Source organism: Thalia democratica, chromosome 4 (assembly GCF_965202585.1).
Source record: "Thalia democratica chromosome 4, ktThaDemo2.hap1.1, whole genome shotgun sequence".
NCBI classification, from domain to species: domain Eukaryota; kingdom Metazoa; phylum Chordata; class Thaliacea; order Salpida; family Salpidae; genus Thalia; species Thalia democratica.
Window position 1 is genome coordinate 49,433,307 of NC_139168.1, and position 114,173 is coordinate 49,547,479.

A 114,173-nucleotide genomic window follows, 5' to 3' on the forward strand; every position below is an offset into this window, starting at 1 on the left:
CCAGATTTGTTAGGTTTTTTGCCTAAATTGTCAAATTCCAGTTTTTTTAGGTTTCTAGGTAAATTGGCAACCCTGTATAGTTTTATTTCTTAGTCTAATTTAGTGACTTTTCAAAAAACAATTGGAAATATCATGAGATGATAGTTAATAATATATAACATAGATTTTTACCAACCATTTATGATCCTAATTAACATATATATATATGTCAGGTTATTAAATGGTGAGAGGGATTCCGATCGTCTGTGATCTATGTAATTCTTTAATAAGAAAATATATGAATGAAAATATGTAATTTACTGAAAGTAGGAGTCTTAAGTACTTATTTTTTCTCTGTTTTTTACATAAACAAAATAAACTTTTTTTGTTTAAGTTTTACCTCAGGGTAAGATATTTAATAGCAAGCTAAAATTAGTAAAATAGCAATATAAAAATTAAAATTTTTATGACAGACCTAAATTTTAAAATCGCCCCCTTACCAGTTATCGCCCACCCTTTCGCCCCCTTACTAATAATCGCCCCCCGACTTACTAAAATCGCCCCCAGGGGGGCGATATCGCCCACTTTGGGAAACCCTGGTATAGATGGATTTCTTACAAGTTTCTTTAAAATTTTAAACTCTTTACATTTATATATCTGTTTTTAACAAAAACAATTTTTTCTAAGTAATTTTATCTATAAAATTTGTAATTTCATTAAAAATAGTGTTTAGACTTATACAACTAAATTACAATATTTTTGAACTATAATTAAATGTTTGCCTGATGGTGCAGGCATTCTGATAATGGTTTTGAAATCTCTGAGTTAAAAATTTCAAAAAATCAAGAATTAATTTTGTGGTCAACAGATATACAAAATTAAAATAAATTAAATAAAAATACTAAAATATCATTAAATTATATAAGAATAAATTTCACTAAAAAATGTTTAGACTTATAAATTAAATTAAAATATCTTTAAACTATAATTAAATGTTTGCAGGGATTCTAATGATGGTTTTGAAATCTCTCAGAGTCAAAAATTTAAAAAAATCAAGAGTCAACTTTGTGGCCAACAGATCTACAAAATAAAATAACTTAAAAAAAAATATATATCATTAAATTACGAAAGAAAATGTTGTCAAGTGGTATAGTTTTCTAAAGATGATTTTGAAAACTCTCTGAATTGAACTTTTAATGGTTTTAAAGCTTCACGAAACATTACTATATACAACTAACTAAGTAAAATAAAACTTAAGTGATTATATTGGACATTTTTCAAGTAAAATTGTACTTACTAGTTGAAAAACAATACTTAATCAAAAGTTATTTACACTAAGTAACTATTTGTAATGGGAACTAAGAGCATCTTAATAAAAAATTTCCCAGAAAAAAATGCTACTTTAAAACTTTTACCTATTATGACATCACCATTAAAATTTTATTTAAAATCTATTTCAGCTGTAAAAAAATCGAGCATTTTTTGTTACGGAAACTTATAATCTTTCAGTGTTTTCAACATTCATTATTCAAAGTTTATCAAATAACGAAAACAAAGTCAATAAACAAAGTTTTTAGTGATATTCTAAGAGTCTTTTTTTTAGGGGGTTCACAGGAAACCAGTCAAAACACGCCCCTGGTACATACCACTAAGGCCTTTATTTTTACATGTGTAATAAAATAAACGTGGTAAGTTTAATGTTTTACTTTCAATATAACTAAAAAAAATTAAAATTTATAAAAATAACATAAATAGTAGTTATAAAAGAACATAAGTAAATCTTTATTTTATCCAGATTAAAATCATACGAAAATCTTCACATGAGTCCAATTTTTTAATATAATAAGGTACTAAAACACATACTCTTTCATCGTCTTCTCAAAGACTTACTTGTTTAAGATCAAGTTTAACTCGAGATAAAAGATACTCAACAAACAAATCGATCTTATCGACTTCTTTAAATCTTCAAAAATCCACAAACTTAGATTTGCTCTATTATATACAAGACGCGACGCTTAACTAATATTACTCTTATACTTATATTTTTATTCTTCTTTTTGTTCAAACTTTATAGAAGTAATACCATTTTAAGCTAGAAATAATACTAGCGTTGAAAAATGGTTTTAGGTATTTTAATAACATCCCAAATCCTATGTTTTAAATTATAATAATATTTTATATTTATATAATATTTTTATGAATTTTAAAATAAAACTTAAACTACCTTGAAAAATTGAAATATATAATAGTTTTTTACAAATAAGGTATTAATTTTTACAGATGATAGCACAGTGTAGATAATTGTGCTGGTAGTTAACATATAAAAGTTTTCAAAAAAATAATTTAGTATAAAAAGAACAAGTGTAGAAAATAGTGTGTTCTCCTTTCATTTGTATGTCAGGGACGTGTTTAGAGTTGTTTCCTGGAGCCTGTGTGACCGCTGAAAAAGATGTTTACTATAATAAAAACTATAGTAAATATTTTACTATAGTAAAATTAGTTGTGGTTTGTTTAAATATTTCTAATAACAAGTTAAAAAGTATATAAACAACCAGCTGAAATAACAACATCTTAAAATTTCATATAATTAGAAAGAAGTTTCACTTTTGTACTGTGCACTACATAAAAACAGATAAAACTTGTTTTAAATAGATTTGCTTTAAAACTTCATAATAAATTAATAGCCTTTGAGAGCCTGTTTGTAACATGAAACTTATAAAAAACTTGCGTAAAATTATGAATGAAATGCTAATATCGGTAAATAAATTATGAGTGTGCAATATTTTTTAACTGTAGCTTGTAGTTTTACACAAAAAAGTTATGTGATTACTGCAAACCTTTAAGTATATGATTTTTAATATTTTTTAAAGGCAAAATGCCATATGTAATTTGAAACTTACACAAGATATTCTGGAGTTGATGATGAAGAGCAAAATAAATATCTTAGGGTAGTTTTTTGAGAAATGTTATTGGAGGGGGTAATTGTTTTTTATTTATTTTTTCAAAGGGGGCGTTATAAAAAAAATTCGGAAAGCATGTTTTAAACTGTTTTTACCTAGATATAATTTCAACAGTAAAAGTATTAATTTTACATGCTATAGCATTTAACTTGTTTTGTAAAATACCATTGTTAAAACTATCAAAACTTCACTTAAATCTAGTATAACCGCATGTTAAACTTTATTCTTATGAGATGTAGACATAATCAACATCTCAGACAAAGCCAAGGTTGTATAATGTTACTACTTTAATCTTAACTGATATGTTTTAAATATATTATACTTATTGAAAAAAACTGCACTGATGTGGATATAACTATATAAGTTATTTTTTCAAACTGTACAAGGTTGAAATTGGCGTACAGTTTCCGAGTATTTTTAAAACTTCTCTTGACTACTTGTATACTATTTTTGTTAATTTTAAGCAACTTGGATACTTACCTCTTAAATTGGTTGATTAATAAATAGATCAAAAATAAAAGCAATTTTCAAATAGTTTTAAATTCATCGCAACTTTTACTGTACGATGGCTGTGTACAAATCTAAATTTTATAATTTTACACAGTTTAACTCTCGTCAAAGCCATAAAGATTCTTGACAAAACCTTTTCTGGTATTTTTTAGAACTTTAGAAAAATATAGAGTGTTATACTTTTTCTAAAGGTCCACTTGATAGTTTAGCAAAATGAATATTATGCTTTTTTACTATATCAGTTAGTCTTTAAAAAATTTAATCTATATTCAGTTTTTGTAATGAAACCAGTAAGAAACCAGATGTTTTATTTTGTTAGTGATGTCATTTATTACTTTCCAAACTTTAGTAAAACTTCTAGGCCTGTTTTCAAATGATTCAATTTTTTACATAGTTGTCAGCAGGCTAATCTTACCAAAATAACCCTATTTCGGATTGGATTTCTTTAAAAGTCTTGGTAGATGCGTAATTAAAAAAACTTTTCAATAAAAACAAAAGTTTGTCTTTAGAAGCAAATTGGAATTATGTGATAATTTAGTAAGTATTACAGTACAGTGCAAAGTTGCTTTTGTGGTAAGAAGCGTATTGCCAAGAACTTCTCGAGAATAGCATCTTAAAGTGATCTACTTCACTCGATACAACATCTTAGTTAAAAAAAAGTCCTTATCTAGATAATAATAAAATCAGTATTATTTTTTTTAATGGAAAAAACGTCTACATTATAAAAAAACTACAACACTAAGTTTATAACAAGTTTCCTGAAACGATAAAATTAAACAATCAAGCATAAACAAATCCACAGTATTAACATTTTAACAGCTGTTGTATATTGCAGGTTTGAAACTATTTATCTTTACTTATTAATTATACTTTACCATAGCTATATAGAAGTAACAAAAATGATTAATGAAAAATAAAAAAGTAAGTTTGTACTTGCATTTTAATTAACTTAATAAAAGCATACTAATCAATTGATTATTAGAAATGTTACATCTTTCTTTTCATGACATCAACATATGTTTTTCTGAAATATTTTTATCGTGTTTTGAACTTTAATGAATTTTTTATTTCTAAGTTAGTTTTAGTTTACCCTTTTCTTTGTTTTATTATATGGTTAGGCAACCTTTTTTGGTGATGGGCAAGATTTCGCATGTTTTTGTATATAAAATGTAGGGTTGGTTCGGTATAACTTCTGCTGGATGCTTTACATTTGTCAACCTAACAAACTTTATAAAGTTAGTTATGTACTCAGAAAGAACTTTGTTGTTAGGAGTAGTGATGTACCGGACCCACAATTTCGGGTCCGGCCGGACCCGGATCCGGACTTTTTTTTCAAGTTAGAATCCGGCCGGAACCGGACCCGGACTTTTTTTTCAAATTAGTATCCGGCCGGAACCGGACCCGGACTTTTTTTTCAAATTAGAATCCGGCCGGAACCGGATCCGGACTTTTTTTTCAAATTAGAATCCGGCCGGATCCGGATATCAGACAAAAATGGCAATATCCGGCCGGACCCGGATAGTGAGTCCGGTAAATCACTAGTATAAACTAGCCTGAGTCAGAATGAGGTTTTTAAAAACTGAAAAAAAAAACGTTAATCTAGTAATAAGTAGAACAGCTACCCACAAGGTTTACAAATTTAGGTTTTATTTACAATTAAAAATCTGAAATCAAGTTCTTGAACCAAATACACTAGAAAATTACCAAATATTGATAACTGGATTAGCTCAAACTCATTCAAAATTTAAAAGAAAACTAGCCTGCGTTTTTCACAAAATCATAAAACTAGCCTGAGCTATTATAAAAAACTAAACTAGCCTGAGGCAGTCCAAGATTTTCTAACATTCCCAAAATTTTTTAAACTAGCAGGGTTGCCACTGTTTAAGTCAATAAAACTAGCTAGACTGAGTATAAACAAGCCTGAGTCAGAATGAGGTTTTTAAAAACTGAAAAAATTACTTTAATCTAACAATCATTAGAACAGCTAGCAAAGGTTGACAATTTGGTAGTAAAGTTGTGGACTGATTGTGGTACACTTAACTTATTAGTACTACCCATCATAATTAAATCCTACCGTATTTAATTAATATCTAACAAATACTAAATTCTAACTGAGACTACTTTCTATAATCAGACACGACAGTTTTGAGTGATGAATCTTTTATATAAAACACAACAAGAAATACTAGCATATACAAAATTATTAATTACTTTGGTAACACTTTAAAAGCTGGAACCTATTTAAATCTATATCAAAAGACTTAAAACCATAAACTAAAAATTAAATAAAACTTTTAGTAAACAAGAAACTGTAAAATTTTTAATAAACTATTAAACTATAAACCTGGCTTAAATATTAAAACATTAAACTTCAGTTGAAATATTCACTTATCACAAAATTTCACAAAAAAATTAAGATATTTTGTTGCTTCAAGCTGTACACCAAACTAACTAACTGCTTACATATAAACTGCCTGTCATGTTCTGATGTTTTGTTGCATCAGTATTTAGTTTGAAACATTTCGTAATATGATTCTCATTGGCTCGTACATTCAACCGTATTAACTCTAAATATTCTCTGAGCTCAATATTAAACAATAAATAATGCAAGTGTTCATTCTAAAGTTTTCAATTTTACAACAAACGTAAAGAGTTGCATTTCTTAAATGTTTATTTCATAGTTTAAATGTAAAAAAATGTAAATTAGTCACGTGTACAAAATGAGCCAATCACGGTAGATTTTTAATTTTAACTGACGAAAATGACTCTTATAAATTTACACAGGGTTTGTTTTTGAAAAATACTTTTCAGTATGCTCTTTTCTACTAACTAGATCCGGGTCCGGCCGGATCTCTGTTAGGATCCGGCCGGACCCGGATCCGGACTTTTTTTTCAAATTAGAATCCGGCCGGAACCGGACCCGGACTTTTTTTTCAAATTAGAATCCGGCCGGAACCGGATCCGGACTTTTTTTTCAAATTAGAGTCCGGCCGGATCCGGATATCAGACAAAAATGGCAATATCCGGCCGGACCCGGACCCGGATAGTGAGTCCGGTACATCACTAGTTAGGAGTCAATGGTTTTATTAAAAACACACAGAGTTAATTAAAACACACAAAGTTTCATGCACTACGTAATGTTGAAAAACAACAATCTCTACAAAATACAATAGACAAATCTATTTATAATAATAAAATTAGTAACTAAAACAATAATGTAATCAAGATTAGTACTAAAATGTTTTCTTAGTTTTTATTTTACCGATATTTATAATTGTTTTTATTAATAAAAAAGTTTAGTATAAAAAAAACTTAAATTTTATTAAAAATAATATCATAAAAAAAAAAAAACTCTTTTTTAAGTATATGTACAAAACACAAAAAAATATTTAACAACAAATATAAAACAAACACGATAGAAATTAACAATATAACTTCAAGAAAAGTTTGCAAAAATATATACATTTCATGATCTGTAATTAAGTGATGTTTTAATGTCTGCAATATTAAAAAAATCTTTACACATTACATGTAGTAGTACAGATATTTTCCGGTTCGTTTCGTTTGATTTTATGTAGCATTTCTCATTGTTAGTATTTAGCTAATGGCTGATATCTTTTTATACACCAGGTCGTTTGACCAAATTTTTTTTGAGAATATATTTTTAATCGCGTCAATCAACTTTGAACACCTATATTGATAATGTTGTTAATCACCATTAGTGTTTGAGCTCTAAAATTTTTTGTCCAGTTAGAGACTTTCATAGTCTAATAACTAATTTTTATGGTGTTTTATATTAAGGATTCTTTAGAGGAACTTGTTTTTGGGGAAAGTTTGACGACATTTTTTGAGTATTCTTTGTTATTATTGGTATTAAGTAAAGATTAGTGAGTGGACTCTAAAAAGTTGCGGTTTTTTTTTTCTTTTTGTAATATTCGTTTCGTAACTTTTTTTTTTTCAATGTAGTGTAAATAAACTGACATGCTTGCTCGTATTGTGTTTTGCATTTTTAAAGTATTGTCTTAATTCAAAAAAACTATGAAAGAACATGCTAAACTAAATTAGATGATTCGTTTTTAATATTTTAGTTTAACGGTCACGATAAAAAAATCGGCGCTTAAAATATGGTCAAAGGACCTGACGTATAGAAAGATCATTCGATCTTCGAGCTACACACCACTTTATAGATAAAAACCTATTTAAACGATTTACTATCATTTCTAACTCGCTATCATTTCTAACCCGATCACTTCTACCTTGATCACTTATAACCCGATCATTTCTAACCCGATCACTTCTAACCCGATCACTTCTAACCTGATTACTTCTAACCCGATCACTTCTAACCCGATCATTTCTAACCCGATCACTTCTAACCCGATCACTTCTAACCCAATCACTTCTAACTCGATTACTTCTAACCCGATCACTTCTAAACCGATCATTTCTAACCCGTTCACTTCTAACCCGATTACTTCTAACCCGATCATTTCTAACCCGATCACTTCTAACCCGATCACTTCTAACCAATCATTTTTAACCCGATCAATTCTAACCCGATCATTTCTAACCCGATCATTTCTAACCAGATAATTTCTAACCCGACTTAACCCAATCATTTCTAACCCGATCATTTCTAACCTGATCATTTCTAACCGGATCATTTCTAACCTGATCATATCTAACCTAATCATTTCTAACCCGAGCAGAACCGACAATTATTAACCTGATCTGTATTAATATGTTTGTTTATTATTGTTTTAAAATTAGGGTTTGTTTTAAAATAAATTAATCTCAACAAATTTGTTTTTTAATAAATTTTAGTTAGTTTTGTATAAATTAGAATTTAATGTTCAGACAGCTTTTGTTAAAATTTAATTTTTGATATTCATTGCTGTTGGAAGTTTTTTATTCTACGCTTGATCTAGGCATCAAAGCTAAGTCACTTAAACTGAATGACACTTAACAAAGAGACGCAAATTTATATACCTTAAAATCAAAAACTATAGTATTACCTAATACTTATAGATAAACAGCAAAAAACATTTATACTTTAGTATAATACTAGTTGACTTATTTATGATTTTAAGGAAAAGGATTTTAAAATATTTGGTTTTAACTCCACAATAAGCAAGTTTAACATCAATTCTTTCATCGATCAGTGAGCTCCAATAAAACCAAACACAGTTGCACAATCTTTCAATTTAGAATTAAATTCCTATTTCTTTTCAACAAAAAAAAATTCTCTTAAAAATTCAGCAACACATATTGAGACGATTTAGTAAATTATTTCAACGATTTAGTGCAGCAATCAACAAAATAGTCTGAGTTACGCACTTCTTTATTAAAAGAAGTTACATAGATACTTTTATAAAATTCTTTTAGAACATACTAGAATGTCAGAATTCAAACAAACTACAAAAGTTCATGAATAAAATTTATTCTTGTTCAACTATCAATCGGATATACACATCCTGACTTTTAGAGTTAGGTTCTGTACATTTGTGCAACCGTTTGGTATTTCATTGATTTTTTATCAATTGTTTTTGTCGCTTTGCCAAAGCATATTTGATCCAATTTAAATAAACATTATTGGAATTAAGGTATATACAATTGTAAAAAATAAATAAATAAGTGCATTGACTAACTACTAAATTTAAAGTCCAAAGCACATTAGGAATACAAGCTAAATAAATATCTATCGAAAATATTGAAAAAACTTTTATCTTTTAAAGAGGAAAGCCGCTGCTAATAAAATCAAACTATAGAATGAACCAAATTCTACATATTATATCAATGGTTTATAATGGTTTATTTTCGTGGTAATAATTATTTTAAAAAAGTTTAAAAATGGATTATTAATTAACTGTAGTTAATTAGTTTTAAAAAAGAATTAGGAAAAGTATAAGTCTTCTGTATTCTAAAAATTAAATATTAAGTTTTGATAGTCGTCAATGTAAGAAATATAATGAGTATTGCAGCGGTTAAAGACTATTATCTACTTTTTTTTGAAGATATTCTATATTTTTTACAATTAATATACATTTTTTAAGTATGGAGACAAGATTGGCAAATTTAGGGTGAATTTATATGAAGTACAACTTTTTAAGAATAATAATATCATTATTTATAAAACGTAAAATAATACACTTAATAAAATTTAGTTATCGTATTTAGTATGGTCGTTTCATTTAAAATTATCATTATGAAATTTTAAGTTCTTAAAACGAAAATGTATACTGTACAATAAGTTAAAAGTAGAGGTAGATGTTTTTAAACATTTTGAACCCGTCATTTACTAGAACTTAAATCTAATTTTCTTTCTTTTAGCCAATGGTAAATTACATTTAGAGATTAAATAAGACATATTATATAATAAACTTAAGTATAAAAGTTAAGCGCCGAAAACTTATTATTTTGCTTTTTTTTTCAAAATATGATGTATATAGAGCAAAACAAATTTACATTTATCATGGAAATTTAAAAGTTTTCGAAATTCAAAATTGCTAAAGCGGTTTCTCACGATTAATAATAGATGCTTCATTAAAAAAAAACTTGATATCTTTTAAAAGTTATTGTTTCACAGGTTTCCAAAAACACAAAAACTTAAGATTATATAGCGATAATTAAATATGAAACATAAGCATAAGTTACTTGATAAATTTATCTATTTTTAAAACTTTTAATAAAATTGCTTTTTGTTGTAAAACTGTAGTATAGGTTTTAATTTATAATGAAGAAAAAACTCATGACTTTTATAGAAATTTAGAGGTGCAAAAAAAAACTGAGAACAAAGTCAACAGACTTCAAGCTGGCTTTACTGTAATGAATAAAAAGTAAATATGTTGCGTGTAATAATTGTCTGAATAAATAGTTGATTAAAGGAAACAAAAAACTTGATGTAGTTTTTATAAACTTCTGCTCCTAGTTATACTTAATTTAATTATAATTAATTTATTACTCTATTTAAAAATATTTTTTCAGTACTTATTTTGTTTTTACTTACGTTATTTCAATTGTTCATAACGAAGTAAATTTTAAAGAAATTTTTGTCAACTAAAGTACTAATTTAAGTCGTAATTAAAACATTTTGTATATAATATATATTTTAGTGAAGGGTGTAAAGAAGATTACCTGGGCGAGATTTAATTAGCCTCGGACTTGTTATACAAATAAACAGGTCTGTTTAATTGTTAGTTACTTTTTTGCTCTCGGACTAAGTAGGAATTAATTAATGATGTGAAATCAAGACGTTTAATCGAAGTAAAATACTTTTGCGGTTTGTTATATGACATAACGGTTTTAACATCTAAGTTATACCTAAAAATCAGGCTTTTTTACTTAAAATAACATAAGTATTTAATTTCTCCTAGGGTTTTTTTGAATTCCATTATCTTAATAGGCCTATGCAAGTTGTATAACAATTTGTAAAAATTAGTAGAATGAAACTTAAATCTAACCTACTATAAATGTTAGTACACTAGTCAGCAATTATACAATGTAGTTTTCTGACCGTAATATAAAAGCTTTTGTATCTGAATACTATTGTAAAGGTTTACTTTTTTAAATTTGCTTATGTTAAAATTATTATAGTCACGTGAATATATTATAAGATCCAACTTAGATATAGTTATAAGTGCTTACTTCAAAAACCTACGAAAAATAGTTCAAAATTTTATAAAGTAAACAATTTAGTGAATTGTATATTATTAACGAAAAACGTCTGTTAAAGTAGATTGAAAGAACAAAAAAATATGAAATAATGAAAAAGAATTTAAATTAATTATAGAATGAAATATCAGAAAATAAGGTGATAAAAATAAATTAAACCTATGTTAAGCTAATACTAAAAGTAAAGTTTATACTAACAATGTTTTTACGTAACACATTAAAATCATAATGTTTTTAAGAAACTAATAAAAAACAACTTTAATAATTTTATTAAGACTAGTTTGTTTTAGAATGAAATCTAGATTTAAAAAAAAAATAAACAAGTAAAATGGGTTAGAAATGATCGGGTAAGAAGTGATCGGGTTAGAAATGATCGGGTTAGAAATGATTCGGCTAAATTGGGTTAAAAATTATCGGGTTAGAAATGATTTTGTTTGAAATGATCGGGTTATAAGCTATCGGGTTAGATATGATCAGGTAAAAAGTGATCGGGTTAGAAGTAATCGAGTTAGAAGTGATCGGGTTAGAAGTGATCGGGTTAGAAGTGATTGGGTTAGAAGTGATCGGGTTAGAAGTGATCGGATTAGAAGTGATCGGGTTAAAAATGATCGGGTTAGAAATGATCGGGTTAGAAGTGATCGGGTTAGAAGTGAACGGGTTAGAAATGATCGGGTTAGAAATGATCGGGTTAGAAGTGATCGGGTTAGAAATGATCGGGTTAGAAGTGATCGGGTTAGAAATGATCGGCTCCCATTTGAACTACTGTCAAAATATTTTTTTTTGTTTTTTGAAACGAATTATGTAAATTGTTCTGTAATAAATAATAAAATCTGTTGTATCATAGACGCTCAAAATATTTAATCTTAGGTGGACGAAGAACCTTCGGTTATCGAGTCCCACACAACAGATACCTTTAACGTCTTGTCTAGGACAAACTACACTTCTATATTACTATTTTGCTTTACTTCAAATTTTTGGTTCTGCTCAGAAAAAGACTTAAACTTTATTTAATCTAATCTATCCTTATAAATTTATGTTTTGGGCTTAAGTTTTTTTAGGGAAAAAGTTCACATTATTTGCTTAGCAAGAAAAAGGTCTAACTAACTCAGAAGTTGTTAATCCTCTGTAAGAGAGTTAAATAAACATTTTTGTTCCCTAACATTTACCAAAAATGTTTTATTATGGAATTATTTCAGTTTTAAAACAGTGGAAGATAGTTTAAGTTTTTAAATCACTTATTTTAGTGCTTTTCTTAATTTTTAGACTAGTCTTTAGTTAGAGCTGTTAATCAATTAAATTGATAAATGGACTTATTGTCGTATTTATTTAGTTATTTTGTAACGTAATTTTAAATTTTTCTTTCTTTAGTTTTCAATTTTTGACTTTAATTTATTTAAGTTCAATGTTTTTTTAACTTAAGCGTGTGGTGTACAACTTGATATTTTACCGCGAGATATTTTTGTACACCCAGATTCCTAGACCAAACTTTTTGAACTTTATCTGTTTTTTTTTGTTTGTTTTTGTTTAATAAACTTACTCTTAGTAAACTTATTAACAGATATTTTAAAACTTAATATACTCTTATACCTTAAAAACTGTTACACTGAATTTAGTTACTTAAAGTAGTATTATTTATTGAACGACAAAAGAATTGAATTACAAATGAAAAAGTTAACTATGTAGTAGATTTACGAGCGTGAACCTAACTGGAGAGCGTTTTTTGAGAATTTTATAAAAATGTCCAAATTTAAGACCCAATTATTTTCCTCATCTTAATAGCTAACTAAAAGCTTTTTTTATTTATTCTAAAGAACGGTCCTTTGTCTTTAATTAAAAAAAATCCATTGAATTGAGGTTTGAACTTACAAGTTTTACCTAAATTCTTAGCAAAGCTATTTGAAGGATTTCTTGCTCAAGTGCTAAGAGTTTAGGTAAAACTTGTATGGGTCATATATATTTTAAAAGCAATAATAAACTGGGAAAAAATATCATAACATCATAAAACATAACTATACAAATCTGTTAAAAATAAAAATTATTAAAAAAATATTTTATTTTTGCATAAAAAGTTGTATATCTGAAAAACGCAAATCGTGCAAAACTGGAATTTTTCTGAAAAGTTTATTCAGGCTTATAGTAGAAAAAAAAAATTGAAAAAAAAATCTACAACATCATTATACTCAATATTTTAATAAGTATTTTTGAAATTTTTTTTTTTAATTTTTAAAAACTAAGTACTGTAATACTTACAAACTAAGCACTTATTAACAAAAGACAAAAAAAAAAGCAATAATATTCTAGGTTAGAAAAAAAAATTAATACTTCTCTAAGCTTAAAGATTAAACATAAAAAACTATCTTTCGCACGTTGCTTGTGGTTGGTCTGATGGACCAGGTTGGCTACGGCGCGAAGAGTGTGAGTCAACACCCCTTTTGTTAATCCTTCTGTTATACCCCTTTTGTTAATCCTTATATATTACGTTGGCTACAGCGAGTTTCGGGGTTGATGACCTTGTCTAAAGTATGATGTATGTTCTCTTTAGAGAACATACTATCCTTTTTGGTGGGCTTGGATCTGTTACTCATTGTGCTATACCAAGAGTTAGGTGTGGCCCACTAGTTTATTTTAAATTAATTAAAGTTGTTTTGTAATTTACAGAGATTATTAAGAGTACCAAAAGCTGCTTGCTACTTTAATTAATTATCAACAACAAAGCTTATTTATTCAATTTTATGTAAAACCAAATTACAGATAATTTCAATATAATTAAGTATTAACACCAAAGTTTATTTATTCAAATTTATGTAAAACCAAAGTACAAATAACTTCAATTTAATTTTATTAACAGCAAAGTTTATTTATTCAAATTTATGCAAAACCAAAGTAAAATTAACTTCAATTTAATTTTATCAACAGCAAAGTTTATTTATTCAAATTTATGCAAAACCAAAGTAAAATTAACTTCAATTTAATTTTGTCAACAGCAAAGTTTATTTATTAAAATTTATGCAAAACCAAAGTAAAATTAACTTCAATTGAACTTTATTAGAAATATATCAATTTAAGAGACAGAACTAAAAATAAGAGATTAATAACAATACTCACAATTTAGCACATAGAAAAGTCAACCTTGAGCTGCCACACCTCTAATCATCTATTTATAAGGCGGCAATTTAGAAAGTTAACAAATTAAAAAACCCCTAATTAGAGAAAACTCTTTTGCTGAATTTAATTAATAGCCAGAGGCGTTACATTTTCCCCTCTTATTAAATATTTTTAGAATTTTAACTTGGGTTTTTTAGATAAACATTAGTTTTAAGGTGTTAAACGTTTGTTAAACTGAAAAAAACTTTAAATATAGTCAAGGTGAAAACCATTATACACTAGAGCAGTGGTCGGCACGGTATTTCGAATCCGTGAACCCTAAATCTCAAAATTAAAATTCTGTGCACCCCACTTCGCACTCAATAGCGCCGCTGGTGTTCAAGAATGTGTAAAATATTTTAATCGATTTTTTACTAACATTTCGGTAACACCCACTTAATTTTAACCCGCTGACTTTGAAATTACCAGTTACCCTATGTTTTTGCCATTTTAAAAATCTTTTAATATCAGTTATCTTATATTATTTTTACAATATTTTACTTGTATCACCCAGGTCTAAAATACTAACTAGATTAATTTAATTCATTACCACAACCCCAATTAACAATCAGTAGTCTTGGTACTTTTTTTAAATGTTAAATTTAAATTTATAGTTAAACTAATTTAATGACCTATTATTAAGCGATTACTATCTGTGTTTTAAAAAGGTATTGCCACAAACAAATAACGAAAAAAAATGACAAAAAACAAAGACATGAAAAATTATCACTGCAAAATCCGGTAGTTGATCTGGAACTGGGTGGAACTGGTTGCTAGAACGGTATTGATCAAGCCTAAAAATATTAGGTTTTAAAGTTAATGCTTAATAATACTTCAGTCTTAATGAGATTTATTGAACAAAGTTGCTGAAAATTTTTTTTTGGTTGAAGGACCTGGATACACAAAAAGACCTCTCGGTCATCGAGTTGCATACCCAACTTTTATCAAAATTATAATGAGCTAAAAAATGAAAAAGAATAAAACTTTACAGTTAAAATCTAAACTCTAAAAAAACTTGATGAAAATCAGACTATTAAAATTTTAAACTATAATTATTTTTTATTAATAACAAACATAAAACAAAAACTGTATAATGGTATCTAACATGTAAACAAATAAAATATATATTGAATTTTATGTCAAAAGGTAAGTTTTAACCTGAAATGTTTTAAAACTTGAATTTTATCAATAATTTAACCTTTTATATGTCTTTTTTACAGAAAAAAACAAAAATTAAATATATTTTCAGTTTTAAAAAGTATGTTTTGGAATTTAGATTCTACTATCAAATTATTTTAACTTATTAAAAGAAGTAATAATAAAATGAGCTATAACATTAAAAAAAGAAAACTACAATGTTCAAAAGCAAAACAAAGCTTTATCAAATAAAAACAAATGTTTTTTTCTAACTAAATAAAATTTTAATGATTATAAATTATAACAATTGAGTTAATGTAATTTGATGTAAATTAAAATATTAATAATTAGATTTATCTCAAGAGTTATTTTACACTTATAAAAATAGGTAAATAATTTTTGTATAATTTTAAGATTACATTCAACATTAATAGAAGAGACATTGACTTGTAATTTTTTAGTGTAATATAAGAGACTATAATACCAAAAGACCTATTATTCTAAAACTATCTTACCAAAATGAGCTGCTTGTTGGAACTGCTACAGGGTTTTGGTTCAACTTATCTGGCAATTTCTTCAAATCGAGGTGTGATGTCTCTTTCCAAAGCTCCACGCATATAAGATAAGTCTTATCTGTAAGTTATCTTTCAAATGTAAATCTCATTTATTGTTGAAAACTTTCTTTTATACAAGTTACATATACCACTCACCTTCTGTTAAATAAATATACAATTAATTTGAAATATTTTTTTGTTTGAGTACTGGTTATTTTTTTTCTTATGTATAAAATTTAAGCAGAAGAACAAAAACTAACTAGTCTTTTAAAACTAAATATTGTTTCAAATTATTTGTATATTTACTTATCAGAAGGTGAATGGTATATTTTTTGTCTTGTTTATGGTATAAATCAAAACCTATTAAAATATATAGAACTTAATTATTACAGGGTTGCAACTAGTTGTTTCAAATTTTTTTTCAGGGTTTTACAAATTTCTTCCAGGTTTTCAAAAGCACACATTTTTGAGTCTATTTTTAGTTTGAAATTAGATTTAAGGCAAGAAACTGTGTTAAACAGTATCAATACATTGAAAATATACTGTAAAAATATTTTTGATGGTGCCTAAATTTTATTTATATGATAGATTTTTTAGTCAAATCGAAATTTTACTACTGAACATGTGAAAATTGCTTAAATTCCAAGTTTTTTTAGTGATAATTGTTTGAAATTCCAGGTTTAAAGCAAAATTTCTCAAATTCCAGGTTTTGCCAAAAAAAATTTTGCCAAAATTGTCAAATTCCAGGTTTTTCAAGGTAAAGTGGCAACTCTGTTATTATTAAAACATTAATGATGTATTTCCATGTATTTTAATTTATGTTTAAGATACTGAAGTTAAGAAAAATTTCTTAAACAACCTGGATTTCTTTAAAATCCTTACTATTCTTGTTAAAAGAAATCTCAAAAAATATAAAATAAGTCTCAGTTAAAATTTAAAAAGGGTGTAAAGAAAAATATTTTTTGAGTTATCATGATTTTTTTACTTTTAAATTAGATAACAAAAAGTGATATGACTAACAAATATCTACAAATAGAAAACATTTTCAATAACTTAAATACTTGACATTTAAAGTAAAACTTGTCATAAAAAGTAGCTTGAAGTTAAGAAAAATTACCAATCTAGCCGGAAATATGCTAGGGCTAGGGAATTAAAATAAACTTGTATCATTCAGCTAGAGCTTTTCAATGAAGTTCAAACTATACCAAATGTGTGACATGACTGTATTTATTCTTCAAACCTATTTCTCCCTAATTTATTTTATGGCCTATTTAAATAAATTGTAATGACATTTAAAATTATATAAAACTATGAATAAAAGAACTATCAGAAAAAACCAATTTGAAACAATATTCAAGTAAGTTAAAATTGTAATTTTTTTTCAATTAAATTTTGTTTATATTTTACACATAAAACTTGAAATGTTTGGTTAATAATAGATTTTTCTATTAACAATAACTACTTACAAAATACTGTTAATGATGCTTGATACCTAAAAACCTAACATAAAAACAAAATAACTTGCTTCAAACAAATGAGAATAAAACATCTACAGATAAAATAAGGCTAGATATATTAAATCAAGCTAAAGTTACAAAGAAAATAAATACCAGCTCAGTCAGACTATTTTCTTTGTAAAAATTCTAAATAAAACTAAGTTGACCTCAGTTCTCCTAGAACTTTTAGTCTAACTGTAAAAAAGTAATAAAGACTATGAAACAAAGTTAATTTTGACAGATATAATAACTTATACTTAAAACATTGTCATGTTTGTGGTAAAAAAAACTATTAACAGGGTTGCTATTACTAAGGTTGCCAAATGTTTTTGTCAAATTTTCTCCAGGTTTTCCTAATTACCTCCAGGTTTTCAAAAGTACACATTTTTGAGTATAATTTTATTTTAAAGTTAGTAAAAAGTTAATAAAAAAACTGTGTTAAATAGAATAAAGACATAAAAAGCTTATTAATTTTTTTTTTGATGATGAAAAAAAAATTTGATGGTGAAAAAATTTTTGATGATAACAAAAGTTTAATCTATATGGTACATTTTTTCTGACAATCAAGATATTTTTGTTTAAATGTAAAAATTGTTTAACATTCCAGGTTTTTTAGTAAGTTTTGTTCAAATTCCAGGTTTTTTTTCCAAAATTTCTCAAATTTCAGGTTTTTAGCCTAAATTGTCAAACTCCAGGTTTTTCCAGGATTTTAGGCAACCCTGTAAAAGTTATTATCATCAAGGCCAAAAATACTCAGTAGAAAAAAGTAAAATTTCTTTCTTAGTGACCAAATAAAAGTGTAGTCATTTATCTTTTATTTTAAATTATAAAACCAAAAATTATGTGGTCAACAAAAATAAAAAATATTTGTAAAAACAAGTTTGAAAACTCAATTATGTCATTAAAATGAGTCTTAAAAACTAGCATTAAATTTGAGAAAAGTTACTATACTAGCAAAAATTTTTAATGAGACTTTAAATGAACTATGGTCAACCAGAGTTTAAGTATTTTAAATTTTTAAATTAAGTTTGACACTATTACATTTCAACGACTTTTAGAGTCAGAAAATAAGTCTGAGTGACTAAAGACTAGACTTAGTACACTAGCTAGCCTTAAAGAGTGGTATATAAGCAAAAAATAATTTAAATTACAATGAAAGTTCGACATTTATAGATATTGAATTTTGTAATATTAACAATTAATTACAAACTTTAAAAATTTTAAATAAAGCAACAGTTGAAGATTTTTAAAAGATATCAAAGAACCAAAGATTTCAAGAAATTTATAACTAGTCTCAGTCATGTTGAGTTTTGGTAAATATTTTATACTAGCCTCAATTGGTTTAGGTTTTTCATAATTTAATACTAGACTTAAAAATTCTTAAAGAGCTAAGTATGTGTCAGCCCTGATTTTATTGACCTTTCCTATACTTTAATTTTATTATAAGTAAAACATAATTGAATTTTTTTGGCCTAACAGTTTTTTTTTTTAAACATTAGTTGTTTAAGCTGAATAATATAGTGATTTTAACGTAGCAAAACGCTTTTAAACATTATCAGTTAATAAAATTGAACATTAATAGAATACTAACCGCTATCTTGTTTTTAGATTCTATGAGATTTGCTTACTCCAGTTATTCTTGGGGTGGCTGAAGGTGGAAGAGATTTTACATAATGTAACAGAATAGAACTAGGATAGTACGAAAATGGTCGTTTTATTAACATGATGTATTAACAAAATGGTCAATTAGATATCAAGGTTTAAAATATCTTAAATGAAGAAAGTTTAAAAAAAAAAAACTTTAATTTAGTTTCTGCGCGAAAAAAAATTCATGTACCCTAAAACAAGTTTCATGCACCCCAAAAATCTCATGCACCCTAAAATAAATTTCATGTACACTAGTGTGCACCAGTGTACACCGTGCCGACCACTGCACTAGAGCACTCAACTTAGAGATATATAAGCATGCAACATAAGTTTATAACTTTCTTTTTGTAATTTACATGTAATAATCAGAAATAATATTTTAAGAGATACTTATGATCATCAACTTTATGTGCTAGAAGGTACTTGCATATAACAACCTTTATGAGCTAATTCAAAATCTGGATTTAAACACTCTACTAGCTATTTTTAAAGTAAAATTGAAACTATAAGTATTTAAATGTAGTAAATGCTTAAGACACTTTTTAAGTGTGGTAAAAATGCTTTTTTTAACAAAATAAAAAAGAAATTCTAAAGAAATTGTAAAGAAAAGACTTTTTTTTAAATATAAAATTACAAATTCCTAATTACAATCATGAGTCAAAAATTTTTTAAAAGTCAATGTTTACCGTTCATGATGATGGTTCCTTACTCTTCCACTGGAGGTTGAGGCTCGGCCTCTTCTTACTCGCCTTCTCCTCCTCTTCTCTGGTTGCTCCAGCTGCGGCCGCTCTTCTTGTAGTGGTTCTCCCGGAACTCTGGCGGGAAGTTTGGCTCCACTGACGTCCTTCTCCGCGAATTAATCGCTGGCGACCTGGCGTTGTTCACCATCGTCATCAACGCCAACAGATTCGAGGGTCTGCTTGACATCATCAGCAGACGGGTTGGCATTGCCCTCATGGCATCCGAAGGTGTGCTGCCATGTATGCATTTCCAGACGAATCGACATCGTCACTACAATTCTGCTGTACGTAGTGGCAGCCTGTTCTTATTAGAATGGTTCATTCTGAGGTCTCTGGGGTGTGGCAGTTCGACTTACCCCACCAAACTAGATGAGTGAAAGTTACTGAGCCATGATTTTTACAATTTGCTTGGCAAGCTTTCCCTGTGCATTTTCGAATGAATAATGAGCATTTAATATGGTCCACAAAGTTCACCATTACATGTTGTCATACACACAAAAAAAGTGAATATTAGAAAAGCTTAGATTTAAAAATTAACAGAAACATGCTTTTTAAATTTAAAACTATAAAGTTTTTAAAACAATAGAAACCATCAAACTGTAGATAGCAGGTTTTCTTAAAAAGTTTTTTTGTGTTTAAAAAAAAAATAGTTTCATTAAACAGGAGACAATCAAAACTCAATGCAATATAGAAAATTTTAGATTTTTATATAAATTATCACACAGTACCTATTTTAGCTAAGACAATTACAAAAAAAAATACATGTCTATAAGATACTAATTTTTAATGGTTGTACAAATAAATATAAAATCAAAAACCCCATTAATTTTAAAATTAAAAAATTTAAAAGTTAATTCATTTAACAGTAATATAAAAAATGCAAGCAGCTTCTAGGTGTTGTACAAAACAATCAGTGAAAATCAACTGTTGCCCATTTGAACAAGCCCTTAAGTAGCATTCATCTAAAAAGTACCAAATATCTTTTCATGCTTGTACAAAAAAGGAAGAAATCTTGGAGTTCACCAATCAGAACCAACGGTTCTCCATTGTAGCAGTTGTCAACCAGTTTTGTAATTTCCTAGTTTTCGTCGCTACTGCTTTCTTCCTGGCAGTTAATTACTTTATCCCAGTTAATCACTTTTTTCCTTTCCCTTAAATTATATCTGTTTTCGGGAATTTCATCACATTTACTCTCTTCCAATTCCTCTCTTGGGTAATATGCCTTAACATTTTTAATTGACACTTTTACTACCCCACCGTTTTTCTGAATGAACATTGAGTGTTCAGAGGCATGAAGCACCCTGTATGGCCCATGGTATACTGTAGACAATTTCTTTTTGTTGGCACGCTTCACCCAAACTTTCTCACATTGGAATAGGGAGGGTTCGTAGTATTCCTTTCTCTCTTTGTGTCGTTGGTGTTTACGAGTGATACCAGACATAATGTTGAGGAATAACCTTGTATCCGAATGATTGTACTCAAATTTCCCATCTTCAACCTTTTTGTCAACAAAAATCTGGCCAGATAGGTTCACACACATTCCTAGAGCGTATTGAGAGGGAGTGTATGGTGAGCCTTCAATGGAGGTGTTGTTGATAGTAGCCGTAATCATAGGCAACCTTAGTGCCCAATTGGTCTTTGTTTTTTCTGCTCGCAAAGCTTGGTTGATTGTTCTGTGCTGGCGTTCGATGAAGCCGTTGCTTTGAGGGCTGTACGGTGGTACAAACCGGTGGTCCACTCCCAGTTGGATGAAGGCATCAGACAACAACTGATTTGCAAATTCTTTTCCATTATCACTCACAACCACCTGAGGTGTCCCGAAGTAGCTACACCAACTTTGCATAAATGCGTTCCTCACTGTCATGGCTCTCTTATCAGGAATAGGAGTCGCCACAAGGAATCCCGTTCCGCGGTCCTTTATTGTAAGAACATAACGACAATTATTTGAGACTACGTTCATGGGTCCTATGAGATCCATATGAACAAAACTGAGCCTAGTTGTAGTTTCGGGAAAGAACCCGATCTTTGGCCTGTTATGGCGGATTACTTTAACTGCCTGACACTGAAGACAGGTTTTGACCCAACGGGTCACATCTGCCCTCAGGGTTGGCCACCAGAAGTCTTTGGCTACCGCATCAATTGATTTTTCCACTCCTAGATGTAGGACCTGATGGGCCGCATTAAATGCCTGTAATCTCAGACTTTCAGGCAAAATTGCTCTTTTGTTTCCGACCTCTACAATTTCAGCAATGTTCTCGGGCTTGCTAAACTCAACTACTTTTTTCAGTATTTGGGCTGTTTCAATCAAGTCAGGTTCACTTTGTTGCAAGAGAGCCACAGAGTTCCTGTCGATCCTTTCTGGTGTGATTATCTCCTCTTCTATTTCCATGGACTCGTCTTCTGAGACTTCGTCTTCAGAGTCGGAGTACCACATTTCCTCATAGTCTGGATCCGTTTCGTACCTACCCATGTACATCGTTGCCGCTTGCGGTGGTCTGCTAAGAGCGTCTGCCACCACATTATCTGTGCCTTTAACATGGATGACGGTCGGGTTGTATTCTTGTATTCTTTGGAGATGACGTTGCACGTAGGGGGATTTATCTGTCAACTCCTTCTTTAATGCGTTACAAAGGGCCATGTTGTCAGATCTTATTATTAGTTGTCGCCCATAGATTCGACTGTGGAAATGCTTAATTGCCATAACTAAACCTGTTAGTTCTTTGTAGTATGTACAACGTGCTCGTTTGTTTTCCGGAATGCTTCTTGAAAAGAAAGCAAGAGGTACCATCACATTTTTATCGTTTAGTTGTTCTAGTGAGGCACCTGTGTGGGTGTCCGAGGCATCAGAGAACAAAATGAGAGGTTTACCCTGGTCTTCAAACGACAGGGTGGCTGCGTTAGCTAATGCTGTCTTTGTGTCCTCAAACGCTTTGATATGAGAATCGTCTAACTTCAAGATGGTTCGGTTGGTCTTTTTTGGTCCCCCTGATATTGCGCTTAAGGGTGCCAAGATCTCTGCTAAACCAACAATAAAGGAATGGTAGTAGTTCGCCATCCCCAGAAACCTCTTGAGATCTTTGCGCGTAATGGGTACGGGGTACTCTTTAATGGCCGCTACTTTTGAGGCTTGTACATTGATCCCCTCTACGCCGATCACGTGCCCGAGAAATTCTAATTTCGACTTAGCAAAGGTAGTCTTTTTTACATTCAAGAAGAGTGGGTATTTTGACAGGGTTTCAAATACTTTTCTCACATGATAGATATGCTCCTCTTCCGTGTAAGAATATATCAATATGTCGTCAAGATAGACATAAGTGAAGTCTTCGCATTCCCTCAGCAAGGCCTCCATTTCCTGCTGGAATTTCATCGGTGCGTTTTTCAAACCAAAAACGCACCGATTGGGAATGAAAACACCACTATGAACGATAATTGCAGCACATTTTTGGGAGTTGGCTGCGAGAGGCAGGCTGTAGTATGCCTCTTTCAAATCCAAGTTTGTGAAATATCTCGTACCGCCAGGGATGATTTGGGCAAGTTCGTCAATTCTAGGTAATGGGTAACTTAACGGCCGTGTTGCTTTGTTCAGCGTGGTATAGTCGATACACACGCGCATACTACCGTCTTTCTTTTGTACGCAAGTAACTGGAGATGCCCCTTCGGTTGCCTCTCCTCTAGTCACCACTCCCCGATATAAGAGGTCGTTGAAGTGGTCTTGTATGGATGCTCGTCGGCCACCAGGTCTCCTGGCTTTGACCATGGCAGGCTTGTAATTATCCAATATTATCTCGAGCTCGTAGTTGTGTTTTGGCTTTGCGTGGTAGGTTGGCTTCCTGGTAATTTCAGGGAAGTCCAGTAATAGTCTTTTGCATTTTTCTTCTAACGGAGTCGTATTCTTACCACCCAGATTGATGTGGTTGACTGAAGCGACTATAGGGGTGGGCAACTCAGCAGGTGCGAACAGTCTAGCTGATTCGTTTGACCCCATCTTGCATAGTTGAGAGGTAGATGGCAGGATCGCTAGTTCGTTCTTTCTTAACAGGTCCATGCCAATAATGCCAAAGTGGCGTGATTCTTGAGTAACCCAGAACGAGTGGTTGATGGGTTCTAAATTCCCCAATTGAAGTTCGACATCCGCGCTACCAATAGGGTGGGTTGTTTTGTTACTAAACCCTTGGATGGTTCTACTTTGTTTAGGAAAATATTTGTCTATACCGTTAGTCAATTCCTTCGGCAGGATTGAAATTTCGGATCCGCTGTCAACCAAAAAGATAACATTTGTGTTTGAATCCGCTACAAATAGTAGGCCCTGAGGGAGGTTCTTCGGTTTGGGTGCAGGGAATTTATTTAGTTGAAATGTCCATTTTTTTACACTTTTATCTCTGTTGTGATTGGTAGTGTCGAGAGATTTTTGTTGTGGTTCTGGCTGCGGTTGCGCTGACCGTTGGGACTGCCCGTCGTGGTGCTGGCTAAGGTAGCTCGGATCGTTGGCGCTGGTCGTGGAGGTGCTGGCTTCAGTGGCGCTGACCGTTGACGCTGGCCCTGGTGATGCTGGCTGTGTTTGCGCAGACCGTTGGGACTGCCCATTGTGGTGCTGGCTAAGGTGGCTCAGATCGTTGGCGCTGGTCGTGGAGGTGCTGGCTTCGGTGGCGCTGACCATTGACGCTGGCCCTGGTGATGCTGGCTGTGTTTGCGCAGACCGTTGGGACTGCCCATTGTGGTGCTGGCTAAAGTGGCTCAGATCGTTGGCGCTGGTCGTGGAGGTGCTGGCTTTGGCGGCGCTGACCGTTGACGCTGGCCCTGTTGATGCTGGCTGCGGTTGCTCAGAACTTTGGTTCTCATCAGGTGTTTCTGCTGCACTACGTGAGGCTGTTTGCTTTATATGAAAAGTCATCTTCGGTTTGTTTGAAGGTGTGGACACTTCATTTCCTGGATGACTTATAGTGCAGTTTGAGGCATTTCTGGTTGGTCTCGGTTGAGATGGGGGTTGCTGTCGAGGGGCGGTTTTATTTACAAATTGGACAGCTTTGGTGTGAGATAGTGTAGCCCCAATCACTCTCCCTCTCACTGCGGAGAGTTTGGGATCTCGTTTTTTGCATGAGGCTGAGATATGGTTTGATGGCGCATACTACATCTCCTGTCTAAACAGGTATGGGTATTTACACCAAATCTCTGATGGTTTCTGCATATAATTTCATTGTTGTTAATGGCTGTCCATTGCTGCTGTGCTTGGGCTGGTCTGTTTTGATTTGAGCGCGGGGCATTGCTATAGTTTATATTTCTAGCTCGTCCCTTTGCCTCTTGCTCATTTGTGTCGAGCATTACTTTCCAAGCAATTTGAAAGTCTTTGTCTTTCAGGTGAAGCTTCTCCCGTAAACGATTTTTTAAACGAGGAGGTGCTAAGTGTATTGTGAGAAATTTTGTTAATACACCTTCATTTCTGAACTCAGCTAACCAATGATTAATCTCATCACCTAGTTCCCTACTTGACATGGAGTGCCTGTCAGTTCTTGCCAGTAGCACGTTGCTTACTCGCGCTTGCCCACTCATTAGGAACTCTTTCAACGTGTCGTAGTTCATATCTTCTGGTTTATATCTGTGGTAGTAGCTCTCTCTCTCTTTCCAGGTCACTAATGTTTCAAGCAGCCTGAAAAGATCTTGATCCGATCGAATGTCATAATCGTTGGCGATCTTCTCAAAGTGTTTTAGCTTTATTTTTAACTGCTCTGTATCGCGCTTTAAGTATCCGATTTGACTGACAAGATCGCCCTTTTTCTGCATTAGTTTATACAGCTGGCTTGTTGTTGTGCGGGGCGTACTGCCACCTATGTCTACTGTGACGTCATACCTACTATCTTCTGGCTGGGGTTGGCAGTTGTAAGACGGACTGCGAACACATGGTTGGAAGTTTTCTTTCACACCTGACCCTCCTTGCTCTACTGAAGGTCCTCTATAGTTCGGAGGAGAGCGACTGGTCACCTGGCTCCTTGGTAGGTCTTGAGCCTTTGAGGTGTGTGAAACCTGGTGGGGAACCTGGATTTGAGGATCCATGTATGTATTCTGTTCTACCCTGTCGTGATTTGTCCTTGTGGATGGATTTGGACTTCTCAATTCATGTAATTCTTCTTGTAATTTTCGAAATTCCTCTTGAAGTTTAGCCTGTCGAATTTGTTCCTTCAAATCTTTGATCCCCTGTACTATCTCCTCGGCACTCAGTTCTTGAGGTGGCACTTGAATAGGGGGTCTCCTGTTGTTTTGGAGGGAATAGTCCATGTTTAAGTTGTTAGGTTGGAGTTGTTGTTGGAATGGCAAAGGTGAGGTTCTTGCTGGAGGAATGGAGCTGTTGCTAGGTGGTCCTGTCACCCTTGGTGGAGGCCCATAGTTGCTAGGTGTAGAATTTTGTTGGGGTGGGTAGCTTTGTCTTGGCAGACCACTTGGATTAGGCTGGTCTCTAGGTTGTTGATAACTGCCCATTGCTGCCTGGGGTTGTTCCTCCTCCTGGTTACCTCCTGACTGATCCCCCCCTGCGTTCATGTCAATCTCGGCACTGATTTCTATACCCTGTGTCTCAATTAAAGCGTGTTCACTCTTAGTTGGGTCACCATATCTTTCGCACGTTGCTTGTGGTTGGTCTGATGGACCAGGTTGGCTACGGCGCGAAGAGTGTGAGTCAACACCCCTTTTGTTAATCCCTCTGTTTATATTACGTTGGCTGCAGCGAATTTCGGGGTTGATGAATGATGACCTTGTTTAAAGTATGATGTATGTTCTCTTTAGAGAACATACTATCCTTTTTGGTGGGCTTGGATCTGTTACTCATTGTGCTATACCAAGAGTTAGGTGTGGCCCACTAGTTTATTTTAAATTAATTAAAGTTGGTTTGTAAATTTCAGAGATTTATAAGAGTACCAAAAGCTGCTTGCTACTTTAATTAATTATCAACAACAAAGCTTATTTATTCAATTTTATGTAAAACCAAATTACAGATAATTTCAATATAATTAAGTATTAACACCAAAGTTTATTTATTCAAATTTATGTAAAACCAAAGTACAAATAACTTCAATTTAATTTTATTAACAGCAAAGTTTATTTATTCAAATTTATGCAAAACCAAAGTAAAATTAACTTCAATTTAATTTTATCAACAGCAAAGTTTATTTATTCAAATTTATGCAAAACCAAAGTAAAATTAACTTCAATTTAATTTTGTCAACAGCAAAGTTTATTTATTAAAATTTATGCAAAACCAAAGTAAAATTAACTTCAATTTAACTTTATTAGAAATATATCAATTTAAGAGACAGAACTAAAAATAAGAGATTAATAACAATACTCACAATTTAGCACATAGAAAAGTCAACCTTGAGCTGCCACACATCTAATAATCTATTTATAAGGCGGCAATTTAGAAAGTTAACAAATTAAAAAACCCCTAATTAGAGAAAACTCTTTTGCTGAATTTAATTTATAGCCAGAGGCGTTACAAAACATACAATATTTGCAAACATAGAAAAAAAAAGTATTCCTTGAAAAAATTAGGTTAAGTTATTATAAGTTTAATTATGACAGTAGTCTAAGCTTACGATTTATGTACTTAACTATTTGAAAAAAAATAAATCTATAATCAAACTTTAACATGGGCAAGCTAGAATATAGGAAAAAAAATTAAAAGTATTTTTGAGTTAACTCTAAATAATAATCTTGATAAACAATTTAAAGAAAAGTCAAATAAAAGTACTGTAATTTAGACTGAACTGTTGTTATTGATACCTAACAAATCAACTTATGAAACTAATTTTGGGTATATAAAAACAATTATTGAATTCTCCTTAAACCAAAATAAATAAAAGAGTAGCAGTAATAACTTATGATGTTGATAAACACTGTTTAACAAACAATTTTAAAATTCATCCTTGAACCTTCCAAAATAATTTTTTTTTAAATTTAATGGTAACTCAGTTCATTTTTTTTCACTTTGGTAGGATTGTGATTTATGAGAACCCTTGTTATTAAATCTACGTAGGAAAAAGTTTGTTTCCGAATACCTCGTATAGTGCTTTTATAGAACATTTTTTATACTTTTAAAGTAATCACTAAACTTAGCTAATAAAAAGTTATTGTTAAATATAAAAACATTTTATTTGTATAGATACAGACTTACTATATTTAATATATATTTTTCAATTTTTAATTTCCTTACACTTTCATCATATTTCTTATAATGTATGCATCTAAGTACTCTGTTTAGGAGAACATTGATATCAATTATATGTTTTTTATTTGCTCTTCCCAAGCACAACAAATTGTTCCTTACAATGCTCATAAACAAAGAATTAAACATTAAGTATAATTATTTTTCATTTAAAATATGTTTTTTTAAATAATACAACCAATGTTTTTAAAGTTGTTTTTATAGCTTCTAGATATTCTGACCAGTTTAAATTACTATCTATAACTTTTCCCAAATATTTATAAGTTTTTGTGTTATAATTAACTGTTCACCTATTTTTAAATGAAGGTTTGTCTGTTCAAAAAATATATTTACTGGCCAAATATGAGCCAATCTGATACCTTTTTTAGTTCTTTGTTAAATAGTTTTCTGTCACTTAAGTTTTTTTTTAATGTTTTGTATAAGTGTATTATCTACAAAGTTTAGGACCCAAAGACTAGTATTATTCTGTAAGTCATTTATATGTATCACTATGTCTTCTGCATTATTAACTGGAATTTCCATTGAGTCTTTTTTGTTGTTTAGATGAGCAATTCCATTTGAGGTCCATATGAAGCTCTAGTTTTTCAACTTTTTAAGCAAAGTTAAATCCTTTTTAAGTTCTATGGCTGATGTTTTCGTACATGTTTGTACTTTTGGTTAAACTTTCTTGAACTTTCTAATAGCTGTATTTTCTTTAAATGGATTTGATTTTTTTAAGAATAAAAATTTCGAGAAAGTTAGACCTTTTTTCTTGCTGTCATTAAAAAAATCTTTTCAACATACAAACATGTTTTATTTACATTTTGGTCATATTTGTTTTTGCTTTCTTTATTATTTTTAATGCTAAATTTGTTGTATTTTAATAATGTTTTACTTTCATCTAACTCAGGGTTTCCCAAACTTTTTTTTTTCAAACTGTCCCCTTTATAGAAATTAAACAACCTACCATTTAAAACACTCAGACTTTTTTTTGCTCTTCATCTGCAACTCAAGAATCTAGTATAAGTTTTTAAATTCTTAATAAAAACACCTAAAACCTTTTTTTTGCTCTTCATCTGCAATTCAAGAATATCTAGTATAAGTTTCAAACTTACTAATACTTTTTTATTTTTACTCTTCATCTGCAACTCAAGAATTTTAGTATAAGTTTCAAAATTACTAATGAAAACACCTAAGACTCTTTTTTCTCTTCATCTACAACTAAAATATTTCTAGTGTAGGTTTCAAAATTGCCCCCCCCCCTCCCCTTTACTTATTATTGCTCCTCAACTTACTAAAACCGCCCACTTTAAGAAACCCTGATCTAACTGAGTACAATATACTTATCCTTCTGATATATTTCTATTAAATCTAAGTTTAAAATACACTTCATGGATACTCTACATACTGCAAACAATTTTTTATTAAGAGTAATGTTTTTAGCTTCTAGACAAGTCTTTATATATATATTTTTTATTCTTTATCAATTGAGATTATAAATTTGATCATTCACAAGCTTTATTGGACCATCAACTGCTATGGTCAGTGTTTTGACTTCACCAAAACTTTTTTTCAGGTTTTTGTTTTCAAACTTGAATACATACATTTCCTTCATTTCACCTCAAAATTCCCAATTTCATCCTCTTTTCTATCTTACATGCCTCTGTGAATTTTCATTTTGAAATTAGTGTTATTTTTTATAAATCAGTAGAAAACAACTATCCTTAACTTATGATTTTATTATAGCTAAAAGACGCATCTGGTTTATAAAATAAAAACTTCTTACAAACAGTTAAATAAAACCAGCTTGGAACTTTTGGTATTTATGTTTTAAAATTTTGTCATATATTTGAAACTAATTCTGCAAAACAGTTTGCAATAAACATATAAATAGATATCAGTATTAAAAATTAGCTTTTTTATTTCGTAGTTATCAAACGTATTATAGTTTTTTTTATATTTGGAGAATACAAAGATTTAAAGTGCTAACTAGTTATTAATATTGAATAAAATTAAAGCTTATTAATTAATTACTTTGGTTTTATTTTTTTATTCAAAACGGTATCCTTGAAGAAAAAAAAACAAAACGCCAACTAATAACTTTGTGTTTTGGATTGACATCCTAAAAGATTTACTAAACTATATGTTGAAAAGTAAAAATTAAGTCTAGTTTTCAGAAATTCTTTCTTTTAGTGAAAACTGTTGTAAAGCAGTATATTGTAAATTGCACGAATACTATTAGTTTATTATTAAGTATGTTTATTAAATATTTTTAAATATTATTGTAAAGCAAGCAAATTTGATTCTATAAGTTTTAAGTAATACACAACACTTACTTCAAATAATAATGTGGGTACACTTATAAGTAGATCAAGCACAGATGTCGAAAAAAAAACGGCTGAAATGGTATTGATCATTTGAAATTTATGTTTTAAAATAAATTGTCGTTGTTTCTTCTTATAAAAATAATTTAAAACTAGCCGTTCCACCATCAAAATAGATAACAAAAAACAAATCCCAAGTTTTTAAAAGAAAACAAAAAAGTTAAAAACAAGTTTCTATAAGAAAAATATCATGTTAGTTGCCACACAATAATGTGGCTCGGTTGATGCTGGCTTCCTCCGCTTTTAACTTCACGAATTCCTCCCGATATAGAAGCAGCTCCTATTTCTTGCCTTCTGAAATCAACATAACCATCCCCTCCGCTTATAACCAGCCATGCTTTAGCTGGAGGAACGTTTTTTGAGGATTCGCTTGAATGCGTCACACATCCTGCAAAATTTCAACACATATACTTTTTTCTGTTTCAGACATTCTAATAAAAAACATGGTTTTATACAGCTCACGAACTTTTATCAACAAAATAAGAAACAGTTTTAATAAAGATACCAACTAAGATTTTTTTAAAGGTATTTGAGTGCATATTCATGATACTTGAAATTAAAACAATGTTTTGAAATACTAGAAAAAATAGAAGTTGAACTTTTAAGTATGACAAAAGGTCAAATAAAAAGTTTACAAAGAAACAAAAGTTTATATATTCAAAATGACTGAATAAATAAAAGCTTATATTATTTAACAAATGTGTTATAATATTTAAGGTATGACTGTTGTTATCAATTAAATATTCTAAACTACTCTGTTAAACTGTAACTTTATCACTAAAATTTATCCTTATCAGATTTTAAAATTGATTGTGTTTTATATATAACTAAAATGTATTCCATAATACTTTACAAAGACGCTTAAACCCTACTTTTAATCTTTTGTTGATATAATTACTGAATAACAATAAAAAAGCAAAGGTGCTCTGTTAGTCCTGAAATTTCAAAACTATTTTTTTTAATTTTTAAAAGTTGTTTATAGTCAACTCTTTGGTTTTTTGAAAGTTTAGTTCTCCTTTTGTATTATTTATTATTTGTACAATGTACAGTAACACAATAAATCCTATTGACAAAAATAAAACACAACTATTAAGCACTAAACATTATTACCGTATTAAAAAAAAATAATCTACCTGGCACAGAAACAAAAAACTTGACAGCTTGTTTGTAACCATGGAAACTCAGTTGAGCGTTTGCCATCGAACAGTAGGGTATAAAACTGGTTGCCATGGTATCCAAGCTATCGTTACTGTACACCCGCACTGCTGCTCCTGGTGGTGTCTTTGTCGATGATTTGGAAAAAGATGTAGAACTGAATATGTTAGAGGATCCACTCCCGGATTTATAACCTGTTTGAATAGTACAGTTGTATTAAAAAAATAGATTTTTGAAGTATTGAAGAAATAAAAATATTTACTAATATTTATACTTTGTAAAAATGAAAGATTAAAAATAACTACATTTTACTACTTTTTAAAACTTTGTATTAAAAAATATTAAATGTAAGTAAATTAAACTATCTAAAGTTAAAAAAAAAACTTGAATCGCTATATGCTTTTGAAAATAGTACATACTAACTTTAAAAATAAAACTGACTTAAAATTGAACACATAAGCTTTTTTTCATATTTTAATGTACTATTTTCATCAATTTACCACTATATACTGGAGTGTGAACTGTTTTTTTTCTTCTAAACATTTTTCTAGAACATTTTCTTTTGAATGTTTCTTTTACATAAAAGCATCCTTTACAATTTGGAGAGTTTATAGCACTGTCTAATCTCATTCTATTTATTGAACTATCTTTATAGTCTGACAAAAAGCTAACATAAGTTTTCTTTAAATAAAATCTACACCTACCAGATATAAACTAAAAACAAACAGACCCATTTATGTTTAGGACTTATAACTGTTATAAAAAGAATGGAAGAAGATTAAACAAAGGTTTACTTAACAGTGTTGTGATTTAACATTAAGATCATGTGATTAAAAAGCTAGAGTAAAGCGGAAATAATTATTAACATATTATTTATACTTCAAATACTTTTAAAGTATAAATATTTTAGTTTTGCTAATGATATTTACATCTTATAGACTTTTTAAACAGTGATTGCCTTAGTTTTAGTAAGCAGTAGATAACTTAAGAAAATATTTTGTACAAGCCAGACTACTAAGCATCTATATATTCTAAAAATCTACATTACACATAGTTTAAGTGTACAGAATATGACAAAACTTGTTAAGTCTATCAATATTTATTAAAAAAGTTTATTTAGACATGTATTTTGTTACAAAAAAAAAGCTCCAACTAAATTCTTACTACCAAGTACTTTCTTAAAATAGTGTATGCGCAAACTTTAGAAAACGCTGTAACAGGTACTTCTAGTTCAAAAACTGTTTTGATTTACAATAAACAATATAAATCTAATAATTTACTACATAAAATTAATTTTTTTATGACAAGGTTATGCGGTGTAATGTAATTACGATGAACAAGATAGTTTGATGCTACCTATGTAAGAACTTAAGATCGCTAAAATTGATACATTTACTTGTTGGTGTTCGTAATTTAATTGTGAAATATTTTTTCAACTATAATGCTCACTTCTTAGCTTTAAACGTTGTTTGATTGTGATGCTAACAGGTAATTTATTCAATTTACCTTAAGTATAACATAAAACTACTCCTGTGTTTAATAAATTTAACTTTCAAAAAAATGTAAACTATTTCAAAAAAAAAGTTAATTTACTGAATTTGTATTAATAAAACACATAACTTTAAACAAATATTTTAATAACATTTAGTTTATTAAAAACTATCCAATCTGGCATTAGAAAAATTATTATTTTATTTTAAATCCCTTACTCTTAGTTCTTTTTCTGTTAAAAAATTACTGAATACAGATAGACTTTACAGCGCTGTAAAGCTTGTTCTGAATATTTCAAAAAATTACTCACTTAAAAAATAAGCAAGACTTATAAAACTAAAGTTATATTGCAATGATAAACAAAAAAGTAAAACTAAGAAAAAAAATATTAAAAACTTTAAACTTATAGTTATGTCCGCTATTACTTCATTACACCTTACATAATACCGATTTTAAGCTTTTTAATTTGTACATTTAACTCGTTGTCGAATATTTTTTACGGTACATATGTGAAAATTTTATTAATATAACAGTTATAATGCTCATTGCAAGTCAACTAATTAAGTTTTATAAAAATTTCAATAAAAAAAGTGCAAAGAACTAACTAACATATTTGAGTGTTTCACCAAAATAAAAACATCAACTAAATGAGTTGGTAAATGTATATTTACATCACCAACATGTATTCAGGCTGATATAAAACCAAAAAAAATGTTAAATATTCGTTAATTTCTGAATGTAAATCCTTATACAAAACTTTAAAAATAGTAAAGTACAGTAATGTACTTTGACATGAATAGAGCAAACACTCTAACTTTCAACTGCCAACAAACTAGTAGTTTCATAAAATTTTATTTAAAAAAAAATATATAATATATGTAAGTATAGAAATTATATTGAGTTATTATATATAAAAAAGACTATATAGACGCTTAAATTGCATTTAATTGTCTAGCTTCTGTAAAGGATAAGAAATTGATACATGAACTAGAACAAAACTGTAATCTAGATAAAGGAAATAGTTTATACTATCTTAGCTTTTTTAAATACTAACATTAAGACAGTAAACTTTTTTGTTAATCTTTTTGGTAAAATTGATGTTTTTTATTAATATGTAGAGAATAAAAAAATATCAATGTATTTATAAAAATTAAAATTTTTGTCGGCTTTTTTAATGCTTTTTAAGTTGGGTTTTTTTAGTCTTAATTTGTTATATTAATAAAAAATTCTAATACATGTAATCCTAACAATGATATTTCCAACTTTAATTGATAAAACTAAGATTACAAAATAAAATATTTATATAACAATAGAACTATTAAATTTTTTATCTTAAGGTAAACTATGTACTACGTACTATTTTGTGCTTTTGTCTATGCAATACTTAATTAAAAAGTAAAAATTCCAAAAATATAGATAGTTGTAACCTATACTAACTGATATAAAATATTAAAAAATATTTTTTAGAAATAGAGCTTTATGATCTTTGAAATCAAATAAAAGTAATAAATTAAGTTATTTATATAAAACCATGTATTGAATGATCTCTACATAAAACAATAAAGATCATAGTTCTTATTAATAAAAGTAGTAATAAAAAAGAGCAAAGCATAATTGAAAATAAGCTACTTTGAATTAATAATTTTACTTAAAGAAATATCAAAAGTAATTAAACCTTCAGATAGTGGAACACTCATTACAACTCCATTTCCAGTTCCAATCCACAGTCTATAATCATTCACCATTAATGAGGTGATTCTGGAAAATTGTAAAATTAAAAAAAAAGTATTTCAAAACTTATTTAAAGACTTACATAAAATGTATGTCTCTATATTATAGTTTTCAGATAATTTGAAAAAAAAGTATAGCATTAGCAAAACTAGGATTTTTCTGAACACAGTTTAATAAACAAGCGTTTGTCACAATCTAAAAAAAACTTTGCTATTTTTTTTTTAATTTTAAGTCTGTTTAAATATGTTAAATTAAAGACTTAATAAGATTACAGTCTAACACGAACTCGATAAAAATTATAAAAATTACAAGTTCTTAGGACATGTGTTAACAAGTATGTAAGTAAGAACTTAGAGTAAAGATTTAAACTATAGATATATTTTTTAGAAGTAAACCACCTTAGTTAAAAAAAAACCTAGTTTTATTTCTTTTAAAATATTAAGCATATACACTTTCGCACCTGACAAACGAGAATGCGAGTTTTCCGCTTCCCAGTACCTTGCTAACGTACGGTTCAACATCAACGTCTTGCAAGTGCTGGTATGTTTTGCTGTGGTACAACCTCAGTGTACTGTCCAGTCTGATGGATACCCAAACACCATCGCCTATGACTAGCATTTGGCGAACTTGCGATTCTCTGCGTGGGTGTGCTTCGAGCGTGTGCTTTTCAATAAAGTTTATTTTAAACTATGTTTTTAGATTAATCCAAACAATTCAAAAAATCTTTAAACCTAAAAATTTACAAAAAAAAAATTATGAAAAAAATTTATAATTTTATAAGTTACTTCGAGAAGAAAAATAAGTTGTTCATAAAAAAGTATAATATATGTAATAAAAACTAGAGTTGAACTACTGTAATTTTAAAGAGGTTAATCAAACGATTTACCATCTTTTTTTTATCTATATGCTTCTAACTTTACTTTTAAAACTTTATGTTTCAAACTATTACACTAAAACTTTTCTTCATTATTAATGCAGTACAATTTTAGATTTTACTCTTCTAACTTTTACAACTAGAAATATTTGTTTAGTGCTTTTTACATATTTTTTTTTGTTACACAGTTAAGTAAAAATTAAACCTAAAATTAAAATAAAACATAAAGCTAAATAAAACTATAAAATACAATAACTTTAATCAAATATCTAATACAAAAACTTTTAAAAAAATTGATAAAATATTTTTTTAATCCATACAAATGCTAGTATAAAATTAAATGTAATTGCTAATATCTTTAAAAAGTTTCATTTGCACCACAAAAAACAATAATTAACTTTTGTGACTTGAAGTAGATTGAAACGTACGTAGTTTAAAATAAAAAATTAAACACGAGTACAATTAAGCTGTGTAATGCATGAATATAAAGAAAAATAAAAATATATCAACTTAGGTTTAGAAATATAAAAGGGCCATACTTTTATTTTAATATGAACCGGGTCGATGACAAATATTTTGTTTCTGTATCCGCACCAAACACTATCTTGCACAACTTCCATGCACCGCACTGAATGGTGAGGCTTTCCAAGATCCAACAAGTAGTAGTAAGACAACTCCCATGCTCCTTCTGTTAAGTTTCGAGTAAACTAAAAATGTTTTATAAAACAAGAAACAACTATGGTTTACACTCAATTTAAAAAACAGTTATAAGTGAAAATATGTTTTTTAAAATTATTAAAAATAAATTATGATAGAAAAGTATGATTATATTAACGAACTAAATCTAAATTAATCATCGCAGTTTATTAATAATATTTTTACTACAACTTTTTGGTACTGGTTAGTCGTCGTTGGCTTTGATTAAATACTTGATTTATTTAGTTTGAAAATATATTAAGTTTCAACTTACAAAATTATCTTTTAACAAACTCTTAAAAAATTGTAAAATGTAGTTTCTGATATTTAACAAATAATGTACTCAAGAAGCTTAGCGAGTCAAAAGCTATAAAACTAAATTTTGAGTAATACTTGTATTTTATAAATTGTTGTTATTATTGCTTACAGCATTAGCGGTTAAAGATTATATGAATATAAAGAATACTAACTGTTCAAAATATAGATTTAATCGTTTGCTAACAAAACCCAGTTTTTACAGAACCCAGTTGAAATGTGTTAATTCGTTAACACACAGAAACATATGTTGGTACAATAAAGGAAGATTACTGTACAATTTGTTTTTTTTTATATAAAGAAAACTAAATAAAAACAAATTGTACAGTAATCTTCCTTTATTGTACCAACATATGTTTCTGTTTGTTAACGATTCAACACACTTCAACTGGGTTCTGTGAAAAATAATTACTGTAATGAAAGAATAGAAGCATAGAATAAAGCGGGTGTATACATGTCTTTCATTAAAATAAAAAATAATTTCTACATATAATTGTTAATAATAGGTAAAATACTTAATATTAAATCCGACTGTTATAAAACTATAAAATATTTGTAACTATTAAGTCTAAAACAAGTAAAGTAAACTAAAATACACAACAAAACAACAAATCAAAATATAAACAAAGCACTCACGTTAAATGGAAAGAATAACTGATTCAAATTTACTGTTGTTACTGAATGAACGAAATACATTCATTACATCTAATCATTAATAATAATTAGATGTAATGAATGTATTTCGTTCATCCTCTAAAAATCTCTAAAATAAAAATCTCTAAATTATACTTTTAGTTTTCTTGTCTTATAAAACATTACAGATTTTAGCGAAAACATTTCTTTACAGCTATGTGATTTTAAATTATGTTTTTTTTATAAATCAGGCTATACTTTGTACCTAAACAACTTCTAGCAATAAAGAATAGTTATTTTCTTCTCTTTTGCGGTTGTAGCTGATTTTGCTCAAACTTTGTCAAACCTTTGCCTATCTTTACTACCTTGTTAATGCTTTTGGATAAGTTAATGCTTCGTAAGTATACCTTGAGAAAAAATTACACATAAATAAGTTTTAAAAACTGGGGTAGAATGTACACCCTAGACATGCATTACGTCCTTCTAAGAGATTCAAAACTGTGATCAAAAAGCCGTTGTGGAGCCTCGTAGGCGGTCTGACACTGTGATCAGTGTTTTTCCGATATCTCCTGACACAATGATGAACTTCAGCTGCATCACTTTTGTTGTTCTGCTGAACCAGTTCTCAGTGTGGAGAGTGAGATCCTGCTGAATGCAAAACAACTGGAGTCTCAATTTTATGTCGGTGCTTTTTGCGTGGAGAGGACACTTCTTTTTTGTAGGCTTTAAAAAAATATATAACAAGGAATGAGAAAATTACCGGTTTAGGTCTAATCCTATTTGGCAAAAGTATAAGCGTCAGAGGTCGTGTTTTTTTAAAAGAGGAGCTTGGTGTTCCACAACAACTGCTTTCTTAAGTTGACCAACCCTCAGTAAATATAGTGTTGTAAAGCCACAGTTTACCTTACTGATTGGGATAATGGGGGTAGCTGTAAGTGGAAAGTAAATTGAAAATCAGTTATCTGAAAAACAATACCCACTCAAGCTGAAACGTGCGTACCCTCAATTATTTTTCTGTTGATGTTGTCTAAACATTGACAATATCTAGCGTGCAGGAATAGAAAATCAAAACCTCCACCTATGCCTCCATCGTATACCTAACGTATAAGTGTTTGGAAACGTACTAGTCTCACTTCCATGTATTTCACCCTAAGCAAGCGTAGGCTTCGCAAGTTTGGTCATAATTTATGTATGGGTGCAGAGCGAATCCTAAAGTCTCTATTGTATAGCAATTTCGTCGTTGGCAAACGTAAACGCGGTCGCTAAAATACACGTTTTAAGTGGGAATGGGTCTAAATAGCACGAGGGGACTAAATTGCACGAGTGCACAAAATTGCACGAAGCCAAATTTGCACGAGGGCACAAAACTGCACAAACACAATTTTGCAAAAGTTACATTTTTGCACGAGAGTAAAACGAAACTGAAAAAAGAAAAAAAAAATTAAAAGATAATTTAATAAAAAAATATATATATAAAATTACTGGCCTAGGGTAAGGGTTAGGGGTAACAACAGTAATAGTAAAAAAATAAATAAATAAACAACAAATAAAAATTATTACATAAAAAAAATATTACTGACCGAGGGTAAGGGTTAGGACAACAGTGATATAAAAAAAAATATAATAATTAAAAAAAAAAAGCTACCGACCGAGGGTAAGGGGAAACAGTGATATTAAGAAAAATTAAATAAAAAAAAACCGTGCAAAACTGTCTGCTCGTGCAAAAGTCGTGCAATTTTATCCCCTCGTGCAAAATTGTCTTCGTGCAATTTTGTCCCCTCGAGCAATTTTGTACGCTCGTGCAAATTTTACAGCTACCTGTTTTAAGTATGTCTGCAAGCGCGACCTTAAGAACTTGAATATCAGCATTAACGAGTAAGAGTTACTTGCAAATTGCCGCGACAAATGACGATCTATCATATATAAAAAACTGATAAAAAAAAGAACACACTTTAGGAAACCAAAGAAGACGAAAGAATAAGAACCAAGATGTATTTTATATATATTGTAAGTAATATATATTTAACAACTAAATTCATATTTAAATAATTTATATTCAAATTGACTTAAAAGTAATCTTCTAGCAAAATGGGAGCATATATGTGACTACATAAACAGATCTTTTTATCGAGTTATCATCATAAGAACTAATCTGTAAGAGTCAAAGTTTTAGTAAAAAACTATATAATTAAAATGTTTTATTACACTTAACTGCTTTAAGTACAAGTTTGGATTCCTTTAAGAAAAGATATTTAATAATTTAATATTTAAATATTTTGTATATTTTTTTATCATCAATTTATATTTTTAATTCTTACCTCTAGACTGCATCTACAGTGAAGTTGATTTTATAATGTTTGATACTTTTTATTAGACATAGAATTTATGAGTAATCGCATTCAGTGTCAATAGCTCTATTTTCAAATGACTGTACTTTTTGTAGCTATTTTAAATATTTTTTGATGAAACTACCCTGAAGCTGTAACTAGTTCAAACCTTAAAAACCTTTTCCGAGCACTTTTTTTAAATTTTAACTACAAATAGTTATTTTAAAAACATATTATTAGACCTGAAGATTTTTTTCTAATGTATTGTTTTATATTTTGAAATCTGAAATTTAACTGCAACTATTTTGAATTTGTAGTTGAAATTTAATGAGTATTTAAAGTATTGTTCACAAACTATTAATTTAAATTTGTAACTAGATAAGAAAAATACTTTATAATCTTCTTTTTATAAAAGCATTTTAAATTTAACTAAATATAGATTTCTGAAAGATTTAAGTAATTTTAAGAAATAAATATTATTTTTTAGCAGTTAAGTTTTTTAGTATCTAAAAGCTATTGTGTAACTTCTTATTTGTAACAACTAAAAAAAAATTTAAAACTACCATTGTCTCTGATGAAGATTGCAACAGTACCATCTTGTAAGGCACACAAAACACGACCTCTACAATGAGTAATTGATAAGATGCAATCTCGAAGTCTAATCTGCTGCAAGCATTTCTGATAGTGATTGACAGCTGAGTGTACGTATACACTGTTTATAAATAAATTTATTTATACTATGTTTTCAATTAGTCTATTATTAATCAAGTATTAATGTTTTATACTTTTTGTTTTATACTATTCAAGTTTGTCATTATGATAAAGTATTATACCTGAATGTTTTTAAATTCTATTTTAGTAAAAATTTAATTGTAATTAAATATTTATGCGGGATAAGCAACTAAGCTAGTCAAAAAATAATGATACAAAAAATTAGATTTAAAGTTAAATGGATTCCAAAAACTATATCAAACATTATCTTTAAGTGATTATTAATTTTATTTATTAGATTTAAATAAAATTACTTATTTTACAAAACTCTAAAACTTGATGCCCTAAGTTTTTAAACACAAGTTAGTATATATAACTTAAAACTTGGCAAAGTTTCTAGGTGGATAGATTAACAGTTGAACTTTTTTTAAAACAAACATTGTACAGCGTGTCATTTTCATAAAACTAGTCTAACATTTAAGGCTTTTTCATTCATATATATAGTATATAAAAACTTTCATTCTGATGAATTTTACAATTTAAAAAAAAAATAAAATAAAATATGTGGATTGTGGATAAACGTTTACAAAGCTGCTAAAATGTTGTGATTACCAATTTCTTGAACTAAAGTATTATTCTTTTAAATATAAAACAAGTGAAATTTTATCAGCTTGATATTATCATTTAAATCAGTATAGTACTAAAAATTTTGTTTTTGCAGAAAAAATAGCTTTTAAATAGCCACTGCTTTGTGGGATACGCCTTTTTGTTGCAATAATAATATGGTAACTTACTATTTAGTACTGGATTTAATTAGCCCTAAATAAAGTAATGTGTTATGTTATGAATACTTTACTTAAAAATAAGTGAATTTTTCACAGCTTAGCGTTATTGTTTTAAATTTTAGAAGATTACTAAATTACGTTCAATTTATTTAGTTAAACAAAATCCTAATTAAAACTATTCACTAGTTTCAAAGATATTATTCTCAAAAAAAAAACTAAGAAAAAAATCTTTATTCAATTAAAACTTTAGGTACAACTTTTTTAGAAAAATTATTAAATTTATATCTACCAAAGTACACAAAACTTTGATGGAACTAGTTTAAATCTAAAATTACGATTTATTTAGTACCTGTAAGCTCTAAGAAAAAACATTAAAAAAAGAATTAATCATAGGGTACACCAAAAAAAGAACAAAATGCAGTTCTATCTTGGACTGACGTATAGAGGCTTAAAATTTTAAGATTGTAAACTTTAAAGTTTTGAAGTACTAAAACTAAGGTTGTATTAAAATTGAGTTTACTAGAGACTTTAATACTGTTTTAAAACAGTCATCAAATGTTAAAAACCTAATAGCTTTATGTATGTTGAGTAAAAAAAACCTACTTAGTAAGAAGTCTTTCAAATATGAGTGTGAACTATAGAAAACTCTTTAAGCTTTTAAGATCATACACGCTGTCCTTTTCAAATAGTTTTATTTCAAAACTATATGAATATTTAAAGTAACATTAAAATTATCTTGAAATATTTGGGGATTAATCTAGTTTTAGGAATGCAAGAACATTTAAATTTTTGTTAAGATATTTTAATAATATTTATGCTCTAAAATAGCAAGCAATCCTATTAAAACAGTTTTTTTTTTAAAGAAAACAAAATTGACTAACTATCCATTTTGAGCTCCGAGCCACATCGTTGGTTGCATGCTCTTTGTTTTTTCCGCTTTCAAGAAATCTGTTGAGTTCTCCTCAGGAGATAAAATTTTCTCAACTTTTTCTTCCTAAATGTATTTGTCTAAGAAATATATTTTACGGAAAAACACTTCCTTAAACTTATTTTAAACACATGTATTATTTACTTAAACTAAAAAGTTAATTTATTTTTAACCTTTTAAAAATAAATTAGTGAGCTAGCTGATCTAAAAATTAGGATCCAGATCGTTTTTTTCAAATCAAGTTTCGGATAATTTTAATTTTTCAAAATAATTTATGTTATATAAAGCTTCAAATAGAATCTGATATTTCTATATTACCTGTTATTATGTTTTATTTGTTAGTTCAAAAACAAAATTAAATAGTATTAAATAAAGATAGACAAATAAACTTTGGTTTACTGATTTTTAATTCAACTAACTTTGTTATTGACCAATGAAAATTGAATAAACTATACAAATGTTAAGTAATTCATAAAAACAAACAATAATAAAATTTGAAACAGTTCAGAAATTAAACAGTAAAATAAGAATACAGAGTCACTATGATATGAATCAATCAATTAACATTGTATTATTGATCCAGTAATGAAAAAGTGTGGTGCAAGTTGAAAATGTACTTTTTGATTTTAATTTTTTTTTTAATATCTATCGCAATGCAAAAAAAAAATACAAATTAAACCAGAAAAAATAGGTCAGTTACTACTCGCAATGTTGCCAAAGGTTTTTTGAACTTTCTTTTCAGGTTTTTTAAATAAAAAAAGTGTCATAAATAGAATGAAAGTATTTAAAAGATACTTTAATGCTACTTTAAGTGTACTTTATAACAATAAAATTCTAAATGATACAAAAAAATGTATATAATAGATTTTCATAACTAATCGAAATTTTGTAATTTTTCTGGAATTTATTTTTTAATTCTAAGTTTTTTAGTGATTTTTGTTCAAATTTCCAGGTTTCTTCGAAATTTCTCTAACAGTTTTTCCAGTTTTATTTGCCTAAATTGCCACATTCCAAGTTTTTTGACAACTCTGTACATGTAAAAGTATCAAATACTTTTTATTTATATGTGCTTAGACCCTGTGTCTTTTCAGGGAAAACTTTTTACAAATTTATTAAACAATTTTTCAAATGGTGGTCGTATGATTTTACAAAAACTAATTGTTCATGATTTTTCAAATTGATTTGATCCGGATTCCCTATTTCAAAATAAAGATCCAAACGGATACAGAAAAGACTAATAACTATCAAGCATATGAATGTAATAAAAAAAACACTTACTTGAACTGGTTTAGGTGATTTTATGTTTCCAGTTTCGTGATCTGTGCAATTTTATTAAGGCTACTTATTTATATTTATAAATTTATTAGAATTTCATTAAGTACAATAAAAAATCGTCATTATTTAACTTGCTGTTAAAATAAAAACTACTTGACTTAGGGTCGGCAGCTTTTTTATGAAACGGGCCAGGTTTACTGAACAAAATTTTTCGCGTGGCATGTAAAAGTTTTTGGCGGGTTTTTATATAGTTTTTTTAAATTATCCTTTGAAATAAAAAAATACATAAAAGAAACAGCTGTTAAACTGACTTATTAACCAAAAATGTTGTTAAATTAATAATTTATTTACTATAATAGTTTAATAAAAAAACTGTTTTTTTTATTAATTAAAATAATTTTAATAAATTAATAATAAACAATTCAAATAAATATTGTTCAAATTTAAACTTTTAGATGTATGAGAAACGTAAAAAAATATATTTACAAAAAATTTATACTAATTACCTGCACCGTTTTTAGTGTCTTCTTTATCCGAACACGTTTTATAATCTTCCAAGTTTACTCCTAATAAAAATTTACTGAACAATAACAAACATCTTTAGTCATACATTTATTGTAACTTGACTTTCTTCGTTAAAATTAGCGGTTTATGTGCTTATGCTTTGGACGGTTGTGATTTTAATTATCACAAGTATAAAGGGCCAAGAAGTAAAAAAATAACAAAACAGTATCCATAAAGTAATAAATAAAAAAATGTAAAACAAGATGAATTTTGACTGAGCATGTATGAATACTTAGTAGCAAATGCGTGTTCATATTGTGAAAGCAAGTAGTTATGTTCATTTTTTATTAAAGCATGTACAACATCTGTTTATTACTATGCTTTTAATGAAATATACTAAATTAGCGGAGAAACTTTTTTCAAAAAATCCTAAACAAAAGTAAAATATATGCATTTATCTGTGATTGAGTACACACAAAGTTGCTTTGAATAAAGATGAAAAAAAAAGTATCCTTTAATTTAAATTAAAAACAACTTTGTAATTAAGTCACAAAAAAGGTTTATTTTCATAACTTCAACATCAACTTTATACTCAAAATCTATAAAAATTAAAAAGCCTTATAAAAAGTTGCACGAAATTGCTTTTTTTAAACGAGTTTTTTTTATTAAGCATTTAAAAACAAACATGGTTGCCACTGATCAAGCAGAGAAAAATTTCCTGACTTTTTCCTGACTTTTTACCAAAATTTTCCTGACTTTTCTAAATCAAACTCTTAAATTAAACTTATTCTAAAATACATAATCTAACAATTGAAACTATTAAAAGATGTTCAATATGTTTTAAGAAAATTTTTGCAGTTTTATAAAGGATATTTTACTAATTTATACCAGATGAAGGCATTGGAAATAAAATTAAATATTTTTGTAAATTTCTAGGAAAATTTTGGAATTTTTTTCTGACTTTAAAGGACTTTTAATTAATTTTTACCATTTGAAGGCTTTGGAAAACAAGGAATTTTGTAAATTTAAACTGACAAAATCTGACTTTAATTTTTTCTTATTTTATCAAATTTCCTGACTTTTCCTGACATTTTTTTAAAACCCCCCATTTTTTCCTGACTTTTCCTGACTTTTGTCATTTTTTAAAACTTTTCCTGACTTTTCCTGATTTCCTAACTTTTCCTGACCGAGTGGCAACCCTGAACAAAATATTTTTATCATACTCAATAAATTTGTTTAGTTTGAATTCTTGCACTTTTTAACATTTTGAATAACAAAAAAAAATTATACATATTTTTAAGGGGAATTTAAAAAAATTGTACAATTACAGAAAATTTAATTAAGTAACGCATCTTACAAAAAATCATAATTTTTTAATTAAAATAACTTTAAGCTTAGAATTGATATTTCTCGAATATTTGTAAAAAATCTGATTTAAAAAACAGTTAAAAATGTATAATTCAATAAATTGAAAATATAAGTAAGATTAAAATAGTTTAAAACATGTTATAAAATATTTTGCAGCTTATGTTTATATATTTTGGTATAGGCTACAGAAAACATTACAACTTTTATTTATAAATAATAATTATTATTAATGAACTTTACCGCAAGATCAACAACAACAGCATCCGAGACAACCTACGACCGGTTTGGTCCTAATTAGAACTCATCAGGCAGGTTGAGTCGGTCGTAGGTTGTCTCGGATGCTGTTGTTGATGATCTTGCGGTAAAGTTCATTAATTATTATTGATGGCGCGAAACATCTCAATTCTGTTGATGATGGCCGTAGTAACTACTGGTTAAATAATAATAATAAATTACCGTTTGTTAAATCATAATGAATTCGTAAAATTTTTGTTCGTCAATAAAAACTTTTTTAATTTGTACTTTTTTTTTGTATTTAAAACTAAATTCTTTATATAACTCACCAGGGACACTGCATATGCACAAAATATTGGTGTCAGAGGAACCTACAACAAAACTCTGAATTACTTTGCTTGGATGGCAAGCGTCCTTGACAACCACCCTGCTTCCCCCCTGGTGCTTGTCACTAGCAACCAGCCAGATGTAGCTACTGATCATCTGACTTCGTTCAGACTCAGTTTTCAAATTCTGCTGGTGAGTTTTCAACTCCTAAAACAATGTTACAGAAACATCAGTTACTTTTCATCAACTTTTTCGTATACTACTAAAGTTTTATCCCAAAATTTCTGTCTAGTAAAATATTATTATATGTTTTGATTTTTCGAAAAATATAAAAATATCTCAACTTCTAGAGAAAAAATAATATATTTATTTAATTCTTTCAAGATTTATTAATGCAAACTCAGTTTCGGTCAAAGACATCGTCAGTGCTTATATAAAAAATCTTATTCAAATAGAATAGTAAAATACTACAAAATATACTTCATCTATAGCAATGTTCGGAAAATATGCAGCCCGTGACATACTTTTTAGCTAAATACGTTCTTTTTATAAGAATAAAAAAAGTTTTTGCGATAAAACCTTACAAAAAGGCTTTTAACTTAATAAGTACTAATGCATTGTTAATTATTTTACACAACTGCGGTTTGCAAAAAAAATTCTAAGAAAATTGGCCCGCGACTTATATAATGCTGCCGACCCCTGATCTTAAGTAATATTATTTAAAAAAAAATACCTCTAGTTTGAAATTTCCTAAAATTAACAACCTTATTAAGTTGGTCAACACTTGTTGAATGGTTGTTTGAGTCTTCATCTGTTTTGTTGCTGCCATCATCAGCAGGTTTGTTAAGATAGAACACGCTTTTATCACCCATAACATAACCACCATCTTTAGTTCTTGCGTCAGATATATTGACTGCGCTTGCACACCAAAGCTTGTTATGAAAATAAATTTATCAAATATTTTTTAAGACAGGAAAAAAAAAAGTTATAAACTACGTTTACGAACAATAATATATAAATATAATAATGTTATCGTTAGATCTAAAACATACGATGCTAGTATAAAAAAAATTAACTTTGTAGTTAGGCTTATCGTCAAAAACAGGACCGCAGTAAATAGGAACAGGAACTTTTGTTCTGGAAGTGGTTTCCGACGTGCTTGTGGAAGTTGGTAGAGCAGATTGGCTGCTTGTAGGTGAGTTTGGAAGACTCCAGCCGCAAGCTTGCAATCTCCCTTCATTATTAGATCTGCTTGTTGATTTTTGCTCACTGTACAATATACGTCAAAAGTTTTTTAATCTAATTTATTGTTATCAGTTTTAAAAGTAATGTTTATAACATTTCATACAATTATATTTTTTAAGTAGCAATGAAAATACATACAACTAAAAATAAAATTTTTGAGTAATACTTTTATTAAAATATGTTAATGTTTTATGTAACATCGTAATAAAGTTATGAAATGACAATTTTCTAACTTTATATAAATATATAAGTATTCTTATTTTAATGTGTACAAAGTGTATAAAATAAAAGAGAACAAGTATAAAATTTTTGACACATTTTACTAGTTAATATTTTTACTTAGAGAGTGAACTAACCTTTAATACTGACTTGGTTAAGTTTATTCTCAAACATACTATATAATTTATACTCAAAATTATATTTTACTTTAACATAAAGTTAAGCAATAAAAAAAAATATAACAAACATTAGTTTCAATATTTAGCTTTTGAAGACTCCTTTATGAACTTAGTCAAAAATGCAAAAATATATTGTCAAATGAAAGTTATAGAACTTGTTTTACAACAGAACCTTTATCACTATTCAAAACTTTATCTGAACCTTTTGTAATACTTTTTTATGTGCTAATTGTTTTAAAATATCATTTTATATATTAAGGTAAACGCACGCAACATTTATAACTTTCAGCTACTAATTAAACTATAAGTTATTGAGTAGGCAACTTCAAAATATTTTTAAAAGCATTTCAATTAAAAAACTTAGTGTAACTATTTATTACTTTACATAAAACTTAAAACTAAAGTGAAATTAAATTTTAAACTCTTATTAAATAAAATATTTAATAAAAATAGCGTAAAATTTATGTTCTATACGTAAAAAAAATCGTCGCAGTTATTTCAAAGTCTTTAGTATGTCTGACATAGTAAGTGTTTTTGTTTTACTACTTTTTAAAATATATTTAAAACACAAAGGTTAAATGAGTTAAGAATCGACAGATTTCTCTAAGCAATAGGTACAAATTTTTTTTTGGGCTGTCGTGTGTTTGTGGTTAATAAACAATGGGTTCAATAAAAAAAACTATTTGATTAGCACCATTGTTCCCTCTTAATCAAAGTTTTGCTATTTAAAAGTTTTAATTTCAATAAAATAGTTTAGGATGTTTTGCATAAGTTGTTTAAAGATAAATCAAGGCAGTAGTTAAGTGACTTCTTGCTATAAACTATAGAAACAAAATAATAAATTAGACTAGCTATATAAAACAAACCGAAACCGCCTAGCTTTTTTCAATTAAACTAACCATTTTCTCTTATATATTTGTTGGGTTGCAAAAGAGTCAATTTAAAACATTGTTTACATCTTATATAAGTACGCTCACATAAAAACTATGGAATAGTAAACAAAAAATATTGATGAAAATAACTATTAAATCGGCTTTTTTAGTAGACGTAATTTCCGATTTAAAACATTAAACAATTAGTTATACCAAATCTTTGTTATAGTAAACAATGGTTTACCAAGATGTTTCTAAAAATGGGTATAACAAACGTAGCCAAGCTAACCTAGTTTTATTTGAAATTATCTTTGAGATAATAAATATTAGAGAAAAATGTTGTTATAAAATTAAGAAAAAATTATAAACTACACATTTTGTCACCTTAAAAATTAAACTAAGCTTTGAAAACATATCGAAAAAACTGTACTAGAAATTTAATACCTATTCAAAATAAAATTCTAATAGTATTTGTTAACCATAAAATTTAACCTAGATCAAAAACAATTCAAATACTTTCACTTAAATTCTATACTTAAAAAAGGGAAGGGCAACTTTTCTGGTCGGATGGTTAAATTTACCATATAAAACCTTTAAAATAAAAGTATTAGCGGACATCATAATTTTGAAAAATAGTACTATGAAAATTAAATAAGAATTCTTAAAAACAAAATTGTAATGAAATGGTCAGCTAATAAATAATAATGTGTAATTATAATCGAGTTTAGAGTTTATTTATAGATTCAACTTTCATTAGATGTTTCAAAACTAAAAAATACTTCGCAGGCTCTACGTTCCCCACCCTTGGCCTACTTTATAAACACATTAAAGGATTTGAAATATATTGCAAAAAGTGATAAAGATCTTTGAACTGGTTTTAAATCCATAAAATTTTAGAGACATATTAAGGACTGTTTAGGGTAGTTTAGGTAAGTTTTCTATTCAAACTAACATTAGCTCTGAAATATTATATCTAAATTATAAAATATAGGTAATTTATAAATAAAAAAACGTTTTTTGAAAAGAAATAAAGTCTTTATCAATACTAAAAAAACAATTAACCAGTAAATAGAACATTGAAAAAATAATTTTTAAAAAATATTTAGTTTTTCCTTTGTACATTTCAAATATTCTTACATGGATTTTTAATAGCTCCAAAACGTTAACATCATATGTCTCAAAATTACTTTGGATCTTATAAAGCTGTAAGAATGGTTAAAGTTTAAAATTTATAAAATACCTTGTAAAAATAAATAGGATATCCTTCTAGCTATAAACTATTTCTAAATGACTTGTAACTTTCAAAAACTTATAAGTTATTTAGATAAAAACTATATTCTTTAAAATAGGTTCAATATGGAGCTACTACAACAACAAACAATTATTTAATATACATAGGCTAAACTAAGCAAGCTATTTACAATTTAGAAAACTAAAAATGTTAGCTATATTTATGGTAAATGAAAACTATAAAAACCCATTATTGCTTAGATTGACTTCTATATTTAAGAATTTGCTAAATTTACTTATTTAAAAAAGTTCAAAATAAAACAAGCATACTTATTTGGATTTATTAGAAATTGCACTAAAATAAAACAAATCAAACAAAATGAATTCAAAACAAAGTTTCAAGCGAGTATAAACAAACAACATTATACAACAAATAATATCGGCATATCTCGTATTTGGCTAGTAAATTTAATATGGTAGTCTTTAGGACTAAAAACTAATAAAAAAAAGTGCTAAAAAGAATTAAAGTCTATTAATAGTTAACATTTTAACGAAAAATAAATAGGTGTTTTCAATTATTTTGTGATGATAAAAACATTTATTATATTAATTTAAAAAATTAACTTAAGCATTACGCTATATAAAATTCATCAAATTTTTATTAAAATTTTAAGAAAAAAAATCGATAGTACAAAAGTAAGAAATTCAAAAATGCTTCAGTACTTTTATTTTTATAATTTTGTTTTTTACTATTAGATAGACTAAGCGGCTACCATCTTCTTTCTTTAAAAAACAAAAAAAAAGCACGATATTAAAACACATATAGTTTTTGAACACCAAAGCAAGCAATATATACTGATGTAGTAAGCTCTATAATGAACCTAGAAATTATTAGCTATATATGTGGCTAGATTTTTGGACTTTTAGATGCTTCTTTGATTTTAAATCCAGAAAATAAATAATAATTGATTTTGTAATTGTTAAGATTTAGGCGGAGATCTTCTGTAATACCTGGTTGATAATTTACGTTTTAAGAATTTAACATAAGTTTGTTAATTAGGTGCTACACTTTTTAGTAAATAATGATCTTACAAAAAATTATTATACTTTAACCAAAACGAGTCTAAGTTTTTTGAAAATACCGAACAATTTTTAATCATCTAATAAGCACAATTAAACCTAGTCGAAAATATTACCAGTAATTTTTTATTTTTTACAAAAATAACAATTTCTTTTAGCTCTTTGTTATAAAATCTTTTTTTATTAGCAAGTATATACTTATAAGCCTTGGTCAATGTGAAAAACAGCATTCTAAATGGAAAAAGAGACATGGAGTACGACTGAAAAAAAACATACTTTTTTAGGGAGTCAATTGTAGGGCTCCTGCCGTAGAACTGATTTGTGCTTTTGCTCCTCGGCATGACTCTGCTGTTAAACGCATTGTACTGCATGCTTATCGAGTTGACGACAGATCCTCCGCCACCTCCAGCCTGCGTGTTGCTTCTTCTCTTTACCGGAGATTTTTCGCTTGTCACAGAAGCGTTGAGTGAAGAAGATGAAGCTTCGTTGCCTGATTGGAAGAGACGGTGGAAACTGTTAGAATTATTGTTAATATTAATACTGTACTTGTATTTTTATTTTAATCTAAATACAAAACGTATAGATAGAAGTATTAAGTTTTTTTTTTGTTAAAACATTTTTTCACTATATAAGTTTTTTTTCAGCAATTACACAAGTTAAAACTTTACCAATGACAAAATAAGTAACCTTTAAGAAACTTTAGTTTAGTACTATATAAGCATACATGTACATGAAACAAGCGTCCTAACTGCTGTTACTAAATACATTTTATTTATTTTCAATAAAAATTTTTTAGATATTTTTTCAACAATTGCAGTTCTCTTAAATAGTAACTTTTATTTTTATTACTTAAATGGATAGTATAAGTGACACATGAAGTAATATTCTTAATAAAAAACTACTATGTCTGTCTGTATTAATAAATATTTAAAACATATCTATTCATAGGGATTACATAAAACTTAAACTTAAAAACATTTGAAAAATTTATTTTTTTCTAAATTAAAAGCTAAATGCTACATTCACCTGTTGTATAACTAAGCTTAGTAAAGCTAGCGTCTAAAAAGCATAGTTATACGGGAGTTGCATAGCTATAGAAAGGTTAAAACTCTGGTTTTATAAACTTACTTTTATCTTAACTTTAAACAGTATCATTACTGTAACAATAGCAAGATCAATTTAGTGTAAGTTTTATTAGAAACTATATCTTCACATAGTATTAACTTATTATAAAAATTAACACACATATTCCTATAGTAAGAAATAAATTTGACTACTAATAATTTCTTTTAAGATATTCTATAAACTAGTAGCAATATTTCGGCTATCTTCTTCAAAGCTGAGACAGTTTAGCAATAGTAGAAAGTGTAAGCAGAAAGTTTGTTGCACAAATTAAGATATGTAATTGTAAATATTAAGTTAATATAAAACTTAATAAAACTTGTTGTTAACTAATATTACAAACGGACATTCAAATATTTTTTTAATTTATTCAAATTCCTAAGATCTGTTCATTAAATTAAAAAAGTATTTTTAAATCCGTAACTTCAATAGTACTTAGTAAGTTCTAAACAAAGTTTTAACAAAGATATTTTTTGGTTACATAAACTAAAGTTAGCTAATATTTCTAACAACTTTTAAGCCTGGTGCCACAAATATGTGTAAAATCTAATAAAACAATATTTTCATACCCACATAATTTAAACCTCGAAAACCTTAAAATTTCTGCATAGGTTAGTACGTATTACTATATCTTTGTACATAACTAAAACTTATCTTTCAGTTTTACTATACAAACACCAAAATAATAACTAAAAATGTTAAACTTTCTATTAATTTTGTGTACAAAAACTATTTTCTTATCCGCTATTACAAAGTTTCTAAACAAGTAGATAATTTAAAAACTAAAAAAATTAGAACACAGTTCAATTAGAATATCAATCAAAAAAACTTAAAGGGGACAAAGTATAATAAACTAAAAAATGTTTGACTAGTATACCACTTATTATTATATATAACTTTTTTTTTCAATTAAATTACATTCTTTGTAATTAATCAACTAGTTACGGGTAATGTAAAAGTATTTAATACTGTAGTTCATTAGCTAACTACTGAGTCCTTAAAAATGATGCAAATTAAAGGTATAAGTTCCAGTAGAAAATAATGAAGAAACGATTATCTATCAGGCTTTTACTTTATTTTGAGGGCCTATGTTTCAAAATTTCCAAAAAAAAAACATGCTTAAATTTCAGTTAAGAGCGCTTCATTTATTAAATAAACAAAAAATAAATTTTGTGTTTATTTAAAAGTTTTACATCTTTATACAAACTTTATTAGAATTTGAAAAGTTCATAAAGTTTTAAATTTTTTGTTTAAATGGTATTAAATTAAAGGATAAGCCTTTTTTTAGATACGTTAACTTAAAGCAGTAAGTTTAGGAGAATTCAGTCTACTGTATAAATAATTAATGAGATTCTCTCATATAACTGTTATAAAGTTATTTAAAAAGTTTTTTTTTTCAATTTTTTAACAAAATTTACGTCATTAACATATCAAAACTAAAGTTATAAATTAATTAAAAACCCAATTACAAAATCTATTTTATTAGTTTGTAATTTAAACTGGCCAAAATTTAGCAAATACATTAACTTTTAAGTACATTAATAGCTTAATAAGTAAGTAGTAAGTAAATAGTTTTAATTATAATTTTAAAGTAAACAATGTAAGATTAGTCTTGTTCACAAAATAAAACTAGTTTAACGAATTCAGTTAAAGTTCCCTATAGTTATTTTTTTAAATGAAGCGATTAAAATACGTTAAAGTGCAATCAGTCTAGTGCTTATTGAAATTATAGCGAAAATACCTGAGCTTTGGTGGAAAAAAGTAGAACTATTGCTGCTAGTTAAGATAAATGAATTTAAATGTTTTTAAAATTAAATTAACTTATAAAAACTGTTTTGAAAACTAATCTAAACATTTTCTATTTAAATAAAAGAAACTTTTGAACAAATTTTAACAAAAAAAACTTAATTATACATAAATAAGACTTACAAGTGGAAAATAGAAGATTTTTTGCTACTTCGATTCTCATGCAAGTTCTTTTCATCATTCAATTCTCTAGCAGCCCTCAGGGTTTCCGTCCACCTGACGGCTTCCTGCAATTCCATCAGTCGTTCTTTGTACTGATTCCTTTCCATCAAAACTCTTGCCATCTCAACTCTCGTGAATCTCCTACGTTGTGCCAACGGTATTACACCCTCCTATGAATCAATTGATTTATATCATAAATGTTTAGTACGAGTAAAAAGACAAACGATGTAGAATATGGAGTGAATTGATACTTTTTTCATAAAACTATTAGTATCTTTAAGCTTTAGCTTCAAAATTTTTCGCAACATTACTTTGGTTTTTAATTTTACATTTGTTCTTATTTATTGCGTAATGAAGTTAACTGTAGAAGCACTCATAAAACTTTAAAATAGAAGTTTAGAAAACTTAAATTATTACTTATGTTGGCACTAATTACTTGTCACTTAGTTTTGATAAACTAGCTTTAAAACTGTTAATTAATTATTTGTAAAAACTTTAATTAAATTATTTATTGTTTTAAAAAAAATTTCATTTACTTTTTTTACTTCTTACTGTTAATTCGTTTAGAAAAAATTTAATGGTTGTAGTCAAAACATACAGAAAAAGAAGATTATATTTTTCTTTTTAAAGCTAAATTATATACTGATAAATTTTTAAAGCTTTAAACAAAACTAACCTCATCATTGTTATTTTTTGAGTTTGGCGTTGAAGAATCACAGGGAGAAGTAGAGTCATTAATGTGGTCTTTTTTAAGTTTTTGTATTTGTTCCTGCATTTCGGTAATATTTTTTTCATAATCAATCATCTTTTTTTCCAAGCCAGACTTGCTTTTTTCTGACGCAGCAAGTTCATCTCTAATATTAAAACTTAATAAATAAGCTGATTAAACCTTGTAGTTAAAGTTTAGCAAAGTACAAATGGTAACTTTAAAACAATGTAAGAAAGTTTATAAGATATCTTAAAATAAGTTTTCAACAAATTCAGCTTGGTAACATTTACTTAAAATTCAATATATTTGTTAATTAGCAATTAAATTAAATAACTTGTTTTGTCAGATTTGCAAGTTTGTTATCTAAATGCAAAATATAAAAGTATGCACGTTAAATATTTACTTTTTAAAATACATTACAAGAATAGCATTAAAACTTTCTTAATTTACTATCATGAGCAGTTACATTAAAGTAGTACAAAAATGCATAAATGTGTTAACGATAAAAAACAAACTTTAAAAGGGTGTGCTGCGTGGAAATTTGGTCCAACTGTTGAATTAGATCATCTTTTACTACATTGAGCGCATTTTTGGTTGCAAGCAGTTTGGTATTTTCAGTGAGTAGGTTTTCTACTTCTTTACTCATTCCTATTGTTAGTGTTTATTTATTAAAAAAAATCATTTTAAATTTACTTATTAACAGTGAAATTTTCAAAATAGATAAAGTAGTTGCTAGTAGTAAAAGATAATCAATATTCTTTTACGTTTGATTATTTTATAAAAAACACAGATTGAAGTATTATTATCAAAAAGGAACTTAAAAAGCCATAAACAAACATTACGATTACTAAATAAAAATTAAAAATGATTTTAGTTGCAGACAATTGCTAGAAAGTTTTGAAACATAAAAACGATTTGATGGAGTAATTTTTTTTTAATAATAAAAAAATACCAAAATATCCGATTTTTACTTAATATTTGAGTTTTGTAGTCTTTTAAAGTACTATTTTTTTATAAAATTATATGTGAGTAGACATAAACAAGGATTTTTTAATAGTTGAAAGAACATAAATATTCAATCATCAAAAATATGACTTGTCTAAATTAAGGTTATAGGGGCGTCAATTAAATAACATGAATGCTTTATATTAGATTATATTTTTGTATCTTTAAACTTTTTTTGTTAAATGAAACTTAAAAAAAAATCACCTGCAATATCAGCTCCTTTGTCAACATCACCCAGATCTTGCATTGAAAGTTCGGCAAATAGAGAGTTTTCATTGGCTGTCTCTTCCTTAACTACAATGCTTGATGACCTTTTTTTTTAAACTATGATGTTAAATCTATCTGAACAAAAAAAAAATTAGAATGAATGGTTCAAAGGTAGTCTGCCTTTTTATAGAAGAAGTTGGACAGCTGTGAATAATTTGAACATGCAATAAAATTGGTTAAAAATCCCACAGTAAAAAGCTGTTTTAACTCTTTGAAAACAAAAACAACAGATTCAAAAGTCTTTCGTTTATCAAAACATTTGAAATTTGTATTTAAATAGAAACAATAGATTATATGATTAACAAAAACATAGCTATTTGAAAATACCGTAATATTTAAAGCATACAAACGTATTTAAAAGGTCTTGATTTTCAGCGTGATGTAAATTGTCGCCAAAAGCTAAAACGTCTTTTTCTACAAGCGTTTCTTTAGTTATTTTGTTATCATCATTGCTCATTGATTTTTCATCCATAATCTCATCAGACTTTTCTAATGTTTCGAAATTTTCAACTTTCTCTTCACTTTTTTCTGTATGAAATCAAAACTAGTTAAAAGAATTTTTATAAAACCTAATGGGCGTGTAACGTTATTATAAAAACCTAGGTATGAAATTTCAACTGTGTCTAATAAACAAACTATTATTATAAAAAAAGTATTTTAGATCAAATTATTATAATAACATTTAGTTATTTATAATTCATGACACTTACAAACTTTTAATTTATGTGTATTACAATGAACACATTTAAACAATGTTATTTTATAAACAAGCCGATCTGTCATTTTAAAACAACGATATAACAATTATAAAAGTAATAGCTAAAATAATACTTAAGGTATATAATCATAATTTTTAAACTAATAACATTGTAAATTACTAAACACCAAATAAACTAATACTAGTGCTTATGAAAATTGTTAAATCTGTTAAATGTAAAACAAAACAAAGAAAATCAAATATTTTGGTAAGCCTAGCAACACAAAATATACTTTTATTCTTGCATGCATTATACTATCTTAAAAGTGCTTACCTTGGTTTTCTAACAAGTGGTTTTGGCTCTCACTAGTCACAATACTTTGATTTCCAATAGGTGTGCTGGGTAGTTCATCCTAAAATAGTTTTAAATATGTTAAAAACCACATAAAAACCACACAACTCCATTTTAATTTACACTCCACATCTTCAGCAACTAGTGACTACAAAATTTAAAAACATATATTTTTCTATAGCTATTTTTGACTTATTTAATTTAAAGAAAAAAATAAAAAATTCTAGTGCATATAAACTATTAGATTATTATTTCAAATAATCTGAACAATGCATTTTAACTGTTAAAACTTGAGTAAAGTGCACAAAGAGTATAAAATACTTTATCTAGTAAATTTATGAGATTAAAAAACAGCACTTTATTAAACGTACAAAAACAGAGCATTAAGTGACTTAATCTTTGAAACAAAAGCATAGACATTTATATACATTTTTATTTAATAAGGAATAAAAAAATAAGATGATAAATTAATAAAAAAACTGTATAAAGTAAATTTGAAAAGAAAAAAGATTATACTAAACTGTTACACGATCAAAGTTATTAAACAAAATTCAAGTATCGTTTTGTATAGGTTTCATGGTTAACTTATTTCGATTTTTACTGAAGAAACGGGAGTTACAAGCACATAAAATGAAATCTAACTTTATAAGATATTTTTTTCATATGATTTTAGTTTCGGTAAAATACAGTTGTTCAAAAAATATAAAGTAATTATACATACATACCACTTGTTGTTTTGTTTATACAAAAGAAACTAATATATACATTTCTTCATAAAACTTTATAATTATTTATATATAAGTTAGCAAAAAAGTTTATTTTGATGTAAATAGTAAAAAAAATGTTATTAGAAACTATATAGACTTATTATAAATAAAGCAACAACTAGTTTAATTTCATCTAAAATTATTCAATTACTTTTAAGCAATACTTACAAAAATTTAATGATTTTAACCCAAAGTTTTACTTAATGTTTTTTTAAATAAATGCAGAAAATCTAACTATCATCAAAGATATTTAATACATTAAACTACATAAAAAAAATTTTACGAAGTATACAAATCACTACAGTGTAAAAACAAGATATTTGTTATTTTACCTAAAGTAATTAAAAAAAATTAAAAACAGTGAAAATTAAACTTTCAATGAATGTAAATTGAAATCTTTAGAAATATGATGATCAATTGGCTCATCATCATCTAAAACAGAGTCATCTGCCGTTAAAATAGAAGTTTCACAGCTTCCGGACTGCATTTTTTCACTAAAATTAGCATGGGTATCCAGTTGAGAGGGAGACTTTTTTTCTACTTCTGTTCTGTATAAAAAAAATAAATTATTGTACCAGCTCTATTTTATAAAGTAATTGCATTATTTTTATATGCATAAATAAAAACATTATAAAAAAAGTTTGTGATATAGTAAAAAAATAAATTAATTAAAGTAAAAAGTATATTTATAAAATTTATCGAATATAAAAATACTAGTAAAAACCTTTAAGTAGGTCTGTACTTTTCGAATTAAAATTATTCTGTTATATCCTTAAAACAAAAACTAATTAAAATTTTTACTTCCACCTCAAAAGTTTTATTGTTTAGCTTGTTTTGTACTATAAATTTTGACAGTTTACTTTTGTATTCTGAGCTAATTACATTACAGTATTTTTTTAATGATTTTATACACATATTTCACAAATTGATGTATTCTATTATGTTTGGTAGTATAAAATATTAAGGTATGTTGAATTAGATATAAAAATTTGTTGGTTTTACTGTTTTTAAACATTTTATCAAACAATTAAAATATAATACAAATAAATTAAAATAGTTTACATTAGACCAAATTTTAATAAAAATATTATTAAAACTAATTTAGTTAGGTAAACTATAATCATTTGTAGAAGCCAATATGATCAAAAATTATAAAAGTAGAGGACATTGAAATTGAAAATTTTTTATCATTAATAAAAATATTTGATACAACATCAATTCATTATAAAAAATGATGTTATAAATAAATCTAAATACTTATTAATAAACATCAATTTCATCTAAAACTTCTCTGCAGTTTTTTTTTATGTCGTTTATTTTTTAGTAGACAAAATATTTTACTAGACTATTTTCGAAATTACTATGGTATAAAACTTTTTAGTTAAAATAGTCGAAATGTTTTTATTGCTGCTTACTAAACATTAAATATTGATCTAAATAACTTGATACTTTTAAAAATATTGAAGGTAAAGCTGTGTTCAAATTGTTAGTAAGTACTCTACTTTTTATATGTATTTTCAATTTTTTTCAGTAAAAGTAATTATTAATTTAATATATTAATCTGTAAAAAGATAAATGACATAGTAATAACCTAAGACAATATTAAAATGTTTATGAATAAATAACAACAAGGCAGAATTATAAAACCATTAGCAAAACTAAAAATTAAATCAGAAAAAATGTATTTCATTATTATCACTAAAACTAGTTCAGTGAAAAAATGGTTTGGATAACAACAACGAAAATAATAAACAGTTTACCTGATCCATTGAAAAAAAGTGCTTTAGAAATTAGGTTTTGGTTAGTATATATTTATTGATACTTACACTGTAAATAGTCAAACTAATTATCAATTTAGACACACCACAAAATATGATTTCTAGATAAAAATATTTATGTTTTCTTAAACAAAAAATAAAACCATCTAATCAAATAAAAACAAAATTAGTAAAAATTTTAAGATTATTTATTATTTAGCTAAAGAATTTTTTTTATGAATGCGTAGTAATTTCTAAAACCAAAAAAAAAGTATAAAACGTAATCTCTAATTTTATTTTGATAAAATTGTTAACTAAAAAGTAATAATACAATACCAGTATAGGGTTACTAGTTTAAAATAATAAACAATGTTTAAGTTTTTCTGGTTACACCTTGTGGAGTTTATTTTAATATTTCATTTTAATAAAAATAAAACAAACTTTGGTCGTGCAACAGGTGAGCTTGGACTTTCCGCTAAACTTTGATTCATTTGTTGAAGTTTAGTTTTTTCTATCAACTCTACATAAGATTGTATCATCTGAAGAATAAACATTTGCAGTTTTTATGCATATATATACATATTTATTTAAAGAAAAATCTTGTAGATTTTAATCAAAATTTAAAACATATTTTTTATCAATTTGATATTCATATAATTTGAAAAATAAAAATAAATTACTTAAATTTATGCGCGTTCTGTTGTCGTCTTTGCTTTTTTGTGCAACAAGTTTGACAATGGTAAAAGTTAATAAAGTTTTTATTTAAAGGTAATTAAAATTCGAATAAGTAACTGTCAAGACTGTTTTAGTTCTTTATGAGCAGATTTTATAACTACATTGACTTGTTATTTTACTTATTTTTTTACTTTTAGGGTGACTACACAAGAAAACTTCTAATGTTAAAAGTAATTAAAACTTTAAAGATGTTTACTTTACCTGAAATTATTTAGATTAATTTTTTATTTAATTAATAAAACTACTTTAATCTAGAAATATAAGGTTTCAATTGGTTAAGTAGAATTTCAGAAATTACATTGTTGATTTTATAAAGTAAAGTACATCTCTCTAAACAAGCCATGTTGGAGAAGCTTTTGTTGTAATGACCAGATTAGCTTTTTGCCGGATAAAAATAAAGTATTAGATATTTTTTTAATCTAATACTATACTTCTTTTATATTATGTAATCCATGTAATAAAACGCACACTATTTCTTTTTTAATTTTCTTTAAACAATTATTTCCACGAACCAGACAGTTAAAACAAAAAAAAATAACAAAACAAAACTTTTTTTACAATTTAAAATCAAACTAGGTTTATAATTTGCACATTATTTTCATTATGGGATTAATAACTTTTAAAGTTAAAACAATTATTCTAGCTTAATAAATTAAATCTACTTCTCGGCTAAAGCATCTAGATTAACGAGGGTCAAATAAGCGAGGATGTACTGAAATATATATTAAAAAAAAACAAGTTCTACTTAATTTATCTTCAAAAAGTATCTAAAACCATATAGGGATGGTCAAACACTTATTAAGTAAAATAACATTGGCCTTTATAAAAATTATCAAACTATGTACTATAAAATACTTTTTACAGAACAAAAAGAATTAATTTTTGAGATATAGTCCAGTCAATTGTGCAAGAGTTTCTAATACAAATGTATCGAAAAAATTTCATTACTGACTTTCTTCGAATTTTGAAAAACTTACTAAAAATCTACTTTCTCCTTCATTTTTTAATCAATTAACCTCAATTTTTTTTTAAATGTGCCTTACATCAATAAAGAAACTTTTATTGTATTGATCAAATATAACATTTAAGAAGTTTATGAACAAAAAAAAAAAAGAATTGTTTGTTATCAAATTAAGAGTAAAATGAGAAAGTTTCAGAACGATGACTTCTTAAGAACTGTGATAAAAGATATATTTTCAATGAAATAGACTTTTTTTCTTTTACCTCGTTCCTTCCATAAGGATCCTATTGAACTTTCAACTTCGTACTCTCATATCTCAAAAGCTAATTTTAATTTTACAAAACGGTAAAAAGCAACTGCTAGCTAAGCTAAAGATCTTTAAAATAAGATCAACATATAAAATTTTTTTTTACGCCTGTATGGTCTTAATAGGGTACACATAGGCTAAAACTGTATATGAAATAAGTTCAATTCAAAATTTTATTAACAAAAAAATGCTTCACTCGCTTGAACCAAATCAAACGAGATCATCAGTTGAACAAAATCTGTAAAAAAAAATTATGTAAAAATGTAAGAAGGCATTAGGCTAAACTTGAAATAAAATACTAAAAGCTTTAAGTTTGAATATATGATATAAGTTAAACAACATGAATGGAACTAAAATATTATCATATATATAGCAATAACAAATACAATAAATATTTAATTTCATATAAAACACTAATATTCCAAAGAAATTGTATGCAAAATAAAAAACAACTTTAAAGAAAACTTGTTAGTTATAACTTAAATATAGCTATGTATCAAACGAAACGGGTCAAAATTGCACATAGACAAAATTGCACGACAACAATTTTGCACCAAGGGTCAATTTTGCACGGAGGATCTTTTTTGCACGTGAGTAAAAAAAAAAACAGAAAAAATATATATTATACAAAAAAAACAGAAAAACTAAAATATAAATTTATAAAAAAACAAAAAAAAAAGTTACTGACCGACGGTAAGGGTTAGGGGCAACAGTGATAGTTAAAAAATAATAATAATTGACTAATAAAAAAAAATAAAAAATGATCCTGACCGAGAGTAAGGGTTAGGAGTAACAGTGAAAGTAATATTTAAAAAAAATAAATTAATAAAAAAAATTTTAAATAAATAAAATATTCAACACGTGCAAAAATCTCTCCGTGCAAATTTGTCCGCTCGTGCAAATTAGACACCTACCCGTATCAAAAGATGTTGCTTACCTGCCAAATGAAATAATGATAGAAAAAATAAAATGTTGCTACTAAAGTTTAAAAAAACTTTTTTTACACACGTATAGAAAAATTACTTTCAAAAAAATATTAATATTTCATTAAAAAAAATTATGGTAAACTTATATCAACATTTTCACAAAATACCCAACTTTACTTAACCACAGCTAACCATGTTTGTACTTTTCAATTTCTTAAGTTAAAGGTACTTGTTTGAACTAACTAAGTTAAGCAACATTTTAATTGACTAAAATTAAATCTACACACATGAAAACTAAAACAAAATGCTTGATCATGCCAATTTGATCATCAGACCACAAGTTTCGGTAGACTGATACCGGTTTCGTCCTTATTAGGACTCATCAGTCAGTCACAACCGAAAAACCTGCAGTCTTCAATCTACAAATGGTTTATCATGCTTTCACATGAAGCAACCATTTGCTGGCAATGATCAGTCACGTCAGCATTGTCATTTGCCGTGCAACGTTTTAAACATTGTCCACTAGGCAAGACATCTGGTACGCTCGTTTTAGTACGATCAACAAAAAACATCGGCGAAAGTCAGCAGAGCAGAAGCTTGGACCTTCGTTTGCCTTGAGACAAGCTCAATTTTAACAAAATGGTTGATCATGCCAATTCGATCATCAGACCACAAGTTTGTTGAAACATGTTTTCTTTACTACTAAATCTAAGGCAAAATCAAAAGGAAACATCAGACCAAATCGTATTTATATTACTTATTATAATAAATAGTTTACTTTTTAAATAAGCTATTAGATCATGTTTAAAAATCAAGCGTTAAAAACAATAAAAACAAATGAACCCACCTCATTATGTCTAACATGCAGCTCAGAAAATTCTCTTTTTGCTTCAACATCACGGTCTTGAAGACGCTCAACTACAAAGAAAACACATGTCAATAAATATTTCTATATTGTATTAAAAAAAACTAAAAACTGAGAAAAGCCACTTTACTAATAAAAAAATTAAAATTATCTAACACTTTAAAAAATATACAACTATACTAACTTTGATCAGCATAATTTTTACACTTCAACTCAAGATGCCTATTTTCGCTTTCAAAATTTTCCATTTTTAACCTTACTTCTCTACTTTGTCCTTCATTGATATCCTCGTTTTCCATTAGCTGTTGCTCAGCTTCTTTTCTAATTCTCCTTTCCATCTCATATCTCGTCATCAACTGCTCGTTATCCTCCTTTAGCATCTCCTGCTCTACCAGGAAGTCTACCAATTTAAGCTAGTTATTAATATTCGTCGTTAAACAATATGTTTTTTAATTAAAATTGTACATCGTTTTGATCAAGTATTTACTGTTTATAAAGAAGCTTTTTAACAATTTGGTACTTGAAAAACTAAATATTTTTTGAGTTGAGGAAATATACTTCAAGATTTTTTTTAAACTATGCTTTATTTTTTATAAATAAACAATTTCCAATATCTTTTCAAGTTCTAAATAAATTCAAAATTATAAAAAACTTACAAAAAAATAAGCCAAATAACTAGTAACAAACAATATTTAATTTTAAATTTGAAATATTTCCAAAGTAAGACTATCCAAAAACTTTATAAACATTAATTTCCAGAATTTTGTAAACTGAAAAGAATAGTACTATTCAATAATTAAGCTAAACGTACTGCTACACTTAGTAAGGGATTGATCTAAAGACTCAAGGATGGTTACAATGAGAGGCATTAATTCTTTGATACTTTCTTCTCCATAGCAACCCATCATTCTTTTGAACTCAGCATAGACACTGTTAGCTAGTGCCTGAACCTAAAAAGCAATATACTTTTTATATTTAGCAATTTAAGTGTGTATGATATTCATATTTTTATTACTATTATTATTATAATAGCAGTAATAACTATTGTTACCAGTTATTGACATCAATCTCAAGTTTTGGATAAAACTTTAGTTTAATGATGCTCTTAGTTTAAAACTTTAACATTTAAAGAACATAAACTTTACTTTTTTTATTTTTTTCTTAAGTTTTACTAAAGTAAAGGTTCACCTAACTAATATCATAAGCTCCTAATAATTTTGTAGACTTGTAATATAATAATATGTAAGTTTTGAATTAAAATATTCAAAAGTATACAAAGTAAAACATTTAAATAAGTTTAAAAAAATTTCCGACTAAAGAAAATAAAATTTGTCTTTTATTTTTTCATCAAAATATTCAAAATGGTAATACAGGCAATATTATAATACTTGAAACCAACATATATATTAACATATATATTGAGTTATCTTTCCTATTAACAACCCAGTTGAAGTGTGTTGATTCGTTGACACACAGAAACATATGTTGGTAGAATAAAGGAAGATTACTGTATAATTTGTTTTTATTTATATTCCAGTGAAGTTACTTTACTAGGATCTTTTGTTAGCAAACAATTAAAACTATATTTTGAACAGTTAGAAACCAACATATATTCATTTTTTTGATAAAACAGAAAAGAATAAGTAAACATAAGATTCCTAGATATTTATTAGATGTAATAAGCTATTTTATAGGTGTAAAGATACTAGATCAATTTTTTATAATTGGTATTGGAGTCAGGTAAAAAACTAAGTATGTTTTTATGAAAGAACATTTTTCAAATACAAAAAATATGCGACTGAAACAAAAGTTAATGTTTTATATATTTGAAAATTTATTAGTAAATTTGAAATAAATGAAAAATAAAATAAAGCTTTTTTATAAAGAAATCTATAAAAATAAACTAAAAACTTCTCACAGTACATTTTCGAAACTTATTTCTTACTGAACATATATTTGTATTTAACTTGAAAAAGTTCTTTTACTAGTTAAAGAATATCTTTCATAAAAAAAAACTTTACAAATCATAAAATTTTAATTTCAAAACAATATTGCTTTACCTACAAAAAGTAATTTTAAGCTAGAATTAAAATTTGCAAATTAGTGCCTATATAAGTTTAAATTATATCTCTATCTATTATTTTTATATTTTACATTTATTTAGGACTTTATAAGCAAGTATTTATAAAATGTAGTATTATATCTTGCAGATGTTCAATTTATAACCTTGGACCAGAACTAAAAAAAGGATTTTTATCAAGACTATTACTTTTTGATTATTTTATGAAGAAAATTTCAAGATAAAGCTAGGTTTGATCAAAATAATGTTTAAAGTTACATTTAAAAAATTATAATATTCTAAAAAGTCAAGTTTTATGGAAGAAACTTTTAGTGTTTATGCATCATGTTATTTTAAAATTGCCTTAAAACATATTTTTATTCTATTTAGAATTGAGAAATTAATAATTTAGTTTTATTTAATTGAGAATGTTTTCTGACTTAACTTGTTGATGCTTAGTATTTTCAAATTATAAATAATTAGTATAAATTTTTTATATAAATATTTAGGAAACGGGTTAAATATACACTTTTGCACGAAGGGACATATTTGCACTAAGACACTTTTGCAAAAGAGTTCACTTTTGCACAAAGGGTAATTTTTCAAAAGATTAAAAAATTATATAATTAAAATAAAACAATTAAAAATCAAACGAAAAAACAAAAAAATTAAAAAAACAAAAAGAAGAAAAAATAACTTACCAACCAAGGGTAATGGTTAAGGGTAAGAGTGATAGAAAAAAATGAAAAAAACTAATAAAAATTATAAAGAAACAAACAAAAGCAAGAAAAAATTAATTAATTACAAATAAAACAATAACAATAAAAAAGTTACTGACCAAGGGTAAGTGGTAACAGTGAAATTAATAACAAAAAATTACTAATAAAATTATATATAAAAAAAAACAATAAAATTAAAATATATCATCAAAAAAAAAAAAAAAGTTATTGACCTTTGGTAAGTGTTAGGGGTGATATCAAAAAAACAGTGATATCAAAAAAAAAAAAAAAAAAAAATAAAGTAAATTTAATTAAATAAAGTTCAACCCGTGCAAAAGTATTTTTGTGCAAAAGTGACCCCTTGTGGAAAATTAATGCCGTGCAAAAATGTCATCGTGCAAAAGTGACACCTACCTAAATATCTAATACTTTACATCTCACAAGCATATGTATATATACACAATCTGTTAGCAAAGGAAAATAACTCAAAATATGACTATTTAGTTTTTTATTTAATATGTAATTACTATATATAAAAAAAAACATTATACTTCAAACAAATCAACAAAGCTTTTATAATTCTAATAATCAATCATAACATCATTATTGTAAAAATATCTAAAAGAATAATATGTAGCAAAATATGTGATAACTTTTGCTTTGTTTAGAATCTTTTATTTAGCTTTTAACATTCTTTTAATAAGTTGTAAATTTTCTAGTCAATTTTGTATACTCATAGATCTCAGTTGAAGGTGATTAGATCTTTTGTGCAAGACTACGAATATGTAAGTACAAAAAGTAATACACAAAAATTTATTCAATGGAAAGAAATTATATGGTTATGTTAGAAAAAAAAATGTATTCTTACTTTTTAATAAAGTATTTGTTAGAAATTTTAGTTGTTAAACAAAAATTAAAGAGTTATAAATGTTAAATCATTATCAGGACTAAAAAGTATCAATTAAAAAATAGTTTAGTGTTTGTGTTTTTAAGTAATAATAATTTATATCATAGTTGAATATCAAACACATATGTATATAAATTGACAAACAACTGTTTACAACATAAGCACAACATCGGACAACATCATTTACAAATTAACTCACTTGAATTGGAATTTCTGGACTAGAAACATCCTTTTAAGAAAAATATTATTGTGACAATAATAATAATTTTTAATTAAGACTTAAAATAAACAATTAAAGACATTATAATGATCTTAAAGTAAGTTGTTTTAGTGTTAAAATTATAATTCTTCATGATAAGATTTTAATGTTTATTTATGGGTTGAAGAAAATTGTTAATTAAACCACAACTATTGTCAAACATCTATAAAATGTGCAAACATATAAATCTTTAAATTATCTTTTAGATCAAAATTGTGAAATATGCCTGATTTTTTTCCGCTCAATGTAACTTTTTTTTTAACTAGTAAAAAATTATATGTTCAATTTTAATAGATTAATTTAACTTCATCTATGGTTAGTAGTAAAATAAAACTTAAGTACTTATTATAGGACTTCCACTCTTTAAGGCAGAAAAAATTGTCCTGAAGATCAAAAACTAGCCTGAGTTTACTTTCAAACTTCAGTTTTTTTTTTAATACTTTAGTGCAATTATTTTTAAATTCACTGTACATATAACAAATATAAATTTTGACATAAAAAATTTAGAGGTAAAAACATGTTTAAATAAGCATATATATATATATATATATATCAGTCTTATTGATTTTTAAAAAGTTATCAAAAATTTTAATATGCTATGCAACTAATAAAAATGAATCAAAACGTTAAAAAAATATTTTTTATAATTAACAAGGTCTAAAATACTTTATCTACAATGCAAAAATAATTAAAGACGTTGATTTTTGTATACTTCTACCTGTTTTAAATCATTAAGAGCTGGACTAAGGGCAGGACTATAACTATATGCTTTCAAAAAAAAATGTTTACAAACTTCTATAAAATATATCTGCGTTTTATTTAAGTAGAGCAGGGTTTTCCAAACTCATTTTTATAACTGCCTTCTAAGCAAAAAATTCAAAATAATTGTCTCTTTATTAAATATTGCCGGCTTTGGAGAAACACTGTATAAATTTAATTGTAACAGAAATTTCATTTTTGAAAATTTTATACCAGAAACAGAAAGTTAAAATATATAATTTACTTTAAAATACTAGTCTTTTTTTTTCTTATTTTACTCAAGCAAAATTGACTTATTTGTTTAAATCATACATCAGAGTCAAAAATTGACTTGTAAGCTAAAAGTATTTTTTTAATTTAACTAAATCCTTTATGACTGCCAAAAATTTCAAAATGATCTTTTTCCCCTTTACTAGTCATTTTTGAGTTATATGAAAAATGTTGTAGAGAAAACCCAAAAAAGGGCTAGCTGGGGTTTTTTACTAGATAATCAAAACCAGCACTAAAATATAAACAAAAATAAAATAGTTAAACAGGTTAAATGACAATTTAAATTCCAAAAATTTTTTTAAAGTTAAAGTTTCAATGGCCAAAACACAAAAAGTAATAAATACTTGAAAAAAATATGCTTATAAGTCTAATTGATACCTACAAGTCAAACACTTTTTTGTTTTGTGAAATAGATATTTATTATAATAGAGTTTTAAAACTTACTATATTTTATAACTTTTTTTAATCATTTAATAGGAGAGTCAGACATTATTTTTTTACTAAAAATAACATTGGATCTTATATAAAAGCTTGAAGTACAAAATACAAGCCAGTTTTTATAGAATTGAAAAATCTTATCTAACTTTTGAGATATTGTAATTTTTATAAAAAGTTTCCAATACAAACATATAGACGGCAACTTTTTCTTGGTCAATTTTCTCGGAAATTTAAAAAATCACTAAAGACTTTGAACGTTGGAATTTTAAAATTATTAAAAATTAAAAAACAGGTAGTTTTTTTTAAATAAAAACTTTTTTTTTTTAAATTAAAAAAATTCCTGTGGTCAATCTTTAAAAATTTAATAATACACTTTTTGTGAAAATTTGAAGAAGATTGCTTAAAAAATGAAGTAGGAGATAGATTTTTTATGGTCTTTTTTTTGCGTTTTTAGTTTGTGCCTTCCATTAGGAACCTATTGAGGTCACTGACTTTGATCGCTCATATCTCAAAAATTACTTTGAATTTTTTCAAGCGGTTAAAAATGTCTGATAGTTCAGATAACACTCTATAAAATAAGATCAACTTGTAAAAATCAAGGTGTACTTGCTACCCTATAACCTTAATTAGACCTACTATGCTTTTTTTCAAATATATTTTACTTTTTGAGTTATTGCCCTTTAATAAATGATTTAAGAATTTAAATTGTCAGAATCTAAATTATCTAATTTTGAATAGTTGTTCAACCAATGGAACATTAGTTTACTATAAAATATAAAAACTTTTAAATTCAATCAACTCAAATTCATATCAAATGCAACAAAAACATAACTAGCCTAATTTTTTGAAAAATCTTAAAACTTGCCTGAGTTTCTCAAAAAATAACTAAACTATCCTCAGTTTTGCAATTATTTCAACTTAGCAAAAATTCTTCAAAAACTTCAAATTAGCCTTATTCTATAAAATGCTGTAATTCAAAATAGACCAAAGTCTAATAAATAGAATCTATATTTTTACTAGTAAAGTAAAAAAAGAGAAAATTGTTAACTGAAATAAGAACAAAATGTCTAAACATTTTTGTTATGAAATTTAAGAAAAATTCTTTGTACTTTTTGTATTAGGTGATGATTAAATAACATTAATTAAAGTAAGTTTAAAATATTTTCAGAAATGTTTTATTCAAAAACTTTAACTTTTAACGGTAAAAACAAAAACACAATACTTAACTTAGTAAAAAAAAATATTTACTTTTTCTTACAGTAAAAACTAGTAGATATTTCAACTGACTTTTTCAGATGACAATCCATGAATATCTTGATCTGAGTCATAAACTTCACTTTCGTCAAAATCTATGGTACTCATGATGTAGATTTATTATCAAACTTTTTAAATTCTTTTAGGATATTAAAAAGCTATAAATTTAGTTGCATCTATTATATGTTGATCAAAAGCACCTGTAAAAAATTAACTGAATATATATTTATAACATTTTTTCATAGATATACTAAAAAAAAATGTTTAAGTTAAATACCTATCAAACAGTGATGCTTAAAAACTAATTGTGTATTTTAATTTTTTTAACATTTTTAATCAGGATTGTCAAAAGTATTTTCAATTATTTCATTTTTATAAAAACCTGTATTCTTTAATAAGTTTTTAAAGATATTTTCAAAAATATTTTTGAAACCTTAGCATTGAAATAACATAAATCATCTAGAAACCTACTTTCAACTTGAAACTATTGTTGAAGGTTTATTTCTTTAATTTACATCAGCATTTTTTTATATCAAAACAAACATCTCAATTTAACTTGTATAATACTAAAACTGTATTTTGTTGTATATTTCATGTACTTTTTTTCCTTTATAGAACGTATTTTTTCTTAAAAATATTAGATTAAACTTTGTAGTAATTAAAAATATTAGTTATACTGAATAATTTTAAACTCTAATTGAAATTGTGAAGTTTCTCAGAAGTTTTTTAATTTAAAAACTATAACAAGATCAGTAGTGATAAAATAGTATGGATTGACAGTAAAACTGCTTCAAACTGAAAAAACTATCTTGTTGTTAATATAAAACTCACAAAATAAGAGCAAATTTTTATAACAAAGTAAGATTGGCAATATATTTCATTAATTAATACTACTAAAAGTATTACATAAATTTTCAGATCTGTAAAAAACAATACTTTTAAAGTAAAAGTTAATAAATATTGATGCACAAAACATTATACTGGACACAAAATGCATACTTTACAAATAATTGTTCATACTCTATGCCATAGTTGTTTTTTCACTTGAAAAACAAAGGTTAAGTTCATAAGGTCATGAAATTTTTAACATATTAATTAGAACAATAAAAAATAAACAGGTTCATAAATGTACATTTAACAACATATGATTGAAATTCTTTTTTAAAGAATTGTATATGTTAGAGTGTAATGGCCTATAATTTGAAAAATAAATATATGTGTTTCTTAAAATTAAGTTCAGATGGTAGTAAAAGTGTTATTACAACAATCAGAACAATAAAAAAAATGTTATAAATGGGTTAATGATTGTAAACCTAACAACTGTCTGCTAAATCATTTTTCTAGAATGCTTTGTCTGATTTTGTCCAGTCTAGTTTTGCTACTGTTGTAAAAAAGGACTATTTCTATAAGCAGCAAAACCTTGATAATTAATATATTATTTGTGTACAAAACCTGTGTTTTGATTTTCTAACAGGCACTGCTTATTTTGATATCTAGGATTTAAGGCCTTATTTTTTTAATTCAAAATCCTTAACGCTTTTTTTAATAACTAAAATATGTACTACCTTAAATCTAGTAATTTTGTTTAAATAAATAGTTAAAGAAATAAAAGAACAACATGTTACTTTTGTTTATGTGGGTCTTGATCTTTGAAAAAGTTTTGTTCTCACAACTTAACTGATTTTTTTTTGTTTTTTAGTATAAAATACTATTTTCAAAACCATTAGGATCCCTACTACACCACACTAAACTTTATTATAAACTCATATCATATCTTTTGAATTTAAGCAATAATTTTGTCAAAAAAAGTCTTACTATAATTTATTAAAACAATATTTAGTTATACATAATTCCATTTATAAGCATTTTTATTTTAACTGATTTAGATTCAGTTTTAACTTCAAAAATTTTATTTACATTCTTTTTTGTTTACTATAAGTTGTCACAAATTAATGCATGAAAAACACTAAAAATAATGGTGTTTTACAAAACAACCTTACAGCTTATCAGAAAAGCAAACCATGTGTAGGTTTTAATTAAACAACAACTTTGAAAAACAAATAGCTGGTTGTAGATCATAGTTTTTAAATAGGAAAGCATTTTTTTCTAAAGTCTGTTGAACATTCTTTACTTTAATAATATTTATGGTTTTCTATCGTGAGTTTTTTTAAATGTACTATTTTATCTATTGACAAACTTTGTTATACAAACATTTATATCTTTAAAATATCAATCTAGCAACTAATCCATGTAAACTTTTTTTTTTGTATTTAGACTTGATGAAATTATACTGTAAGTAAGAGTATAAAACTTTATATAACTTTTGTTTAACTAGACCTTATGTTTGAAGTGATTTACAAAAAAAGTCAACAATAAGTTTTTTTTATAAAACAATGACAAGTAAATATAAAACAAAATTCTTTTTTGATAATTAACATCATACTAAGTAAAATTAAGAGTATAACCATAAATTTATACTAAAACATTACTTACGTCATAGTTTTATATTATTTACTTAAAATTCAAGTTTTTTTTTTGTTTTGAAGTTATTTTTAAATTTAATAATATAATAACAATACAATTAACATGTTTAATACTTGAATTGCTTTACATTATCCCGCTGAGAGTCATCAAAGCAATTCAGGAGAATAAAAGCTGCAAAGGGGTCATAAGAGGGGGGTACTTTAGTAAATTTAGAAAAATTCGAAACTTTTATAAGAAACTCAGGCCCAGGATTTCCGAGGTTAGTGTAAAAGAGCAAAATTTAAAGTCTTAGATACTCTACACAAGAATTTCGAAACTTAAACTAATTATTCTAGGGTTTGTATAGAAGCACAAAAAAGATCTTAGGTACAATTTACAAAAGATTTTAACTTTGCTATACAGTATACACTTTCTAGGGTTTGTAATTAGTTAAGACGATAATTTTTATACTTTCTGTGAAAGAACTATTACTATAAATTAGTAATGCAAACCCTGTTGTACACTTTACCTTTTTTAAGTAAATTTAAAATGTGATAGAACTAAACAAATTTTTTATGTTAGTTTAGCCTAGAGTGAAATATTTTTTTTATATATTTACCTTATATGCGAGAAGGATAACTTTTTTATTAAAACGTTTAACTATAATTTATTTAATTATAGCTGAACGCTGACAGCCTTTTCGAAGCATTTAAGCTAAAGTTATCAAAGCAAATAAGTTTTTTTAAACAAAGTTTCTTAAAAATTTACAAAATTACAAAATATACATACTATAAAGTAGCCGGCTGCAGTCGTAAGGTTTTGGAAATGTTTTCATTCATAATGTTATGCAATTGAGGACTGAGGTACAGCAGAATATTAAATCATCTAAAATCTAGCCCTAACCATTTATACCCAAAACTTTTAATCTATACTATTATTCCTAACCCATCTTACCCAAACATATAAAAAATAAACCGAAAAAAAAAAGTTTTATCATTTAAAACTTGATATAGAAATAATTAAAGTATTAGTCAGTCTGAAGCGACCTTAGAACTGCAGCCGACGCAGTATAACGTATTAAACAAATTCGGTTAGTCCATATAAAATATACTTTTGAACAAGTCAATATATTTTTTTTTATTGCTTATTCTTAGTTTTTCAGCCCATTTTATGATTATGAAGACTGGGTTGTTGCTTTTCTTTTGTTTAAGGCTTATTACTTTTTTTCACTCAACTTCGTATTTTTTAAGCTGCATAACTTATTGTTTTTTAGTTTTTAAAGTATTTCCCATATTCAAATTATAGCTTTTGTTTGTATCTATATTTGCACCTGTACAGACAAAGTTTTATTTAATTTATGAAATTTTTTAAACTATCAAATTCATTTTGACAAACTTATAATTCAACTCTTTTTTACAATTTTTAAAATAATTTGTTAATCACATGTAAATTGTTCTTGATTTTTTTACTTCAAATCCTAAAAAATCTAGAATAAGTTTAAATATTTGGTTTAGCTAGCCGCAGTTTTACCTGTGGGATGGATTCAGCTTAAATTTTGTTAACATTAGCAAGATCTTGCCCACGGACCGCATGTTTACTGCTCCTAATTTAGAGTACAGTAGTAATAAACTATAAACTCATTAAGTATCAAAAAACCCGTTTAGTCTCACAATAAGTTGTGCGTATATTTTTAAAACAATAATTAGGTAAACTTCAATAAGTTGGTTTTTTTTTAATATTTATTCAAATACATTTTTACACTTCAGATATCGTTTTTACAAAAAATTAAAGCAACTACAGTAACCTGTCGCTTAGGTACAAATTTCTTAAGTATGCACTGCCATGCCGGTTAGGTAAGCAATTTTTAGCCAAAAAATTCTGTGTTCAAACTTTTTTTTTATCTTTTTCAAATTTAAAAAAATAAATCAAAAGTAGTAACATAAAACTGTATTTCATAAAAACTTAAAGTGTATTAAATTCAATAAAACAAAAACATAAGGAACCAGTAAAAAAGTCAATAATCTACAAATCCATGTCATATCAACTCTATAATTTCTAACAAACATATTACAAACTATTTATTTAACGAAAATAAAGAACAGTGGAATTTAAGTTTGCATAACTCAGAATTAAAACATAAGAAAATGAAATATGTTTGAAAAGTTATAAAGATTTAAATAAAGTAATGAACAGTGCAAATACCCTATGATTGAAAAACAAACGTAAAAAGTGTATATAAGTCTTTTAAAAACTATTTCATAGAGACATACAAAATTTTTTCATAGTTTATTTGACGTTTCAATTTTACTCATTATTAACAATAAAATTTTGCAAAATAACATACTATAGTAAGATTACAAGACTATAGTAAAGTCGAAATGTCGTCGAAATCAAATAAACTATGAAAAATTCATGTGTATATCTTTAAATGCTGTTTAATATTCAAATTTCTCTTACTGTTTTTTTTTAATACAAGACATTAAAAACGTTTATACGTTCTGGACAAGACATTTAAAGTTATTCAAGTACTGTACGGCTAGAATACGGAAATATTTTTTTGTACACCAGGTCCTAGGACCGAATATTTAGAAAAAAAAGTTTTTAGATTTATTTTACAAATTGTAATTTTTACAGTTACATTTACTGAAAATAATTTACTATTCTAAATAAAAATATATTTAAGAGATGTATACTAACTACTTTAATAGTTTAAAATGCTTACTCGTTGTCAATGTTTTTAAATTAAGTATAAACTTATATAAATAGAAATTAAATTAAAAATAAAATGATAGAAGTTTAGATTATATAATTATCAAATTTCTAAATATTTATAGTGGATTAAAATAAACGTTATAATATTCAAAAGGAAACTATAGATACATATTAATAATTGTAAATCATAATTTTTGTGAAGAAAACCGTTAAATAGTTTTTGTTCTGGCTGAGTTTCAACAATACTTTATTAATATTTTAGTCTTAACTATATATTTTACTTGAAACATAGAAAATAATTTTATTAGGAATGTTAATGTTTTAGGAAATCAACTTAAACGAGGGTAAAAAGTTTCAAACAGATGTAAAATTCTAAAGTCTTTTCTTATACTTAATTATAAGTGATTTGCAATTGGCAATTTTGTTGATTAATGATTGGCCGTTCAGTTTCTTGTTGATATTTAAAAAACTACTTATTATCAAGGATGCATTGGCAATACATTACATAGGAATTCGATTTTTAATTTTTTTGATGATGCAGCTTGTATCTGATTTGAAGGCTTTTCTTATACAGTGTTCAAAAAATTTCAAAATATTTATTTTTTAAAGAGATAAGTACAAAACAACTAATAAAAAAGTATAAACATGAAGTATAAAAAGGCATAAAGACTTCAAAACTACTTTAAATAAAAACATTATTCAAATTATGAACATGGTTTTTGTGAAATTTTGCAAAACATCTGTATTACTTAGTTATACCAATTATTTTCTATATTATTTTGATATTTAGCACGTGGGCTAGACCTAGCCCACCAAGCAAATCTCTCCGGCTTGGACGTATTTTTTACCTTGAAAACAATTATTATTAAACGACAAAAAAGTGCTCAAAAAGTTTGATACTAGGACCTGTTGCACGAAGAACCTTTTGATTATCGAGTCGCACACCACGTATACCTTTTAACGTCTTGCCCAGGACAACTATTACATAACAACATATTACATAACAACTAACACTGGGCTTTTTATAACAAGTGTGCTTTTTTATGTGGTTTTTCGTACACAGTAGTACTTGAAAATGTTTATTTCATTACAATTTTGAGTCTATAAATTTGTTAAAAATTATATGTTTTTCTGAAGTTAAGCACCATGCTGAAAACTATTTTTCATGCAATAGAGCAGGGTTTCCCAAACTCATTTACTAAATTGCCCCCTTTTTAGAAATTTGGAAAAAAATCGACCCCAATGATTTATACAGTAATTTTCCTCTTGAGTACGCACTTTTGAGCCAAAAAAATTGTGTTTGAAATGTAATTTAGACTGCTATTTCTTAGGCACGCACTTTTGGGCTGTATTCAAAGTAATTTACAAGGCTTGAAAAAATTATTTGCAGTTGTTTAATTTAAAAAATATAACAGAATACATTTCATTTTCCTTAAATTTATTTTAGTACTTTCGTAGTAAGGCTTATCAGAAATTGTTTCTTACTAAATTAGAATGAATACAAATTGAAGTAAAATCATACTGAAGTTTAAAGTCTTAAAATATAAAATGACGTAATAATCAAATGTTAAAAATTAACTAAGTGCTTATGCTATTATATACATTTGGTATATGTACTAATAAAACTTGTTAGAATTAAAACAATCAAAATAAACAAGCGATAAAAATTAAAATTAAAACTATACTTTAAAATAAAATTTAACAAGAAACTAATACTTTAAAACTATTTTAAAATTACTTAATATAAGGATTTAAAAAGTCTAGTTTGATATACGAACTTTTTCTGCTTACATTAACTGGGCCTTAAAGATTGAATACATAAGGCTTCCAGAATATGCAGTTGAAAAGAGTTCTCCGCTCTCACTAAGACTGAAAAAATGTCCTTTTTATAACTTTTAGCACACTCAGGATTGTCCAACAAATATTGCCCAATCGCCGAGAAGTATTTTTTGGTTGGTTTCTCCGAACGGCCATCAAACTTAGCTAAATTATATAAACTGGAATCCTTTGACTTATCAATTTGTTTACATATCATTAAGTATTTTAACTAGTATTAAGACAAGTTAGTTACTAACTTTGATTATTCCTTGTGTTCAGTTTCTTATTTATGAATGTTTTCGTTATTCATGTTATCTTCACAGTGTAAGAAAAAAATTTCACATTGTCGATTATAAATGACCGAGGTGTATAATTTGATTGTTTTACAAAAATTTAAATAATTGTATTACTAATAAATATTTTGCATTCAGTTCTACTGGTATTTTTATTTTTCTTTGTTAGTTAAATAAAATTATGCAGCTGAGAAAATTAAAGACAGTTATACATTAGACATTTATGTAAGTTTCTAATGTGCATTATCAAAAACTACTACAGAAAATATTCTGTTTTTGAACAAAAGTGTGCTACCCCACTGTTAAAAGTCTAGACAATACCCTGGTCCACAGATATAAGAGTTGTAATGAAAATACGTTTATAAGTTTCATACGTATATTATAGGCAGACCGAGAACTTATAATATTGTAGTTTTTAATGTTTTTTTTCACTTGCAATCGTCCTAGCAGAAATATTTTTTTATACTAAGTCAAAAACAGTTTTTTTATTTTAAAATATAAAACAGCAAAATGTCTTTTTTTATCTGACATAATTTAGGTTATGCTGTGCACCAACTTAAATAATTTTAAAACATCCTTATAGAGCAATCCTTAAATCAAAACTAATGCTTAAAATATTTCGTTATAAATTTAAATACAATAAATATTTATCTACAAAGGTCTACAAGACCCAAATTATCTTCTTTCAAAAAACAAGACATTACTTATAACGCAAAACTTTTGTGCACTAAAGAAAAGTAAGTATCTAAAAAAACTAGAATATTGTTAAAGTTTCTCACAAAAGATTTTTATTTAAGTATCTTTATTAGTTTTTTATATATTATTTTAAAGTTTAAAAGTTATCAAGTTACAAATTTAATGTTTATTATGAATTATAGTTACAATTTAAGGTTTAAAACTATGATTTAAGAACTTAACTTAAAATCAACATATCGACAAATAAATTTCATAAAACTTTTTTTTTTGTAAATTAAAATAATAAGTATCAAAATTAGAGTAAAACAGTTGCAACTTTTTAATTAGATAAAAATGTAAATAACTAGTGAAATTTTAAATAAATTAATCATTTAAATTAAACTTTTAAGTAGTTTATCTAAAAGAACAACAGCACATGTAGATGTTTATTCTTTAAACAAACACTAACTTTTATTGTTTTTATGTAAACATTAAAATCCAAGTTTATTTCGTTTTATCCAATCACTTATACTCTCTCTTTTTTGTTAAAAGCCAAGCAACAACTTTTTGAGGTTTTAATACGAACGTTCAATAACAATATACACTTTGTACAGAATTTTTAACATTAGTATTAATTAGTAGTTATTAAAATAAATAAATCGAAAAATAATTTTATTGAAATATTAAGGTTTAATAATGAAAATTCTGCTATTTATTTTTGGAAAATACAGCATAATTTAAAGCAGACAGTCAATCTAAATCTGCTTTTCGTTTTAGCAACAAAGCATGAGGAATTCAGTAATGAAAACACGATATCAGTAGGATAAAAAGCATAAACTATCCAAGCATTAAGCGCTAAATGCGCTATTGAGTAACATACAACTTTAATATGGCTCAATAAGACGAGAACAAGTTAAGATATTTTGTATTAGCCACCGCTTGTTCTGCTCGAATTTTTTAAATACAAAGCAGTTTAGAAAGAAAATATAGTAAGTGCAATCAGAAAGGTGTTTGTTTAAATATTTCATTTGAAGTCAGTTTATTAAACTATTTTAAATACAATAAAACTATTATATCTATTCAATATATTTGTTTAAATTTTGTATATATTATGAGCTGTTCAGTTTAAATTACACTAGTCAGAAGTAAAAAATAAACAATAACCTTAATTTAAATCCGAAAAAATATATTTACAACCTGTTCGTGTGTCAAAAATTACATCAAGTTGGAGTAATGTGATTTTCAAAAATTTTTTAGCATAGTCTAGATAATTTAAATTAAACCTTAAATTCCAAATGTATAGTTACTATCAAAAAGATTGTCTTGCATACATAAATACTTCTAGTGTAAAGTTACATGAAGTTTTATTTTCTTAAAACGTTAAGTTTTAAACTAATGATTGATAATTATCAAACTAGATAAGTTTCAACGGATAAATAAGCAATATAGTGTACCAAAAACAAGCACATTTTTATCATTATTTAGTTTTTAGTAAACTCAAAACTACTCAAAGCAAAATAGTCTTTTAACAAATCTAGTTGATCCACAAATAAGCTATTTTAAAAAGACTTTTGTAAAGTTTTTAATTAGATACTACGTAAAATATTTTAACTCTCTGAAAAAAAATTACAAATCAGTTTTCTTTTATATAACAAATTTTATATTTCTATTTTTATAGCTTAAGTATAAGTTTTAAATATGTTCCCAACTATTACATTAACAAAACTATCTTGTAATTAATTTTAAATTATCAATATAGCAACAGTCTTTTTTATTATCTTCGAAAGTTATACTACTCATAAAAAATGTTTTTAAAGCGACTAAAAACTTTTAAAGCATTGAATTTAAACTTAAATAAAAATGCATTTTTTAATATACAGAGCTTTTCATTTTCAGATGATTATATGCTCTTATACTGAACAATAAGATACAGTTACAAAACTATTTACAAATACTTTATTGTAAAAAACAAGTTACAGATTTACAAACATTTAAAAACTCAATGTGTAATTTTTTGAGATATTGTGAAAATACATTTAAAATATAAATTTTTTTTATCAATTTTGAGTGTGTTTGGCTTTACTTCAATTCGAAAATTAAGTTGTATGACTAAAAACTTTGTAAAATGTTAAAAAACAGTTGTATATCTTACAACAGTTTTAATCTTGAAAATTGAGTTGTCTTAAAAATCATTATACATTATTAGTCATATGTATGTTATAATAATATATAAATATGCTAAGTATGAAAAAAAGCAAAGATTACATAGTTTGTTCTTTTAGATTAGCAGGAAATAAAGCGTTCAGTTTTTAAAGTTGCAGACACATTTTAATTTTTTTGTCATCATATCTTTTTTAAATTTTACATTTTTGTATGTGTTTTCTTGTTTTAATTTCAAACACTATTTTATGAAATATGGCTCTTTGAAAATCTTGAATTTGTATTGTCTTTTAACCGGATGATATTATTGTACTAAGTAATTTAATCAATTTATTCAAAAGACATTTGAACTCAAACTAGTTTTAAAATTTGTACAAATAACAAAAGTGATATATATTAAGAACGAATCGTATGTTTAAATAATTGACTGATATCTTTTTACTAAGTTTGAAACAGTTATTAATTATTTATTTAAAATTGTTACTTGGTTTTTAGAATAAAAATATATCGTTTATTAGAAAACTAATTTCATTTGTGTTTAAAAAGTATTAAAGTAGAACATTAAAGCTTTGTTTTTTCATTCCATTTTTAATTAGTGAAAGATAAATTACATACATTAAATAAAACACTCACTAGCTGTGGCGATTGACATTGTTTATTTTAGCCTTGCTTATCGAGCTCTGTTTTTATCAAAACACTGTTAATGGAATGAAGATTCATTAAATTTTAAATACTAATGCATATTTTCAATTAAAAAAGTTATGTATAACTTAAGACTGTCAAAATATTGATGGATTTCGTTTTATTTTTATTCAAATGCTTTAATTCATCCATAACCTACGTAGAACGTATATCTCATTACATTTTCTTTATTGCGCTTGTTTTTGTTTGTTCTTTTAGGCGCGATTGTTCAGACCTATTCAGTTACTAAGCAAATATTTTTCAACCCATGATGTTTTTTTATTTCTTTTAAACTTATACTGTTGTGTAACTAAATGCAAGCGTGAAACTGAAGTGCAAAAAAAAAACCATTAATCTGTAAATATAGCAATTGTTAAATTTCTAAAATAATTTAATACGATTATCATATTCTATATTTTTCTATGTAATTGAATATATGCAATGGTGTTTTAGCACATTAAAGTATATATTCATTTATTCAACAAAAAATTTCAAACTAGTAAATTTAATAAAACTTGTTACTTACTCTCTTAAATTAGTTCAATTTTGTTTATTCTAAATAAAGTTTTGTTTAAGCTACCTATTTAACAAATTATTAATTCGAATGTATATTTTTGGAATTTCTGTACAAACAAAACAGTTTTTGCTTTGAAAAGTTCTAAAAACTTGAAAATTATAAACTTTTCTGAAGATTTAAAATAAATAAAGTAAACTTTTAAAAAAAGTAAAAACTTATTTGCTACTTTAGATTCAAACTTACATACAGGTTTAATATAAATTTTACATTTAGCATTATACAAAAACAATCTTTGTATTAATTTTTTAATTGATATAATCGAAATTATAGTTCTTTAACTAAAAAGCTATTAAAAAGTGTTGTTTATGAAATAGTATTAGAATATTTTTTGTTTAAAATAATACACGAGATTTATTTTATTCTAATTAAGTAATAAATTTGACATGAAAAGTCGATAATTATTGTAATTAATTCTAAAAAGATGTTTAAAATATTAACCTTTTTACTAATAAGTTTAGCTGAACATTAATATTGTTATTCTTACTCAATATTATTAAATAACTTTGAATTTTTCCAGTTAGTAACTCAGTCTAACTGTATACTTTTTTACTGTTGTCTTGAAAATGACTTAATTATCTTTATAAACATAAACTTTTATATGAAATTTAACAACATTCGTACAAAACATTAATTGTCTTAAAAAATAGTTCTGTTTCAGCTATAATTTAGTAAGTTTTACCTTTTTAGTTTTAACTTAAATTATTCTTTTTTAGTTTAAAACTTGAAAAATGTTAACTATTACTAATATCTATATTTTCAAATATAAAACAGTAGTTTATTAACATTTATTTTCACTTATAAAGTTTTCAAAACTTTTACCTTTATAATATTTTAATTTTTTTTAACAGTTAGATTTTAGTCTAAAAATTTATTATTTTTACAACATTTTCTACCACTTCAGGACTTGAAAATTGTACCAAAAGAAGAATAATGAGTCAAAATTATTACTTGAGTTTTACAGTAAGTATAAACTTTTTAGTTGGTGTATTACAAATTCAAATTTAAAATAAATTCAAGAAAGATAAGTAATTTTTTTAGTTCAATAATATTATACAGCAAATAAATATGGTTTATAACTTTAGTAGTATGTATTTAAGGATAGTTATATTTTTAGATAAAAAAAACTTTTATTAGTATATATAATAAATTCTAAGAATTCTTAAGAAATATAATAGAAGTTTAGATAACTTTACAATCAATTTTCTGACAAAATGATTTCTTATAAGTCTATTCATACATCAGCTCACTAAACTTTTATTACGAATAAAACCGATAGAAAGAGATTTAAACGTACTTTTCAGATCATAACAAACTTAAACAAGAAAACAAGAAAGTAAAAAAGCTTAACTTATTTCATGTAATAACTATTTATAACAAAAAGTGAAGAAGCTTATAAAACAATTTTTAAGTTAGGCAAATAATGAGTTTTCCTGAATTTTATTAAACTTTTAAACTTTTACATTATAACTTAATTAACTGCAGTTGAATAAACCTAGTTTGTAAGCGTTCTAAAAACAAATGTTTTAATGAAAGTATGAATGAAACACTATACTAAATGAGAAAAACTTACATATATTTATATTTTAAAGTTTTGTATTAATTCAAAGCGTAAAATAGACATTTTCTTAAGATTTCTATATAAAACGTAATTATTAATGAAAAGTTTCATTTTATTTTTTTGATCATAATTGACTGCTGGTTAAACGTTTTATATATAAAAAAATAAATATATAAAACTTACTTTTAACTCTTTTTTGTGTTTGCATGTAAAATGTTTTAAACTAAGTTTTATAAAATACAGTTTTATTTAATTTTTTTAATGATCTTTTTCAGTGGTCGTCAATGTGTATACTGGTGCTCATTAGTGTACACGAAACTTTTTTTGGGGTTGCACAAATTTTTAGGGTACACGAAACTCATTTGGGGGTACACAAAACTTGAGATTACAAAAAAATTACATAGAGTTAGATTAAGTATGTATAGTTAATATTTAAAAAAGTATTTAAAGAATACTGAACTGGGGATTTTGTAGTAACTGCGGAGAAGTATTCAATTAATAAGTATGTAAGACTAAGCCATATAACTAAAATATCATTGTGAAAATAAGGTAAAACAAATAAAGAGGTCAATTAAAAAGAGGATCAAATAAAAAGTTTCAGCTTCAGTTGTTAAATGACTTGCATGTAAATACAAACTGAGTTATGTCTTTTAAGGAGAAATGCACTAACAAAAGTGTTAACGTAGTCCCACCACAACTAGCGCTTATTAAAATTAGATCTTGCGGTGCACCAATTTTATTTTTTGCAGCTTGGTGTACACAAAATTTGATTAGCTTGACGACCACTGATCTGTTTTATTAGGTGCGATAAGTCTCAGCTATTCTAAATCTAGCGTAGTAAATTCTATTTGTTTACACTTATATCGTGCACTATACTATGCGTATTTGGCTATGAGTAACAAGTAATGACAACTATAAATTTGTAAATTACGATAGAAAAAGCTAAACACTTTGCGTGAAATTTTTTTTTGAGTGTTCATGGAAATATAGTTTTTTTATAAAAGGCTTAAACCTAAACCTAAATCTAAAATGTCATGTGTAATCCATTTTAAACAAAAAAGTCATTAGTATAAGAAACAAGGAATAGATAGGTTAATTAAGTTTGTCATATTTGTTTCATATCTAAATGACGTCCTGTTTATTATATCTTTAATTAGACTTTTATTTAATGTTACATACCTACACTCTACAGTGTACTAAACTTTAGTACGGCACGGTGTACACTGGTGCACACTAGTGTACATGAAATTTCTTTTAGTGTGCACGAGACTTTTTGGGGTTGTGAAACTTATTTTGGGGTACATGGATTTTTTTTTTCGCGCAGAAACTAAATTAACGTTTTTTTTAAAATCTTTTTACATTTAAGACATATTCAACCTTGATATCTAATTGACCATTTTGTTGTCAATAAAACGACCATTTTTGTACTCTCCTAGTTCTATTCTGTTACATTATGTAAAAATTCTAGTTAGTATTTTAGACCTGGGTGATACAAGTAAAATATTGTTGTAAAAGTTAGATCATCGATATTAAAAGTTTATTGAAATGGATAGCGTAAACTGGTAAATTTAAAGCTAGCGTGTAAAATTAACTGGGTATTACCGAATTATTAGTAAAAAAATACGATTAAAAGTGTTTACATATTCTTAAACACTAGCGGCGCTAAAGAATGAAAATTGGGGTGCACAGAATTTTAATTTTGTGATTTAGGGTTCACGGATTCGAAGTAGCGTGCCGACCACTGTACTAAAGTATAGTTGCTAAATTTAAAATATATATTATTGAAACTAGTACATTAATTATTTTTAGGTATCAAAATTCATTAAATATTAAGAAAAATAAGAATAGAAATACACAAACAGGTATAAGTTGGGAGTTCTTCAGGTTTTAACGTCTTTTGAAAAAATCCTACCAACAGTAACTCTTATTTTTCTTCAAACTCAAGGATGGCAAACTGCGGCATACAAAAAGTTGTCTGCGACCCGCGAAAATGCACATTTTAAAAACCTCCACTTGAAATTTAGTAATCTAAAACGGATAAAAAAAAATTCATAGGTATTACTGAGAGGAGATTTAAAAAAGGTGACGTTGTGGCCCGCGAAAATTTTCGTTCTCTAAGTTTTTCTCGCGACTACTAAATTCCTTCCGACCCCTCTTCTAACTAATTGCTTTGTGTACGTAATATTTATTACCATTATTCTATAGGTATTTTATTAATTTTGTATGTAAAACACTTTATATCAATTATGGTTTTTGTCACAGTAGTGCTCCTTAATTGAACACAATAAACAAATTGAGGATTTGAGATTTGGTCAAAGAGCTTGATATAGAGAAAAAATTTACGAGCTACACACTGTTTATTTATTTAAGTTATTTTTGTCATATACTTATAATGATAAATAAATCTTATCAAAACATTTTTACTGTTTTTATAGTTAATCACTATGTTTATTCTATAACGATGAATAATGATTCACGGCATGTAAAACTAAGATACTGTTTAGGGGATGAATTGAATACATTGTAGAACTTAATTATATAAATGTATATTTTTCCACTTTAACGCTACTTGACTTGAGCTTTGTAACCAGTTAATTTTTAAAGTCTGTATTACTGTTTTGTTGTGGTTTTATAAACATCTATTAAATTGGTAATAACTTAGTATAAGAAGTTTATCTTGTAGAAAAATGATTTGTTATCGTTAAAAACTATAATATTAACAAGGAGAAAACTTAAATCACCCTCCAATTCTTAGTTTTTAACATCATTTGTAAAGTTGTCTTGTGAACCATCAACAACTATTCCAGTCTTAGTATCTAAAGAAATTCCTTTACCTGAATTATAATTTTCTATCACAAAAATTCTTCATAGAGATTTATATTGACAATAATTTATCAAGTATTGAAATTAAATACTTTAAATTGAATCTTATTTGACAGGTTCTAGTTACTACAAATTGAAAAAAAAAAATTATTATTCATAAACATGTTTTTTTGTTCTTAGAAAATAAACAATTATAGTAAGTATTGATACTAACACTTTTTTTTTTGATTGAATTACATTTATGCCTTATTTTTTAATAATTAAAATGTTTCTTGGACTGTGTAAAACTTAAGATCATTAGTCTATACTCTATACTAATGAATTACATTTTCCTATGAAGTAGTTCCCGACCAAATGGTGTAAGATATTTATTGTTTAAAAGTAAAAACTTTCGCTGTCCTTTCATTACCATTTTTTCAAAATTCAATTACCTTTTTTTGGTTGAGAGTTGCTCATTTATCTCAATGATTTCCTTGATAATATTATTTTACCTTTTTTCAAGGTCAGTCATAAATTGTTTTTTGTGCCTTGAAATCAGACTTCGATTATTTCATCTCAGCTTAAGTTTCAACCTTGATAACAGTCACCATTTTTTTTAGATATTTGCTGTTTTATACATTTTTTTTAGAATCTAGCAAAAAATAACACCTTTTACATTTATTAAGTAATACAATAGTATTACAATTGTAATACAGTTATAATAAAGTAATACAATTACAATAAAATACAATATTAGTACAAGTAAAACAATGATTAGTAGCAACACGATATTTTTATAAGTACTTATTTTCTTATAAATTTGAAAACAAATAAGTTTGAAGCTCCAAGATATATAAAAAGTTTGTTATTTATTTATTTCTGTTGTTTTTATTTTGATCTGTTGTTAGAGTTTTTAAATTTTAAAATATTGTTATTAGTGTAAATTTATTCAAAATAAGTAGAGGCTTTTGTACTAAGTTGTTGTAAGTAAATTTCATAAAGCGATACTTACCTTTATCATTGACCTTTCATAATAAGTTTTTACATAGTTAACGCTAAATTCATCTATTCGTATTAAAGATATTAACATATTAAAAAGTATAGTTTGCAAAACTGACTATTTTGTGTAATATCTCTGAAACTGTTTAAATCAAGCTTAAATCTTTCTATATTTTGTATTTTTTCATTAATAATTTTTTCCAAAATTGAATTTTTCGAACAGTTTTTGACCTTATATAAAGAAAGTATGAAAAAATTTTTGATGAAAAACATATGACTATTATTATTATTCGTGATGTACAACAGGTACTAAGACTAAACTTATTGAGCGCTTTTTTATCGTTCAACAGTTAGTTTTTTTAATAGCTAAATTTATCCTTCGTAGTTTATTTTCTTCACTATTTATACTAATTTGGGCCGTATTCAAAAATTTTTGTATTTTCTCACAAAATATTTCAACTTAACGAGTAACTCTGGCCTGCTTAACCATAAATTATGAAACTAGATTTTCTGGAGTTTGTATTGAAGAATAAAAAAAAGAAAAAAAGTCCCAGAAATAGTTGACGGAAATGAAATAGTATGAAATTTACATTAGATATTTTAGGGTCTGGACTCTGAGCTCTAGAACTTTTGAAATTCACTCAATATATTCTGGGGTTCTGAATAAAGAGTAAAAAAAAAACATTGTCCACGTTGCGGCGCATTTTGATAATTTTTTATTATTTAGTTGGTAAAAAAGAAAAAGTTTGAACGATTATTTGTTTACTATTCACACAGCAATTTTAAGTGCATACTGTTTATAATTACGCGTGTATATCTATTCTACATTTATAGTAAATGTTCGGAAATTTTTAACAATACTGTTTTAAAAATCAATTTAGGTTTGTTGATTATTTATTTAACAAAACAAATAATTTTTACTTATATTGCTAATCCGAACTGTTGATTAAAATTTTAACTTGATTTGAAAAATTTCTATAGGCTATTTCTGCAAAACAAATATTTTTTATCAAATTTAACAGGTTTTAAACTATAGATGAAAAATATATTCTTTCTAAATTACTTTAATTATTATTTTAAGAAAAGCCGAGTTATATTCAATTAAGCAGTTATAGCCTAGGTTTAGCAAAATTTGTTTCGAAATTCTGTTATTTTATTAAAATAAACTTATGCAATTAAATGAAAAAAAAAAATTAAAAGCTATACTTGAATTTGAAAAGTTTGTTCATTTTAACATTCGTACGTATAATTGTATTATTATTTTTTTTAGTTCCAGCGGTTGCAGTATTGTGGTGTTTCTACCCTACTTTTAAACTTTTTGCGGAAAAAGCCATTTTGTTTCAGAACTTCCCCTTGTTTTGTTTTCATTGTTCAGTTGTCTTGTTCATACTTGCATACTTGTATTGTATTGAATATTCTGGAAGCTTTGATTTTTTATTTTGTTTGAAAGTTAGCTTTCATTTGGTTTAAAGTATTACTTGTAAGCAAATTAAGAAATGTTTTTTTTTGTTACTGAATAAAAATTAGTTGATAGTTTCAAATAGTTTGTCACCAAGGGTAATTTAATTTTGTTTAAAAGATTATTTTATTTTTAGGCAATTAAAAGTTTAAATTTATAAGTGCAGGTTAAATTAGACATAATTTTGATAAATTTTTGTTGTTTTAAGTGGTAGTGATTAAAACTGAGGTTTTTTTACTAAAATATAAAATATATTTTTAGTAATTATGATTATTTATTTTATGATTGAAAAATATCAGTCTTACTCTTTCCTCTACAACAATTAAGTTATTTTAAGTTAAACGTTGTTTATTAACTTGATAAATTATTTTGAAAAATTTATTTAAATATAAGTTAAATCTTTCTTAAATATTTAGGTAATTTATAGTTGTAAAAAGGTTAAAATTTTCAGAAAAGTGTGTACTTTTGTTGTTATTAGACTTAGTTCATAAATAAAACTATTATAAGTTAATAAATTATTTACTATCAACATTATGATATCCAGAAATAGTTTTAAACAGCTTTTAGTTGAAAAAAGCTATCTTCAAATTTAAGTTAGTGAGCTAATATTATTTATTAAAAACAAAATGTTAGTTAAGCATTCAATTATGTATAAAAAGTTATTTTACAATATTACTTTGAAGAATATTTGTTGAACTAACTAAACATATTAAAGTAAAAAGGGGATTAGACAAACTTTAAAATGTTTCTAGTTTTAAATTGTTATATCAAGTAATCAGTAATAAATGAAAATATTTACAACATTGTATTAACCAGTAAAGGCAAAGAATTCACACCTTTATTAGCAAATCAGTTCACTTTAAAATGTTTATTTATAATTTTTTAGAGTTAAAAGTATTCAGCAACTCATTCTTTATTAAGTATTCAGTAATCTTGAGTAACTCTCTTTTGAAAAAGTTTGATTTTGATATTTTATGGAAAAATCTACTTCTTAATTTATACAAAGTCTTTCTGGAATAGTTTTTTTATTAGTTACCAGTATAATTTCACTCTATTTAGGAAATAAGAACATTGTGTATTTGAAATGTTTTACATTTAAGTTCTGTAAAATTTGTTCACTTTCATAGTATAGCTTACATTTTTAACAAAAACTAGTTTAAAGTTTAATTATTTGTGTCTAAAGTTGATGAAATTTTCAGCTTTAATTCTATAATAATTGTGTTATTTGAGATACAAGTTGTGTTGGATGCAAAGTTTGAATAAAAAATTATATTAGTCTTAATTAAATATTAATTTTATATTCATGTTATAAAACATCAAGTTTATAATGTACGTATTAGTAATTAAAAGCAGCATGATATAAGTACATCAATTTGTGATATTTTTCATCTCATTAGCTAAAGTAATAGCATTAATTTTTGATTTAAATAAAATGTTTGTAAAAGAGGAGAATGATGTGATCTTATTAAGTTTTAAATGTTTAAAACCCTCTTTTTAAATTTTTAATTTAAATTTACACCATAAGAAATACATAATTTTATTTGAATAACAATAATTCAAAATGTTAAAAACTTAAAAAAGATCTCTTTTTAGACAATATTTACTGTGCTTTTACAGATTGATTAAAATAAAAGTTTTTTTTTTAATAAATTAGTTTGTAAGCTATGAATACAAAGTTGAAAAAAGAACTAAGTGTGTTGCCATTTCTTTTAAGTGTTTTACTAAATATTACAAATTTGAGTACTATTGTACAAAATGAGTATTTAGATGGGTTTTACATAGAAGATCCTGTTAGTGGTGTGGCAGTAAGGCGCCAAACCCGTCACATGTACCCTCATCAGTTTGATACTCACTATGCTGGAATTAAAGATGACTACATGGATTTTAATGAACCTGCTTCAGATGCATTAGCTGTAGTAAAAGATGCCTTAAGTAGGCCAATTACTCCACTTAACTATACTGTAAGGATGCTTCAAAACAGTGTTCATTCAGGACCTGTTGCTGTCTTAAACCCTATAAGCCATAATCCAAGTAATGTCAGAACTCCTAATAATGACTTTACACGTATAATACCCAATAGCCATCTTACCAACTCACTTACAGGGCTAGTTGCTTCGAGTAATCATCAAAATATTAATGAGAGAGAAAATGGTGCAGTAATTGCCAAGAATATGAAAGGAAAAGCATCAAACACTAGTGAAAAAATATTAGTAAAACTTGATAGAAAAAATGGAAATAGCAATAGACCTCTAAGCAAAAAGATAAAGTCTTATGTTGGTGTAAATAAAATGGAAAATAAAGAACTGAAATGGACAGATTATCTTAACAATCCAACACCAGAATATAAATTTCACAAAAGAAGTATTGAGAAAGATAGTCCTAAACTAATGGTAATAAAAAAATTAAAATTTTATTTTTTTATTAACAAAAAAAATTAAGAATTCTGATAAGTCTGTCAGAGTTTCCTCAAAATAAGCAATATTGCTTACATTAGACAATTTCAAAAAGTATTAAATAATATATAGTAAAGGGGTTAAATGATTTATGATGGGGCAATTTAGAAATTCTGGGCAATAAAAGTGCAATAACTAGAATGTAGGCAACATACTAATTTACACTAGATATTCAGGGATATGTTATGAAGTGTAAAAAGTTGTCTTAATTACAATTTAACGGAGATTTGAAACTTTCATTAGATATTTTAGGGTTTGTAGTGAGGAATAAGGACAATTTAAGAAATAAGCAGTAAATTGGCAAGAATTACATTACGCTAGATATTCTTATGTTTGTAATGAATGAAGGCAATATTTTTTTATTTTCTTAAAATGGGATGATTATGAAAAGAAGTTAAAGAAACCCTGGTCTGTCAAAAAGTGAACTGATTTCTATGTTGTTTTATTAAAATAAGTATGGGCAATATTTTTACTGGCTGGCCAGAAGTGAAAAAATTTATCCTTGGTAGGCATTTTGAAACCATATTGATCACAAAAAATACTTTTAGTAGTTGCAGACCTAAAAGATCTTTTAAGGTTGCAGTTTTAGTTAAAAGTAACCCTTTTTTTGATCCTTTTTTAAATTTATTTAATCAAAATCCCACGGGAAAGAAATTTTTATCATGGCAGATTCTATCAAAATTTTGTAAACTTCTTTAACTTGTTAGAAAACTTCACTCCATAGGTAGGATTTGGCCCACGGGTAGTAAATTGCCTACCCCATGTTACTTTTTTAAAACTGATTTTTTATTAAATATCTAAAAATTAAAGTATCTGAAATATGCATAACAGTTGTAAAATATAAAATAGAATTTAATATGTTAAACTTAGTTTTTAGCTTTGAACATTGTCAACCAGTTATATTTATGAGATAACTACATAACATCCTGTAGTTTTTAGGTCAAACTTTATTTAATCATTACTTGACAAGTATGTTAAATTAATACAAAATATTAATATAAAATTAATTTATAATTTAATGTTTAGGATACACTTTTTTGTTTATGAATGATTATTATTATTTTTTAATAACTAATATAAATTGTAGGAAAACTCAGATGTTAAACAGCAAATTCAAATGCAAGATGAAGACATTGGATTTGATTGGAACCATTTGTCTCAAACAGATAAACAAAAAGACTCAGTACTTAAAGACAAGAGTCAGGTTTATAATATTATGAGTTATATACATATTATTTTTATAACTTGTTAGTTTGCTTAATAATTATGTTTTACAGTTCTAAAAAGTTGTTTATGTATATATTTACAGATGACAAATAGTAACTTTATGTTTGATGATGAAACAGGAGAACAGTTCAACCCTACGTCTGATTTACAAGTAAGTAAATTTCAACCACAAAACAGAATTTTTACTATTATCAATTGGATTATTTTAGGTTAAAAACTATAATATACTAAAAATTCTTTTAGGCTAGCTCTAGTTTTCCTGGTCTGTCTGATACTGATGGTTTAGAAATAGATGAGTATTTAAGTTTTCTTGACCAAACAGATTTAGCAAGTTTAGATGTTAACCCACAAGTTTGTTTACTGCTTAAAATATTTATTTAGTATTTTAAAAACAATCTAATATATTAAAGGATTTTGAATGGGATCAAAGTCAAGATCAAGTTTTAGACACAAGTATACCTTCATTAAATCAAGTTAATACAAACGCAAATGAGCAATTTGAGCCATCTATATTTTCAGCAGCTTATAATCAAGTGTGTTTAATTTTAAACATAATAAAAATATTTTTTACGTTTATGTTACTATGGTTGTATCAATTTGAATTGTAAACTTTTTCTTATCAATATCTACCGATTACTAATTATCTATTAAAGCCAAACTATTTTTTTACTTCCACTTAACTTTCAGAATGAAGCTACTTGGACTAATGATAATTACAATAGTTATAAATTTAATGAAGATTTCGCTTTTCGTTCAAATCAACAGAGGGAGTTGAGCCATAATACAAGGTATAAATGTAACATGTTTTGTAAATAAGTTTATTTGGAACTTTATATTATAAAACAAAATTTATCTAACAGTTTAGGACAAAGTACTCAAACACATTCCTATAATGGACCTGAAAAAACACTAAATTATTATCCTAATGAGGACTTATTTCAATCCATGACAGCCAGCAATGACGTTTTAAATACAAATAATAATCCAGGTTTCATTTATAATAGTATTGTTTTAGTAAACTATCTTAAAACTACTTTTTAGTAAACATAGAAATCATTAAAATATTTACATTTAGTGAAAAAATTAACTTACTTTTTTATCATCCTTAAAAAACTTTAATTGTCTGAAATTTAAAGATAAGTACAGTAACCTCTTGCATCTTTACGCCTTAGTGATGTTACCCACTCTTGTTTAGTTTTGTATTTTTGAATTCTAAAAAAAATTTAAAATATTTGTTTTTATATTGCAAAAATTAGGTATATTGTATATTTTTAATTTGAAAAATGTTTTGAATGCTACCTCACCTCTCTATATCTATAGACTTATGTTCCTTGACTAATTGATAAACATTTACTTATACCTCAGTACATCAGAAATTGTGTTTACAATAAAATATTAAATTAAAATTCTGAAAAAAAGTATGACTGTATTAAAAAATGAAAGTATAATGAAATAATGAGGGTTTAAAACAGAAATAAATAATACAGCACTCTTGCCCTATATATTAATAAACATCTAAAAAAGATATCTAATGAAACTTCTTAGCTAAAAGTAGCATTGATACTTAATAAATATAGATCTTGCCTTAAACACAAATCTCAATTGTTTTTTAGTAAACCTATCACCAATTTTTTAATTCTTAAAAATCTACTTATTATCACAATTAGTAAATTTTCTTAGAGTATTATTATTTTATATTAACTTAAATCTATTATTTTTTTAATACGTAGAGTTTTATCTTTTGTTATCATATTTATAAAAAAAGTAAACAAATTGTTAAAAGTGGGAAAGTCTCCAGTCTCCTTTAAATAGAAGCGATATTAAAGAACAGCCATTATAGTAAGTATATTTGGTATAGTAAGTATATTTGGTACCTCTCGTGTCTTTACGGTCTCCCATATCTTTACGCACTTTTTCTGTGGACACAATGTGCGTAAATAAGCGAGAGGTTACTGTAGTTATAAACATTTGAAAAGTATTTTTAAGTATTTGATTTGTAGTGACCATTTGTAACTTTAACTAATGATTTTATTTTTCATTTTGATCTTTATAAAATAACAAATTATTAATAAATAAACTTACTATTTATTTTTATTTAAAAAAGGGTATTTTTTGATTAATTTATTTATGGTAAAAGCTGCATTTAGTTGTCAGAGTTGTCATAAAACCTGGAAACTTGGAAAAACCTGGGTATTGACAATATAGACAAAAAAAACGGAATTTAAGCATTTTTTATATTGTAAATGATGAAAGTTTGATTAGAAATGAACAATTTGTCATGTATAATATTTTTAGGATTTTTATTTATCATAAAACGCATTTAAAGTAGCATAACAGTATAATTACATATCTTTTTAATGTTTTTATACAATATTTAAGTATTATTTTATTTAAATTTAATGTTGTACCAAAAATGGATTAAAAAACTTGTACTTTAAAAATCCTTAAAGAAATTCAGAAATTCAACGATTTTATTCAAAAAACCAAGAAAAACCTTGATTAGTGATTCTTGATAAGTATTCAAATTTTTGCAGTTTATTTAGTAAACAGGGTTGCCACTCGGTCAGGAAAAGCCAGGAAAAAATGGGGGGTTTTGAAAAAAAGTCAGGAAATTTTATAAAATTTAAAAAAAAGTCAGATTTTGTCAATTTAAATTTACAAAATTCCTTGTTTTCCAAATCCTTCAAATGGTAAAAATTAATTAAAAGTCATTTAAAGTCAGAAAAAAATTCCAAAATTTTCCTAGAAGTTTACAAAAATATTTAATTTTATTTCCAATGCCTTCATCTGGTATAAATTAGTAAAATATCTTTACAAAACTGTAAAAATTTTCTATTAACATATTGAAAAAGTACTCTACTTGAACAAGCAGATTTTGTAAGCTTTTTAGTATTGATGATCTGAAGCAAGGACAATATAACTGATATATACACAAAAGTTTATCTAGCATAATTTTAGAATCAAAGTGTTTTTTGTTTAAGTAAATAATTGAGTTCTTTATAACTAAGCAGTTAGTTTAGTATTTTATGTAACAAGTTAATGTGTATTCTTTACCTCTTTATAATTTTTTCAAAGTTAATTAAATTTCTAAAATAAGTTATAAGAGAAGTATATGCCAAGATTAAGTTTACTTATTATTTGTATTTTTTGTAGAGTAACTTAAGTTTTTAAAGTAAATAAGAGTATATTTATTTGTTTCAAATTTTATACTAAATGATAGTAAAAATAAATGAGTGCCAAAAGAAAAGAAATGAAGCCCACAAGTTGTGGCTTGATTTAGAGAAAAGATTCTCTTCAACAAGTGTAGGGGCAGCAGATGAGAGCGATTTAAATAAAATTAGGCAAATGTTTTTAACTGCCAAGAAAATGAAGCCGAATGCAGTTCAGATGAAGGAAACCAAATCTTCATTAGATGAAGAGGTTGAAGTGCTAATAAAAAAACGGAGAAAATATATTTTAGTACATACATTTAAAAAAATAGTTTTTGATTAAGTTCTTTATTGTTTTAAGGTTTCAATTGTAAAAATTTGTTATTGTTTTAAGATTTTAGTTGTGAAAGTATGTTATTAATTCAAGGTTTTAATTGTAAAATTTCGATATATGTTGTTTGTTTATCTAGATACATTTATGCTAGGAAATGCTAAAAACTTGTGTCTTTTTTCAGACAAGCTGTGTTTATAAGGTAATAATAATATAAGTATTTTGCTGATAGAGCTGTTTATTACAAACATCAATCATACACAGATGGTTTAAGTGATGTACTGGAAGTTTGATGATCGAATTCAGCAAAAAACTGTTGTTTTTAACCTGTATTAAAATTAGATTGAAAGCTTTATATAGTTTCAAGTGTTAGATTATTAATCTTAAAATAAGTTTAATTTAAGAGTTTGATTTAGAAAAGTCAGGAAAATTTTGGTTAAAAGTCAAGAAAAGTCAGGAAATTTTTCTCAGCTTGAACAGTTGCAACCATGAGTAAATCTGAACATTTAAAACAGTCATATTTAGAAAACACTGTTAAAATTTAATGGATTAGAATCAAGATATAGTCAAAACTATAACAGTAAATTTATCCTTTTTATCTTCAAATTTAACTTGCTAAAATACCACTAGCTGCCTTGACTAAAGGTTTTATTTTTTCATAAAATATTTTTTCAAGAGTTTTAAATTGCTATCATGATTGGTTTAAAAAAAAATTGGGACTTATCATTTTTTAAGTTAATTCTGAAATTTTTAAATTAATATTCAAAATATGTTTTGTTGCAATATTTAAAATAAGTATTAACTAAATATGTAATAAAGCTAAGTATAAGTAAGTACTCACTATCAAAGTAGAAAATTAGCATTTGAACTAATATTTAAGGCCATAGGGGGTCCACCTTTATGTTTAAAAGCTGATCTACTGATAAAACCAAGTTCATTTTTAGAGTTTAATCTGAGCTATCAGACATTTTTAACTGCTTAACAAACTGTAAAGTAACTTTAGAAATAAAAGTCGGCAACCTCAATAGGCTCCTTATAGAAGGAGCAAACTAAACACGTGAAAAAAAGATTATTTCACTAAAATTTATCTTCTCTTTCATTTTTTAACCAATCTTCTTCAAATTTTCACAGTAAGTCCATTGCTTGTATTTAAATCAATTCAATGCAGTTTTTTTTTTTTGAAAATAAAAAAATTATGAAAAAAAAATCTTTTTTACTTTGTTTTTTTATCCAAATTTTTAATAGATAAAAAAACCCAACATTCTAAGTTTATATTTTATAAAAGGGTTGTTTCCTAAAAAATTGATGTCTTTAGCTTAAAAAATGAAGGATAATATAGGTTTTTAGTTAATTTTTAAATTCAAAGAAAGTTGATGATGAAAGTACTGTGGTCTATACCAGTGGTTGTCAAGCTAATCAAATTCTGTGTACACCAAGCTGCAAAAAATAAAATTGGTGCACCCCAAGATCTAATTTTGATAAGCACCACTAGTGGTGGGACTACGTAAACAATTTTATTAGTGCATTTCTCCTTAAAAGTCATAACTCAGTTTGTATTTACATGCAAATCATTTAACAACTGAAGCTGAAACTTTTTAATTGACCTCTTTATTTGTTTTACCTTATTTTCACAATGATATTTTAGTTATATGGCTTTGTCTTACATACTTATTAATTGAATACTTCTCCGCAGTTGCTACAAAATCCCCAGTTCAGTATTCTTTAAATACTTTATTAAATATTAACTATACATACTTAATCTAACTCTATGTATTTTTTTTGTAATCTCAAAATTTCGTGCACCCCTAATGAGTTTTGTGTACCCTAAAAATTTGTGCAACCCCAAAAAACGTTTTGTGTACACCTTGGCGACCACTGGTCTATATGTTTTTTTGGAAACTTTTTACAAAAACGTTTATAACACATAAAATAATTACTTTTTCTCTAAAAAATGGCTTGTAGTTTATACCTTAAGCTTTCATATAAGAGCCAATGTTAATTTATGTAAAAAAAAATGTTGGACCCCCTTCAGGTCTTAATACATCGATAGACACCACTATAGATCTCTTATATATATATTTTTTGTATATGTAATTAAGAAAGAGAGTTTATAACAAGATCAGTAAACAGTAGGTTTTGAAAGAAAACAAAGCTAAACCATTAAACATTTTTAATTTCATAGAAAGTTATAAAAATTTTAAAAGTAGTTTATTTCAAATCAAGTTTTAAACATTTATCATACTAACGTTTATTCCTTTTACCATCTTAACTTCTATGGAACTTTAATTATAAATTGCTATTGGTATAAAAACAGATACTAGTCCAAGTAAAATTTGTGAGTGATATGAACTTATAGTTTACATTTAAGTTTGGGTAAAACATGTATTCTTTTATTAAATATATTTACCATTATAAGTAAACACGTTTATATATTAAAAAAATAAGCATATAAATAGTATATATATATATATTACTTAAAAATATTTATACAGTTTATTTAAACTTTAAAGTGGACAAATTAAAAGAACTCACATTTTCGAAGAGATATGTTATTAAAAAAAAGAGTATTTGTTGTAACTTCTATAAGAAAATGTTTAAACACTGTTGTAACTTAATTGTTTTGTATGAATAATTATCAAATAGCTATTAGTTTTATTAATGGTTCATGTATTATGTAAGATTTACTACGAGTTTTTAAGACTTAATTCTGTCAAACACTAAAAAAATGATACACCTTTGTATAGTAATTGTGAAAATATTAAAATTTATATATTAAGAACAATAATTGTTTTTGAATCCAAATTTGAGTGAATTATTCTAAAAAACATTAATGTTTAATTAAATCATAATTCTTTCAGCTCTTATGTTCAACGTAACAAATGCACATCCAAATATCAGTGATACAAGTTTCAACAATTTGCGGTCAAATGACTCTAGCAATCAAGTTTTAGAAGAAAATAACTTTGCTATGTCTCAGCTACATGTTGACAGCAGACAGGTATTTAGTAACAAAATTTTATACATCAAAATTATAGGAGCACATAGTTAGAGGAACAATGATTACTATATTTTGTTACTTTCATTATGAGCATTTCAAGGCCCAAGCCATCAGCCTTTTTTTGTTGAGTTTTATTGTAAATGCTGAAAATATTAACCACATAAATTAAATGGTTGTTTTGCTCACACTACTGTTTAATTACAATTTAATTTACAATTAATTTGAAATATACAATTTAGTTTAATCAGAACTAAGCAGATCTGACCTCAGGCCTTATTGTAATGAGCCCTGCCTTACATACATATAAAAAACATTATATAGTTTTTGACTGCTATAAACTACTATTTTCTATAAAAAAGTGAAAAATAGTTTGTATATAAAACCGGTTTAAACATTTTAATGACAAATTAATGAATTCATGTATTTATTTAAACTTGTTAATTTCTTTTGTATTTCTATTTTGTGTTTTACCCTTAGATTATTTACAAAAAAAAAATTAAGAGTATTTAATTGCTAGGTACCTTGCTACTACATTAGATATCCTTGAGAGACTGCAGTTGTATAAAAATAAATTTAACTAAAATTAAATCGTACAATGTTGTTAAACAGTATTTAAACATCTTCGTAACATTGAAGCTTATTAAAAAAAGTAATGTGTATCATAAATACAATAATGAATAAATGTTTTTTATGTAATTAGGTTTACAATATGTTTTTAAACAGTATAGAATAACACGTTGTTTAATATCTTAACATACAAGTTATAAGAAAATAATAATTAGTTACTTAGAAATTCTTATGTATATATTTTCTGCTTTATATATTTTTATGAGCTATTTTGAAAAACTTCTTGTTTAAAAGATTTACTTAAAAGATTAACTTAAAAAGAACATTATGCATTAACAAAAAAAAAGTTCTGTAACATAAGTTGTTTCTGTTTCTATTTGTTATAACGATATAATAAATAGTTGATTTTATTTGCTTAATTCTAAAACATCTTATTTTTAATACTTATAATTTTAGACTGTTATTATAAATTTTTTACTGAATTGTATTTTTGAAATTACAAAATATAAATGTTTTTCTAGCTACAAAATGAATACCCTATGCCCGGTGAAATGTTTTTCTTACCTGATAATGATATCAATCCGAGATTGAAAGATATCTCTCGGTCCATACAACCCTCTGCAGCTTTTAACAATGGAATACCTCCTCCGCCGTCAACAAACAACATTTTTCTTGAAGAGAATCCAGTTAGTTCTCACCCGCCTTTGCCTCCCTTCAGTTTTACTGACATTCAGGTGAAGGCTGAGCCAAATAGTCAGATTTTTAGCCAACAAAACCAACAAGAAAATAATGTCAATTTTGTGGTACCACCAGGTTAGTGATATTTATATAAAAAGTTTACTTTTAATTTTATATTTAAGTATTTCATCATTCCATAAGTGTAATCATTCTATCAAAGTCTTAGTTTATTTATGTGTAAAAATAAAATAATTGAAGGGTTACAAGCACCTTTAAAAGAAGAAAAATTGAGTGAAAGTTTAAAACGCAGCATTATCAATGTAAACCACAATCATACATATGATGGTACTAATGGAGTAAGAAAACCATATAAAATGTCAGTAGTTTTTTAATTTATTTTAAACATTAAAATTATCAAAATAGTAAATATGCACAATGTGTGATAACCATACTGAAACTTTCAAACTTTTACAAATACTAAAAGTAATTTTACTGTTAATATATATTTTTTTGAGTTTTTAATTTGATAATTTTGAGATTGTTTGTGTTACTCCCTTGTTTAGTACTCATACTTAAATATTTTCTAAATTACTTAAAATTATTACTTAAATCTTAAAAAAAAATCTACAAATCTTTTTTTAGTTCATTTATTCTGCTAGAAGTACTTTCAAACCGTCATCAGAAAGCAATTGAAATAATAACTATTAAGACATAAGTTTTCGATTTATGCAGTAAAATTAAAAACATTATATTAATTTACAATAAAAATTAGTATGGATAAATATAGATTATAAATATTTGTTAAATATGAATTTTGACTGTGTTTAAATTTTCAGTAATGGTTTTAATTTAAAGCTGTTTATCATATCTAAAATCCTCAAAAATACAAAGGAAAATGTATGTTTTAAAACTGTAAGTTCAACGTGTTGAAGTATTTTGCCATGTATAACTTGATTTTTTTTAAATTATTTAAAATGTTTAAACTTATTATTGGTAATAATTTAAACTTAAAAATAAAGATCCGAACAAAACAAAATTCAAGCTGTTCAATCTAAATTTTAACACATTAGATATTTTTAAATGTATAATGAAAAACTTTTTAAAACTATTTATATTTAGGAAAAAAGAACAGTTTTTAAATATAGAACTTACACTGTTTTAACTTCATAAGTTTAGTTTTTTAAAACTACACAAGCGCACTTCACTCGAGTTAAAGTACTCTAATTTTCTGCAAGTATAATATTGCAATACTAAATGTAAGTTTCTTACATAAAAATTAACAAAATATATATACTGATATTCATAGAAAAAATTTAAAGTACAAATTAAAATAAAGTAAAAAAAATAAATATTTCAAATGTTTGCTTTTTTAGTCAGTAGTTAGTCATAATTAAAAAAGCAATTTATATCCACTATCATTTGTATTGTAGAAAAACTAATTTATTTATATTATAATTTGAGTTTGTTTTATAAGTTTTCAAACTAAACTTGTCAGTGAGATTTTTAGGGTTTTATAAAAAAATCGCTTTTTTTTTATTTTTTTAACAAGCTTTTTAAATTTTATTCAAGCCTTAACTACTTATACCATTGAATTATAAATTATTGAAAGTTTTTTAAGATTGACAATTTACGTAGAGTTTTGTACTTGAGTCAAAAACGTTGACCAGTTTTTGTGTATTTATCTTATAGAAAAGCTAAATTAAATCCTACTATAAAAATAAATGTTATTTGTAAATGCTGTAAAGTGTTGAAATATTCTGTATAATGATTTTCATTATTTGAATTTAAAAGCTTATTTGTATATTTTTATTTTCCAATCATTATTATTTTTTCTTCTATAGTTTTTTTTTTTTTAATATCATTAAAAGCTTGAAAAGTTTTAGTTATTTTATAACCAATGTAGCTTAAACTTAAAGTAAATGTCTTATCTAATACAAATTGAAATCAATTCTTAAGACTTATTTTTAGAAATGATATGGTAAATATACAATGCTTATTATTATTAAGTTACTTTATTGAACTTAAATTTTTTAAATAGCAATCGACCCGAGCTTAATGCTAATGGTACGCGAAAGTCACGGGATGAGAAAAAAGCAGAGGAGCTTGAAATACCTTTCACCCTCGACCAGATTGTTTTCACTCCTGTTGACGACTTCAACGAAATGTTGAGTCATGTGACCCTCACTTCTGAGCAGCAACTGCTTATTAAAGACATTCGTCGAAGAGGAAAAAACAAAGTTAGTTTTACGTTTTGTGTTACAATTTACTAGTTAGATATTCTGTTGTTGATACTGGCGCTTTTAAGCAATTGTATTTTAAATGTTATGGCTAGGTCACGACTTTTTATATTGTGATTTTGTCTATATTGTGTTTTTAAATATGTCATTTTTCTCTGTTTATTTCTACTGGGAAGTTTAAAAAGACTAAAAATAAACGAAAAATAGTCTAAGACGTTTTTGAATAGTTTTTACTATTCTACACAGTCGTTAAAAATATTATGTTTTTTACCATGAATTTAAATAGGTTTAATTTTTTTTTGATATAACAAACTTTTAGTTCATGAACCCATAAGTTAGTTAGCGTGTAGTTATTTATTAACAGTGGTATGTATAGCTGCAGCTATAACAACAATTGTAAATTCAAAATAAGTTACAGAATATTTTGTATTCTATTTCAGTTTATGATCACTAAATAAAATGTTATATATTTAATTTTGCTTTGCTATTATTTGGCTTCAAGAGTCAAATTTGTTACTTATATATTCAGCTTATAACTATAAAGTTTAATTATTTATACAAATAATTAAGAATATCCACTCGATCAGGCTACTTAAGCCACTTATCTAGCTTTTGTTAGTTTGAAAGCTTTAGAAAATTAGTTTAATTTAGATAATGTAAAACGACTAATAAAATATCCTTACATGCTTGTTAATTTTTTTAGTGTTTTAAGATATTAACTTTATTTAAGATCAAAAAATAAAGTTTTATTATTCTTACTTATTACAGTTTTAATACGAAAAAGCATAAAAAAATAACCTAAATAAAAAGTTCTACTACGTTGTGTAGGAGATATAAGTAACATTTTTACATAGTATTTTTACTTGTTTCTTAGAGCAGCTTAATTTTAACATACATTTTCTAGTTGAATAATTATGCTGTGAGGTGTAAATTAGTATAAATGAAATTATTCAAATAAGATTATTTTTGTGGCTTGATTTTGAATCGATTGCTTTTGCTGATAATTCAAATGTTTTGTAGTTTTCGGCAAATAGCTTTTGTTTTGTAACGATTTACAATGTTTTTATTTCAGTAGTTTTGATTTTGCATGTTTCTACTTGTTTTATAATACGTAACTTAATATTATTACAGCGTGTAATTTTTTTATTCGATAAGTTATAGAAATTTTTATTTAAAAATTCTGAGTTTTTTAATAAAACTTTTGTCAAATATTTTTAAAAAATGAAATGTTCTTATTTTTTACTAACATTTTTAATTTACTTTTTTGCCATATGTTTATACTAGTTTTACAAACTTAAAAGTTTATACGAAAATAAGGCACACTTTAGTTTTTTCCATAAAAGCCTTGAAATTCATGGAAAATTACTCAAATGAATTTGTTTAACACTTTTTTTGTTTAACTGAGCAAAGTATTTAGATTTTAGTTATGAAATTTTGTGTTAAAACCAAAAGTTAAGAATCCGGACTGTAACTATCAAATTTTAATTTCATAAAAACAAATCAGATTAATGGATTTATATTTTTTAAGTTTTCAAAAAGTTTATTGTTTTCAAACATGTCTATCAAAACTAGAATACAAATTAAATAATTTACTCAGCCTAAATTTTAGTTGCAAAGATGAGGACTATATTTCCAAGTACAGTGCTTATTCACTTATCCGGACACGTTGGGCAAGATTTTTCTGTAAACATGTCCGGATAACTAAAATTCCGAATAGGTACAAAAATCTTTTTTTTTATAAAGTTATATAACTGCTGCATTTAAAAGAAAATATAAATTAAATTTATTTTTAAAAACAAAAATAATGTAAAACTATCTGTCTAAATGAAAAAAAAAATTAAATAAAGAAAAAAAAAGACACTAAGAAAAACGAAAAACTTTGACTGAGTTTAAAGTCAATGTAAAGGAAACATATCACTCCTAACAAACTAGTTTTTATTGGAAGTTTTACTAAAGTAAGAAAATAAAGACGTTTGTTTTTTAGTTTTTTCACGTTTTTCAGCAGAAAACTCACGGAAATTAATAAGTTGTGAAACTTTTTCAGGTGTGGCTTCTGGCTGACACCGAATATAATTTAATAATCTATAAAAAAATTTAAATTTTATATAAAAAACTAAAAGTTATGTTTCAAATACCATTGTTTTAGAAATTGCTAAATTGACTTACTTTACATGCAAAGGTTTTGATAACTAAACTAGCTTTGAACAAAGATAGAATGTAATCTTTAGTAGTATTATTACGTCATAATGATGAACAAAATTTTAGAATTTATAAAGTCACTTAAAATATTCTTACAGCATGAAAGAATTAAATATTTTTATTATACATAAATGTTGGTGTTTAATATTGAAATTTTTTTGAATTTTCTTCTGACCGAAACTGTCCGGATAAGTGAATAAGGACTGTACTTTTCACTGATTTTTAAATGGTTAAATAAATTTAAACAAAAAATTTCTCCTGAAGTCATATAAATTGTTGTCCAACTACATTTATCAATAAGTTTTATATTACTGTTTTATTTACTTAAAAGTGAACAATAGCCGGAATTAAAGGAGTGTTATTGTTAAGCAATGACCTTACAGGGTTAAATATTTGAAGTAAACACGGGAAACTGAGTTTGTTTTGTACTCAATACTTTTTGTGTTATATAATGATTTACATCTAAATGCAGTTTTAAATATTAACAATAAAGTAATAGAATAAGTAGAATAATCTATTTGAACAAGAATTGAAAATGTTTAATAAAACGATAGATCTCTGAATCTGTTGTTTTTTTTTTTTTTATAAGTTGAGACAGCTTTTTTATATAGATGTTTTTTAACCAATTTTTTTGTTCGTTCTGTTTATTTAAAGTTATCCAGTTTCTTGTATTAAAATGGCAGATTTTCAGACTATTCGAAATAATATTAATTCAATATTTTCTAAAAATTTGATGTACTTGTAAAATAAATAAATTTTAATTCTATAATTTAGTATATATAATCTAATTATCATTTTTATTTCTACCTTGCCGATTGTACTATAAAAAAAACTTCAGGTACTTATAAGTATAGAATTTGGTATTATGTCTGATTAAAGTTCAAATAGATGTACGCTTGATTTTAATCTGAATGATACTAGTTGATATTAGCTATATAGGTGATACTTAACACTTGAATTTAAATTGAAAAAATCGAACAATTATGTCAGAACAATCATTTTGCTACTTTAAGGAGATAATTTAACATTTTAGAATTTTCCTGTGCTTCGCTAATATAGTCAAATTTTAAATGTCATTTTGAAAAGTTGTACAACTATATTTATTTTGTTAAAAGCAAAATTTTAAATTAAATAGCGCAGAAGTAAGTTTTTGTTGCTATATTTATAAATTTATGCTAACTCAAACTAATATGAGTACATAGTTTACAATAAATAAAAAAATGTACATTTATAAACTTTAGATTGGTTGCTCGCAATATTTTAAACTATGTCATAAATTTTTTAAGATGCAGTATCATTTCATTATTTTCTCTAACAGATAGCAGCACAGAACTGCAGAAAGCGGAAAGTTGAAACGATCAACTTCATGGAGTCTGATGTGGAACTTCTGAGAAAAGAGCGAGATGAGCTGCTTAATCAGCAGAATATTCTCAATGGTCAAAAGCTCAGAATGGAAGAACAGTACATTAAACTACAAGAAAGTGTCAGTTAGAATATATATATATATATATATATATATTATAAAGAAAAAAATTAGTTTAAGTTAAAAATCTTACTAGTTTTGTAAGGACTTGTAGGTGTAATTTTAATTTAACAAATCAATACAGTATATTTCTTGAAATATTAATTTCAAACTCATCTAGATCACAAGTTATACTGTTTGCTTAAAAACTACATTGATTATTTCATCCTCGGGGACTTTTCTTGTTTTATTTTTATTTTATAACAAAAATACACTGATGTTATAAAATATTTTTTATAAGTAAGTTTTTCAGAAGTTAGTTTACTTAGAAATAAAATAGTAAAAACATAAACAATTGTAAAAAGACTGGAACAAATGACTTAATTATTTTAAATTAATTTCATAAAAACAAATTATAAGTTATAAAAACAAAACTTTACTTTAAGTATGTTACGAGTTTACAACTCCATCAAGCTGGTTTAAACTATGATTTGTAAAACTCAGCTTTTTTTCATAAACTTTAGACTAGCTTTATTTTGATTTTTACTAAGGTGAGCAATTAAGACCTGCGGGCCTTATCAGGTCTACCAACAGAAATATCTGGCCCGCAACTTACTTTTTAGCTCGAAAACAAATATAAAAATAACAAAAAAGCTGAGTTTTTTTGTAACAATTGTTTTCAAATATGCTCTTAAGATTTTTTGAGTGCAAAGTATTGTTTATAAAATAATATTTTCATTATAATTTTGATTTCTTAATGTTGTATTTAGTTTTTTTTTAATAACTTTAAAAATTATGCAGCCCGCTAAACACCTTTTTTTTTGACAAGTTTCATCAGCAAAGTTTTTTACAAATTTGTATCCCTGACTAGAAAAATTTCCAAGCATTATCCTACATGCATAAAGTTAAAAATAACTTTCAATAGTATAGCATATTTAAACGTTTGAGATCAAACTATTGAAAATGTAGACCTACTAAAACAAAATTCAAAACATTACCAAAGTAACTTTTAAAAAATTGTAATCACAGTATATTATTAGGCTTACATAATGTAGTTGCGTTTCTATATTTTAATATAACATTTAATTTAATAGGTCTTCGATCAGATTAACTCACAAAGGACTTCTATCAATCCAACTACAATAAGTGAGTTGGGTATATTTGTTATGAAGGGCAACTATTCAAACATTGCAAAAGAGACTGTTAACAATTCTTCTAAGATTGACCAACCAGGTCCAAGCTCATCGTCTACAAGATGTGACCTTTATTCCAGGCAATGAGTTCCCCTTTTTATCTCAGTTCTAGAAAAATAATTTTTGATTATAAGTCCAAATCATTAAAATATATATAAGCTTGTTATCTGTATTTCAGTCTTTCTCTATACTAAGTTCTAACTTTTAGAAGCAATTTTTCTAAAGTCAATGATAAGTTTTATTAAAGCGTTTTATGTTGGTTTAATTTTTTCCGTGGTAAATGTTTACTATTTGTATACATATTTAATTAAGTTTAGTTGTTACTACACTAAACTTAATTCTTAACTAAAAACTTAGTATTTATAACTAATTATTTGTATAAACTTTTGAAACTTCTATTTATTTGACTAATAGCTTCTTAGATACTTGTGATCTTCTTATCTATGTAACGTTTTGTCCTGCCCAGAAATATACTTTTTTAGCAATCGGTACCAATTTTAGTCTGAAACGCAATATACTTTTTTAATATTTCAAATTGATCCTTTGTTATTTTATAGTTTTACCGCAGTTTGTACATATCTAATGTATACTAAATTTTTTAGCTGGTTATTGTTTTTGTTCAAATGTTATCATCACTTAATAAAGATAAAGTTTTTAATTTTAGGACTACTTATTAATTTCTTTATTTGTCAATAAAATAATTGATACTTATTTCAAGTTATACTGAAACATTGTACAAAATAATAATAATTTTCTCTTATTAAACAGTTTAGTTTTAAACTATCAAATTAAAACATAGTGCTATGCTACCATTCAGTTTTGAAGTTAATGTCGATTTAAAGAGCTGTTTTACGTTACGTAATATCTAGCCACCATATCTGTTTAAGTTTAAATTAATAGAGTTTTACTATCCTTGATTTTTTTACCAAGTTTATGTTTAAATTAAACATAATTTTGTCATTTTATAAATTAAGTACATAGCTTTTTTGAGCATTATTCTTCAGTACAGTGCTTTTTATTTTTATAATTATAAAGGACGCATTATAATCATATGAGTGCTATCTTTTTAATACTTCTTAATTGTTTTGTTCATTTTTTTAGTTTAACATTTTTGTTGTTGTATGTTTTATAATTAATTAAAGTCGTGAAACAATATGATTCTTTATATAAACAAACAATATTTTAAACTTAGCTGAATTTAAGTTGCAATTGCTCTTTTTAAGAAAAACAAGTTTTTATTTTTATGTAAAAACTATAAGTTAGTACAATAACAAATTATGTATTTTTTTAAAGTTTTACGCCCACTTACGACATAGCGTCACATCCTTAAAAAACTTGGTTGAAATCTTTGAAAAAAAATAGGTACCTTCATTTGTTTTTTTCAATAATACAGTATTATAACTTAATATATTTAGTTTTAATAAATTGTATTTGGATAGTGTTAACATTTTTATAAGTATTTGTTCCTTGAGTATAAGTTTATATAATTATCAAGATTTTAATTTTTTTCATTAGTATGTTTGATAAATAACATACTCTAAAAATGTTTAGTAAAAGTTATATTTATATTTAAGTTTCAATTTATATTTAAAGTTAGTACTTTAGAAGTTTTAGAATATATGTGTTTTCGAACAAAAGCAATAAATTTTAACCTTTAAAAATAAAGGCAATCCTAAATCTATTAGTTTTTATTTCTCAAACTTGATTTTAAATCATAAAATTTTTTGAAAATAATTATTTTGAGCTGATTTGAAATATTAATAAGCATTTAAATATTAAATTAGTTAAACAAATTAAAAAAAGCAACATATGAAGTAATAAGCTATATATTATCTAATTTTTGATTTAGTTTAAACGAGACCTTACCGAAATAACAAATAGCTAACAATGTAATAGCTTTTACCTACACAACTAATTTTTTTAATTAGTTTTAAACTATTATTTTGACTACATATGTTGTAAAATTGGTAGAAAATTTGTGTTAAAATTTTTTTTGTGAATTTTCATTTAGTATATTGATCTATAGATATTTTCTTTGTTAAGATACAACCTTGTAGTTATGTAAAATTGTTTAGTAAGAATTATAGACCAATGGTATTTTATAATATACATCCTTAAAACTAACGATAATACAAGTATGTATTTTTTTTGATTCGTAAAATTAACAAGTTGTATGTTATAGGAGTTTAAATTAGTAGACTAAATATTTTAACGATTTACAAAATTAAAATAACTATTAAATGACAACTATAATGCGAAGGTTTTATTAAAAACGACATAAAAAGAAGAGTAAGACTTTAATCTAATAGAACTTAAATTGCAAATTGGCAAAAAATATTTTTTAATCAAGTTTTAAAATTTTACAATTGCTTTTAATAGAAACACTAAATTTCACTTGATCAATGGTAATGTACGAAACGAAGAGATTAAAACTTTAAATATGTAAAAAGATGAATAAAATAATTATACAAATCGACTATTTGTGTTTACAAATATGAGCAGTTGTTATAAAAAAAGAACCAAAAATACAATCTTATTTATCATTGTGAAGGTCTTGTAAAAGCTCTCGTAAAAAATTCGAAACTATTTTATCAAAAAGATCACTGTCTTCTTTCAGTAATCTTAAAACTATTTTCGTCTCCTGATAAGGTAAGAAAATGAACTCAATAGAAATTTTTATGAACTCGTTTAAAAGCGTTCCGTCTAATGTTAGGTAATTACCAGTCTGCTTTACCATAAATCCGTTTCTACTGATGACAGCTTTTGATTTCTGTATTACTGCAATATCTGTCACGTGTTCTGGCCGTTTAAAAGAATTAACTAGTTCTTTTTTCGGATTACTATTGTTGCAATGATTTGAAGATTGTGCTGAAGTATCAGAGGACCAGCTTAACTTTTTCCAAAAAGTTTTGTGATGGTTAGCAGATATCAAAATTTGCTTTACACTACTACATTTTGAATCTAGTTGGTTTGCAACATCAACTTCGGTTTTTTCATTTATCCATTTCAGTTTAGATACCTGAAAAACGGTTAAACGATGTTTTTCAGATGGCTTAAAAACCTCTAAAAATAATTCACAAAGATTATTACTAAATCTTTCATGTAGTCTTAAATTACAATTATTTTTGTTTTTTAGATCCTTGTATTTGAAAGGGTAGTTCTTAGTCATCATATAGTACAAAACTACTCCAATGGCCCAAACTTCTGCTTTAAAACCATCAAAGGAGTTTGGATTGTCAAAAACATGTGGTGACGAGTAGTTATTAGGTTCGTAATAGCTTTTTACTAAGCCATCAAAATTTACTTGGATGCACCCACTAAACTCAATTAGTTTAACTTGTGTTTGATCTGTGTTAAGCATAAACGAGTCAGTCTTAACATACCGGTTAACAATGTTTTTACTGTGAAGGTAATCAACACCCGACAAAATTTGCTTAAAGTATTCTCTAACCACTACTTCGTCAAGTCTATCATTTTGACCAACAAACTCTTGCAGTGTTGGCCCGTGTAGCTTTTCAATAACGTAGAAAAACAAACTTTCGTGACTTAGCATGATAAAATGTACTTTTGCAATATTTTGGTTTGTCATCTGGCTAATTGACCATAATTCACTTAACAGATTATCATTTTTGTTTTTTTGTTTCACTTTGCAAACTACTTCTTTTTTGCTTTTTTTATTTTTTAGAAGAAATGTACTTTCAAAGCTAGCAGTTTTAAGGTCTTTTATAAACTCATACTTTTTTGTCAGACCTAGTTCATTGATAATTTTGTTGTTAAACATTTAGGTTTTTTTAAATGTAATTACTATACTGTCTTTGAAAATTTTAGTATTAAAATAAAATATTATAAGAATAGAATTTCAAAAACTGATTAGTTAATTTTAAGCTTTTGCGTATGATTTTAAACAGCAAATAAAGATTAAATATTGAAGACCTCTTGAAAAAAAACAATTTTGATTTAAAACTAAGCTTTGTTTTTCATAAGGTATTCAAATTTCATTGTTAAAAATAGTTGAGAAACACTAATACTTTTTATGTTTAAAAAAATAAAAACACTGTTTATAAACGATTCTATAAATAACATGTTCAAATAACTTTTTTAACTGATTTTTAATTTACCTAATGATTTATTTTTCTTATTTATCGTAACTTTTTTTAAATCATCACGTAATTTGTGTTAATAAAACATAAAACTAATTGTTGACAACGTTTTATTAGCTTTGAAAACTATTAAGCTGTCTACATAAAACAAATATAAACACAAATATTAAACTTTCATATACTTTAAACATACTAAAGCTAATAGTTTTGAAACTAAATATGAATAAAAAACTTAACACCTAAAATACTAAGCATCTACAATAGCTTACCAATAATGAAATTTACATAAAGTTTCATAATTTTAACTAAAAGGTAATTTACTTTTTATTTAAAAGAATATAAATTTATTTAGTTTTAATTCAAACGGACTAAAATCTAAAAGCTTTAGGTTTTCTTAAAAACTTAATATAGAGTAAATATAATTTACTCAAAAAATGAGGAAATCTGATTAAATATCTATGTGCTATCATATTTTCCGAATTTAGTCAAATATTTATATATGAAGGTAGTAAGTTTTTTTCTACCATAAGTGTATTGATAAAAAAGCTCTGTAAAAAAACTAACCTGTTGTTAATTTTTTTAAATTATTTTACTTTTTAGTTTATACCTTTTATACAATATTTTAAAAATCCAAAATTTGCCTAGTACAAAACCATTTATAACTTTTTTTGGCTTTTTAAGCTTAGCTCTTCTTAAACAATTAAAAATATTATTTAAAACAATATACTTATTAAACAGCTTTTTTTTTTGTTCATTGAATAAACTAACAAAAACTTAGATTAAAGCTAAAAGCTTTTAAGATAAGAAAGAATACACATTTTTATCTCCAGACAAAAAAAAAATTAAGTAATCTAAACTAATAAACTATAAAAAAGGGAGTTTTGTTTTTAGCACATATTTAAACATAATTAATCGAATAAGTTTTAAAGTACAAACAAAAGTAGAATGTTTATATTTTTTTATAGATTAAAGATAACTTTGCAAAAATTGTTCTAAGGATAACTATCTTACTATACTTGTAACTTTTTTCTTTAAGTTCTGTACTTAAAAATTTTTTTTGTAGTTAGAACTTAAAATCTTGTTGATAAGCTATTTTAATTTAATAAAAAAATGTTTTTCAAAGTGACTTTTTATAAGCCTTATGACGTTTACTTATTACTGTTTTTAAGTTTATTCACATAACTCTAAAGCAGCAGAAATGGTTTTAAGAAAACATTGTTAGTAATAATAGATGAAGTAGTTTAAAAATTGTTTTTATTTTATTTCAACGAACTTGTTTTGTTTGACTGTTTTTACGAAACATCATAAATAAGTAACGTTTGCTAAAAATGCTAATCAAGTAATATTTTTTTATAAATTTCGTAATGCTATGAGCTTTTACAGATTATTCTTTCATTAAAATTTGTATAAAATATAAAACAAGATTGCTTTTCTTACATTTTTGACTTAAACGCTCTCTAAATATGATAATTAAATTACGTTTAATTATAAAGAACTTTTAAAATCGTAGTTTTTTTACAACAATTAGGAGTTTTAAGGGTTTTAAAAGCAAACTGTTAATGTTTACAATAAACCAAGATGTAAACAAGGATTCAGTTTTATGTCCTGGCCTAGACGTTAATCTGTATTTTGGTATATGACTCGATAACCGAAAAGTTTTTCCTACACCAGTTCCGTAGACAAAATTTATAAGCACTTATTTTTGTTGTTCAATAAACTTAATAACTTATATGAATAAAATAGAAAAATGTACTTCAAACGAAATACTCAGTAGATTAAAGCCAATATTTTAGGGTATAGTTAAACTATTATTGTTATTTTTTTATGATTATTTTTATCATTATTAATTTTGATATTATTCAATGTAGGCAGCTTCAAAGTTTTTTTTTTAATAATTGCTTATAATCTTAGTTTTTATTTAATTTCCTAACAAGTTTAGATAACGTGAATTAAATTAAATAGTATAAGATATATCAGAATTTTTCAAAGCTATTTTACTTACTAGTAATAAGTGGATTTATCTTAAAAAGAATAATAAATTCAGAGTAGATCAATATCAATAGTTGTTATAAGTATGTAGTAAAAAATTGATAACAAGGTAAAAGTGATAGTCGTGTAAACTCAAGGAATATTAAAATGTACTAAATATAAAAATTTTGTACATAAACATAGTTTTATCGCTGTCAGTTTTTACTTGCAATCTAATTTCTTGTTAAAAATTCTTTAAGCTGTGTACAAGTATTTACCTACTTTTAATTATGTTTTGTTTTACAGACTTAGTTATTGTAGTAATTAGTTTGTGAATAAACTTAACCAAGAAATATACTTATTTATGATAAAGTCATACTGAGTTGAATCAACAATGCCTGTGATTAAATGCCCTCTTGAGAGTAGCACATATGAAACGCAAGATGTCAATGCTTCTGTAGCTGCCTCTTTGCTTATCATTCACAACAATGTTCACATTAATGCAAGTTCTTCAAAACCAAAGCCTCCAAAGATGAACCGTCCTCGAAAAGGGACAGACCGCAATGAAGTAGGTTGGAAAATATTTGTGCAAAAATGGTCTATGTTTAAAGACAGCACATAGATGACAGAGGCAGAAAAATTCGCCAACTGTACCAGTGCTGTGAGAAAGACCTAGGCGATGCTATTTTGAAGGGACATACAGACATAGTAAATTTAAGTGAGCAAGAGCTTTTAGGCATGATCAAGCAGCTAGCAGTCATTACTGTTTCAGTTGTTGTCCGACGGTCAGACTTTCTTAGTACAAGACTAAAACAAAAGATCATTTGCTGCCCGTTTAAAAGGAAAAGCCAGTACATGCTCTTACACTTGTACTTGCCCAAAAGATGGCTGTAATCAAAAAAAGATTTCACAAACATAACCGTAAAATATATTTTGGTGACTGGTCTAGCAGATGAAGATATCCGGAAAGATGCTAGGATGGGAAAATTTCGATGAGACAATCGGTTTTATTGAAGTAAAAGAGATGGCACGTGATGCAATGTCAACACCCGCTGTTACGGCCTCAGTTTTATCATACAAATCTTTAAAGAAAACCACACAAAGACCAAGTGGTAGAAGAAGTTGTAGCATATGTAATAAATCAACTGATAAGTTTGTTTGGAGCAATAAAATATGAGGTATAAGAGTGTTCTACCTGTAAACAATGCTGGATAAAGTCCCATAAAAAACTTTATCAAAGTCTTAACAAATATGCTGATAAGTCAAATGCACTTCTGTTTGGTGGATTGTATACACAAAATTTTGATAACTTTTGTAGCTGAGGTCGTATGAAAAATATTTTCGAGCAGAAAATCGTGAAGAAAAAAAAGGAGGTTCAGGGACAGAAAAACGTTCTTCTACACACTGGATGGCGACGTAAACCACACAAACCCCAAAGTAATCCTCGCCTACCTCCAAATGAACTATTAATTCCAAAAATTCCCTTTAAAATCGATTGTCTATAATTGTTTCTATTTCAGAGGGTGGTATTATTTTGAAGCCGCTGACAGACTTACAGGTTGGACAGAACAACAAAAAATAAAATTAGGTACAAATGAGCCTGGTTCAAAAAGACTATGTAAAGCTTTGCGTCGTATTTTTGTTATTATTGGTGTTCCAGTTAGAATATCTTTAGATAATGTTCCAGAGTTTTTAGCAAAAGCTACCAAGGATTTTCTA

General features: G+C 26.1%; 2 protein-coding genes across 3 annotated transcripts; one reads left to right on the forward strand and one right to left on the reverse strand.

Annotated features, from left to right (window-relative positions):
- Positions 1–29,966: 29,966 nt before the first annotated feature.
- On the reverse strand, positions 29,967–70,266 carry LOC145833825 (C-Jun-amino-terminal kinase-interacting protein 4-like). Its single transcript, XM_082941020.1, has 26 exons — positions 70,167–70,266; positions 69,729–69,895; positions 63,842–63,980; positions 63,215–63,430; positions 63,013–63,083; positions 59,678–59,775; positions 57,853–58,027; positions 56,695–56,773; positions 56,014–56,191; positions 55,601–55,707; positions 54,907–55,039; positions 54,359–54,536; positions 53,644–53,852; positions 50,869–51,105; positions 46,844–47,036; positions 46,532–46,699; positions 45,770–45,974; positions 43,841–43,900; positions 43,338–43,378; positions 42,013–42,125; positions 40,199–40,347; positions 36,204–36,352; positions 35,251–35,453; positions 34,735–34,817; positions 31,547–31,762; positions 29,967–30,801 (listed from the first exon to the last, which is right to left on the reverse strand). The coding sequence occupies exons 2-26, from the start codon at positions 69,801–69,803 to the stop codon at positions 30,602–30,604; spliced, it is 3,675 nt and encodes a 1,224-aa protein (XP_082797146.1). The 5' UTR covers positions 69,804–69,895; positions 70,167–70,266; the 3' UTR covers positions 29,967–30,601.
- An 11,654-nt stretch (positions 70,267–81,920) lies between these two features.
- LOC145833877 (uncharacterized) lies at positions 81,921–107,747 on the forward strand. Of its 2 annotated transcripts, none has more exons than XM_082941114.1 (13): positions 81,921–82,034; positions 91,433–91,549; positions 91,655–91,723; positions 91,816–91,923; positions 91,983–92,105; positions 92,260–92,360; positions 92,433–92,560; positions 97,911–98,050; positions 99,139–99,430; positions 99,554–99,671; positions 101,334–101,532; positions 105,050–105,214; positions 106,288–107,744. In XM_082941114.1, the coding sequence occupies exons 1-13, from the start codon at positions 82,005–82,007 to the stop codon at positions 106,471–106,473; spliced, it is 1,776 nt and encodes a 591-aa protein (XP_082797240.1). In that variant the 5' UTR covers positions 81,921–82,004; the 3' UTR covers positions 106,474–107,744. The 2 variants fall into 2 exon arrangements, with proteins under 2 accessions (XP_082797240.1, XP_082797239.1); XM_082941113.1 differs by lacking the exon at positions 81,921–82,034 and adding an exon at positions 89,515–90,282 and having other exon boundaries at positions 106,288–107,747.
- Positions 107,748–114,173: the final 6,426 nt, after the last annotated feature.

Excerpts from the sequence above, each read along its gene's own strand:
- LOC145833825 (XM_082941020.1), bottom strand. The coding sequence starts at position 69,803 with ATGAGTACCATAGATTTTGACGAAAGTGAAGTTTATGACTCAGATCAA. Across the intron at positions 42,126-43,337 it reads AATCACCTAAACCAGTTCAA|GAAGAAAAAGTTGAGAAAAT; the intron begins GTAAGTGTTTTT and ends AAATACATTTAG. Across the intron at positions 36,353-40,198 it reads AATCTTCATCAGAGACAATG|AAGGAGCATGGGAGTTGTCT; the intron begins GTAGTTTTAAAT and ends GAAACTTAACAG.
- LOC145833877 (XM_082941113.1), top strand. The coding sequence starts at position 89,557 with ATGAATACAAAGTTGAAAAAAGAACTAAGTGTGTTGCCATTTCTTTTA. Across the intron at positions 92,106-92,259 it reads TTTCAGCAGCTTATAATCAA|AATGAAGCTACTTGGACTAA; the intron begins GTGTGTTTAATT and ends CTTAACTTTCAG. Across the intron at positions 99,431-99,553 it reads CAATTTTGTGGTACCACCAG|GGTTACAAGCACCTTTAAAA; the intron begins GTTAGTGATATT and ends AAATAATTGAAG.